General features: G+C 44.8%; 3 protein-coding genes and 1 pseudogene across 4 annotated transcripts; 2 read left to right on the plus strand and 2 right to left on the minus strand.

Annotated features, from left to right (window-relative positions):
• Positions 1–5,611: 5,611 nt before the first annotated feature.
• Positions 5,612–6,815, minus strand: LOC135574166 (HAUS augmin-like complex subunit 3; annotated as a pseudogene).
• Positions 6,816–8,475: 1,660 nt separating this feature from the next.
• On the plus strand, positions 8,476–13,844 carry LOC115117449 (prostaglandin reductase 1-like). 2 transcript variants are annotated; one of them, XM_029645921.2, is made up of 10 exons: positions 8,476–8,606; positions 9,239–9,363; positions 9,506–9,551; positions 9,740–9,799; positions 10,535–10,702; positions 11,586–11,742; positions 11,930–12,046; positions 12,301–12,406; positions 13,081–13,199; positions 13,532–13,844. In XM_029645921.2, exons 2-10 carry the CDS (start codon positions 9,258–9,260, stop codon positions 13,640–13,642), a joined length of 990 nt encoding a protein of 329 aa, XP_029501781.2. In that variant the 5' UTR covers positions 8,476–8,606; positions 9,239–9,257; the 3' UTR covers positions 13,643–13,844. The 2 variants fall into 2 exon arrangements, with proteins under 2 accessions (XP_029501781.2, XP_029501780.2); XM_029645920.2 differs by having other exon boundaries at positions 8,477–8,606; positions 9,232–9,363.
• Positions 13,845–14,934: 1,090 nt separating this feature from the next.
• Positions 14,935–19,118, plus strand: LOC115117448 (thioredoxin-like). The gene is made up of 5 exons (XM_029645918.1): positions 14,935–15,043; positions 16,017–16,121; positions 17,195–17,260; positions 18,409–18,474; positions 18,670–19,118. Exons 1-5 carry the CDS (start codon positions 15,020–15,022, stop codon positions 18,733–18,735), a joined length of 327 nt encoding a protein of 108 aa, XP_029501778.1. The 5' UTR covers positions 14,935–15,019; the 3' UTR covers positions 18,736–19,118.
• Positions 19,119–20,392: 1,274 nt separating this feature from the next.
• Positions 20,393–118,944, minus strand: LOC115117450 (sushi, von Willebrand factor type A, EGF and pentraxin domain-containing protein 1-like). Its single transcript, XM_065024990.1, has 48 exons — positions 118,926–118,944; positions 118,301–118,459; positions 116,340–116,519; positions 114,121–114,300; positions 109,811–110,038; positions 107,345–107,463; positions 106,952–107,081; positions 104,207–104,314; positions 98,348–98,479; positions 96,548–96,739; positions 95,147–95,268; positions 94,218–94,323; positions 92,701–92,910; positions 92,046–92,282; positions 90,743–90,904; positions 89,886–90,047; positions 89,289–89,450; positions 74,170–74,258; positions 70,257–70,353; positions 69,594–69,707; positions 68,753–68,866; positions 66,727–66,928; positions 66,296–66,453; positions 65,086–65,284; positions 64,222–64,397; positions 63,878–64,002; positions 59,116–59,239; positions 58,808–58,978; positions 58,145–58,318; positions 57,865–57,984; positions 57,368–57,544; positions 55,751–55,835; positions 54,559–54,750; positions 53,427–53,594; positions 52,952–53,150; positions 52,361–52,834; positions 49,306–52,076; positions 48,768–48,999; positions 47,107–47,262; positions 46,132–46,195; positions 45,848–46,021; positions 45,444–45,620; positions 42,027–42,212; positions 33,443–33,613; positions 32,858–32,953; positions 28,585–28,680; positions 26,159–26,252; positions 20,393–20,695 (listed from the first exon to the last, which is right to left on the minus strand). The coding sequence occupies exons 1-48, from the start codon at positions 118,942–118,944 to the stop codon at positions 20,665–20,667; spliced, it is 10,014 nt and encodes a 3,337-aa protein (XP_064881062.1). The 3' UTR covers positions 20,393–20,664.
• Positions 118,945–144,179: the final 25,235 nt, after the last annotated feature.

A 144,179-nucleotide genomic window follows, 5' to 3' on the forward strand; every position in this document is an offset into this window, starting at 1 on the left:
CTCTACCCTCTCTGATTGTCAGTAGTCATGTCACAAAAGAGCAGTTTCCTCTTCATGGGGTCTCTCTGTGGTTCTCCCATGGTCCTCCTGCTGTCACTAACTCCTCTGACTGGGCTATCTCCCTGCAGCGCCACCTGCTGCTCAACTAACTCAACTACACTGTGGCTCTCTGCGCTATCCCTGTGGCTGGTGTTCTCAGTAACTTTGCACAAACAAAATATATTTTTTTGCCTCCATCTCTCTCTAGTGTATGACTTGCACCAAAACCATCCTTTTGTAACCAATCGTTTACTCCAATGTCATTCTCCTCTATTTCTGATTAAGGAAATCATCCCTCTTTCTGGTCTCTGTCACAGCCTGCCATCTCGTTGGCCTCTTTCAGGTAGAGGCAGCAGGAGAGTTCCAAACTGCCATTTAGTTACAAGCGTTAGGGCCTGACGGTCAGCATCTCCTCCTCCAGCTGAAACCATTTAGCCAGGCTCTCCCTCTAGCCTTCCAGGGCTACAGTGGTATCCTCTTGGCTACGTTCAGGACCTTGCCATTCCCCATCTACACTTCCTAAGTGCCAGTCTTCACTTTGAGTCTTTCGGCTTGTTACGTGGTTCTCTGGTGCTAGGAGGATGGTGGTCCACAGGCCCTAGTTGACTTTTTTCTCTAAGGGGGCTAGGGTGCTCTGTGCTGGGGAGGGGTGGTCTGACAGGGCCCTGGAACTGACAGGCCTATCTGGATCCTTTGCGAGATTGCTTACCGCCCATAAGCTGATGCTGAAGATGCTCTGCTCTACTTCCTCCACAGAGCATATGAGCACCTGGAGAAGCCCGACTCTGTGGTGAGAACAATGATCTTTGACTTCTCCAGTGCTTTCAATACCATACAAGCCTGCTTGCTGGCCCAAAAACTAAAGGACAGTCACATAAACCCACACACAAACAAATGGATTGTGAACTACCTGATCAATAGATCACAGTTGGTAAGACTGAACCAGGAAGCATCAGATCGGATATGTACAAACACGGGGGGCGCCGCAGGGGACGGTCCTGTCACTTTTTCAAATCAAATCAAATCAAATGTATTTATATAGCCCTTCGTACATCAGCTGATATCTCAAAGTGCTGTACAGAAACCCAGCCTAAAACCCCAAACAGCAAGCAATGCAGGTGTAGAAGCACGGTGGCTAGGAAAAACTCCCTAGAAAGGCCAAAACCTAGGAAGAAACCTAGAGAGGAACCAGGCTATGTGGGGTGGCCAGTCCTCTTCTGGCTGTACCGGGTGGAGATTATAACAGAACATGGCCAAGATGTTCAAATGTTCATAAATGACCAGCATGGTCGAATAATAATAAGGCAGAACAGTTGAAACTGGAGCAGCAGCAGAGTCAGGTGCTTTTTCTGTTTACCCTCTACACAAATGACTTCACACACACACAACAATGAACTGAGACACTTACAGAAATTCTCAGCAGCAGCACAGCAGCACAGACAGGTGCTTTTTCTGTTTACCCTCTACACAAATGACTTCACACACACACAACAATGAACTGAGACACTTACAGAAATTCTCTGATGACCCTGCTGTAGTAAGCTGTGTCATGAGAGGAGACGATGCTCATCTAAGGGATATACAAGAGTCCTTTGTGAAATGGTGTGAGGATAATTACTTCCACCTGAATGTACTAAAGCCCAAGGAGCTAGTGGTAGATTTTAGGAAAAATAAATGTTTTTAATCCCATTTCAAGTAATTGTGAAGAGATTGTCACTGTTGACTCGTATAAGTACTTGGGTGTAATACTGGACAACAAACTGAACTAGAAGGAGTCTACAAAAACACCCAATCCAAACCGTACTTTTTAAACAAGCTTACATCTTTTAATGTCTGTGACAAAATGCTCCATAGCACTATCTTAGCGAGAGACACTCTGATGACACACACCCTCTCCACAGGGCTCTGATGACACACACCCCCTCCACAGCAATCTGATGATACACACCCCTCCACAGCGCTCTGATGACACACACCCCCTCCACAGGGCTCTGATGACACACACACCCTCCACAGCACTCTGATGACACACACCCACTCCACAGCACTCTGACACACACCCCCTCCACAGCACTCTGATGACAAACACACCCCCTCCACAGCTCTCTGATGACACACACCCCCTACACAGCACTCTGATGACACACACCCCCTACAGAGCACTCTGGTGATACACACCCACTCCACAGCACTCTGACGACACACACACCCACTCCACAACACTCTGGTGATACACACCCACTCCACAGCACTCTGACGACACACACCACCTCCACAGGGCTCTGACGACACACACCCCTTCATAGGACTCTGACGACACACACACTCACTCCACAGCGCTCTGATGACACACACCCACTCCACAGCACTCTGACACACAGGAGCAGTAGCAGGATCATCCCGCTCAGATGTTCCACAGAGAGGTTTAGACGGTCATGTTTACCCACAGCCATGAGGCTTTTTAATATGTGTAATTAATTACAGTGGGGCAAAACAGTATTTAGTCAGCCACCAATTGTGCAAGTTCTCCCACTTAAAAATATGAGAGAGGCCTGTAATTTTCATCATAGGTACACTTGAACTATGACAGACAAAATGAGAAAAAAAATCCAGAAAATCACATTGTAGGATTTTTAAAGAATTTATTAGCAAATTATGGTGGAAAATAAGTATTTTGTCACCTACAAACAAGCAACATTTCTGGCTCTCACAGACCTGTAACTTATTATTTAAGAGGCTCCTCTGTCCTCCACTCGTTACCTGTTTTAATGGCACCTGTTTGAACTTGTTATCAGTATAAAAGACACCTGTCCACAACCTCAAACAGTCAAACTCCAAACTCCACTATGGCCAAGAATCTGCAATAGGTAAGCAACTTGGTTTGAAGAAATCAACTGTGGGAGCAATTATTAGGAAACAGAAGACATACAAGACCACTGATAATCTCCCTCGATCTGGGGCTCCACGCAAGATCTCACCCCGTGGGGTCAAAATGATCACAAGAACGGTGAGCAAAAATCCCAGAACCACACGGGGGGACCTAGTGAATGACCTGCAGAGAGCTGGGACCAAAGTAACAAAGCCTATCATCAGTAACACACTACGCCGCCAGGGACTCAAATGCTGCAGTGCCAGACGTGTCCCCCTGCTTAAGCCGGTACATGTCCAGGCCCGTCTGAGGTTTGCTAGAGAGCATTTGGATGATCCAGAAGAAGATTGGGAGAATGTCATATGGTCAGATGAAACCAAAATAGAACTTTTTGGTAAAAACTCAACTTGTCGTGTTTGGAGGACAAAGAATGCTGAGTTGCATCCAAAGAGCACCATACCTACTGTGAAGCATGGGGGTGGAAACATCATGCTTTGGGGCTGTTTTTCTGCAAAGGGACCAGGACGACTGAACCGTGTAAAGGAAAGAATGACTGGGGCCATGTAACGTGAGATTTTGAGGGAAAACCTCCTTCCATCAGCAAGGGCATTGAAGATAAAACGTGGCTGGGTCTTTCAGCATGACAATGATCATCAAAAATCAAATCAAATGTATTTATATAGCCCTTCGTACATCAGCTGATATGTCAAAGTGCTGTACAGAAATCCCACACACACCGCCCGGGCAACAAAGGAGTGGCTTCGTAAGAAGCATTTCAAGGTCCTGGAGTGGCCTAGCCAGTCTCCAGATCTCAACCCCATAGAAAATCTTTGGAGGGAGTTGAAAGTACATGTTTCCCAGCAACAGCCCCAAAACATCACTGCTCTAGAGGAGATCTGCATGGAGGAATGGGCCAAAATACCAGCAACAGTGTGTGAAAAGCTTGTGAAGACTTACAGAAAACATTTGACCTCTGTCATTGCCAACAAAGGGTATATAACAAAGTATAGAGATAAACTTTTGTTATTGACCAAATACTTATTTTCCACCATAATTTGCAAATAAATTCATAAAAAATCATACAATGGGATTTCTGTTTCTCATTTTGTCTGTCATAGTTGAAGTGTACCTGTGATGAAAATTACAGGCCTCTCTCATCTTTTTAAGTGGGATAACTTGCACAATTGGTGGTTGACTAAATACTTTTTTGCCCCACTGTAACTGTTTTATGAGGTCTTTCTATTGGAAAATGTTGGTGCCTGTTTCCCACCAGAGTAGGATAGAAACAGTACTTCAATCAGACTATTCTTTTAGGGATAATATGGTTGGTGCCTTTGTGTCTTTTTATCATGTGTTGGTCATTGTTGTGTGTCCTGTCGTTGTACGTCATTGATGATGCATGCTGTGATTAAACAATGACCCAAGTTGGGATTGATAAAGTAATACTCTACTCTCCAAGGGGAAGTGGATGGAGCATGTGAGCTGTCTCTTCAGGTGAGCTGTGGGAGAAGACCAAAGGCAACCAATCAGTCGACAGAGAATGAAAATCTGTGTTCTTACTGGACACGTTCAGGTAGTACCTCTGTTTCAAAACGTTTTTCCTCTAACTGAACCTGACCCTGATGTATCTCTCTCTGAACAGCAAGAAGCAACAAGGATACCTAGGGGCTAGTTGTAGTCCACTCTCTCCAGGGAGGCTCCTGTGAGGGGGTATGGAGGACCAGGGAGTACCTCCCTCTGGGGGTAGAGGAGGGGGCAGGGTCCTCGGACATAAACTACGGACAATAAATGCAATTGCGTTTTATCAAAGGCAATTTGAATACACAGAGATACCGTGATGAGATCCTGAGGCCCTTTGTCGTGCCATTCATCCACCGCCATCACCTCGTGTTTCAGCATGATAATGCATGGCCCCGTGATGCAGGGATCTGCACACAATTTATTGAAGCTGAAAATGACCCAGTTCTTCCATGGCCTGCATACTCACCAGACATGTCACCCATTGAGCATGTTTGGGATGATCTCGATAGACGTGTACGACAGCGTGTTCCAGTTCCCGCCAATATCTAGCAACTTTATACAGTCATTGAAGAGGAGTGGGACAACATTCCACATGCCACAATCAACAGGCTGATCAATCTATGCGAAGGAGATGTGAAAAACTGCATAAGGCAAATGGTGGTTCTCTGATTCACGCTCCTCTCTCTTTTTTTTAAAGGTACATTACATGACCAAAAGTATGTGGACACCTGCTCGTCGAACATCTCATTCGAGAACCATGAAAAACAGCCCCAGACCATTCTTCCTCCTCCACCCAAACTTTACAGTTGGCACTATGCATTCGGGCAGGTAGCGTTCTCCTGGCATCAGTCAAACCCAGATTCGTCCGTCGGACTGCCAGATGGTGAGGCGTGATTCATCACTCTAGAGAACACCTTTCCACTGCTCCAGAGGCCAATGGTGGCGAGTTTACACCACTCCAGCCGACGCTTGGCATTGTACACAGTAATCTTAGGCTGCTCGGCCATGGACACCCATTTCATGAAGCTTCTGTCGAACAGTTCTTGTGCTGACGTTGCTTCCAGAGGCAGTTTGGAACTCGGTAGTCAGTGTTGCAACTGAGTACGGATGATTTTTACATGCCACGTGCTTCAGCACTTTGCGGTCCTGTTGTGTGAGCTTGTGTGGCCTACTGCTTCGCAGCTATTCCAGAACAGCCCCCACGCCCTGCAACTCACGCCTGGACAAAGCCTCACGCGCCTGGAGAGAGGATGTGTTGGTGGTGGTGCCCTGTGAGAGGAGAGAGGGAGAAGTTAGAGATAATATGCAACTCTCATGAACCATCCAATGCCCACAGCCCTTACTAACATGTTATATAGTGATACCAATAATTGCAATAAAAAGGACATTCCAAAAGGTTATACGATAAAGAATTTCAAAACAGGTGCCTTACCTTGGTGAATGACCGCAGGTTCTCAGTGATCCACCCCAGCCCGGCCCTGGCTCTCGCTTCCTCTGCCCTGGCCTTGAACAACTGGTGCTGGGCCACAATCTGACCCCACTGGAGCCTGGCCATCTCCCTCCTCTGCTCCACCACTCTTTTCCATCCTTCTCTTTTATCTCATGCCCCTCTCCATCTCCGCAGAGGCTGAGGTCCAGGAACTGGAAGCGTTCTGAGCAGGAGGTCTCCACCATGTCGGTGATGCCCTGGAAGAACTGGCGCTGGGTGAGGGCGGCCAGGGCCTTGGTGTTCAGCTCCTCCTGGTAGAGATAGTGAGAACAGGACAGGGGGTCCTGGTGGGCCGAGGCAGCAGCCTCTCTCTGGGTCTTTCCTTCCTTGGAATCTGGGTCTACTTTGAGGTAGGATCCTAGTTTCCTCACCTCGTCCGTGAGGGTCTGTAGTGCGGCATTTGTCCCGGCATTCTCCGCCCCCAGTGCCGCGTTGACATCCTTCAGCCTGCCATTGGCCGCATCCTGCTGAGAGGCTAATCGGAGCGCAGCATCAGCCTGGGCGGTGGCGAGCTCCTGGAGCTTCTTGCGGCTTCTCCTTTTGAAACGCAACTAGCTCCGCCTCTAGGTCTTCCACTTTCACCTCCCCTTCTGTCAAGGATGAAAAGGATGAGGAAGGGTGGACCATGCTCCTTGCAGCCGCAGGCCTACAGGTTCCTGAGGACTTCGTCCAGGGCAGCCTGATCAAATATGGGCTTGACGGAGTCGCCATAAAGGCCAGGGCCTCCTCTGGGGTAAGGACGTTGCCCTGCTTAAGGGTGTGGCAGACAAAGCCAAGGAGGTGGAGGTTTTCTGAAGGACAGGCAAACAGCCAATCAAACTCAGAGCCCTTCAGGGATAGGGTGCCCAGATAACCTAAGCGACCAAGCGCATCCACAAACTGACCGCCGTCTGACATGACAACAGCACCCTACCACAGATAGAACAATGAGACAGATATTTCACCAGATGTATAAATGTGAAGCATACGCTTGGCTACCAAAGATGGTAGTGAGAGCAGTGTGGGAGAAGATGGAACGAAGATGGAACATTTTCTCATCAATGAAATATTTGATCTCAATACAGTTTTCTGTTCCCAAAACTAGAATCTGTTACAAACAGAGTGGACTAAGTTTCATTGACTTTACCATTTGCCAAAGTTTTAAAAAATATTGCATTGTTTAAAAGGAGTGCAAACGCTAAACGAGTTATTGCACACGTGCCCTTCACACAGTACAGGTTCCCTCACGGAAATCATGCTAGAACATGCCAATAGGATCTGGCTAGCTAGTGCATGGTTCTGCCCACTATGACTCATTTGTTCCCATTTGAAACAATGGGCTGTGGTCTATCTTGGTTTAGTTATAAAAATCTTTGATCCTTTTATTTTTAATCCCAGCACCCGCAGGAGGTCTTTTGCCTTTTGGTAGGCGCCATTGTAAATTAAATAAAATGATTATCTGACTTGCCTAGTTAAATAAAGGTGAAATAAAATAAAATACTGGCTGGCTACCACACTGTCATAGAGGCAGTAACATTAGGGTCAAGCCGGGTGAGGGTGGGATTTATATAGAGGTGAAGAGAATGGTTAGAATTGACAAAAAATATTATCATCGATATATTATCTCAACTGTAACATCATAGTAATTGAATATAAATGAAATTGTTCCTTTCAAGACAAGACCATTTCCTGTGGAGAAGATGGTTCCAGAAATGAGGGGTAAACTCTCAGTTTGAGATATTTCGAATATGAAATCTAAAGGACCTAGAAATTGTCAGGATGAGAGCTTCTCCGCCCTGATGATCGTGTCCTCAATCAATAATCTCAATCGCTCACTGGTTCGGTAGGTCACGTTAATAAGAAGGCGTGGATTTGAAACTAATCACAACGCCATTATTGAGTTGAGCGTTGAAGAAATGTTTAACCGAATATAGTTTGTTTGTGAACTGTAACTCCGGTGACACTGAAACTGTCACCTTTACACCCTAAGTAAGAACAGAAGTTGTTTAACATAATAAACTAGCTAACGTTACTGTAAACTCGCTAGCCACATTCTAACGCCTGAGGTCCCTGAAGTGAATAGCTGCATCAATTTGTCCACCGGTACTTTACGTTGTTAAATTCTTGTTTTTCAACTGGTAGGAAGCCGCTACACGAGCGAAATGCGCGCTCTCAACCATCTTCTTTGGGGTTATTGGACGGGGATGAAACAATTCACGAAAGAAAAGTAAATTACACTACGGGGAAGATACATTTAACATGCATCCACACAAACAACGAAATAACAAATATATACTTCAGTCGCTCGAAACCTCAAATCCCATGTTCAGGCTCTGGTGCCTGATATGGTTGGACCACACACGTCAGTAATCTATGTAGCTCATCAAATGTTAAACGCATAAATTGTTCAACTAAAGAAACAATATCATTAGGATATTTATTTTTATTTTTCGAATTAGCCCCGTGCCGTTTATCACCATTGCTACAAAAGCGACAGTCACGCTCTCATCCAAAATCAGTCACCCTCTCAACATTACGTTCTACGTCACGCGATGGGGATCCGCTAAACAACTTTTTTCAGCCAATGAGAAAGTAGTCGAGCCTACCTGCCCACGCTCTTTTAACCTTTCTAGGTACGTTTTGATATTTCTTTCATTCTGCACGGAGAACAGTGACCTAGAAGTGTGATTTGGTTATACGTTATTCGAGGTGAGTTTTGCTGGACAAGGTATGACATTCAAACGCATTGATAGAGAGAAATGCTTTTTATCACCCGTTGAAATGCTTTTTATCACCCGTTTTATCACCCGTTGTGGTGGTCGACAGACCGATGTAAAGCGGCTTGTACGGTATTCATTTGGCAACAATGCACAGCACTCCGCTAGGTTCTGCAAGTCCTTTATCTAACTAACCTAGTGCTGTGGGATAAATGTGCATTTTGCTATTCTAAATAGCAGCCTACTGTAGGCTACTACAGTACTGTAAATCAATGCATGCTTGTTTTTGCTGGCACAATACTCTACTGCACAGACTGCCGTGTCATGCTTACCAGTTGATCAACAGTCTTTGAATAACATGCATCCTTTGTTGAAGAACTAGTTTCTCGTCATCCTGTTATGATATAAGCATCTGGGTGTTAAATGTATCTATTGCATTTCTAGCTTTAGTTCATATCTCAACCTACAGTTTTAGTTTGCTGTAGTTTAGAGCTACCTATTAGTATGCATGACATGTTGCTAAATTTAGGGATGCAAAAGTAGAAAATGTTCCAAGATTATCTTTGGCTCAGTTATCTTTAATTGTATTGAAAGCAAGTAAGTAAATAATATATTAGTTCACAGTTGTCCAAAGCAAAGAGCCATGGTTCATTCCAAGACCTGGGTCCTGGCCCGTCACTTTGAAGGCTTCCCGGAGGACAGCAACTTTGAGCTGAAGCTGGAGCAGCAGCCAAAGCCTAAAGATGGAGGTAACAAACGAACACCTGTGGAGATGAGCTCATCACATTGACTTCGATCATCTGGACTAGTTCTTGCACTGAGTACAAGATTCCTGTACCTGACTGAAGCTGATATGAGTGATGCCATACGTTGTTGTTTTGTCTGTTTCAGAGGTGCTTCTCGAGGCACTGTTTCTCAGTGTGGATCCATACATGAGGTAGGGGAGAAAAGACAAAGGGGACGGGGTTGGAATCCCCTAACATGTTTCATGTTATGTAATATCTATAAGGAAAACTATATGTTATTATTCACTGAACAGTTTTGACTTTGCTAAACCACAGTTCTTCAGTAGATTTCCTGACAGAAAACATCTCATCTGATGTGTTCTTCTGTGGTTGTTTCCAGACCGTTCAGCCGACTGCGTATGAAAGAGGGGGGAGTGATGATCGGAACTCAAGTGGCCAAGTAAGAAAAATAAACCGGTCCACGTCCAAATGGCACCCTATTACCTACATAGTGCACTAGTGGGCCCTGGTCAGAAGCAGTGCACTATGTAGGGAATACATTGCCATTTGGGATGCAGGCCTAAGTTAACTGCCTTTCATCTACCATGGGAGGACATGCATGCCTACCGTTTACTGGAAGAGAATGGACCCTGCACCTGTTATTCATTTCTGAGGCAGTAGATTATCATTGGTGACTGCAGTTGTAAGAGAACAACTTGAATGCACTTGGCAGTGTACTCTGAGGTTCCGTTCCTGCCACAAGTGAGTGGTTCAATGTGTTTTCACAGACAAAGTGTGTTTTTGACAGTGAGTCTGTCTGGATACGTACACAGAACCAAATGACTCTCCCCTGCATTCACTCTCCCCAGGGCTTTTTAAATGACTTTACTGAGTTTATTTCCTTGAATACTGTCATTAAACTATCTTTGTGAATATGTACAGATTGCCTCCATTGACATTTTCATATGTATTCAAATTAGTCTCTAGATAAACAGTTTAGCGACCACTGAGGGTGAAGGTCGTAGTCCCAGGTTAAACCTTCTCTGTGACTAGAAACACTCTCAATGGGAGATTGTTCATTAGGCATACTTTACGATCTGTGTCTTCTGACACAGACTTCTTATCAACACTCTAAGTATGATCAACTACCCTAGTTAATCCAGTTTGTTTATTTGTTGTGTGTGTGGTTTTCTAGGGTGATCCAGAGCAACAACTCAGCCTTCCCAATTGGGTGCCATGTGGTTGGTAGATGTGGCTGGAGGACACACACTGTGTCTGATGGGACAGGCCTGACACGCCTTCTGTCTGACTGGCCACAGGAGGTCCCCATGTCCCTGGCTCTGGGGGCCATCGGCATGCCTGGGTAAGGAATGGGGGACTTTCTGAGTGCCAGTGGCTTCTATTTTGGGGTAAAAGTCTCCGAAATCCCGGACCGAGGGCAACCGCACTCATCCAGAATGTCAGAACATTGTTAATGTGGGAGGCAACCCATCTGCCTAGGGAGAATAGTAAAAAAAAAAACAAGAGTTACTATGGCATGAATCACCACTGGCCACAAAGTGTGGAACATTTATGTTTTCAGGTAAGAAGAAAGGCCTGGGTAAGGAGGGATACTAACAGTTAATGTTTGAGCTAGTGTTGGAGAATTTGCAGCACAGCTGTTTCATGACAGACTAAATGTTGACCTCACGTCTGCCAGGAAAAGCATCTGCATGTTTTTCTTTGATTTGGCCCACAGATGTCTCCGGTCACCATTTACGGTCCTGTTCCGCTTTTCCGCTGAACTCTAAACCGTTTGAATGAGTCACAATTCAGATGAGCATCCATCCATGCTTGTGTTTTTAAGGATCTAAAAAGCTTCATTTCGATGGTGAAGAATTATATGGGAGAGACGGGCAAGGATGAGAGAAAGGTTGAGGCGGGGATTTGCCTCACGAACATTGGGGTTGTACATGTGTGCTTTCTGATGGGAGTGTTCCCACTGGACCACACGGGTGACTCTTCTATGGTTAAACTTCTTATTAAAGAGCTCTCCCTCTGGTGCCCTGACTACTGGCTGACAGACCTTATGTGGTCTCCAGTGTTGTCTCCACTGTTTGATCACTCTTTAAACAGTTTCAATATATGGAATCAATATATGGAATTGTCTGGGGGTTTGAGAATTTAAAAACTTTGAAAGACAAATGACTGTATTCAATGGACTATAAAGTTGTATTTTATCCTATTCCCTTGTAATCTGATTGCAGGTTAACAGCCCTGTACGGTCTGGAGGAGGTGCTGGGGCTGCAGGCTGGAGACACCCTCCTGGTGAACGCTGCAGCTGGGGCCGTGGGCTCCACTGTGGGCCAGATCGCTAAGATCAAGGGCTGCAGGGTGGTGGGCTCCACCGGGTCTGACGCCAAGGTAAGAATGAAAAAGGGATTTGAATGAAAGACTGGGAGGCAAAAATGCAATGGTCATCATCTATTTCTTTGTCTTTATCCTTTGATTAAAAAAGGGCGCAGCACTTGATTAAGTTAAATTGTTTCAGTTTCTTTTCCTGAACTTTTTTTGTTTATTCCTTTGTCTTTTTCTCTTTTCCGACACCAAGGTGGCCTTCCTCAAGGAGCTGGGCTTCGATGAGGCCTTCAACTACAAAACAGTCAGCTCTCTGGAGGAGGCCCTGAAGAGTGCCTCACCTGACGGATACCACTGCTTCTTTGAGAACGTAGGTTATATAGTAGTTATAAAGTATTTCGTTGTAGTAAAGTATTTATATAAAATGTTATTAAGTAGTTATATAATAATTCACTCTGATACTTGTAATATTGTTAGATATGGTGCTACTCTTAAGTTTTAAAGTGGTATTTCACTCTAGTTTTAATATCATTAGACAGATATACAGTGTCGGACGCTATCAGTGTTTTGTAATGGGTATTTCATCCTAACATATTTACCTGGATATAACTTACCTGTTTATAGGTGGGAGGATCTTTCTCTAGTGTGGCCATCCCTCAGATGAAGGAGTTTGGAAGGATAGCCTTGTGCGGGGGCATCTCAACATACAATGACACCACTCCACAAACAGGTCTGCTCTCGCTCCCTTTTCTTACAGAGATGCACATTTAAAGAACCCATTCAAATATACACAACTCTACATTGCATAACTCTGTAATTTGTGTTACCTTTATATGCTGTGAGTGTTGAGATTGTGCACTGACTGTGCTCATTTCAATATTCCTCCAGAGGGCGCCATTAGCCAGTATTACACTCAGAATGCTGTCGCCAGCTGAATGTTTCTTTCAGTGGAGGCTGGTGGGGGAAGCTAGAGGCAGACAGTCTCATTGTAATGGTCTGGAATAGAATAAATGGAACAGATCCATTTATGCCATTCCAGCCATTACAATGAGCCTGTCTTCCTATAGCTCCCCCCACCAGCCTCCCCTGGTTTCATTGCATAAAAATAAATGAAGAAGCATATTGGATCTTTGTTTTCCTTTGCCTATATTACACACTCTCTATAACCCCTTTCCTCATCTTGCTTTGCCTTTCCTTTCTCTCTCTTACTCTCAATATCTCATTTTCTCTCTCACTTTCTTTCACTTCTTTCTCTCTTACTCTCCCCCTTTCTTTATCAATTCAATTCAATGGCTTTATTGGCATGGGAAACATGTGTTAACATTGCCAAAGCAAGTGAGGTAGACAACATACAAAAACATATAAACATACATTTATCTCTCTCTCTCTCTCTCTCTCGGACAGGCCCCTACCCCCACCTGACCATGATCTTTAAGCAGCTGAAGATGGAGGGCTTTCTGGTGGGCAGGTGGGAGCATAAGAACCAAGAGGCTCTGAGGAGACTGATGGCCTGGAAGAGGGAGGCAAGTACTAGCCTGAAATCCAGACGTGTTTACACTCCTTGTGCTCTGACATGTTTGGCTTATGACATGGAATACAAGGAGTGGAATGTTAGCACAAACAGACTGGTACCCAGGGTACATAAAAACTGTCTGAAGTTCAGAATCATGAAAATGCTGTATTGGGTAAGAATTTTGCGCGCCATGTTTTACATATTGTGTAGATGTCTTGTTAGCTGTACACCCTGTTATTTTAATGAGCCTTCATCTCATTTCGACCTATTCATATTTACAATATGAAATGTCTGTGACTATCAGAGACTATAGACCTGTTAATGTTGTGTTTTTATCCACAGGGGAAACTGCAGTGTCATGAGCATGTCACTGAAGGCTTTGAGAACATGCCTGCTGCCTTTATGGGAATGCTGCAGGGAGAAAACATTGGAAAAGCCATTGTTAAAGTTTAGATGGCTTCAATGGATACTCTATCATAGAATTAGAATTCAAGGAACATTCCCATAGGAAAGCCTAACTATAACCATGACGTTGCATTCTGGAATCATTTTTCTATAGTGCATTCGTAGCACAACCTTATTATACATTCACATCATAGTCCGTCCTTGAATCCAAATGTTTACTTTGTATGAAGTATTAAAGTGTTTATATGTCTTTTGTTGTCTGACTTCATTGTTTTACTCACAAATCAGAGTCAAATGAATTGATGGTGTTTCGTAGGCGACCTAGTAGTAATGGCAAGATGTGCATCGCCACACTACCACAGACCTAGGTTGTTCTGTCTTATTGCAGGCTATAGCTCTAAAAATAACTCTGCTCATAATTAATGCTTCTCATCTCCTTGAAAGCAGGAAGAAAGGACTTTGTTCATTAGGTACCAAACGGCAGTAAAAAAGGACTAAAACGGTGAGGGACTACCTGGAATTGTCCAGTAAGAAACGTTCCTTTTCCATTTGAAAACATTTACTACGGTGTGCCCTAATGAATGTGACCCAGGGCTTTGAAGCTCCTATGCTGTCATTGAGTGGATCCAAAACAATTAGTGTAAGGTCTATCTCCCCTTAGTTGTCTACAACATCCCTTTGTTTGATATGAATGAGACGTCTTTATTTTTAGTTACTGATTTGAATTTCAGTAGAGTTCAGGTGACAAGATGTTCGTTTCTGTAATAAGACCAACCTCATGGTGAGAGCCTGTCATGTACATAACCATGGAAGGAAAGCATGATTCATACCAAAAATGTAGTCTGATGGGAATATTACAATGTATTTGATTCATTCAGATCACTTTGGTCCATCAATCCACAGAATAAATTACTTTCTCATTTGATTTGAATGTTCAGTGCTATTACTTTCCCAGCTCCAATGCTATTTGACCCTGCTTCTTGACTCACAGGTTCTCTCAACCAATCCCCTGCTGGTTCTGTAGTAAACCAGGAATTTGTCAAGTCACCGTGATTTGTGGAATAAACTATTGTACATGTTGCCTACACAATATGCAGCATTCATATAGTCAAACCAATTGTGGTCCCTTTTGATTCATTCCAGAAAATTCTATGTTCAGGTATTCAATGCACTTGAATGACCCAAATCTTGAGAAATAGCCTAATCTACACACAAAATATGAAAATGTATCATTTGCATTGCTTGAAGCACAATATTTCAATTGTCATCCCCGTCAAGCAGTTGGCTCGTGGATCGCCCACGAGGGGCAGGGCTTATGCGCGGCTTTTATAAACTCGGCAGCGTCACTTCACACACTGAAAGCCGCTTGCTGTCAAAGGAGCTTAGTATTGTGTTGTAACAGACCGCCAATAAACCACCATCAACATGATTATCGAAATTGAAGATAAGGTAAGACATGTTTTTGCTTCGTGCATAGCTCTTTTGATTGATCATCCAACTCAGTTTGGGGGGTTTGAAGCGTTTATAACGTTCACGCCACTGCGCCTGTCATCGAATGTTCATTCCTAATATGCAACCAACTGGCTAGGTTTATCTGGACTAGGCAAACGTTTTCAATCTCCTCTAACTTTCTGGCTAAATCGCTACCGTCCCAGTTAGTGTTATATTTAGCTATTTAATGTGTAAATTACATATAACCTGGACTTTTAGTGGTTGTGTTGAATCATCATGGTTGCAATGTTTTAAGTGTCAGGCAGATGGAATCAGTCCCGGGCAGTGATGTGTATAAACCCTGGATTACTGTTATGTATTGGCCGTTAAGAGGTTTTGAAGCCACTAGTCGGCCATGTTGGCACTCCCCGGTAGGAACTCTTTCATGGGAATTAATGAAATTCTACAGTATTTAAAGGACAAAATGACAGGTATTTAAGTTGTTGTAGTAAGGACAGTAACATTAGTAATCTGAAAGCATACTTTAAGGAATGTATGTTTAGTTCAGATTATATAATTTGAAAGTATGCATTTAGGTTTGTGTAATAATGTGTCAAAAAGAAATGTAGACATGAATAAATGCATTTCTATAGCTTCCTAAATATTTTTTACAATGTGAGGGAGGGCCAAGCTGGCGGTATGGTGGCTTCAACACAGTGCCCTCTGTCAATCATCGTGTGTGTGTGTGTGTGTGATAGTCCATCAAAGTCCTGTTCCAGCCTCAAACGGCTTAAGGTTGGCGCTAAACAAGGTCCTATAAACCACTGTCATGTTCATATCAACCAAAAAGTATTATATTCTTCTGATGCCAGACATTGTTGATGGCCAATAACATATTCTATGTTTGTCATTCTCATTGTGGCTGGACAATGTGTTCTGTAGGCTCTTCCTCACAGTTTTAATTAATAATGTGTTCTCTACTGTTCTGTAGGATTCCTTCTTCAGTGCCCTGAAGGAAGCAGGAGACAAGCTGGTGGTAGTAGACTTCACAGCCTCCTGGTGCGGCCCCTGCAAGAACATTGCACCCTTCTTCAAAGTGAGTGGTCCAACACTCAACGTCTCTAGCTGAGCTGTACCATTACTCACGCGGGAAGGTTCTTCTGATTTAGTTTCTGATTTTGTTCTAAGGGCCCATATTCATAAAGCGTCTTAGACTTGGAGTGCTGAGCAAGGATCAGTTCTGCATTTTTACATCATAATCAATTTGATTACAAGGACAGGGTGGATCTGTTACTAGATCAGCTCTCCCACTGAGATGCTTTATGAATACAGGCCCAGTTGTGCCTAGTCTAGTTAAGATGCACCCTGCTAGCTGTAGCTGTCAGATGGTCTCCTGTGAGAGGCCTCATGCCAAGTAGGGGGAATCTGAAGGGGTTGGTTGGTCTGAGCCAGAGATATTATGGAAGAAGAAAAAACGGTGTGCAAACCCTATTCCCTACATGGTACACTACTTCTGACCAGGGCCCATAGGACTCTGGTCAAAAGTAGTATACTATGTAGGGAATAGGATGCCATTTAGGATGTAGCCTGTGTTGTGGTGGCCATGTCGTCTTGGTAACCATCGAGGAAGCCTCCTAGGACTTGGAACATTGCGCTTATCAAGTGAAGAGCCCTTAATATAGACTGTAAACAGAATGCTAATGAACAATGCTGAGATGATCAGTCATAAGCCCACTGAGGCAGAGCAGGGTTGTGAAGTCGGGCCTTGCCGTAAACTATTTAAAACAAAAAACTGGGTCAATACTCGCATTACGTAGCATTCAAGTGGAGATGTGAATCAACCTATGGTGTGTGTCCTCCATCAATACCCCTTGTATGGTATGTCTCTGGGTCAATAATAGACAGGTGGATACATGAGCTGCTGTGTCTGACTCATCTGGTTGAGTTAATGGTTACAAAATTCCCAAGTGGAGGATTCTGGATTTCCCCCCTCCCCTCTGGTTCCGGGAATTTTCTAACCAGGATTTCTGGAAAACCTGGGGATTTTGGGGAAGCTAATATAATTTTGGAATCCTAGTTTAGCCAGCAGTACACTGCTAGGCCTGTTTTCCCATTGGGGCAGCCTTGCTGACCGTTGACGTTTAACCTGTGCGCTCTGCTCCTCTACAGGGGCTTTCGGAAAAACCAGAGAACAAGAATGTGGTTTTCCTCAAGGTGGACGTGGACGAGGCAGCGGTGAGGCAATTGTGTGTGTGTGTGTGTGTGTGAGTGTGTGTGTGTGTGTGTGTGTGTGTTCCACAAACATTGAACAACTGTTAATAGCTCTTGTTGAAAGTGCCTGAGCATTATGTACTGGAGGTTGAAGTGATGAATTGGGACGTTATCAGATTTTCTGTGAATTAGTACAAACAGTCCAGTTGGTGTATTTGAATACAGAAAAGTCCTTGTAAAGATGGATGTCTTGCCTAACATTGACTAGACCTCATGTATGTACATCTATTGGGAAACCCCACGAGGCTATCTCTTGAAGTACAAGACTCGAGAGAATACTTTGGTTAGGAAAGTGGGGTCAGTAGACGAGCCGGCTGTCTGGCTGGCCGGCAGTTTTCAGGTGAAAGGTCACTATCCAATTGTGACTTTGTTGCATTGAGCTGGGGTTGCTGTGGCTACGGGAAGTGGCTTCGCGTGTTTTTGTACAGTCCAGACACTGGGTTGAACCCATGAGTCAGTCATCTCAGCTGTCTGTGTTGGGTCATATAGTATGTAGACTACTGTGTGGCTGGGTGTACGGAGGGGCGTTCCAAAACCTGCTTTTCCCTTGTATATTATTACAGAATGCTTGAGGCCATTTGCCCAGTCAGTTAGGACAAACCTGTCCTGCAGAACTAAGGCGTTCCTTACTGGGTGATACTCAACCACATCAATGTGCTTTTAATAGAGGGAGCCTGTTTATTTACACTACTATTGTACCTTTTTAGCATGGCTTCTGATAGCCATAAAAATAAACGTACAACAGGGATTTGAGAGGAATGGGAGATGCAGTAGAGGAATGCTGAGGCAGAGGCCACGTAGTGAGGACGACTGGCTACTATTCTGAACTGTGAGTGGTGATCTTTCTGGCGCCCAGACCTGATGAAGCATCAGCCAAGTGTCTGCTACACAGAGTGGAAGAGAAGTCCAGTAGCTACAAGATCATCAGCAGACTCTGTCACCGTTATCTACCATCCTCTGACTCATCTCTCTCCGCTCAAGCCATGAACTGACCCTCTCCATCTTCAGAGGATGCAGCGATCAAAGACTTTGCCTCTATTGGTTGATCTGTCATGATGTATTGCTTGTTTGGTCTGCGTTTTAATCACCCTTCACTCTGCCTCCTCCTATAGGATGTGGCCAAACACTGTGACATCAAATGCATGCCGACGTTCCATTTCTACAAGAATGAGAAAAAGGTGGGTATTTTCTTGTCTTTTCCTTTTATAAATAATAAAAGGAGTAACGCAACTTATGGTCGCTTTAGTTGATTTCCCTCTCGGGGTAAAGACTGTATTATATTTAGTATAACAGTCGGCTGTACTAGCCTGTTTTTGAATGGAATTGTGGTACGTTGAAAGTGATATTAGAATTCCCTGTGGTGTCGTTCCCAGGTGGATGATTTCTCTGGGTCCAACGAAGCCAAACTGGAGGAGAAGGTCAACACTCTGAGGTCATGAGGAAGAGGCTGACACGCACTTCTGCACTGACGCTGTACAAACGCCACCACCAACCAACTGTCTTTAGACCGAACTCCCCCTTGAAGGAATAATTCCACTATAGTCCCAATTCCCTCTCGAAGGACAGATTCCACCATATGTACAACAAAACATTGTTTTAATTCAATTGTTATTATTTTTTAAATTGTTATTAAATGTTAATACCAAACCATGCCTCTAAATCCTCCAGTATATTAGTCGTTCTTATTCAGGTCAGGAGTTTATCTCCATTTTTAAAAAGGACCATAATATTTTAATGTATTTTTATATATTAGAGCAATGCTGTAGGGATTTTGAATGTTCTGTCGAAGTGGGTGGATTCAATAAATTAAGATGAATGTTGACGTCTGGTATGAGTTCCCTAAATATTTTTTGGGGGGATGAGTTAATGGACTAGGGTTGCACTACTCTTCATGGCGCAGTAGTCAACTGTATATTTAACTTTCTAGACTAGAATTGAGCATCCCATTTGCATGTTGTGCTTCACAACGCCACACCCATCCCAGTCGTGTTAGACTTTCAGAATGAAAAAGCGTAGGCTATATAGAAATGATGCACATAGTAAGTGAAATTAGGATTTATCATCCTCATTGAGGTGTAAATTAGCCTACATCTCGCATTACAGTGTTTGAATTTGTAAACAAGGCTGCATTTGGATTTCACTTAATGTGACGCTGTGCAGCCAATGGCAATGTCCCCATTAGGTATAATGCCAGGAACCTCATGTAGATTTTCTAGCTCTAATGCAGTTCCACCTCCAAGCCAAAACAACCTCTGCAGATCTGATTGAATAGAGCCCTAAGACGCAATCTAAAGCAACATCCATCTTAAAGCACTATGAATATTTTATTTAACCCGGTAAATTGACAGAACCGATCCTAATTTACAGCAATGATCTAGGGGATGATCAAGGCACTGACTTGCTGTAAATTAGGATCTGTTCTGTCAACTTACCAGGTTAAATAATATTCATAGTGCTTTAAGAAGTTGGGGATGATTAGATGACAACAATGGTATATGAGCCAGACTGGGAATTTAAGCAGGACACCTGGGTTAACACCCCTACTCTTACAATAAGTGCCATGGGATCTTTAGTGCCCACAGAGAGTCCGGACACAATTTTAACATCCCATCCAAAAGACTGCACCCTACACAAGGCAATGTCCTCAATCACTGTGATATTTTTTTAGACCGGAGGAAAGGGTTCCTCCTCCTGTTCCTCCAACACCACTTCCAGCAGCATCTGGTCTCCCATCCAGGGACCAACCATGATCAACCTTGCTTAGCTTCAAAAGCCAGCCAGCAGTGGGTTGCAGGGTGGTACGCTGCTGGTACACTGATTCTAGAAGGATCATTAGGGACCTATAGTAAAGGCATGGAGAGACCCACTGCCGGCACCTGACATGCTTTAGCGTCACAACACCCAACAGCAGAGATGAGGTACTAGTGGCGTTCCAGCCCAACTACAATGCAGACGCCTGCCAGATCTCGCCAACACTTAGGTGTTTTAACATATCAGCTAATCATACGATATAGCAATCTGATGCCATTCACCTGCTCACATAGGCTTGGCTCTGAAAAACATTGAGGAAGATACAGTTGGAGTGAATGGAACCGATTCAGTTGTATTTTATGCTTTAATAAAAACGTGAGGATAGTTTACACATATACATTGGACAATCACATCGTTTTTACACATCATACCAGTATAGCAGCATATTTAATACTGTTCATTTTCTATATGAAAAAAATACAGCTTTATTTTACAAAATGTATCTGTTTTTGTTTCCCTGGGAGGGGTGGGGGACAGAATTCATGGTTTACATTTATGAAATAATTACACAAAATTCCCTTCACGGAGAGCGAAATCTTCTTTCACGTTGAATGGTCTTAAATATGAAAATATCCTGTTTTCCTTTTCCTGTAAAGTTGAGAGAAAATGAAAAAGACTATTAGACTAAATCATTTGTCATTTTCAAAACCTTTTATTTATGGCTCGATATTTTAAATGTAGAAAACATTGCCATTAGTCCCGTAGTTATAAACTACACGGTGCCTGCCTGTTTTCACCTGACTGTTGGGGTTTGAACAAGCCCAGTTGGCTGTTTTCCCAGTGAGAGAGTAGGCAAAAAAATAAAAAATAAAAAATGTCATCACAATGGATGGATAGCCCTGCAGTGTGGCTCATAGCCAAATGGTTTTCTGCAGAGTCCAATCAGAAGTGAGAGAGTGGTTTTCTCATTCAGTTACATCTGTCAGGCTTGAGTTTAGCAGTACATTGGTTTTCATCTGGAAAAAACATTTCTGACACTATCTTTACCTAGATGTTCAGTCAGATTAGGAGAGCTTTCTCTGTTAGAGTGGCACGTCAGACAGATACTGTACATCTTCCCATTTAATCAGATACAGTGCATTCGGAAAGTATTCAGACCCTTTAACCTTTTCCACATTTTGTTATGTACAGCCTTATTCTAAAAAGTATTGAATTGTTATTTCCCCTCATCAATCTACACACAATACCCTGTAATGACAAAATAAAATAAATAAAATAAAAAAGTGTTTTACACATTTTTGCACATGTATATATATATATAAAAACTGAAATATCAAATTTACATAAGTATTCAGACCTTTTACTCAGTACTTTGTTGAAGCACTTTTGGCAGTGATTACAGCCTTGAGTCTTCTTGGGTATGACGCTACAAGCTTGGTACACCTGTATTTGGGGAGTTTCTCCCATTCTTCTCTGCAGATCCTCTGAAGCTCTGTCAGGTTGGTTGAAACGTTGCTGCACAGCTATCTCTAGATATGTTTGATCGGGTTCAAGTCCGGGCTCTGGCTGAGCCAGGCAAGGACATTTAGAGACTTGTCCCGAAGCCACTTCTGCATTGTCTTGCCTGTGTGCTTCGGGTCGTTGTCCTGTTGGAATGTTAACCTTCGCTCATGTCTGAGGTCATGAGCGCTCTGGAGCAGGTTTTCATAAAGGATCTCTCTGTACTCTGCTCCGTTTTATCCTTCCCTCGATCCTGACTAGTCTCTCAGTCCCTGCCACTGAAAAACATCCCCACAGCATGATGCTGCCACCACCATGTTTCACCGTAGGGATGGTGCCAGGTTTCCTCTAGAAGTGACGCTTGGAATTCAGGCCAAAGAGTTCACTCTTGGTTTCATCAGACCAGATAATCTTGTTTCTAATGGACTGAGTCCTTTAGGAGTCTTTTGGCATACTCCAAGCGGGCTGTCATGTGCCTTTTACTCAGGAGTGGCTTCCGTGTGCCCACTCTACCATGAAGGCCTGATTGGTGGAGTGCTGCAGAGATGGTTGTCCTTCTGGAAGGTTCTTCCATTTGCACAGAGGAACTCTGGAACTCTATCAGTGACCATCGGGTTCTTGGTCACCTCCCTGATCAAGGCTCTTCTCCACCGATTGCTCAGTTTGGCCGGGCGGACATCTCTAAGAAGAGTCTTGGTGATTCCAGACTTCTTCCATTTAAGAATGATGGAGGCCACTGTGTTCTTGGGAACCTTCAATGCTGCAGAAATGTTTTGTTACCCTTCCCTATATCGGTGCCTCGACACAATTTTGTCTCAGAGCTCTACCGACAATTCCTTCGACCTCATGGCTTGGTGTTTGCTCTGACATGCACTGTCAACTGTGGGACCTTACTGTATACAGGCAGGTGTGTGCCTTTCCAAATAATGTAAAATAAAACTTAATTTACGACAGGTGGACTCCAATCAAGTTGGATAATGTTTCACACGTAATGTATAATATGTAGCCTATGGCAGGTGATCCAATGTCTCGTTATTATTCTTATTGTATGTTTGTATATATAATAATACTTTTTTTGTTTGCTCGTCTGTTACTGTCTCTTTGTCCTATCGTTGTCTAATATCTTTTCACTTTTGTTTTGAATGTTCTTAATTGGAAAATGCAAAAATATAGTTGTAAAAACATCTCAAAGATGATCAGTGGAAACAGGATGCACCTGAGCTCAATTCCGACTCTCATAGCAAAGGGTCTGAATACTTATTTGTATGAAATTTGCTAAAAAAAATCTTAAAACCTGTTTCCGCTTCGTCATTATAGGTTATTGTCATTATAGGTTGATAATGAGGATTTTTATTTGATTTAATCCATGTTAGAATAAGGCTGTAAAGTATCAAAATGTGAAAAAAAGGAAGAGGTCTGAATAATTTCAGAATGCATCGTATGTGCCCAGTTAGTACTGAACCTCTCTGTCCAGCCATACCTTGGCCCAACTCCAACAGACAGAGAGGGAGAGCTGAGCTGAGACACAGACCTGGGTTCAAATACGACATGAAACCTTACAAAACACTTTGAGTGTCTGCTCTAGCCTGCCAATAGTGCCATGGGCGGGTTTGCAGTTTTGGGACTATTCTATTGGTTGATTATGCCAGGCATGCTCAATGAAGCACTGCCGGTAAAGTATTTTCAATTATTTCAAATATTGTTTGTGCCTAGGTCTGGTGAGTGTGCCTCACATTACAGAGAGATTGTATAGTAGGTCACTTTGTATTGCTGTACTAGGGTTTCCTTCAAATGATGACACAAACACAAACTAGGCCTCATTCAGGATAAGGGGAAGAGAGGAGAGATAATGATTTCCTTATGAGCATTATTAATGTTATGATTTGCTATTCCTGACATATTTTGATCTGTGTGTGATCAAGCAGTACTATGCGGTCTGGTAGTACCTGGTGGTCTGGTAGTACAGAATGGTCTGGTAGTACAGAATGGTCTGGTAGTACCTGGTGGTCTGGTAGTACAGAATGGTCTGGTAGTACAGAATGGTCTGGTAGTACCTGGTGGTCTGGTAGTACAGAATGGTCTGGTAGTACCTGGTGGTCTGGTAGTACAGAGTGGTCTGGTAGTACAGAGTGGTCTGGTAGTACAGAATGGTCTGGTAGTACAGAGTGGTCTGGTAGTACCTGGTGGTCTGGTAGTACCTGGTGGTATGTTAGTACAGAGTGGTCTGGTAGTACAGAGTGGTCTGGTAGTACCTGGTGGTCTGGTAGTACAGAGTGGTCTGGTAGTACCTGGTGGTCTGGTAGTACCTGGTGGTCTGGTAGTACAGAGTGGTCTGGTAGTACCTGGTGGTCTGGTAGTACAGAGTGGTCTGGTAGTACCTGGTGGTCTGGTAGTACAGAGTGGTCTGGTAGTACAGAGTGGTCTGGTAGTACAGAATGGTCTGGTAGTACCTGGTGGTCTGGTAGTACCTGTGGTCTGGTAGTACAGAATGGTCTGGTAGTACCTGGTGGTCTGGTCTGGTAGTACAGAGTGGTCTGGTAGTACCTGGTGGTCTGGTAGTACCTGGTGGTCTGGTAGTACAGAGTGGTCTGGTAGTACCTGGTGGTCTGGTAGTACAGAGTGGTCTGGTAGTACAGAGTGGTCTGGTAGTACCTGGTGGTCTGGTAGTACAGAGTGGTCTGGTAGTACCTGGTGGTCTGGTAGTACAGAGTGGTCTGGTAGTACAGAATGGTCTGGTAGTACCTGGTGGTCTGGTAGTACAGATGGTCTGGTAGTACAGAGTGGTCTGGTAGTACAGAGTGGTCTGGTAGTACCTGGTGGTCTGGTAGTACAGAGTGGTCTGGTAGTACCTGGTGGTCTGGTAGTACAGAGTGGTCTGGTAGTACCTGGTGGTCTGGTAGTACCTGGTGGTCTGGTAGTACAGAGTGGTCTGGTAGTACAGAGTGGTCTGGTAGTACCTGGTGGTCTGGTAGTACCTGGTGGTCTGGTAGTACAATGGTCTGGTAGTACAGAGTGGTCTGGTAGTACCTGGTGGTGGTCTGGTGGTCTGGTAGTACAGAGTGGTCTGGTAGTCTGTGGTCTGGTACCTGGTGGTCTGGTAGTACAGAGTGGTCTGTTAGTACCTGGTGGTCTGGTAGTACAGAGTGGTCTGGTAGTACCTGGTGGTCTGGTAGTACAGAGTGGTCTGGTAGTACCTGGTGGTCTGGTAGTACAGAGTGGTCTGTTAGTACCTGGTGGTCTGGTAGTACAGAGTGGTCTGGTAGTACCTGGTGGTCTGGTAGTACAGAGTGATCTGGTAGTACCTGGTGGTCTGGTAGTACCTGGTGGTCTGGTAGTACAGAGTGGTCTGGTAGTACCTGGTGGTCTGGTAGTACAGAGTGGTCTGGTAGTACCTGGTGGTCTGGTAGTACAGAGTGGTCTGGTAGTACCTGGTGGTCTGGTAGTACCTGTTGGTCTGGTAGTACTTGGTGGTCTGGTAGTACAGAATGGTCTGGTAGTACCTGGTGGTCTGGTAGTACCTGGTGGTCTGGTAGTACAGAATGGTCTGGTAGTACCTGGTGGTCTGGTAGTACAGAGTGGTCTGGTAGTACAGAGTGGTCTGGTAGTACCTGGTGGTCTGGTAGTACAGAGTGGTCTGGCAGTACAGAGTGGTCTGGTAGTACCTGGTGGTCTGGTAGTACAGAGTGATCTGGTAGTACCTGGTGGTCTGGTAGTACCTGGTGGTCTGGTAGTACAGAGTGGTCTGGTAGTACAGAGTGGTCTGGTAGTACAGAATGGTCTGGTAGTACCTGGTGGTCTGGTAGTACAGAGTGGTCTGGTAGTACCTGGTGGTCTGGTAGTACCTGGTGGTCTGGTAGTACAGAGTGGTCTGGTAGTACAGAATGGTCTGGTAGTACCTGGTGGTCTGGTAGTACCTGGTGGTCTGGTAGTACAGAGTGGTCTGGTAGTACAGAGTGGTCTGGTAGTAGTACCTGGTGGTCTGGTACCTGTGGTCTGGCACAGAGTGGTCTGGTGGTGGTTGGTAGTACAGAGTGGTCTGGTAGTACCTGGTGGTCTGGTAGTACCTGGTGGTCTGGTGTACAGTGGTCTGGTAGTACAGAGTGGTCTGGTAGTACAGAGGTCTGGTAGTACCTGGTGGTCTGGTAGTACAGAGTGGTCTGGTAGTACAGTGGTCTGGTAGTAAAGGTCTGGTAGTGGTGGTCTGGTAGTACCTGGTGGTCTGGTAGTACAGAGTGGTCTGGTAGTACCTGGTGGTCTGGTAGTACAGAGTGGTCTGGTAGTACCTGGTGGTCTGGTAGTACAGAGTGGTCTGGTAGTACAGAGCGGTCTGGTAGTACCTGGTGGTCTGGTAGTACCTGTTGGTCTGTTAGTACCTGGTGGTCTGGTAGTACAAAGTGGTCTGGTAGTACCTGGTGGTCTGGTAGTACAGAGTGGTCTGGTAGTACCTGGTGGTCTGGTAGTACTGGTTGCTCTGGTAGTGTGTATGTGTGTGTGTGTGTGTGTGTGTGTGTGTGTGTGTGTGTGTGTGTGTGTGTGTGTGTGTGTGTGTGTGTGTGTGTGTGTGTGTGTGTGTGTGTGTGTGTGTGTGTGTGTGTGTGTGTGGTTTGTCACCTAGAGCAGTCATGCCCGCTCCACCCTAGACTGCAGTGACACCTGTTAGGCCTGATGCACCTCCCACCGTTCAGACAGGACGACGAGCACACCGCTGTGAAAACACACACTGTCAATAAAACCTTAAACCATTCAACACATATATATATACACATATATATATATACACACACACCACATACACACTCTATCAGCTTTGCATGCACCTGACCAAGAACTATCCTAAGGCTGAGGCAGTTATTGCCTTTGACAAGGAGAGCAACTTTGGTTTTAGAAGTGGTTGGGACATAATTATATTTTTACTCCAGACAGCCTACCCGACCGCTCGCCTTTGACTAAATGAGTAACAGGGAGAAGGTGTGGACACACACCCACACTTTCAGTAAGGTTCAGAATCTCATCTACAGGACTTCCTCATAATAACAGATGTTTCCTGGTAGAACCCTTGGTTACTCAGGCGAACTGGCAATGTGGTCTTCCCTCTGGGCAGAATAACTTGGTCTCACCCTTTTTCTAGGGAAACACTATCAAAACGGTGTTTTCCACATCCATATTCTCCTGAAATGCAGACAAACATTTAGTTCAAACAGGACATGATTGAACAGAAAAAGAAATAATGATTGAACAGAAAAAGAGAAGAAAGGTAGTGGCTTTGTTTCAGTATTACTGAGTCAACAAATGACGTCATCATGTCTGAGAGAACAAAAGCACACTGGCATACTGTACAGTAGACATCATGTTGTCGCCACGCACTGACAAGGCCCTTCTAACTGCCCTTCGGGATTAATAAAGTTGTATGGAATTGAATTGAACAGTATGCCTAACAATCCAAGAGGTAGTCTGTCTATAGGAAAGGGTCATGTTTCAGTCCATGCTTCTACGATGATAGTAGTGGTTGCTTTGGACTTTGGACTTGCCTGTCACTGCAAGTGCTCGGTTGTCACAGACGTGCATTACTACGGCAACAGTAGTCTACAGTATGACGCACGCTGACACAGGAATGGATGGATAAGTACCTCAGATCATTCATTCTCTCCCTGATGTCACTTAAACAATTCCCCCTGCACTCCTGTCCATATGTGACTCGATTCAGGAAACTAGGCAGATGTCACAAGTCACGACTTCACAGGAGAGCCAGTTGAACATTTTTTTTTTTTCAAAATGCGTTTTTTGGCAGAAATTCCTTCTCGAACATGTGAACTTTCATGTGACTTAATACCAAACGTTTAAGTTGTTAAATTATGAGCCTATTTGGTTTAGCCAAAGAGAAAGACAAGAACCTTCCCACTAGCCATGATTGGCTGAGATAATGAGTGGGTTGGACTTGCCGAGAGACGATTTTCAGATTGTTCTGTGGTGTAGCATCTTGGGTCTATAAAATGAGCTGCTCGTTATACATTTAACATTTAAGTCATTTAGCAGACGCTCTTATCCAGAGCGACTTACAAATTGGTGCATTCACCTTATGACCTCCAGTGGAACAGTAGTGCATCTAAATCTTTTCAGGGGGAGGGGGGGTGAGAGGGATTACTTTATCCTATCCTAGGTATTCCTTAAAGAGGTGGGGTTTCAGGTGTCTCCGGAAGGTGGTGATTGACTCCAGAGCTGTGATTGACTGCGTAGATAATCCTTTCTACTGCAGTGTTTTTCTGAAATATAACGTTAGCATGGAGAACTGCAAATATGTTGCTACTGCTCTCAATAACATTGTTGCCCTATAATTGATCAGGCGCTATTGACTAAGGTCAGTGGGAGTAACGGGCTGCAATGTCTTCTGATTTTGTTGTTATTCTCGGTTTTACAGCTTCAATGCTCTGTAGTCTGACAAATCATCACCAGCCTAGAACACAATACTGTATTCATTCTAAGCAGCTACATCCTAACTATGAGGTGTGGGGGGAAAAAACTCCTATTACTTCTTTTAAGAAAAAGTGTTTTAAGAAAACTCAAAGTTATCCGGTAACTGAAGTAGTTTTGGGACAGCTCACAGTAAGATAACTTCCTAAAATATCTGCAGCTTTATTTTTAAAATCCTATTTCCAAAGCTTCGTTTAATGCTTTTTGCTCCACTGCTTTCATCAGTGACAACCTGGTGACGTCCCCATCTCCCATCTCCCTAGAGGCCACACGATAATATGTTCCTTACAGAAGACCCATTCAACATTCCACACAAGCTAAGGCCCCTACTGTAGGTAAGTCTGCTTATATTGTAGTCACAAAGTGGAAACCCTCTCAGGAGGTAATACATTAAGGATACATCTGTGTCTCACATCAATGAGCTCCTCACACACACTCACTGAACCACACACACACTCACTCACCACTGTGAAACAAACAAAAACACAAAAACACACACACACTCCTCACCGACAAAATTAAGACAACACATACACACCCACCGCTGTGACACACTCTTACATACTTACCACTGTGACAGCGCGTCCCTGTCCAGCCCGTGGGACACTCGCACTGGTAGGGTGCCGCGCACCGCCCGCCGTTCAGACACGGCAGGATGCAGATAGCTGTGATTTGATTGGAGGAGAGACACAAACATAAACTGGAAGCCATCACCACATGATGAGTCATCAACAATTGTGTGTTTCACCACACGGACTAAACCTCTGGGGTCATTCAACACAGGCAAGCTGTGTGTGTTGTGGGTAGGAAGCGGTGGTCAAAGAGTAGCTTTCTCTCTGGCAAAGTCCAACATGGCACCCTAATTCTCTATATAGTGTCCTACTCTGCTGTGTACAGTGCATTCGGAAAGAATTTAGACCTCTTCCCTTTTTCCACATTTTGTTACGTTACAGCCTTATTCTAAAATGGATTACATAAAAACCATTCCTCGTCAATCTACACTCGTCAATACCCCATTATGACATGGCGAAAACAGGTTTGGTAGACATTTTTGCAAATGTATAAAAAATAAATGCCTTATTTACATAACTATTCAGACCCTTTGCTATGAGACTGGAAGTTGAGCTCAGGTGCATCCTGTTTCCACTGATCATCCTTGAGATGTTTCTACAACTTGATTTAAGTCCACCTGTGGTAAATTCAATTGATTGAACATGATTTGGAACGACACACACCCATCTATATAAGGTCCCACAGTTGACAGTGCATATCAGAGCAAAAACCAAGCCATGAGGTCGAAATAATTGTCTGTAGAACTCCGAGACAGGATTGTGTCGAGGCACAGATCTGGGGAAAAGATACCAAAAAATGTCAGCAGCATTGAACGTCCCCAAGAACACAGTGGCCTCCATCATTCTTACATGGAAGAAGTTTGGAACCACCAAGACTTCTAAAGCTGGCCGCCCGGCCAAACCGAGCAATCGGGGGAGAAGGGCCTTGGTCAGGGAGGTGACCAGGAACCTGATGGCCACTCTGATAGAGCTCTAGAGTTCCTATGTGGAGATGGGAGAACCTTCCAGAAGGACAACCATCTCTGCAGCACTCCACCGACCAGGCCTTTATGGTAGAGTGGCCAGATGGGAGCCACTCCTCAGTAAAATACACATGACAGCCCTCTTGGAGTTTGCCAAAGGACTGTCAGACCATGAGAAACAAGATTCTCTGGTCTGATGAAACTAGTTAGGATCGAGGGAAAGATGAACAGAGCAAAGTACAGAGAGATGAAAACCTGCTCGAGAGCACTCAGGACCTTAGACTGGGGTGAAGGTTCACCTAGAATAGGACAACAACCGTAAGCACACATTCAAGACAACACAGGAGTGGCTTCGGGACAAGTCTCTGAATGTCCTTGAGTGGCACAGCCAGAGCCCGAACGTGAACCCGATCTAACATCTTTGTAGAGACCTGAAAATAGCTGTGCAGCGACGCTCCCCATCCAGAATGGGAGAAACTCTCCAAATATAGGTGTGCCAAGCTTGTAGCGTCATAGCCAAGAAGACTCAAGGCTGTAATTGCTGCCAAAGGTGCTTCAACAAAGTACTGTGTAAAGGGTCTGAATACTTATATACATGTGATGTTGAAGTTTTTTTTCTTTGGCATTATGGGATATTATTTGAAGATTGAGAACGTTTTTTTAAAATCCATTTTTGAATAAGGCTGTAACGTCACAAAATGTGGAACATGTCAAGTGGTCTGAATACTTTCCGAATGCACTGTATCAAACTCAACCTTTCTACTGTGTGAATAGGGTTCCAGGCTCAACCTCTCTCTACTGTGTGAATAGGGTTTCAGGCTCAACCTCTCTCTACTGTGTGAATAGGGTTTCAGGCTCAACCTCTCTACTGTGTGAATAGGGTTTCAGGCTCAACCTCTCTACTGTGTGAATAGGATTTCAGGCTCAACCTCTCTACTGTGTGAATAGGGTTTCAGGCTCAATCTCTCTACTGTGTGAATAGGGTTTCAGACTCAACCTCTCTCACTGGGGAAGACAGACAAGGTTGGGGAGTAACAGACTACATGTAATCCGTTACATGTAAGGGATTACAAAAAAAAGGTAACTGAAATCCGTTACGTTACCAGCAAAAATATTGTAATCAAAAACATCTTTGGCACTTCTCTGTTTTCTCAATGACATTGAAATCAACATTGAAAAAGGGGCAATTTTAAGTTTGTTCCACCTGAGCGAATCTGACCACAAGTCAGAGACCACTATGATGACACCGCAAATGTGTTAGATGGATCGCAGGAAAAGAGCAGGAATAGGCTTTTGTAGGCTACAGTCCAAGATGTGTCTTCCAATGGTGCGACTGCTGTCGGCATCCAAAGATTATCCAACTTGAATAAACGCTTGGAGGTAAGGATGACAGTAGTGGTGTCGTCTACGGTGATACGGATATCACTTATTATTGATATCTACATAGCACATTGATGTGAATCACACTGCTGCTCTCTCATTTAGCTATCTGCGCCTTGCGGATTGTGGTTGTTGTGGATGGCTGTTCACAAATTTAAATGTGTATTTGAACCCAATAATGGTTGAATTCGAGAAGTTTAAGGTGCCGATCAATCATCGTTTCTGAAACCAGTGGACAGCCAGTGAAAATGTGTTCTTGCAACAGCTGCATAGTGCAGATCCCAGCCTACAGAATAAAAGTAAGGCTTTTATTGCTCAATCTAATTCATGCTGATAAAATAAATCCACATGCCTAATGGACACATGCTCAAACTCACACACTTTTAAAGGGGCAATCTGTAGTTGCTACATCCATTTTTGGACTTATAAATGATATATATACATTGATACTTGAAGAATATAACTTATAAATGCCTCATGAGCTTAGTTCAACTGTCACACTCCATGAGAACCCAAAATATAAACTTGTTTTTCTCCTATGTTTGTAAACATTGTAAATGTAAACAAACATTGTTTAGCCTCATAACATGGTTAAAACAATCATTTTTATATCATAGACGGTCAGTCCTTGCATCCATAGCTCTGTCTATTAATCTGAGAGTGGTTACATTTCTCCAGGCCCATCCCTCAGCTCTTTACCAAAACAGAGGCGGGGCGGCATTTTGTTATTGTTTCATCTGTGGATTTTCCCTTTAGACAGCTGCATATTATCAAGATATCAAAGTGTCACCAACAAAAAGGTAAACAATAGGCCTATAGCAAATGCAGTATAGGACATTCATTTTTCAGTTGTGCTGAAAGCATGCCATTCAGTGAGCGCAGCATTTATTTTTCAACTGGAATCAATGAGCCCAATCGGTCCTCCATAACAACAAAATCATAAACAACAGAGTAGGGCTGGCTAATAAGTCCTTTGTTTTGGGGTTATGCTCAGGTAAAACATTTTGGCTAGTCTATACTTCCATATTTCCAAGCCCTATTCTTGAAGATCAAGGGGTATAACATTTATTGGAATGACTGGAATTCTGATAGAGTTTGGTTTTTAATGTAAAGATATCATTTTATCGTAATATTATATGTATTAGAGAGCGATAGGTTAGAAGAAGCCTACATAACCAACCCATAAAATAAAATGTAACATCCATATATGGACAGTTATATAAACTTTAACATTGATTTATCCTGCAATAGATGTCGTTCAACTGGTAACATACATTTTTGTCTTCTTCTAATGCCTTAATCTAAAAGTAACTGCATGTAATCAGATTACATTACTGAGTTTGGGTAATCCAAAAGTTACTTTACTGATTACAATTTTGGACAGGTAACTAGTAACAGATTACATTTAGAAAGTAATCTACCCAACCCTGAAGACGGAGTACACAAAAAGTCTGTGAACATTTTCAGACAGATGGGGAAATATTTTCCTTATGTGTCTCTGTGATTTTAGACGATCTAATGTGAGTACATACTATTCTACTCTGGCTGTGTAAAGCTAGCTGAGTACATTCCTCCACAGTCAGTGAAACAGTGTGTGTCTGGTCCTGGCTGCAGTGTGGATCCACTTTCGCTGACTGACTCTTTATTTGTGATGAGAGGAGGGACTGAGATCTCAATTCATTGGCATGGGAAACATGTGTTAACATTGCCAAAGCAAGTGAAGTAGATAAAATACAAAAGTGAAATAAAGATAAAAAATCTCACACACACACACACACACACACACACACACACACACACACACACACACACACACACACACACACACACACACACACACACACACACACACACACACACACTCCTCAAGTCTGCCCATCCATCCAAAATAAATATGATTGGTTGATTGAGTAATTGATAATACTTACGTTCCTCACACAGTCTACCCATCCACCCCTCAGGACAGGAACAGGTGTTGGGTCTGTGACACACCCCTCCGTTCAGGCACTGCAGCCAACACACCGCTGGAGAGAACAGGAAGACACACACACCTGATTGAAGCCAAAGTACTGAGACATCCTCCAAACAGTCCCCATCTGACGTGTAGAGAGGCTCCATAGAAGAGAAAGCATTCAGTTAAGATAGCTAGTACTGTTTAAAATAGATAATAGAAAATAGAAAATAGATAATGATACTGGTAGTCGTGCCGTGATTGGCCTTGACCATGCAACTTCATGCACTGGGATAAAGACAGCATTCGAAAAAACTGCATTTCTTTATAGAAATGGTTCAAACCACATAGCCACCCAACAGACGGTGCCATAGAGACAGGCATCCCTAGGCAACCCTACGATCTGTATAGTATGTACAAGTAAAGTGGGAAGTGTGTACGGGCAGAGTAGGGAGTGTGTACAGCACAAGGGACTGGTGAAGCGGAGGGGAGGGCACGCAAGGTGTCAGGAGTAGACAGGATGCCCTCCTTTTAGGTCGCAGTAGGGGTGCAGTCTCTCTACCTCTGCAGACGGGAGGGGGGGTCCAGGTCCTGTTTTCCAGACACATACTCCTGCCGTGGCCCTCTACGGCATACCCTCCGAAACACGAGTACACGGCCACGTCCCCGAACTGGAACACCGCCCCCCGCACCACCCCGTTGGCCACGTGGAGAGGGGGGCCGCAGGAGACCCCTGTGCCAAAACGTACGGACAGCCCCTCTGGTTACTTCCAACTCATTTAGAGACCTATGTTATGTACATGTTCACATCACACGTGTAAGAAGTCGGTCTCTGCTTTTCAACTAAAAAACATGAATAGAATAACTTTCCTCCTAGGGATGATGGGAGGTGTTGCCAGAGAAGTCTGGCATGTTTGGATAATATCATCTCAAATCAAATCAGTATCAGCAAATAACACATTGAATGGGTTGTCGTACAAAGTAGGCATTGTAGCTGTGTCAAGTCTTCAAAGAAATGCCATGCAGAGACGTGTCGACATGTCGAAGAGTGTGACTCAACAGAGTGTGTGTTCATTTTCCTTGTAAGGCCTAGAAAGCCAATCCAACCAATGAGAATACATCAAAGTGTTGGACAAGCTAGAGCCAAACAGACATGCAAATATATCTACCTCTACACACCATACAAAGAAACAACAAGGTACTGTATACCAACAGTACAACAACAGAATCAAGCAAGTTAGGGAGAATGAAAACACAGTGTAAACACCTTGCAAATGGTTTCCATAGCAGCTGTAAACCCAGAATTAGTCACAAACATGCCCGCCACAATAGATCTGCTTAATGGAGCCCATTCATCAAGTGTAACACAAGCTGCCCACAGAGACAGAGGAGAGAAGGAGACAGAGACAGAGACAGAGACAGAGACAGAGGAGAGACAGAGACAGAGACAGAGACAGAGACAGAGGAGAGACAGAGACAGAGGGAGAGACAGAGACAGAGGAGAGGCAGAGGAGAGACAGAGACAGAGGAGAGACAGAGACAGAGACAGAGGAGAGACAGAGACAGAGACAGAGACAGAGACAGAGACAGAGACAGAGGAGAGACAGAGACAGAGGAGAGACAGAGACAGAGGAGAGACAGAGACAGAGACAGAGGAGAGACAGAGACAGAGACAGAGACAGAGGAGAGACAGAGACAGAGACAGAGACAGAGACAGAGACAGAGACAGAGACAGAGGAGAGACAGAGACAGAGGAGATACAGAGACAGAGACAGAGGAGAGACAGAGACAGAGACAGAGGAGAGACAGAGACAGAGACAGAGACAGAGGAGAGACAGAGACAGAGGAGATACAGAGACAGAGACAGAGGAGAGACAGAGACAGAGACAGAGGAGAGACAGAGACAGAGACAGAGACAGAGGAGAGACAGAGACAGAGGAGAGACAGAGACAGAGACAGAGGAGAGACAGAGACAGAGACAGAGACAGAGGAGAGACAGAGACAGAGGAGAGACAGAGACAGAGGAGAGACAGAGACAGAGACAGAGGAGAGACAGAGACAGAGACAGAGACAGAGGAGAGACAGAGACAGAGACAGAGACAGAGACAGAGGAGAGACAGAGACAGAGGAGAGACAGAGACAGAGGAGATACAGAGACAGAGACAGAGGAGAGACAGAGACAGAGACAGAGGAGAGACAGAGACAGAGACAGAGACAGAGACAGAGGAGAGACAGAGACAGAGGAGATACAGAGACAGAGACAGAGGAGAGACAGAGACAGAGGAGAGACAGAGACAGAGGAGAGACAGAGACAGAGACAGAGGAGAGACAGAGACAGAGACAGAGACAGAGACAGAGACAGAGGAGAGACAGAGACAGAGGGAGAGACAGAGACAGAGGAGAGGCAGAGGAGAGACAGAGACAGAGGAGAGACAGAGACAGAGACAGAGGAGAGACAGAGACAGAGACAGAGACAGAGGAGAGACAGAGACAGAGGAGAGACAGAGACAGAGGAGAGACAGAGACAGAGACAGAGGAGAGACAGAGACAGAGACAGAGACAGAGGAGAGACAGAGACAGAGACAGAGACAGAGACAGAGGAGAGACAGAGACAGAGACAGAGACAGAGGAGATACAGAGACAGAGACAGAGGAGAGACAGAGACAGAGACAGAGACAGAGACAGAGGAGAGACAGAGACAGAGACAGAGACAGAGGAGAGACAGAGACAGAGGAGATACAGAGACAGAGACAGAGGAGAGACAGAGACAGAGGAGAGACAGAGACAGAGACAGAGACAGAGGAGAGACAGAGACAGAGGAGAGACAGAGACAGAGATAGAGGAGAGACAGAGACAGAGACAGAGACAGAGACAGAGGAGAGACAGAGACAGAGGAGAGACAGAGACAGAGGAGAGACAGAGACAGAGACAGAGGAGAGACAGAGACAGAGACAGAGACAGAGACAGAGGAGAGAAAGAGACAGAGACAGAGACAGAGACAGAGACAGAGGAGAGACAGAGACAGAGGAGAGACAGAGACAGAGGAGATACAGAGACAGGGACAGAGGAGAGACAGAGACAGAGACAGAGGAGAGACAGAGACAGAGACAGAGACAGAGGAGAGACAGAGACAGAGGAGATACAGAGACAGAGACAGAGGAGAGACAGAGACAGAGGAGAGACAGAGACAGAGACAGAGACAGAGACAGAGACAGAGACAGAGGAGAGACAGAGACAGAGACAGAGGAGAGAAGAGGAGAGGAAGTGATGGAAAACTACAGAAGACGATAGTAAGGATCCATGGTCAATGTGCAGTAAGTAAGCAGGTCACGCAGACAGAAAAGGAGAAAACATGCAGGGGTGGATCCTATATCAATGTACATGTTGAGTTTCTGCAATTATAATATTGTTATGTTACAAGTTGATTCACTTCTGTATAGTAAAAAGAGTTCTAGAAAAAAAACTGTGGACTTAACACAGTATCATGATCCCAAAAATTCACAGAAAGACCAGCATATCACGTTACCCACAGCACAGATGCCTCCTTGTTTCTTGGAAGAATGAGAGAAGGCGACTGACTAGTGTGGGAGCACAGCGTGATGACTCAATCACCATTTATGATATTGTTTGGAAGGCAGACCATCTGTGGGCTACCGCAGAGGTCAAACACACCTTATCAGGGACTATCTGACTGATGAAACTTGAATCGACTAAATGAATGTTACTGTATGAATTAAATTGTCATGTTTGGATTGTTTCAATAGTTCATAAGGAGCTATGAATTTGTATGTGTTTTATTGTACTGTAAGTTCTATGGATTTATTGTTACAGATAAAATGTTATTCTGTTCGTCAGACGGCGAATAGTTCAAAGAGGAGCGACACGGGGGTCAGCTTTTATCATACAGTGTTGTTGAGGTGTGGCGTTTAGAATAGAGATGGTGTATGAAGCTGTATGCCTTTGTTTTAATGTTTTGGGCCACGCAAAGTGATGTTAATTAGAAGATAGGACATACTGGGAGAGACAGGAGAGACAGAGACAGAGGAGAGACAGAGACAGAGGAGAGACAGAGACAGAGACAGAGGAGAGACAGAGACAGAGACAGAGACAGAGACAGAGACAGAGGAGAGACAGAGACAAAGGAGAGACCGAGACAGAGGAGAGACAGAGACAGAGACAGAGGAGAGACAGAGACAGAGACAGAGGAGAGACAGAGACAGAGGAGAGACAGTAGTTGCCGCTACTGGAAGAATGAAAGCTGGTTTTAAATGTTGATCATGGAGTCATTGGTAAACCAATCTCCTGATGTATGTTTGTATGTCATAGTTGTGAATCTGTCTATGCTGTTAAGACTTCTCATATGTTGTATTCTTTTTATCGTGAAGATTTCTGCTGTGTACCATTTGTTCATTGTATTCTTATTGCGTAACTGCGGTGAATCAGATTACTTTTAAACGGATAGGAACCGCAGTCTTCACATTTCTGACTAATATTCCTTGAATTACTATTTGGTGAAATGTGTAATGGTAAATGTTATTCACAATATACATAGCATATATGCTCAATCTCTAACTGTGCATCTCTGAGGTTAATTTAGCCATTTAATGCTAGGACACTGGCTGAAAGATATTAGCTCTTTGTCCCTTAACCTCTTAATAATTATATAACGGTAAACCTGGACACGCGCATAGTAATCATAGTATTCTGAGTGGATCGCAACCGCTGCTGTCCCCACTGGATACGACTATGGGTCTGTAGCATTCACTTAATAATGGAGTCAGATTGATGAATATAGTTCATAATTCAACATCATCTTTACACAGCTACATAATGGAGACCCCTCTTCCTCAGTCAATGGGGATTTCCACCAACCTACATAATGGAGACCCCTCATCCTCAGTCAATGGAGATTTCCACCAACCTACATAATGGAGACCTCTCATCCTCAGTCAATGGGGATTTCCACCAACCTACATAATGAGACCCCTCATCCTCAGTCAATGGAGATTTCCACCAACCTACATAATGGAGACCCCTCATCCTCAGTCAATGGGGATTTCCCATAATGGAGACCTCTCATCCTCAGTCAATGGGGATTTCCACCAACCTACATAATGGAGACCTCTCATCCTCAGTCAATGGAGATTTCCACCAACCTACATAATGGAGACCTCTCATCCTCAGTCAATGGAGATTTCCCTCAGTCAATGGGGATTTCCACCTACCTACATAAATGGAGACCCCTCATCCTCAGTCAATGAGGATTTCCACCAACCTACATAATGGAGACCCCTCATCCTCAGTCAATGGGGATTTCCATCAACCTACATAATGGAGACCCCTCATCCTCAGTCAATGGGGATTTCCACCAACCTACATAATGGAGACCCCTCATCCTCAGTCAATGGAGATCATCCTCAGTCAACAAACCTACATAATGGAGACCCTCATCCTCAGTCAATGGGGATCAGTCAATGGGGATTTCAGTCAAACAACCTACATAATGGTTCCTCAGTCAATGGATTTCCACATTTCATTTCACCACACTAGAAATGGAGACCCATTCCGTTAAAGAGGATTTTATATATTACACTAGACTTGTACATGTACAGATCCATCCCCATAGAAATCCCATTCTAATTCCAAATTGTATGTTCCCACCATTCATTCAAGAAACACACTTGCTTGGAAGGAAACACAGCGCAACAGGAAATGGTTTAGAATATGCAGCAATGATTTTGCTTTGCAAACAACCTGAGCCTCAGAGATTTCCCCATGTTAATCTTGTTTTAAGTGGCCTATGTGCTCACCATCTGCTGGCTTCCACATTTCTGACCTCTGTGTTGTGGGTGAAACAACAGCAGTAAATTCAGTTTATTTAAACAGTCACCTTGGTTAACTCTAAACTAAAGTGTCACATAATTGGTCAGCTGCGCGATTAAGTTCTGTGTCCATACTTGTTAAGAGATGAAGAGATGCTAAAATGACGAGCTCAACCCTCTCTCTTTGCACATTATGGGAGACGAAACGCCCCTCCCCTTCCAAAATTGGAAAGATGCTTACGCCTGCAAAATTGTGATTTGTCAAAAAACAGCCCAAGCCCTGGAACTACTGCTGCTTGTAATTCCACACATCCCATTCCTTCCCCACGGATTCTATGGTACCAGTTAAGTTTACGTAGATCCGCCCACGAGATATTATATAAGCAGCTAAAGCTGCTAAAAAAAATGCTTGTGTGAGTTGAACATGTTCTGTACATGGGTCAAGTCGTGTATCAGTATGTGTAAACACTTGTGTGAGAATACACTACAGTTGAAGTCGGAATTTTATACACCTTAGCCAAACACATTTAAACTCAGTTTTTCACAATTCCTGACATTTAGTCCTAGTAAAAATTCCCTGTTTTAGGTCAGTTAGGATCACCACTTTATTTTTAGAATGTGAAATGTCAGAATAATAGTAGAGAGAATGAAATTTTTCAGCTTTTATTTCCTACATCACATTCCCAGTGGGTCAGAAGTTTACATACACTCAATTAGTATTTGGTATCATTGCCTTTAAATTGTTTAACTTGGGTCAAACATTTCAGGTAGCCTTCCACAAGCTTCCCACAATAAGTTGGGTGAATTTTGGCCCATTCCTCCTGACAGAGCTGGTGTAACTGAGTCAGGTGGGTAGGCCTGCTTGCTCGAACAAGCTTTTTCAGTTCTGCCCACAAATTTACTATGGGATTGAGGTCAGGGCTTTGTGATGGCCACTCCAATACCTTTACTTTGTTGTCCTTAAGCCATTTTGCCACAACTTTGGAAGTATTCTTGGGGTCATTGTTCATTTAGAAGACCCATTTGCGACCAAGCTTTAACTTCCTGACTGATGTCTTGAGATGTTGCTTCAATATATCCACACAATTTTCCCTTCTTCATGATGTCATCAATTTTGTGAAGTGCACCAGACCCTCCTGCAGCAAAGTACACCCACAACATGATGCTGCTACCCCCGTGCTTCACGGTTGGGATGGTGTTCTTCGGCTTGCAAGCCTCCCCCTTTTTTCCTCCAAACATAACAATGGTCATTATGGCCGAACAGTTCTATTTTTGTTTCATCAGACCAGAGGACATTTCTCCAAAAAGTATGATCCTTGTCCCCATGTGCAGTTGCAAACCATAGTCTGGCTTTTTTATAGCAGTTTTGGAGCAGTGGCTTCTTCATTGCTGAGCGGACTTTCAGGTTATGTCGATATAGGACTCGTTTTACTGTGGATATAGATACTTTTGTACCTGTTTCCTCCAGCATCTTCACAGGGTCCGTTGCTGTTGTTCTGTGATTGATTTGCACTTTTCGCACCAAAGTATGTTCATCTCTATGAGACAGAATGCGTCTCCTTCCTGAGCGGTATGACGGCTGAGTGGTGCCATTGTGTTTATACTTGCGTACTATTGTTTGTATAGATGAACGTGGTACCTTCAGGCGTTTGGAAATTGCTCCCAAGGATGAACCAGACTTGTGGAGGTCTACAATTTTTTTTTCTGTGGTCTTGGCTGATTTCTTTTGATTTTCCCATGATGTCAACCAAAGAGGCACTGAGTTTGAAGGTAGGCCTTGAAATACATCTATAGGTACACCTCCAATTGTCTCAAATGGTGTCAATTAGCCTATCAGAAGCTTCTAAAGCCATGACATCATTTTCTGGAATTTTCCAAGCTGTTTAAAGACACAGTCAACTTGGTGTATGTAAACTTCTGACCCACTGGAATTGTGATACAGTGAATTGTAAGTGAAGTAATCCGTCTTGTTAACAATTGTTGGAAAAGTTACTTGTGTCATTCACAAAGTAGATGTCCTAACCGACTGGCCAAAACTATAGTTTTTTAACAAGAAATTTGTGGAGTGGTTGAAAAACTAGTTTTAATGACTCCAACTTAAGTATATGTAAACTTCGACTTCAACTGTACGTGTTTCTCTTTTACAGACTCAAGTGATATCTGTGTCTTTGTGAGCAGGGATTGTGGAGCGATTCTAGGAATCTGAGAGAACTAAGGGCAATTAAAAGCAATGTTCCAGCGACCGTGGAGACTGCATTCACGGTAAACGCTGCGTATGTCGGCCCAACCAGAAATTACCTTTACATTCTTACGAGGATCTTCCACGATACTTGAATCCAGCCCTCGATCGCGTCCCAAATGGCGTCATTTTCCCTATATAGTGCACTACTTTTGATGAGAGCTCTATGGGCCCTGGTCAATAGTAGTGGACTATTCTCAACTGTAACTAATCTCTCACATCTACCCTCTGGGACAAGGGTGTTCCTTCCACCTACTGTAGGCTGCTGAAATGGAACCCTATTCACTATATAGTGCACTACTGTTAAAACCAGGGCCCATAGGGCTAGGGTCAAAAGTAGTGCACTATATAGGGAGCAGAGTGCCATTTCGGATACAACCTAGAGAACACACTTCATGGCTGCACTGATTTTATGGCTGTTCTTTTTAATAAAACACTAACCTTAATGTGTACCAGATGAAGGGGGGGGAGAGAGAGAGAGAGAGAGAGAGAGAGAGAGAGAGAGAGAGAGAGAGAGAGAGTTGACGGAGGAAGTAAGATTCAACCCTTCTATGTTGACCTAGAATGCTACACCTTATCTTTAAATTGTCGTTTCATTCCAATGTCAATATCCTCGTTGGGACGTGAAGTAATAAAATACTAATATGTGGTGGAGGGGTTGGTGTAGCCTACCTACCAGTCATATGACCAGACACTCTCGGCGTAGTATACTGGGTTGTCCTGATGAGGTAGGTTTTGTGTTCAGGCTTTCGTTCTAGCCCTGTGCTAACCTAACTTAGCAGGCATAGAAAGATGCCTGAGCAAAGTCTCTACAGAAGTTAGTCTGAAAATACTGTATCCCTAAAAACCCGCAACATCTGCTTTCTGCCAATGTCGCTAAGGCTGGCCCTGCACTAGTTTAGTGGTTAATGGTTTATTTATTAACCTTAGTTAACCAGGTTAAAAAAAAGGTAGTTGGCAACACATTCTCTTGTACAATAATGAGCTGATTGGTTGTGTTAGTACTGGGCTGGAACAAAACCCTACACCCCATGTGGATCTCCAGGACCAGGCTTGAAGAACAGTAGTTTAAAGCCTCTACTCACTCTCACAGGCAGTGCTGACTGGGGTCCATGTCTGGTCGCTCCTACAGGTGATGGAGGCGGTGCCTTTTCCCTGGTGGCCCTTGGGACAGGTGACCGGTAATGACTGACCCACGTAGAACAGCCGTTTAGAAGTGTTAACACTCCCACTGCTCTCCTTCCATCCAGGGGGAGGGGGACATGGTTTGGCTGCATTGGGAGACACAGAGTATTGGATTACGATGTAGACATGACAAATGGAGAGGGGAATAGCAGTAGGGGAGCATGAATATGTATGAATGTGTGTATACAGGGTATGATGGTGGATTAGAGACAGGTTCAGCAAAAGCCCAGGGGCTACATGTACATGTCATAACAAGGTGTGTAAATATTTGTGAGACAGCTCTGTCAGCTCTGTGGGTCACCTATAATGACAGAGTTCTCTATTACACGCTTTGCTCAAGTAGCAGTGTATCACTCTGGGAAAAGCTGAGTCAGTAGCTATGTTTCCATTACTTTTATCCACTGATTTTTGGTTGTAACATTGTCTGTTACGGTGCATTTCTGTTGAACTGTAATGACGCCTTAAAATAAAAACTTTCCTGCAAAAACCTACTGTCGAATAAAAATGAACTGGTTTCCATGATCCATTTAGGCTAATTGCACATTGGACTCCCGAGTGGTGCAGCGGTCTAAGGCACTGCATCTCAGTGCAAGAGGTGTCACTACAGTCCCTGGTTCAAATCCAGGATGCATCACATCCGGCCGTGATTTGGAGTCCCATAGGGCGGCTCACAGTCGTCCGGGGTAGGCCGTCATTATAAATAATAATAAATAGGTGAAAGCCTGTTGCCTATGCCCCTCCCACTGATCTGTTTCACATCTCAGGTAACCTGCAAAAGCCAGCAAGAATTGACTAATATTTGCCATCCTAATAATGATCAATTGCCAACATATCGTCATGGTGAGACTTGCACTCCTGCTGTAAATCTGGAAACAAATTGGATGGTGAAACTTGCATCCAGCCAACCGAAAAGCAAGGCGAAGCAATTCAGGAAGTCTCAAAAGTCCAGACAATCCCTGTCCTGCAATGACACATTCTTTTTAGAGTTGAAAAGATAGATTTAGCAAGCAGTAGGCGTTTAGGATTAAATCGGTAGTAGAGCTTTATAGTTGCGTAATGACATCACATGCCCTGCGTACCTTAAAAAATGATTTGGCATCATAATTTATTTGAAAAACAATTTTCCATTTGTCGCAATAAAGAAAATTAGACAACATGCAAATCCACCTCTGTCGAACGGATAAAAACGATCTTTATAAAATGTATTCGATAGCGGCCATTTCCATTACACATGTCGCAAAGTTTTTTTGTTGCTACTTAGCTTTTCTCTAATAAACCTGGAAACTTGCCTAATGATCGTGTCAAAGAAACCTAATCTAAGGAGCTTAGATACACCAGGTCCGGCTGTCATTTCATTTAACCTTAATCAGCCATCAGTGCTTTTATACTGTGTTTACACAGGCAGAAAACAAGCATCTTTCTGGTACACAGGCCCAAAACAAGCATATTTCTGGTACACAGGCCCAAAACAAGCATATTTCTGGTACACAGGCCCAAAACAAGCATCTTTCTGGTACACAGGCCCAAAACAAGCATATTTCTGGTACACAGGCCCAAAACAAGCATATTTCTGGTACACAGGCCCAAAACAAGCATCTTTCTGGTACACAGGCCCAAAACAAGCATATTTCTGGTACACAGGCCCAAAACAAGCATATTTCTGGTACACAGGCCCAAAACAAGCATCTTTCTGGTACACAGGCCCAAAACAAGCATATTTCTGGTACACAGGCCCAAAACAAGCATATTTCTGGTACACAGGCCCAAAACAAGCATCTTTCTGGTACACAGGCCCAAAAACAAGCATCTTTCTGGTACACAGGCCCAAAACAAGCATCTTTCTGGTACACAGGCCCAAAACAAGCATCTTTCTGGTACACAGGCCCAAAACAAGCATCTTTCTGGTAAGAAGAAGGGCGGGGGTGTATGCCTTATGATTAAAGAGACGTGGTGTGATCATAACAACATACAGGAACTCAAGTCCTTCTGTTCACCTGACTTAGAATTTCTCACAATCAAATGCCGACTGCGTTATCTACCTAGAGAATTCTCTTCGATTATAATCACAGCCGCATATATCCCCCCAAGCAGACACATCGATGGCACTTCATATAATGTTTACATACCCTACATTACTCATCTCATATGTATATACTGTACTCTATACCATCCACTGCATCTTGCCATCTTGATGTAATGTATCACTAGCCACTTTAAACAGTGCTAATTGTATGTGTAGATACCCTACATTACTCATCTCATATGTATATACTGTACTCGATACCATCCACTGCATCTTGCCTATGCCGTTCTATACCATCACTTATTCATATATTTTTCTTTTTATGTACATATTCTTATTAATTATTTTACACTTGTGTGTAAAAGGTAGCTGTTGTGAAATTGTTAGGTTAGATTACTCGTTGGATATTACTGCATTGTCGGAACTAGAAGCACAAGCATTTCTCTACGCTCGCATTAAAATCTGCACATATACCATGTGGATGTGACAAATCAAATTAGATTTTATTTGGTCGTTTTTTCAATGAAGGGTCTTGAAAACAATCTGATGTTAAAAGATCTGATGTGATTGGTCAAAAGACCAATTAGTGGACAAAATATCAGAATTTGTCTGCCTGTGTAAACAGCCTTAATCACATTACTTTCAGGGCATTGGCTACAGTTTTGAAACTGCCTGTCAAACAGTGTTGATGCTGCAAAGTATTACAGGCATTCTGTGTCGGCCCTCCCTCCCCTCCCTCTGTGGTGTGTGTGTGTGTGTGTGTGTGTGCACTCCCTTCCCTCCCTCTGTGGTGTGGTATGTGTGTGTGTGTGTGTGTGTGTGTGTGTGTGTGTGTGTGTGTGTGTGTGTGTGTGTGTGTGTGTGTGTGTGTGTGTGTGTGTGTGTGTGTGTGTGTGTGTTTGTCAACCCTCCCCTTCCTCTGTGGTGTGGTATTAGTGTGTGTGTGTTTGTCAACCCTCCCCACCCTGTGTGGTCTGTTGTGCAAAGCTGATGTCCAAACCCCTAAAGAATGTGAGGTGTGGAAATACTTTTGGTTTTCTCTGGTTTGTTCTCAGTGTAGATTGGGTGCAAACCACTAGTAAGTACAGAGCCTGAGCTAAATGAATAAGATAAAACCATCAGCTGTCTCTTTTATTCTGTCAGGAGGTTTCCCTGACCATGTGATCTCACCGGGAAAAACTGGACCCTCTTTTCAGTCATGTGACTTGACCAAGAACAACTCCTGCCCTGATTCTATGAAGCAAGAAGAAAAAGAAGAGATTCGAACACATTCATGTTTGTCTCAGAGTCTTACGTTGACAGAAGGGGAAGATGGAGCTCCATGTCCCATCGCCCATACACGCCACCAGAGCATCCCCCTGTAGGGTGTAGCCTTTATCACACTGAAACGCTACAGCACGCCCGGTGGTCAGGCTCTGCTCCTGCACCCTGCCATTCAACAACTCCTTGGGGATGTTACAACCCTGGCCAACTGAGAGGGAGAGTGGGAGAAGGAGAGAGAGGTATAGAGGGAGAGGGGAGAGAGGAAGAGGGAGAGAAAGATGGAGAAAGAGAGAGAGGGGAGGGTAATAAAGAACCTTGATTTTCCATGCTTTGCATTTCAAGTTGCCTTGTCAAACATTTCCAAAACCATTGCTTAGGAGACATTTGAACAGATACAGACTGTAGACAATACGATGAAGTAGGAATAACTCATACCTTCACACGTTGGTGCAGGCAAACTCCATGTTCCGTTGGCCAAACAGGTGAGGTTCTGTGCACCAATTAGATGTAGGCCAGGGTTGCAAACATAGCTGACGTTGCTCTGGTACGTCTCCCCTGATGCCTGTAACTCTGCATTCTCCACTGAGGGAGGTGGACCACACGACACAGCTGAGGACGCACAAGATGGAAGAAGGAAACTGGAGTTAAATGGGGTTCATAAGCATTGCATGAATGAACGGATTGGACGTGTGCTCAAACGCAAACACGCACACACTTACCGACACAGGTAGGCTGAGCCCCATTCCATGTTCTATCTCCTTGACAGGTTTGCACAGAGTCTCCCTGTAACAAGGTTAGTCACAGTATTAAACACTGAAGACATACTGTCTACACCAAATAGACACTGGGCATTGCGAATCTCTCTGTAAACATACAGTGACTCAGCTTTCTCTCACAGTGACTCAGCTTTCTCTCACAGTGACTCAGCTTTCTCTGCTAACATTATGACCCACTATTTTATAGGAAATTGCATCATGTTATTTCCAGTAATGGAACATTAGCCTAGGCATTAGCAGATTACTTTTCACCCAAAGTAAGAGTGAAAGTAGAATTTATTTGATTTCTCACTGTAGTAATTGGAAAAATTCCATGCACTCAATTCCATGCACTCAATTCCATGCACTCAATTCCATGCACTCAATTCCATGCACTCAATTCCATGCACGCAAAATATTATGATCAATGAGGTTTTGTACAAAAAGGCTCCTACCCCCAAGCCATAAGACTGCTGAACAATTAATCAAATGGCCACCCGGACTGTTTACATTAACCCCCCCCCCCATCTGTTTTTACAATGCTGCTACTCGCTGTTTATTATCTATGCATAGTCACTTTACAAATTACCTTGACTAACCTATACCCCTGCACATTGACTCGGTACTGGTACCCCCTGTATATACCTCAATATTTTTATGTAATTTTCTGGTGTTACTTTTTGATTTGATTTATTTTCAATTTAGTTTATTTAGTAAATATTTAACTCTTAACTATTTATTGAACTGCATTGTTGGTTAAAGGCTTGTCAGTAAGCATTTCATGGTAAGGTCTACAGTACATCTGTTGTATTTGGCGCATATGACAAATAAAATTGTATTTTATTTGAAATTCAAGCTAAATTGTCTATATTTTTCTCTGTTCTGTAATAATATTGGAATATAAATATTGTAATAATATAATTTTGTATCAGACATTACCTTCATCTCAAACCCAGACAGGCAGATGTACAAGACGATGTCTCCGTAGCTGTAACTGTCCCCCTTAGAGATACCATGAGGAAGAGGAGGAGGTTTCTCACAAACCACCAGAACACAGGAGACAGAGGAGAGGCCTGGAGACCAGCTACCACCCAGCTACAACAACAGAATGAGTTAATAATCATGACATTAATTCATGTTCAGTAAACATCTGTGAATGGTGGATCTGTAAATCGCGCTAGATGCTAAACGACTAAAATGTAAATGATGAAAAGCCAGAATGAACAGAGGAAGGATTGAGAGAAATGTGATTACGGACCAGAGAGCTGTCTAGAGTAAAAAAAATGAATGAGAATAGAATAGAATAGAAATGAGAAAGTTGTGTGTATTGTTGAACACAATACACACTGAGTGTACAAATCATTAGGAACACCTGCTCTTTCCATGACATAGACTGACCAGGTGAATCCGCGTGAAATGTATGATCCCTTATTGATGTCACTTGTTAAATCAACTTCAATCAGTGTAGATGAAGGGGAGGAGACAAGTTAAAGAAGGATTTTTAAGCCTTGGCACAATTGAGACATGGATTGTGTATGTGTACCATTCAGAGAGTGAATGGGCAGGACAACATATTTAAGTGCCTTTGAACGGGGTATGGTAGTAGGTGTCAGCGCACCGGTTTGAGTGTCAAGAACTGCAAGCTGCTGGGTTTTTAAATGCTCAACAGTTTCCTATGTGTATCAAGAATGGTCCACCACCCAAAGGACATCCAGCCAAGTTGACACAACCGAAGGAAGCATTGGAGTCAACATGGACCAGCATCCCTGTGGAACACTTTCGACACCTTGAGTCCATTCCCCATCGAATTGAGGCTGATTTGAGGGCAAAAGGGGCTGCTAATGTTTTGTGCACTCAATGTATATTATATTAAAATGTTATCCAGCATCACTGACCATCGCAACACATTGACCATGTCGACACTTGAGTGGATGTAAATTGGGTGTAAATCATCTCTTCATGTTTTCAGTGCATTTTTACTGCAACTCGCTGTTGGCTGGGCTCCCTGCCTGTGCCATTAAACCCCTACAACTCATCCAGAACGCCGCAGCCCGTCTGGTGTTCAACCTTCCCAAGTTCTCTCACGTCACCCCGCTCCTCCGCTCTCTCCACTGGCTTCCAGTTGAAGCTCGCATCCGCTACAAGACCATGGTGCTTGCCTACGGAGCTGTGAGGGGAACGGCACCTCAGTACCTCCAGGCTCTGATCAGGCCCTACACCCAAACAAGGGCACTGCGTTCATCCACCTCTGGCCTGCTCGCCTCCCTACCACTGAGGAAGTACAGTTCCCGCTCAGCCCAGTCAAAACTGTTCGCTGCTCTGGCCCCCCAATGGTGGAACAAACTCCCTCACGACGCCAGGACAGCGGAGTCAATCACCACCTTCCGGAGACACCTGAAACCCCACCTCTTTAAGGAATACCTAGGATAGGATAAAGTAATCCTTCTCACACCCCCCTTAAAAGACCTAGATGCACTATTGTAAAGTGGCTGTTCCACTGGATGTCATAAGGTGAAAGCACCAATTTGTAAGTCGCTCTGGATAAGAGCGTCTGCTAAATGACTTAAATGTTAAAATGTTAAATGTTAAAACAGTCTTACCAGACAGTCTGCCAGGCCTGGCCCCTGCAGGAGGAACCCAGGTGGGCAGGAGAAGGTGACTGCCCCCCCTACAGGGGTGAGGTCCTCCCCCGTGACCAGGACGTGGGTGGTGAGGTTGGCAGGGAGCAGACATGGGGCGGGGCGGCACCTGATGATGTGTTTAGACCAGGTGCCGTCATACTGACAGGTCAGAGAGTCAGACTGGCTGGTCAGCTCATACCCCTCATCACACCTAGAGAGAGAGAGGGGAGGGAGAGAGAGAGAGAGAGAGAGAGAGAGAGAGAGAGAGAGAGAGAGAGAGAGAGAGAGAGAGAGAGAGAGAGAGAAATATGGGCGATGTCGGTGAGGGAGGGAGAGAGACAGGAAGAGAACGAGAATGAGGGAGAGAGGATGTAAGAGAGAGCGAGAAAGAGGGGCGGGGAGAGGGAGAGAAAGAGGGATAATAAATATCATACTATCTACTTGAATATAACTTCTCTAACACCTATATGAACAAAGAGGTTTTAACTCGCTGAAAGATACAGAAGTTCAAATTCACCTATATTGGATCTGGCTTCCGAAGGTGAACATCTCTCCCACCATGTGGGCATGTTGTTTAGCAGTTGGCTCTCCACAGGAGATGGGCTCACAGCTGATCCTCACCTCGCCCCACCTGCCCTCCCTGCCACAGGTAACATGGGGGTAGGACCCCTTCATCTGGTAACCCGGCCTGCACCTGTAGGTAACTGTGTCTGGGACAGTGGTGCTGGCGCCCTGCAGGACAGCATGGGGTACTGCAGGCGGGGCAGCCATACACCTACCCCGGCCACACACAGGAACACCCGGGCTCCACACCCCGCCCTTCTCACAAGTTGCAGCCGCGGGCCCCAGGACCTTATAGCCCTCGTCGCAGAGGAAGAAGACGCGGTCGCCGCAGGCGTGGTCGTGCCCCAGCACCACCCCGTATTTTAACACTGGAGGGGTGCAGAGGCAGGTGCGGCACTCCGGTACCGTCCCGACCCAATGGCCTTGGGCGGAACAGCGTAAGACGGGGTCACCGAAGACCTCATACCCGTCGAAACACACATACTCCACGACATCATCATAGTGGAAGCTGGAGCCGTTGAGGTAACCGTGGCTGATGTCCTGCGGCGGGTCACAGGCGATGATGTCACAGCGAGGGGTGGGTCCTTCCCCCCAGAGTCCATCCCCTCGACACATCCGCTTGGGTTCGCCACCGCTGAGGATGTACCCCTCCTCACACTCATACCACACCTCACGGCTGTAGCCAAAGTCAGAGCCCAGGACTCGACCGTTGGGGATGGATGCTGGTCTACCGCAGTGGGCTGGACGGCACTCAGGCGACCCATGACTCCAGGTACCATCAGCCTGACAGACACTAATAGAGGGGCCTTGTAGGAGCAAGCCGGACTTACAGCTCAGCGCTACATGTTTGTTAAACGTATATTCCTTCCCTGTCACAGTGACATCACGAGGAACGACGGGAGAGCCACAGGAGATAGGCTCACACCAAGGCTTCTCAGCATCCCACTTCCCATCTGCCTTACAGGTCCTGGTGTCACCGCCCTTCAGGATGAACCCGGAACTACACTCGTAACGCAACACCTCCAGATACAGGAAGGAGTCTCCCTCGGCCGAGCCGTTGTCGATGTCACCCGGGTCACCGCAGGATATAGGTCGGCAGACAGGCGGTACGTCGCTCCACTGTCGGCCCGCCACACACTGTCTGACTGACTCCCCCTCTAACTCGTAGCCCTCTTCACAGCTGTACTTCACCAGGCTACCCAGGGATGTGTCTGTGACGTTCACAGAACCGTGGTCCGGGCTTGGCGGATCCTCACACTCAGCAGGAACACACATGGGAGCTGTACCGTTCCACCTCCCCTCCTCCAGGCACACTAAGGCAGTAGAGGTTGTAAGCTCATAGCTCTTATGGCAGCGGTACACTATTACAGTCCCATGCAGGAAGCTCATATCCATGGGTGATAATGGCACTGTAGCACCACCTATAGGCTTGGAGGTTATAGCAGCATCCCTCCCGGCTAGCTCCGCATTCGGATCCAAGAGCCTTGAATACTCGCCGAAGTCAATATGAGGGGGAAGGCCGCAGTCAGAGGGGATGCAGACTGGGACGGAACTGGACCAACCGAACTCCTCACAGGTCAGGTGGTTCTGGCCGACCAATTGGAAGCCGGGGAAACAGCTGTAGAAGATGGTGACGCCGAACTTGTGGTCGAGACCCTCCACAAAGCCGTTGTCTATGGGGTTCGGTGGAGCGCAGTAGATCTGGACGCACACGGGCGTCCCCTGGTCCCACTCCCCGTTCGCTAAACACTTCAGCGTCTCGGGACCATGTAGACGGTAACCGCGGTGACAGGAGAAGTTGACCACGTGGTTGAACTGGAGTTTGGTATATGCCACCTTCCCATTGGGTATCTCTTTCGGGACGGGGCACTCGATTGGTTGACAGGAAGGTACACCTCCGATCCAGAGCCCACTTTCACCACAGAGTACCGTAGCGTTACCAACCAAGCTATACCCAGGTTTACAGTTGTAGAGAGCCGTGCTGAGGTACATCAGTCCCTGAACGTCCACTATGCCGTTAGCTATCTCTACAGGTTGGGGACACTCTACTGGGATGCACTCTGGGACAGGACTGCTCCAATATCCATCTGCCTGGCAGGTCACAGACCCTTCCTTCCTCAGAGTAAATCCGTCCATGCAGGAGTAGCTCACCACCGAGCCGAAATAGGATGGAGCAGACAACGGTGCCGATGACGGGTCACCAAATGCCACCTCGGGCGGAGGACCGCAAAACACCTGCTTGCAGACAGGGAAGGTGTCGTTCCACTCCTGTGCAAGGGTGCAGCGGAGGGTCCGGGCGCCGTGGAGAACATAGCCATCCTCGCAGGACAGTTCCACGATTCCAGAGTCCAAACTACGTAGAACCAGGTGGTTCTCATCTAGGGGCGGTTCTGGGCAATGGACCAGCGAGCAGCGTGGATGACTCAACTTGTCCCACTTGCCGTACTTTAGACACATCCACACAGCATCTCCGGTTAGCTCGTAGCCATCGTCGCAGACGTACTCAACCTTGTGGCCCACCTCGAAGACGGAGCCAACGGAGCCACGGTATTGGCCATGTAGGATAATGGGCGGGGGGTCGCAGGTCAGGATGTGGCAGACGGGCGGGTCGCCGTTAGACCACTGGCGGTTGGCCTGGCACACTCTCTCCGGATGGCCGGTCAGTCGGTAGCCGTCGTCGCACGCATATGTCACCTTGCTGTTGAAGATGAAATGACCTTCGTTCTGTGGGTTGGAACACAAAATAAGATGTTTTATGATACAGAGTAAACTGTGTCCTGATTGAGATGACACGTGATATCTTGCTGAAAAGTATGTAACTTGTTGTTTCTCTATGATCGAATAAGATGACCAAGCACAGGAATGAGTGGGAACTCTGAAATGGACCTTTTAGTTATTTCACTTATGGGATTTGCAAAATGTACAATGTTTCTGTTTGTATTGAATAAAGTTTTCTACATCTTGTTACATTGAGCCTTGACATGAATTTGAGCAGAGGAACAACATACCTGGATGAATCCATTCTCGAGTGACGGTGGGGACGGGCAGGAGACAGGCTGGCAGACAGGCAGGACCCCACCCCACTTTCCATTGGCCTCACATGTCCTCCTCTTCTCCCCTTGGATCAGGAAACCCTTATCACAGCTATAAGCCACCATCGCTCCAAAATTATAGTTGGTCCCACTCACATACCCCTTCTCGATGCCCCCCGGTTTGGAGCAACGCACCGGCACGCAACCCACTTCGTATGGTGAGGGCGTCCACTCCCCTCCCATCATGCATTTCAATTTGGCGGTCGTGTTGAGGATGAAGCCCTCTTCGCATTTGTAGTTGAGCTCTGTGTTGCTGGCGTACTTGGGTTTGTTGACCGAGTCCAAGATGGCATGGGGCAGGTCAGGTGGGCGCTGGCAGAAGGTGGCGATGCAACGAGGGGCCTCCTGGCCTTCGGGGGGCGCCCACAATCCCTGGGCATTGCAGACCACCTTTAAATCAAATCAAACTTTATTTAACTTTGCGTTTAGAATCGCAACACACTTTACTTTAAAACAACAACATGAAAGACATTTTAAAAATGAAGGGCAATAAAATAGATGAATAACCTTGGAGTTGTTGCCAGCGGTGTAGCCGTCCGTGCAGAAGTAGTTGGCTGTGTCGCCAAACAGCTGGTGGCCGGCGACAGCAAGGGCGTGGTCTATGGAAGGGGGAGGGCCACAGGAGCGGGGGACACACTGAGCGGAAGTGGGACTCCATTGGCCAGTCGACAGGCACTCTCTGGACTCTAGTCCAATCAGAGTGTAGCTGTGGGGACACCGAGCCAATCAATGAAGATCAGGGCAGGAGGTAATACATCTAAACAATGTAACAAAAAGTAAACATACACAATCATATATATACACACCATTACTACTGTACTATAACTACATAAACTACTTCTTGACTTTAATGATAATAACTATAATACTAACATTGAGGTAGTCTTGTCCAGTCAAGTCTCTTACAAATGTGTGGTAAGGCCTCAATTGAGTTAACACGCTGATAACGTATAACTAATGAAACATGGTTGACAGTATTTACCCTTCTTTGCAGACGTAGTGCACCTTGTTGCCCAGGGTGTGGTCGTCCCCCATGGTCACTGAGTCCCGGAGAGCGGGGGGGTCTCCACAGTGGACACTGGCGCAGAGAGGGGCAGGGCTGCTCCACTCTCCTGACGCCTCACACACCACCTCCTCAGAGCCCTGCAGTCTTAAAGGCCCAAAGCAGTAGTTGTTATATCAATATCAAATCGACTGTCCATTAAAACGGGCAAATTGTTTGTTTTTTGCAACAACAAAAAATACAAGCAAGAATTTTGCTAGAAATTTACGACATGGTGATGTCACCATGGAAAGCCTAATCTCCCGCCCATGCAAACCTGCTGATTAGAAAGCGCTGTGTAGATTACAATTTCAACCAGCAACTGTCAGGAAATAGCACTGATGACATTTTTTCACACTTTTACAGTGTTCGTTTTGTTAGCTGTTGTACAATATGATACAAAACATTGGAAAAAAAATATTATTTTGACTGCACTGGGCCTTTAACACACGAATGCCTTTTGCACACACACTGTGTAATACTTATACACATACACTCACAACACTTTTAAAGGGGAAGGGAAACACTAGGCTTTAGAACGCCAGCTAACTGTATCTATAAATTGCCATATTGCCATTGTCGCATCACTGGTAGGCAATTTAAGATGGCGCTGACCATAGGTCAAATAAACATTGTTCAAGATTAAAATATTTAAAATAGAGTTGTTTCTATGTTACATGCACATGTTCAGCATTGTGGATTGAATACATGTTGTTGCTTAGCTTTACATTCCCCGTAAAGCAGTATGAAACAACAGCCAATTATTACTATCATATATTACTAGCTACCACTTTCAAAGTCATTGCATCCAGGCAGGCGCTTCAATCTATTGTTTAATGAACATCTTATTATTTTAGATGTAAATGGATCTTGTCCTTTTATGAACCCCTTATACGACCTATACGACCTGGGACTGCTGGTCTAGAATCAGTTTCGACCTTTTAGAGCATAATTAATATGATTATATGGACAGTTGGGGGGGGACCTGATCTGAGATCAGCACTCCAACACTGAGACACTACGTGGATATAAGAACAGAAATGACAAACCAGGACAGACACTCCATCCTAACCTGTATCCCTCTGCACAGCTGTAGATCACTGTAGACAGGTAGGTTTTCCCTTTGAGGGTGAAATCTGCGTTGTCTACGTGTGGAGGTTCCCCGCAGGTGACTGGCTGACAGACAGGGGGCGCACTGCTCCACTTCAGATTGGCCTGACACTGGATCTCATTGGGGTCACTTGGGACGAACCCCTTAACACAACTGGAGTGGATGAAAGGGAATAGTGTACGTACATTCATAATGGGGGAATATGGGAGATGTGGCAATATAAATAGAGGTTTAATTTCAGCAACTATCTATCAGCTTAATTCCCATTATATACATGTGTTTGTTGGTATCTTTACTTACTGTAATATACTGTATATTATACACTAGACAGCCCTCAAACTCAACTCTGGACCTTGAAGCCAGTTCCACTGCATTTTTTAATTGTTCCCCTCTAACCAGGAACTGATTTAGACCTGGGACACCAGGTGTGTGCACTTAATTATCAGGTAGAACAGAAAACCAGCAGGCTCCAGACCTCGTAGGGTGAGAGTTGAAAACCTCTGCTATACGATATCTCAATTGGAAAGAGAAAATAAAGAGGAGAAGCTATTTTATCTCACTTAACTATTAATGCAACAGCATTATCTCAATGCAACAGCATTATCTCAATGCAACAATATTATTATCTCAATGCAACAACATTATTATCTCAATGCAACAGCATTATCTCAATGCAACACCATTATTATCTCAATGCAACAAAATTATTATTTCAAAGCAACAAAATTATTATCTCAATGCAACAGCATTATCTCAATGCAACAACATTATTATCTCAATGCAACAAAATTATTATCTCAATGCAACAAAATTATTATCTCAATGCAACAGCATTATTATCTCAATGCAACAACATTATTATCTCAATGCAACAACATTATTATCTCAGTGCAACAACATTATTATCTCAATGCAACAGCATTATCTCAATGCAACAACATTATTATCTCAATGCAACAGCATTATTATCTCAGTGCAACAACATTATCTCAATGCAACAGCATTATCTAAATGCAAAACATTATCTCAATGCAACAGCATTATCTCAATGCAACAACATTATCTCAATGCAACAGCAAATTCATACTGTTGTTATGTCTAAATGGTCTACTTTGTAAGCGTGACACTTGTCGTAAATGGCTGATGGTGGTACCTGAAAGTCACCTTGCTTCCAAACGTGAAGTTGGTGCCCTTCATCACAGCATTCTCTGGGACAGAGGGCCTTCCACACGAGAGGGCTGAAGAACAACACAATACCATGTAGGGCTGATCAGTTCTAGTAAACTCCTTCCAGAAGGTTCTTAGCCTCGTTTGATTAAGTGATCTTAATCAAAGATTATTGATATACTGACAAGATACATGTCTCTCCGTCCTAACAATGGGAGTCGTTGTCCATATACTGACATGTATCTATCCATAATATTTATTAAGATCACTTAATTGGTCAATTGCGCACAAGGTCTAACCAAAATGTTACTTCCTCTTTTAACCCAACCCCTCCACACGTAATTTTTATAGGGGGGCACAGGGGGTTGCCACACTGTGTGTCCGGGGAGCTGTTGTTGTGGGGGGTTAAGTGCTATCATGCCAACCGCTTGTCATGCCAAACCATGCATGATAGCACAAACAGACTGGCACTCAGGCTAGGTTCCCCTGCAAGGCTTTCATAAGACTGCAAGTGTGGGTTAGGGATAGATCCAGAACCAGTGTGGGTTAGGGTTAGATCCAGAACCAGTGTGGGTATGGGATAGATCCAGAACCAGTGTGGGTTAGGGTTAGATCCAGAACCAGTGTGGGTTAGGAATAGATCCAGTGGCCAGCGACCCGGTCCAGAGGCCTTTCAGCCGGCCCTGCCAACAGTGCAGTAGAAAGATTCCGTTTCAACAGTACAGGGCAGACAAAGAGCCAGCTGCACAGCACATAATCACCCATTATACACACACACACACACACACACACACACACACACACACACACACACACACACACACACACAGGGTCAGGACATTTATATGCCAGTTGATTTTGAGAGAGAGAGAAAGAGAGAGTGAGACGAGAGCGAGAGTGAGAGAGAGCGAGAGCGAGAGCGAGACAGCGAGAGAGAGTGAGACAGAGAGAGAGACAGAGAGAGACATTTACATTTACATTTAAGTCATTTAGCAGACGCTCTTATCCAGAGCGACTTACAAATTGGAGAGAGAGAGAGTATGAGTGTTCAGGATAAAAACAAACAGTTAGCATTTGTTGCTCGTTACCCAACATCAAGCCTCCATTATAACCGCTGTGACTGAAGGCTTTGGTTAGGCAGATCTGAGAGCTATGAAGGCGTGATGGGCATAATGAGAATAATTGTGTTATTTATACAGTTGTCTGTATAAAGTACCTCATGGATAAGAGGGTTGTGCTAGATTACTCAAATGTAAATGGACTGTCATGAAACTGGGTATTTCTGGAAAAATTAACATATCGTACATAACAATGCTGGATCTCTACTGATAGTGACAACAAAGCAATATGTGAAAACAAGATTCTTTTTGAGATGATATAGAAACCCAAGCAGAACACTTAAGTAGGGCATGCCATATATTATGATGATAATAATTATGATTATGATTATTTTATAATATTATTCATTTTATGAATATATCATTATTATTATTATGCTCATATCATGATTATCATTATTATGATTACATTATTATGATTCTATCATGATTATCATTATCACTACAGCATATATTACATATAACCATGTTGGTGTCCTCCATACCTCTGCAGTACGGGAAAAAACCATTCCAGCTTCCTGTCTCCAGGCATAGGACGTGAGATGAGCCAATCAGCTCGTAGCCTTCCTCGCAGGTGAACACGACCTCACTTCCCATCAGGAAGTTAATACCGTCCTTATAGCCGAACTCTGGAGCCCCCGGGTTCTCACACTTCACTGGTTCTAGATTGATAACATACATACAGAGAAAAAATGTTTGATACTGTAGCTACTGCACCTTGAAGTGCCAACAGATAAGAATGGATGAAAACATTTGGCAGAGGTGAACTGTAGATGTTTGATGATGATGAAGCAAAAGGCACGAGAGGCATTGCTATACAGTAATGTAGCGAAGAGGTTCTGAAACTTGTCTCATAACTAGGAAGAATGTAATTGTTAGGGAAATGTGATTTTCCTGACTACATGAACTGACCGGGGGAAAACCTTTGGCTCAGGTGGTATGTGGTCCAGGCCTAGAGTAGGTTACAGTATGTGTGTGTTACCTGTGCATTTCTTCCCATCTCCGCTGTAGGGGTGGATACAGGTGCAGGCGTAGGAGCCGTCTGTGTTCTGACAGCTGGAGTGTTCATCACAGTCGGAGCCCAGTGCACACTCATCCACATCTGTATGGACACACGCATGTCGTTATTCTCTGCGCTGATTGAAAACATTGTATTCATTGACATACACTCTATATACGGTAGATGTACATGAATTGTATGATGCAAATAGTGCGAGTATGACACCGTTTATATTCATCCACTGTGTCCGTTTCAGCCTTACCCAGGCAGGCGGGCGTGTTGCCTCCCCACTTCCCACTGTTGGTACAGAGGACCTTGGCGTCCCCCAGCAGGTAGAACCCTGGGTTACACTGGTACACCACAGAGCTGCCTGCATGGTAGTCGGCACCCTGGAACAGACCATGCTCCAGGGGCCAAGGAGAACCACACTTCACTCCTATACAGGTAGATATACACAGGTTACATGATAAATGTTTGGTTATGAATGGAGAGAGTATTACCCCATCTGATACTCCTATAGATAGACAGTACTCAGGTCAGATAGGGGCGGCAAGGTAGCCTAGTAACCGGAAGGTTGCAAGTTCAAACCCCTGAGCTGACAAGGTACAAATCTGTCGTTCTGCCCCTGAACAGGCAGTTAACCCACTGTTCCTAGGCTGTCATTGTAAGTAAGAATTTGTTCTTAACTGACTTGCCTAGTAAAAGATAGGTTGGAATGGTTTTGTTGCTTTTTGATGGTTGTTCTCTATTACTGAGGCCATGCTTATGGACATAGATGACTCAAATGTAACCTCTACTTTGTGTGTGTGTGTGTGTGTGTGTGTGTGTGTGTGTGTGTGTGTGTGTGTGTGTGTGTGTGTGTGTGTGTGTGTGTCTCTCTATGTTCATGCGTGGATGTGTGTGTGTGTAACTAATGGTCCCTCACGTTCACAGCGAGGCAGGGCGTGGCTCCACTCTCCCTTGTTGTGACACTGCAGCAGCGGCTCCCCCACCAGGTAGAAGCCGGGAACACAGGACAGCTGCGTCTGAGACCCGGGACTGACCGCTGTACTGGACGCACGCAGGTGAGGCACTGCGTTCTCTAGCTGGGGGCAGTCTGACAAACACAAATAGGAGAATGAAGTGGGTTAATGTGTTCCTACACACTGTTTTAAAACCGGTTTTGTTCCCCCTCCGCCAATGGTTAAGGTTAGGACTTGGCCAGTGTAAGCTGATCCTATATTTGTCCCTCACCAGCGCAGAAGATGCAGTTGGGGTTAGTCTTCACTCTCCCTACCACCCCATTGAGGAAGTCAGGCCAGGCCAGGACGTTGCCTCTGATGTTTTTCCCTGGGCAGGTGCTGGCTAGGATCTTGATCTACGGAGAAATATGGAGGTCACTTCATGGGGCAGAGGTACAGAAAATGATTGGTGGTTCACACACATACAGTTGAAGTTTCACAATTCCTGACATTTAATCCTAGTTAAAATCCTGTTTTAGGTCAGTTAGGATCACCGTTATATTTTAAGAATGTGAAATGTCAGAATAATAGTAGATAGAAGGATTTATTTCAGCTTTAATTTCTTTCATCACATTCCCAGTGGGTCAGAAGATTAAATACACTCAATGAGCATTTGGCAGAATTGCCTTTAAATTGTTTAACTTGGGTCAAACGTTTCAGGTAGCCTTCCACAAGCTTCCCACAATAAGTTGGGTGAATTTTGGCCCATTCCTCCTGACAGAGCTGGTATAACTGAGTCAGGTGGGTAGGCCTCCTTGCTCGCACACACTTTTTCAGTTCTGCTCACAAATCTTCCGTAGGATTGAGGTCAGGGCTTTGTGATGGTCACTCTAATACCTTGACTTTGTTGTCCTTAAGCCATTTTTCCACTACTTTGGAAGTATTCTTGGGGTCATTGTCCATTTAGAAGACCCATTTGCGACCAAGCTTTAACTTAACGGATGTCTTGAGATGTTGCTTCAATATATCCACACAATTTTCCCTGCCTCATGATGCCATCAATTTTGTGAAGTGCACCAGACCCTCCTGCAGCAAAGCATCCCCACAACATGATGCTGCCACCCCCATGCTTCGCGGTTGGGATGTGTTCTTCGGCTTGCAAGCCTCCCCCCTTTTCCTCCAAACATAACGATGGTCATTACGGCCAAACAGTTCTATTTTTGTTTCATCAGACCAGAGGACATTTCTCCAAAAGTACGCTCTTTGTCCCTATGTGCAGTTGCAAACCATAGTCTGGCTTTTTTTTAAGACGGTTTTGGAGCAGTGGCTTCTTCCTTGCTGAGCGCCCTTTCAGGTTATGTCGATATAGGACTAGTTTTACTGTGGATATAGATACTTTTGTACCGTTTCCTCCAGCATCTTCACAAGGTCCTTTGCTGTTGTTCTGGGATTGATTTGCACTTTTCGCACCAAAGTATGTTCCTCTCTAGGAGACAGAACAAGTCTCCTTCCTGAGAGGTATGACGGCTGCGTGGTTCTATGCTGTTTATACTTGCGTACTATTGTTTGTATAGATGAACGTGGTACCTTCATGCATTTGGAAGTTGCTCCCAAGGATGAACAAGACTTGTGGAGGTCTACAATTTTTTTTTCTGTGGTCTTGGCTGATTTCTTTTGATTTTCCCATGATGTCAAGCAAAGAGGCACTGAGTTTGAAGGTAGGCCTTGAAGTACATCCACAGGTACACCTCCAATTGAGTCAAATTATGTGAATTAGCCTACAAGAAGCTTCTAAAGCTATGACATCATTTTCTGGAATTTTCCAAGCTGTTTAAAGACACAGTCAACTTAGTGTATGTAAACTTCTGACCCACTGGAATTGTGATACAGTGAATTGTAAGAGAAATGATCTGTCTGCAATCAATTGTTGGAATAATTGCCTGTGTCATGCACAAAGTAGATGTCCTAACCGACTTGCGAAAACTATAGTTTGTTAACAAGACATTTGTGGAGTGGTTAAAAAACTAGTTTTAATGACTCCAACCTAAGTGTATTTAAACCTCCGACTTCAACTGTACAAGTAAATTAGACAGAACTTTTTAAAATGCTTTTTAAAGCCGGCAGCAGAGAGGGTAGCAAGTTTTAAGTTCCTCGGCATACACATCACAAACAAACTGAATTGGTCCACTCACACAGACAGCATCGTGAAGAAGGCTCAGCAGCGCCTCTTCAACCTCAGGAGGCTGAAGAAATTCGGCTTGTCACCAAAAGCACTCACAAACTTCTACAGATGCACAATCGAGAGCATCCTGGTGGGCTGTATCACCGCCTGGTACGGCAACTGCTCCGCCCTCAACCGTAAGGCTCTCCAGAGGGTAGTGAGGTCTGCACAACGCATCACCGGGGGCAAACTACCTGCCCTCCAGGACACCTACACCACCCGATGTTACAGGAAGGCCATAAAGATCATCAAGGACATCAACCACCCGAGCCACTGCCTGTTCACCCCGCTATCATCCAGAAGGCGAGGTCAGTACAGGTGCATCAAAGCTGGGACCGAGAGACTGAAAAACAGCTTCTATCTCAAGGCCATCAGACTGTTAAACAGCCACCACTAACATTGAGTGGCTGCTGCCAACACACTGACACTGACTCAACTCCAGCCACTTTAATAATGGGAATTGATGGGAAATTATGTAAATATATCACTAGCCACTTTAAACAATGCTACCTTATATAATGTTACTTACCCTACATTATTCATCTCATATGCATACGTATATACTGTACTCTATATCATCGACTGCATCCTTATGTAATACATGTATCACTAGCCACTTTAACTATGCCACTTTGTTTACATACTCATCTCATATGTATATACTGTACTCGATACCATCTACTGTATCTTGCCTATGCTGCTCTGTACCATCACTCATTCATATATCCTTATGTACATATTCTTTATCCCCTTACACTGTGTATAAGACAGTAGTTTTGGAATTGTTAGTTAGATTACTTGTTGGTTATTACTGCATTGTCGGAACTAGAAGCACAAGCATTTCGCTACACTCGCATTAACATCTGCTAACCATGTGTATGTGACAAAATTAAATTTGATTTGATTTGATTTGAGATACACAGGCGTGGACAGTTTTTGCCACAGAAGTATCCACACATGCTAGTTCAGGGGTCTCCAACAGGTCGATCACGAGCTACCAGTAGCTTACAGCCCCCCTATGAGTTTTTGCCAAACAATTCTGAACGTATATGTAATTGTCACATATTCCACCGCAAACTGGATCCCATCTGGACAAGAGGAATACCTATGTAAGAATGCTGTTCATTGACTACAGCTCAGCTTTCAACACCATAGTACCCTCCAAGCTCATCATCAAGCTGGAGGCCCTGGGTCTCAACTGCCCTGTGCAATTGGGTCCTAGACTTTCTGACGGGCAACCCCCAGGTGGTGAATGTAGGAAACAACATCTCCACTTCGCTGACCCTCAACACTGGGGCCCCACAAGGGTGTGTGCTCAGCCCCCTCCTGTACTCCCTGTTCACCCATGCCTGCGTGGTCATGCATGCCACCAACTCAATCATCAAGTTTACAGACGACACAACAATAGTGGGCTTGATTACCAACAACGACGAGAGAGCCTACAGGGAAGAGGTGAGGGCCCTCGGAGTGTGGTGTCAGGAAAACAACCTCTCACTCAATGACAACAAAACACAAGAGATGATCGTGGACTTCAGGAAACAGCAGAGGGAGCTCCCTCCTATCCACATTGAAGGGACAGCAGTGGAGAAGGTGGAAAGTTTTAAGTTCCCCAGCCAACACATCACAGGCTAACCTAAATGGTCCACCCACACAGGCAGTGTTGTGAAGAAGACGCAACAGCGCCTCTTCAACCTCAGGAGGCTGAAGAAATTTTGCTTGTCATCCAAAACCCTGACAAACTTTTACAGATGCCCAATCGAGAGCATATGGCAACTGCACCGCCCTCAACCGCAAGGCTCTCCAGAGGGAAATGAGGTCTGCACAACTCATCACCGGGGGCAAACTACCTGCCCTCCATGACACCTACAGCACCCGATGTCACAGTAAGGTCAAAAAGATCATCAAGGACAATAACTACCCGAGCCACTGTTCACACCGCTACCATCTAGAAGGAGAGGTCAGTACAGGTGCATCAAAGCTGGGCCCGAGAGACTGAAAAACAGCTTCTATCTCAAGGGCATCAGACTGCTAAACAGCAATCACTAACTCAGAGAGGCTGCTGCCAACATTGAGACCCAATCACTGGCCACTTTAATAAATGGATGACTAGTCACTTTAAACAATGCCTCTTTAATAATGTTTACATATCTTACATTATTCATATCACATGTACATACTGTATTATATACCATCTACTGCATCTTGCCTATGCCGCTCAGCCATCGCTCATCCATATATTTATATGTACATATTCTCATTCACCCCTTTAGACTTGTGTGTATTAGGTAGTTGGGGAATTGTTAGATTACTTGTTAGATATTACTGCACTGTCGGAACTAGAAGCACAAGCATTTCGCTACACTCGCATTAACATCTGCTAACCATGTGTATGTGACCAATACAATTTGATTGGATTTGATGTTGACTGTCGACTGTGTGTGTGTTTCAGGTTATAAAGCAGTAGGACAGTCTGAATGTGTGTGTGTGTCAGGTTATAAAGCAGTAGGACAGTCTGAATGTGTGTGTGTTTCAGGTTATAAAGCAGTAGGACAGTCTGAATGTGTGTGTGTCAGGTTATAAAGCAGTAGGACAGTCTGAATGTGTGTGTGTTTCAGGTTATAAAGCAGTAGGACAGTCTGAATGTGTGTGTGTTTCAGGTTATAAAGCAGTAGGACAGTCTGAATGTGTGTGTGTTTCAGGTTATAAAGCAGTAGGACAGTCCGAATGTGTGTGTGTTTCAGGTTATAAAGCAGTAGGACAGTCCGAATGTGTGTGTGTGTCATGTTATAAAGCAGTAGGACAGTCCGAATGTGTGTGTGTCAGTGTGATTTACTTGTTGTGGGTCCAGAACTCTGTCCCAGATGTGGAGCTGGCTGAGGGACCCCACGAAGGACTCCACGGGGTTAAAACCTTCACCCCTCTGGTCCTGGTCCTGGCCCAGCACCAGTGCCCCTCCACCTGCAGGGCAGGGTCAAGGTTCAGAGGTTAACCACTAGTCTTTGAGTTCTATGAAATCAGCCTAAAAGATGTCAAAACCTCATTGCTATTACTTCATTAAGACCCGCAAAATAGCATTATTCTACTTTTTGACACATGTAGATACTATTAAGCAGCAGACAATGAGGACTCAATGAGGTACTAAGATGATACAGTAGAATGAGCAGGATAGCACTACACCTGGGATGGTGCTGCCCACGGACAGGCCTTTCCCTCCGTCTGAGGGGTTTCCGTTGATATAGACCCTCCAGTCCCCGTCCCAGCTTCGCCATGACACCCCAATGTGGTGCCACTGGCCCGTGTTGACCGCCGGGCAGTCTGTGATCTTGTCCTTACCATTGATGTATAGGACCCACCTGGGGAGAGAGAGAGAGAGAGAGAGAGAGAGAGAGAGAGAGAGAGAGAGAGAGAGAGGGGAGAAAGAGAGATAGAGAGAGAGAGAGAGAGAGAGAGAGAGAGAGAGAGAGAGATAATGAGAGAGAGAGAGAGAGAGAGAGAGAGAGAGAGAGAGAGAGAGAGAGAGAGAGAGAGAGAGAGAGAGAGAGAGAGAGAGAGAGAGAGAGAGAGAGAGAGAGAGAGAGAATGAGAGAATGAGAGAATGAGAGAGAGAGAGAGAATGAGAGAGAGAATGAGAGAGAGAGAGAGAGAGAGAGAGAGAGCGAGAGAGAGAGAATGAGAGAATGAGAGAATGAGAGAGAGAGAGAGAGAGAGAGAGAATGAGAGAGAGAGAATGAGAGAGAGAGAGAGAGAGAGAGAGAGAGAATGAGAGAATGAGAGAGAGAGAGAGAGAGAGAGAGAGGGAGGGAGAGAGAGAGAGAGAGAATGAGAGAGAGAGAGAGAGAATGAGAGAATGAGAGAGAGAGAGAGAGAGAGAGAGGGAGAGAGAGAGAGAGAGAGAGAATGAGAGAGAGAGAGAAAGCATTTTGTGTGGACTAGAATAACAACTAGTTCCAAATACAGAAACAAACAAATATCCATCCTAGTCACTCTCCCTAGTCATGCATGAACATGTAGGTTCCCCTGTATGTGTGTGTCAGTACTGACCCGTTGTAGTCTGTGAGCAGGAAGGCGTTGTCACTTTCCTCCACGGCGTAGGAGATGGGCGTGCCGTAGTTGGTGGTGTCTGATGACCTCATCCAGAACGTACACGTGATCTCCGTCAGCGCAGGCATCACCCCGTCCATCATTACATAACCATGGATACCCGATACCTCGAAATCCAGGTTGAATGAAGTCGACATCTCTGAAGGGAAGAGAATGTTTAGGCAGTAAACGAGTGAAAAAAATATTACAATTATTATGAAAAAGTTTTAGGTGTAAATAGGAAGAGCAGTTTCCAGGTCATTGAGGTTAGAAGGAGAAAAAGTGTTTTGGGCCAGAAATGATGTGTGTATGAAAATAGATTTTAAGTAAAGGAGCAGTTGTTGATTCATATTAAATAGATATTGATCCAGAAAAAAGAACCAGACCAGTCCATTAGGCTGTGAAATCAAACTTTAAGAAAGCAATTTCCTCCAATGAGTAGTGAAACCTCACATGTACTTTTCTACTGCTTGTGCTCCCAACAAAGGATCCTTTCTGTTGAATCATTTCGGTAAGAAAAATAAACCACTCCTGGTTGAGCAACAGACTCGTTGGTTCCAGCAATAGCTTTTTATTTATTTCTACTTGTTATTTTAATAACTTCAAATTGTACCAACATTTATACACTCATGCTCCTCTCTCTACCCCTCCTCCACTCATCCCCCTCTCTCTACCCCTCCTCCACTCATCCCCCTCTCCCACTCATCCCCCTCTCTCTATCCCTCCTCCACTCGTCCCCCTCTCTCTACCCCTCCTCGACTCATCCCCCTCTCCCACTCATCCCCCTCTCTCTATCCCTCCTCCACTCGTCCCCCTCTCTCTACCCCTCCTCCACTCATCCCCCTCTCCCACTCATCCCCCTCTCTCTATCCCTCCTCCACTCATCCCCCTCTCTCTACCCCTCCTCCACTCATCCCCCTCTCCCACTCATCCCCCTCTCTCTATCCCTCCTCCACTCGTCCCCCTCTCTCTACCCCTCCTCCACTCACCCCCTCTCCCACTCATCCCCCTCTCTCTACCCCTCCTCCACTCATCCCCCTCTCTCTATCCCTCCTCCACTCATCCCCCTCTCTCTACCCCTCCTCCACTCACCCCCTCTCCCACTCATCCCCCTCTCTCTACCCCTCCTCCACTCATCCCCCTCTCTACTCCTCCTCCATGGCGTCTATACCTGTCTCACACCTGCTTCCGTTGAACCCAGGAGGGCAGCGGCAGGTGTAGGAACCCGGTCCGTCTATACAGGTGGCCCCGTTGATACAAAGGTTAGCCTGACACTCATCAACATCCACCTGGCACAGCCTGCCACGGTAGCCCTCCACACACTGACACCTGCATACAGAGAGAGAAGACTGTCATATATACCTGTTCAGTGCACTTCATACACAATCATATTATTTTAAGCCTTACAAATGCTGAATAACTGACTGAAGTCCCACCCATATTTCACTAAAATCTCAAGTTTGAAAACAATTCAACACATATTTTCCACATAAATAAAACATAAATATGCAAAATATTATATATAATAAATAAATAAATAAATAAATAAAAGTACACCACTGCTTAGTTGGTTGACAGCAGTCAGCTGTTCCTTCTTGTTACCTGAAGTTGTTGACCGCGTCCTGACATGTCCCTCCATTCAGACAGGGGGCGCTGTTACACTCATTCACGTTGACCTCACAGCGGTAACCAGAGTAGCCCGGGAGGCAGGTGCAGGAGTACCCCCCCATCAGGTCGTCACACACACCCCCGTTCAGACACGGACTGGACAGACACTCATCTATCTCCAGCTCACAACGGGAACCTAGAAGACAGAAAGGAAAAAGATCAGATGTATTTCTTTGTTTATTTCTCAGGGACCATGCACAACATGCCATCGCATTGTGTCTTTGTGAGACGCAGAGTAGGTGAATGGATGACACATTCGAGTGTCTAGTTTGAGAAACAGATGCCTCACAAGTCCTCAACTGGCAGGTTCATTAAATAGTACCCGCAAAACACCAGTCTCAACGCCAACAGTGAAGAGGCTACTTCAGGATGCTGGCCTTCTAGGCAGAAAAAGACATATCTCAGACTGGCCAATAAAAAGAAAATATTAAGATGGGCAAAAGAACACAGACACTGGACAGAGGAACTCTGCCTAGAAGGCCAGCATCCCGGAGTCACCTCTTCACTGTTGACGTTGAGACTGGTGTTTTGCTGGTACTATTTAATGAACCTGCCAGTTGAGGACTTGTGAGGTGTCTGTTTCTCAAACTAGACACTCTAATGTACTTGTCCTCTTGCTCAGTTGCCCACCGGGGCCTCCCCCTCCTCTTTCTATTCTGGTTAGAGCCAGTTTGTGCTGTTCTGTGAAGGGAGTAGTACACAGCATTGTACGAGATCTTCAGTTTCTTGGCAATTTCTCGCATGGAATAGCCTTCATTTCTCAGAACAAGAATAGATTGACACGTTTCAGAAGAAAGGTCTTTGTTTCTGGCCATTTTGAGCTTGTAACCAAACCCACAAATGCTGATGCTCCAGATACTTAGCTAGTCTAAAGAAGGCCAGTTTTATTGCATATTAAATCAGTACAACAGTTTTCAGCTGTGCTAACATAAATGCAAAAAGCTTTTCTAATGATCAATTAGCCTTTTAAAATGATAAAGTTGGATTAGCTAGCACAACGTGCCATTGGAACACAGGGGTGATGTTTACTGATAATGGGCCTCTGTACACCTATGTAGATATTCCATTCAAAATCAGCCGTTTCCAGCAACAATAGTCATTTACAACATTAACAATGTCTACACTGTATTTCTGATCAATTTGATGTTATTTTAATGGACAAATGTGCTTTTCTTTCAAAAACAAGGACATTTCTAAGTGACCCCAAACTTTTGAACGGTAGTGTATATTTATATATATATATATGAGAGAGAGAGAGAGAAAGAGAGAGAGATATATATAGATATACAAATATCTAATAACCCAAATATACAACAATAGACACTATATTGATAAAGTTACATCAGAGTTTTCATTGTCCCTTGGTCCTACAGTATGTAACATCTTAAGAGTCACAATGTCTTAGTGTTCACATGACTGGTTTGCCTATAAGCTACATATAACAAAAGTACAGCACTCTCTCACACTGGTTGGCAGGGTGTTCCAGAATCCAGCTGTCTGGCCAAATTTGGTGCCACTAAACTGAGTGGAGCAGTCCCCTCTGGTTGAAGATGTTGTCGTATTGTTGATCACAAGGCAAAATATCATGTTTTTGATCATAACGCCTTATTGCGTGAGTACTGGAGAACTCAATTCATTCCATTGCTGGCATTGCATGTTTGCTGTATAAATTAAAGCATTTGTTTGTGGATGTTTTGTAGGTTTTGCCTTTAGCAGTACAATATTTTTATTTGGCATATTATGATAATTATAGTTTTAAATTAAAAAAATAATTTGCCATGTGATCATTTTACACGTGTTCGCTTCTGCAGTAGTTGTGATTATTACAAATGCATGGTTTAATTTAAATGTTTAAGGGGCTGCCTCTGCAGTATATTCATGCAATGTTCATGCAATTATGAATACAGGTAACTGCAGTGCCCGAGGAGTCTGGTAGGGAGGCGAGGAAGAGTGATCCCACCTGTGAAGCCGTCAGCACAGCTGCAGGTGTACTGGTTGATCTCGTCCACACACACTCCCTCGTTCAGACAGGGGAAGGAGCTACACTCATTCACCTCTGCCTCGCACAGAGAACCTGGGACAGGACAGAGGACCAGCAGTCAGTCATATACACACATCTGCCATCAAATAGTACTAAATGCAGCCTTGTTGCCAGACAAAGGTTTTGGCAAAGCAGAAACAGATTACAGCACCCAGGCTACTGAATGTCTGACAAATCCTCAAAGAAGATGTGTCTGTGTGGAGGACAGTGGACAGTCATGACGTGGAGGACAGTGGACAGTCATGACGTGGAGGACGGAGGACAGTCATGACATGGAGGACAGTGGACAGTCATGACGTGGAGAACGGAGGACAGTCATGACATGGAGGACAGTGGACAGTCATGATGTGGAGGACAGTGGACAGTTATGACGTGGAGCACAGTGGACAGTCATGACGTGGAGGACAGTGGACAGACATGAAGTGGAGGACAGTGGACAGACATGACATGGAGGACAGTGGACAGTCATGACATGGAGGACAGTGGACAGTCATGACGTGGAGGACAGTGGACAGACATGAAGTGGAGGACAGTGGACAGTCATGACATGGAGGACAGTGGACAGTCATGACGTGGAGGACAGTGGACAGTCATGACATGGAGGACAGTGGACAGACATGACGTGGAGGACAGTGGACAGACATGACGTGGAGGACAGTGGACAGACATGACGTGGAGGACAGTGGACAGTCATGACGTGGAGGACAGTGGACAGTCATGATGTGGAGGACAGTGTGTAGTTGTTGTGACGTCTCCATACCTACAAAGCCAGGTCTACACTGACAGAGGAAGTCTCCCATGCCATCCTTACAGAGACCGTCATTCTGACAGGGTGCCGAGTCACACTCATCTATGTCACTCTCACACTTAGCCCCTGAGAGAGAAACACATCGTCACAGTGATATAAGACAACTTACCAACTGCCAAGGTGATGTGATACATGGACACAGCCCTTAGCCGTGCTATATTGGCCATATATCACAAACCCCAGTGGTGCCTTATTAGTATTATAAACTGGTTACCAAGGTTATTAGAGCAGTAAAAATAGAAGTTTGTCAAACCCGTGGTATACGGTGTGATATACCACAGCTGTCAGCCAATCAGCATTCAGTGCTCGAACCACCCAGTTTATAACTAATATTAACTTCTCATTGCTCTAATGATCATTGTTTGACTGAAAGCTTAAGTGTGTGTGTAACCGGTGTGATATGGCTAGCTGGTTAGCGGTGTTTTAATCGGTGATGTCACTTGCTCTGCAAGGGCCTTGGCTCTTTTGACAACATAGGTCATGGTGCTTCGAGGGTTGTTCATGTGTGCAGAGAGTCCCTGATTCATGCCCAGGTTGGGGCGAGGAGAGGGACAGAAGAACACGGTGACATGTGGAAGTTCTCTTTTCATTCCATTCATAACTGTTTTAGTTTACCTGTGAAACCAGGTAGACAGGTGCACACGTATCCCGCCCCCACCTCCTCACACGTGCCCCTGTTCTGACACGGATTCAGGAAACACTCATGGAACACCTGAGGAGATACAGGTACAGTCATGTGGTTGTGAGCTATGGTCATGTCATGGTCCCATGGAGGTTTTTTCTAGTTACCGGTTCGTCCCAGGTACGTCCCCGAGGAAGTTCTTGGGACGTTGTGACATGGTGCCCTGGAGGTTTTGTCTACCCCCCGGTCTGTCCTGGGATGTCCCCGAGGACGTTTTTAGCACGTTCTTGGGACATTGTGTCATGGTCCCCTGAACATTCTTGTGTCATGGTCCCCTGGAGATTTTTGTCAGGTGATGGTCGCAGGTGTCCCATTATAAAGTGATGAAATAGTATGGGTGTTTTAAGGTAAGTGGTACGCTGTCCAGCTAAAATAGTATAAAAACCTTTAATAAATGACAATATGATTACATTTGACATGATTACTTAGTACTGACTTTACAATATGACCCCACCTGGGATTTCTGCTGCTGTACCACAAAGTCTGTAGCTTTCTCTGAAGTCTTCTACACATTCAGTACCTATAATACAAATGTGCACTTAACAAAAGAGTGCCATCTCAAATCAATCAAATCAAATTTTATTCGTCACATGTTGCGAATACAACAGGTGTAGAATTTACTGTGAAATGCTTACTTACAAGCCCAACAATGCAGTTTTAAGAAAAGAAGAGTTAGGAAAATATTTATGAACTAAACTCAAGTAAAAAAAGAAACACAATAGAATAACAATAAGGAAGCTATATACAATTGGATACCGGTACCGAGTCAATGTGTGGGGGTACAGGTTAATCGAGGTATATGAGGTAATATGTACATGTAAAGTGCATTCAGAAAGTATTCAGGCCCCTTGACCTTTTCAACATTTTGTTACATTACAGCTTTATTCTAAAACTGATTAAATTATTTTTTCCCTCATCAATCTACACACAATATCACTTAATGAGAGGCAAAAACAGATTTTCAGACATTTTTGTAAATCCATAACAAATAAAAAAATAAATACCATATTTACATAGGTTTTCGGACCATAGGTACTGAATCTGTAAAAGACACATTTTCTATGAGCCTCGAAATTGAGCTCAGGTGCATCCTGTTTACATTGATCCTCCTTGAGATGTTTCTACAACTTGACTGGAGTCCACCTGTGGTAAATTCAATTGATTGGACAAGACTTGGAAAGGCACACATCTGTCTATATAAGGCCCTACATTTGACAGTGCATGTCAGAGCAAAAAGTAAGGCATGAGGTCGAAGTAATTGTCCGTAGAGCTCCGAGACAGGATTGTGTCGAGGCACAGATCTGGGGAAGGGTAACAAAAAAGACTCTCAGACCATGACATGACATGATTCTCTGGTCTGATAAAACCAAGATTGAACATTTTGGCCGGAATGCCAAATGCCACGTCTGGAGAAAAACAAAAGAGTCCAGCATGGTGGTGGCAGCATCATGCTGTGGGGATTTGTTTCAGAGGCAGGGACTGTGAGACTTGTCAGGATTTAGGGAAAGGTGTACGGCGCAAAGAACAGAGAGATCCTTGATGAAAACCTGCTCCTGGGCACTTGCGACCTCAGACTGGAGCGAAGGTTCACCTTCCAACAGGACAACAACCCTTAGCACACAGCCAAGACAACGCAGGAGTGGCTTCGGGACAAGTCTCTCAATGTCCTTGAGTGGCCCAGCCAGAGCCCGGACTTGAACCCGATCGAAAATCTCTGGAGAGACCTGAAAATAGCTCTGCAGCGACGCTCCCCATCCAACCTGACAGAGCTTGAGAGGATCTGCAGAGAAGAATGGGAGAAACTCCCAAAATACAGGTGTGCCAAGCTTGTAGCGTCAAACTCAAGAGGACTCAAGGCTGTTATCTCTGTCAAAGGTGCTTCAACAAAGTACTGAGTAAAGGATCTAAATACTTAAGTAAATGTGATATTTCAGTTTTACATTTTTTATATATGTTTACAATTTCTAAAAACCTGTTTTTGCTTTGTCCTTATGGGGCATTGTGTGTAGATTGATGACCAAAAAAAATGATTTAATACATTTTAGAATAAGGCTGTAACGTAACAAAATGTGGAAAAAATTCAAGGGGTCTGAATACTTTCTGAATGCACTGTAGATAGGGGCAAAGTGACTATGCATAGATAATAAACAGCGAGTAGCAGCAGTATAATAAAAGGGGGGTCAATGTAAATAGTCCAGGTAGCCATTTTGATTAATTGTCCAGCAGTCTTATGGCTTGGGGGATAGAAGCTGTTAAGGAGCCTTTTGGACCTTGACTTGGGGCTCCGGTACTACTTGCCGTACGGTAGCAGAGAAAACAGTCTATGACTTGGGTGGCTGGAGTTTTTGACAATTTTTAGTATAGAGGTCCTGGATGGCAGGAAGCTTGGCCCCAGTGCCTTACGGTCGGATGCCGAGCAGTTGCCATACCAGGCGATGGTACAACCGGTCAGTATACTCTCGATAGTGCAGCTGTAGAACCTTTTGAGGATCTGGGGACCCATGACACTTCTTTTCAGTCTCCTGAGGGGGAATAGTGGTTGTTGTGCCCTCTTCACGACTGTCTTGGTGTGTTTGGACCATAATAGTTGGTGATGTGGACACCAAGGAACTTGAAGCTCTCAACCCGCACTGCTATTCTCTTATTTATTTAATTAACTTATTTCAGTAATTTGAGATTGGGTTTTCAGTATAGTTGTCTAATGATGGTGGGGCATATTATTCTGTTTTCATGTTACTCCTGAATTTAAGTGTATTTTAACAGAGCTGAGGTTTACTTTGAAGTGCAAAGTGTAGGAATAGGCCTACAGGTGAAATCCGTCAGGAGAGGACATGTTAAATAATGTATGAACAAACATACACAATGTAAATATGTGTGCCAAATATTTAAGTTCCAAAACACTGTTGAGGAAGAACTTGTTCCAACGATCAGGTAGAGCTTGTTTTTAAGAGTTTATTCAAGCAATTGCAAGGATGTTAACTCTCCTGAAATGTCCCTGGGAGGAACTTGATTATTTACAAATCAAACAGTCTTTATATACTTCATCTACACAGAGCTGTTTTACCTCTCCAAGGGGGAGGCCAGCTTACAAAAGAGAAAAGATAATTGGCTCCACTTCCTTAGAAAAAATAATAAAAACAAGAACCAGTTCTAACCAGTTCTCACAGCCTATGTGTCTAAGATAGGGGCTGATTGATAAGGCCTTTAGAGCCCAAACAGACAAGAGAAGAGTTTAGCCTGGCTGGCTGTTAGTGTCTCAGAGATAAGGAGACAGTAATAAATCACTCCTATGTGTGGTACTGGATGTAAAGAGGTTACTGGCCAGCTGTGGAAAATGCTCAGTTGAATAGTATTATTCAACTCAAGCATTTACACAGCATTAGACTTTGTTCCAACAATCCTAAAAGCACTTTTTTTTATGGGTGGGTGTCCCTAGCATTGCCAAAAGACAAAGAGCTGTGACTGGATCAGTGGTTCACCAATCAGGGCCTTAGCAACAGTAACAAGGGGAGATGTGTAGTGAAACTAGGGTGCGTGTGCCCTGGGTAAAAATGTTTTGGAGGAGGAGAACATTTCATTGCGACCATCAGGTGACTTCTCCGGGACAAACTGGGAATTAGACAAAAACCTCCAGGGGACCATGACGCAACATTCCAAGAACATCCTAAAACGTTGTCAGGAACGGCCCTGGGACAAACCGGGAACTAGACAAAACCTCCAGGGGACCATGACGCAACATCCTGACAACTTTAGGCGACCATTTCGTGACGTCCTAGTGACTCATTATTGTTTGCAGGGTAACCCCTTGAGGTCTCTTGAGGACATAGGTCAGTCAGTCAGTCTCACCTGGCTGCTAGCCTGGTAGTCCTGGGATACCACCACTTCTGGGGCTGATGTCACACTCTGCTCTTTGGGCAGGAAACTAGAGCCAAAACCTGACAGAGGGGATGGAGAGAGGGAGAGAGGGAGAGAGGGAGAAAGGGAGAGTGAGAGGGGGGGAGACAGAGAGGAGGGGAGATAGATGGAGAGAGAGAGAGAGAGAGAGAGAGAGAGAGAGAGAGAGAAAAGAAAGACAGAATTGGCCGAGAGAAAAAAAGAGAGAGGGTTTCATTAAGCTCATATCTATTCTACAGCCACAACCTTTATTTTGTAGGGTATTTCATTCCCCAGTAGTCACATGTCTAATACATTTCCATTCTCCAGTAGTCACATGTCTAATACATTTCCATTCCCCAGTAGTCACATGTCTAATACATTTCCATTCCCCAGTAGTCACATGTCTAATACATTTCCATTCTCCACTAGTCACATGTCTAATACATTTCCATTCCCCAGTAGTCACATGTCTAATACATTTCCATTCCCCAGTAGTCACATGTCTAATACATTTCCATTCTCCAGTAGTCACATGTCTAATACATTTCCATTCCCCAGTAGTCACATGTCTAATACATTTCCATTCTCCAGTAGTCACATGTCTAATACATTTCCATTCCCCAGTAGTCACATGTCTAATACATTTCCATTCCCCAGTAGTCACATGTCTAATACATTTCCATTCCCCAGTAGTCACATGTCTAATACATTTCCATTCCCCAGTAGTCACATGTCTAATACATTTCCATTCCCCAGTAGTCACATGTCTAATACATTTCCATTCTCCAGTAGTCACATGTCTAATACATTTCCATTCTCCAGTAGTCACATGTCTAATACATTTCCATTCCCCAGTAGTCACATGTCTAATACATTTCCATTCTCCAGTAGTCACATGTCTAATACATTTCCATTCTCCAGTAGTCACATGTCTAATACATTTCCATTCCCCAGTAGTCACATGTCTAATACATTTCCATTCTCCAGTAGTCACATGTCTAATACATTTCCATTCCCCAGTAGTCACATGTCTAATACATTTCCATTCCCCAGTAGTCACATGTCTAATACATTTCCATTCCCCAGTAGTCACATGTCTAATACATTTCCATTCTCCACTAGTCACACGTCTAATACATTTCCATTCCCCAGTAGTCACATGTCTAATACATTTCCATTCCCCAGTAGTCACATGTCTAATACATTTCCATTCCCCAGTAGTCACATGTCTAATACATTTCCATTCCCCTGTAGTCACATGTCTAATACATTTCCATTCTCCACTAGTCACACGTCTAATACATTTCCATTCCCCAGTAGTCACACGTCTAATACATTTCCATTCCCCAGTAGTCACATGTCTAATACATTTCCATTCCCCAGTAGTCACATGTCTAATACATTTCCATTCCCCAGTAGTCACATGTCTAATACATTTCCATTCCCCAGTAGTCACATGTCTAATACATTTCCATTCTCCAGTAGTCACATGTCTAATACATTTCCATTCCCCAGTAGTCACATGTCTAATACATTTCCATTCCCCAGTAGTCACATGTCTAATACATTTCCATTCTCCAGTAGTCACATGTCTAATACATTTCCATTCTCCAGTAGTCACATGTCTAATACATTTCCATTCTCCAGTAGTCACATGTCTAATACATTTCCATTCCCCAGTAGTCACATGTCTAATACATTTCCATTCTCCAGTAGTCACATGTCTAATACATTTCCATTCCCCAGTAGTCACATGTCTAATACATTTCCATTCTCCACTAGTCAAATGTCTAATACATTTCCATTCCCCAGTAGTCACATGTCTAATACATTTCCATTCTCCAGTAGTCACATGTCTAATACATTTCCATTCCCCAGTAGTCACATGTCTAATACATTTCCATTCTCCAGTAGTCACATGTCTAATACATTTCCATTCCCCAGTAGTCACACGTCTAATACATTTCCATTCCCCAGTAGTCACACGTCTAATACATTTCCATTCTTTCCTGAGCCTTTATCAAAATCCCTTTTCCATTCAGTGGCCAAGTCTCAAACAATGTTGTATGTCTAAGGTCTCAAATAAGGCTCTGTTACCAGTCTAGTGTCATTTTGACCAGAGCCATGTGTCAGTAGTCCTATGAGGAATAGGATGGCATTACAGGTGCAGACTCAGGTCAAAGGTTGGGCACTATAGGGGAAAAGGGTGTCATGAATACACTATAATTCAGTTCAAACTTAATTTTCACCAGAGGAACATTTGGTTGCATATATACTGTATGAGCAATAAGGAATATGGTGTAATTAAGTAAATAAATTCAACCAGTGTAGTGTAATAGTAGGTTGTGATGTGAAACTCAGCCAGTGTAGTGTAACAGTAGGGTGTGATGTGAAACTCAGCCAGTGTAGTGTAACAGTAGGGTGTGATGTGAAACTCAGCCAGTGTAGTGTAATAGTAGGGTGTGATATGAAACTCAGCCAGTGTAGTGTAACAGCAGGGTGTGATATGAAACTCAGCCAGTGTAGTGTAACAGTAGGGTGTGATGTGAAACTCAGCCAGTGTAGTGTAACAGTAGGGTGTGATGTGAAACTCAGCCAGTGTAGTGTAACAGTAGGGTGTGATATGAAACTCAGCCAGTGTAGTGTAACAGCAGGGTGTGATATGAAACTCAGCCAGTGTAGTGTAACAGTAGGGTGTGATGTGAAACTCAGCCAGTGTAGTGTAACAGTAGGGTGTGATGTGAAACTCAGCCAGTGTAGTGTAACAGTAGGGTGTGATGTGAAACTCAGCCAGTGTAGTGTAACAGTAGGGTGTGATATGAAACTCAGCCAGTGTAGTGTAACAGTAGGGTGTGATGTGAAACTCAGCCAGTGTAGTGTAACAGTAGGTTGTGATATGAAACTCAGCCAGTGTAGTGTAACAGTAGGGTGTGATGTGAAACTCAGCCAGTGTAGTGTAAGTAGGGTGTGATGTGAAACTCAGCCAGTGTAGTGTAACAGTAGGTTGTGATATGAAACTCAGCCAGTGTAGTGTAACAGTAGGGTGTGATGTGAAACTCAGCCAGTGTAGTGTAAGTAGGGTGTGATGTGAAACTCAGCCAGTGTAGTGTAACAGTAGGGTGTGATATGAAACTCAGCCAGTGTAGTGTAACAGTAGGGTGTGATATGAAACTCAGCCAGTGTAGTGTAACAGTAGGGTGTGATATGAAACTCAGCCAGTGTAGTGTAACAGTAGGGTGTGATATGAAACTCAGCCAGTGTAGTGTAACAGTAGGTTGTGATGTGAAACTCAGCCAGTGTAGTGTAACAGTAGGGTGTGATATGAAACTCAGCCAGTGTAGTGTAACAGTAGGGTGTGATATGAAACTCAGCCAGTGTAGTGTAACAGTAGGATGTGATGTGAAACTCAGCCAGTGTAGTGTAACAGTAGGGTGTGATGTGAAACTCAGCCAGTGTAGTGTAACAGTAGGTTGTGATGTGAAACTCAGCCAGTGTAGTGTAACAGTAGGGTGTGATGTGAAACTCAGCCAGTGTAGTGTAACAGTAGGGTGTGATGTGAAACTCAGCCAGTGTGAGCCAGTGTAGTGTAACAGTAGGGTGTGATGTGAAACTCAGCCAGTGTAGTGTAACAGTAGGGTGTGATGTGAAACTCAGCCAGTGTAGTGTAACAGTAGGGTGTGATGTGAAACTCAGCCAGTGTAGTGTAACAGTAGGGTGTGATGTGAAACTCAGCCAGTGTAGTGTAACAGTAGGGTGTGATGTGAAACTCAGCCAGTGTAGTGTAACAGTAGGGTGTGATGTGAAACAGTAGGGTGTGATGTGAAACTCAGCCAGTGTAGTGTAACAGTAGGGTGTGATGTGAAACTCAGCCAGTGTAGTGTAACAGTAGGGTGTGATGTGAAACTCAGCCAGTGTAGTGTAACAGTAGATGTGATGTGAAACTCAGCCAGTGTAGTGTAACAGTAGGGTGTGATGTGAAACTCAGCCAGTGTAGTGTAACAGTAGGGTGTGATGTGAAACTCAGCCAGTGTAGTGTAACAGTAGGGTGTGATGTGAAACTCAGCCAGTGTAGTGTAACAGTAGGGTGTGATGTGAAACTCAGCCAGTGTAGTGTAACAGTAGGGTGTGATGTGAAACTCAGCCAGTGTAGTGTAACAGTAGGGTGTGATGTGAAACTCAGCCAGTGTAGTGTAACAGTAGGGTGTGATGTGAAACTCAGCCAGTGTAGTGTAACAGTAGGGTGTGATGTGAAACTCAGCCAGTGTAGTGTAACAGTAGGGTGTGATGTGAAACTCAGCCAGTGTAGTGTAACAGTAGGGTGTGATGTGAAACTCAGCCAGTGTAGTGTAACAGTAGGGTGTGATGTGAAACTCAGCCAGTGTAGTAACAACAGGGTGTGATGGTGTGATGTAACAGTAGGGTGTGATGTGAACTCAGCCAGTGTAGTGTAACAGTAGGGTGTGATGTGAAACTCAGCCAGTGTAGTGTAACAGTAGGGTGTGATGTGAAACTCAGCCAGTGTAGTGTAACAGTAGGGTGTGATGTGAAACTCAGCCAGTGTAGTGTAACAAGGGTGTGATGTGAAACTCAGCAGTGTAGTGTAACAGTAGGGTGTGATGTGAAACTCAGCCAGTGTAGTGTAACAGTAGGGTGTGATGTGAAACTCAGCCAGTGTAGTGTAACAGTAGGGTGTGATGTGAAACTCAGCCAGTGTAGTGTAACAGTAGGGTGTGATGTGAAACTCAGCCAGTGTAGTGTAACAGTAGGGTGTGATGTGAAACTCAGCCAGTGTAGTGTAACAGTAGGGTGTGATGTGAAACTCAGCCAGTGTAGTGTAACAGTAGGGTGTGATGTGAAACTCAGCCAGTGTAGTGTAACAGTAGGGTGTGATGTGAAACTCAGCCAGTGTAGTGTAACAGTAGGGTGTGATGTGAAACTCAGCCAGTGTAGTGTAACAGTAGGGTGTGATGTGAAACTCAGCCAGTGTAGTGTAACAGTAGTGTGATGTGAAACTCAGCCAGTGGTGTGATGTGATGAAACTCAGCCAGTGTAGTGTAACAGTAGGGTGTGATGTGAAACTCAGCCAGTGTAGTGTAACAGTAGGGTGTAAACAGTGGGTGTGATGTGAAACTCAGCCAGTGTAGTGTAACAGTAGTGTAAAAGTGTAGGGTGTGATGTGAAACTCAGCCAGTGTAGTGTAACAGTAGGGTGTGATGTGAAACTCAGCCAGTGTAGTGTAACAGTAGGGTGTGATGTGAAACTCAGCCAGTGTAGTGTAACAGTAGGGTGTGATGTGAAACTCAGCCAGTGTAGTGTAACAGTAGGGTGTGATGTGAAACTCAGCCAGTGTAGTGTAACAGTAGGGTGTGATGTGAAACTCAGCCAGTGTAGTGTAACAGTAGGGTGTGATGTGAAACTCAGCCAGTGTAGTGTAACAGTAGGGTGTGATGTGAAACTCAGCCAGTGTAGTGTAACAGTAGGGTGTGATGTGAAACTCAGCCAGTGTAGTGTAACAGAAACTAGGGTGTGATGTGAAACTCAGCCAGTGTAACAGTAGTGTAAGCCAGTAGGGTGTGATGTGAAACTCAGCCAGTGTAGTGTAACAGTAGGGTGTGATGTGAAACTCAGCCAGTGTAGTGTAACAGTAGGGTGTGATGTGAAACTCAGCCAGTGTAGTGTAACAGTAGGGTGTGATGTGAAACTCAGCCAGTGTAGTGTAACAGTAGGGTGTGATGTGAAACTCAGCCAGTGTAGTGTAACAGTAGGGTGTGATGTGAAACTCAGCCAGTAGTGTAACAGTAGGGTGTGATGTGAAACTCAGCCAGTGTAGTGTAACAGTAGGGTGTGATGTGAAACTCAGCCAGTGTAGTGTAACAGTAGGGTGTGATGTGAAACTCAGCCAGTAACAGTAGTGTGATGTGAAACTCAGCCAGTGTGTAACAGTAGGGTGTGATGTGAAACTCAGCCAGTGTAGTGTAACAGTAGGGTGTGATGTGAAACTCAGCCAGTGTAGTGTAACAGTAGGGTGTGATGTGAAACTCAGCCAGTGTAGTGTAACAGTAGGGTGTGATGTGAAACTCAGCCAGTGTAGTGTAACAGTAGGGTGTGATGTGGAACTCAGCCAGTGTAGTGTAACAGTGTGTGATGTCAGCCAGTAAACAGTAGGGTGTGATGTGAAACTCAGCCAGTGTAGTGTAACAGTAGGGTGTGATGTGAAACTCAGCCAGTGTAGTGTAACAGTAGGGTGTGATGTAACTCAGCCAGTGGTGTAACAGTAGGGTGTGATGTGAAACTCAGCCAGTGTAGTGTAACAGTAGGGTGTGATGTGAAACTCAGCCAGTGTAGTGTAACAGTAGGGTGTGATATGAAACTCAGCCAGTGTAGTGTAACAGTAGGGTGTGATGTGAAACTCAGCCAGTGTAGTGTAACAGTAGGGTGATGTGAAACTCAGCCAGTGTAGTGTAACAGTAGGGTGTGATGTGAAACTCAGCCAGTGTAGTGTAACAGTAGGGTGTGATGTGAAACTCAGCCAGTGTAGTGTAACAGTAGGGTGTGATGTGAAACTCAGCCAGTGTAGTGTAACAGTAGGGTGTGATGTGAAACTCAGCCAGTGTAGTGTAACAGTAGGGTGTGATGTGAAACTCAGCCAGTGTAGTGTAACAGTAGGGTGTGATGTGAAACTCAGCCAGTGTAGTGTAACAGTAGGGTGTGATGAAACTCAGCCAGTGTAGTGTAACAGTAGGGTGTGATGTGAAACTCAGCCAGTGTAGTGTAACAGTAGGGTGTGATGTGAAACTCAGCCAGTGTAGTGTAACAGTAGGGTGTGATGTGAAACTCAGCCAGTGTAGTGTAACAGTAGGGTGTGATGTGAAACTCAGCCAGTGTAGTGTAACAGTAGGGTGTGATGTGAAACTCAGCCAGTGTAGTGTAACAGTAGGGTGTGATGTGAAACTCAGCCAGTGTAGTGTAACAGTAGGGTGTGATGTGAAACTCAGCCAGTGTAGTGTAACAGTAGGGTGTGATGTGAAACTCAGCCAGTGTAGTGTAACAGTAGGGTGTGATGTGAAACTCAGCCAGTGTAGTGTAACAGTAGGGTGTGATGTGAAACTCAGCCAGTAGTGTAGTGTAACAGTAGTGTAACAGTAGGGTGTGATGTGAAACTCAGCCAGTGTAGTGTAACAGTAGGGTGTGATGTGAAACTCAGCCAGTGTAGTGTAACAGTAGGGTGTGATGTGAAACTCAGCCAGTGTAGTGTAACAGTAGGGTGTGATGTGAAACTCAGCCAGTGTAGTGTAACAGTAGGGTGTGATGTGAAACTCAGCCAGTGTAGTGTAACAGTAGGGTGTGATGTGAAACTCAGCCAGTGTAGTGTAACAGTAGGGTGTGATGTGAAACTCAGCCAGTGTAGTGTAACAGTAGGGTGTGATGTGAAACTCAGCCAGTGTAGTGTAACAGTAGGGTGTGATGTGAAACTCAGCCAGTGTAGTGTAACAGTAGGGTGTGATGGGGGTGTGATGTGAAACTCAGCCAGTGTAGTGTAACAGTAGGGTGTGATGTGAAACTCAGCCAGTGTAGTGTAACAGTAGGGTGTGATGTGAAACTCAGCCAGTGTAGTGTAACAGTAGGGTGTGATGTGAAACTCAGCCAGTGTAGTGTAACAGTAGGGTGTGTGAAACTCAGCCAGTGTAGTGTAACAGTAGGGTGTGATGTGAAACTCAGCCAGTGTAGTGTAACAGTAGGGTGTGATGTGAAACTCAGCCAGTGTAGTGTAACAGTAGGGTGTGATGTGAAACTCAGCCAGTGTAGTGTAACAGTAGGGTGTGATGTGAAACTCAGCCAGTGTAGTGTAACAGTAGGGTGTGATGTGAGTGTAAACAGTAGGGTGTGATGTGAAACTCAGCCAGTGTAGTGTAACAGTAGGGTGTGATGTGAAACTCAGCCAGTGTAGTGTAACAGTAGGGTGTGATGTGAAACTCAGCCAGTGTAGTGTAACAGTAGGGTGTGATGTGAAACTCAGCCAGTGTAGTGTAACAGTAGGGTGTGATGTGAAACTCAGCCAGTGTAGTGTAACAGTAGGGTGTGATGTGAAACTCAGCCAGTGTAGTGTAACAGTAGGGTGTGATGTGAAACTCAGCCAGTGTAGTGTAACAGTAGGGTGTGATGTGAAACTCAGCCAGTGTAGTGTAACAGTAGGGTGTGATGTGAAACTCAGCCAGTGTAGTGTAACAGTAGGGTGTGATGTGAAACTCAGCCAGTGTAGTGTAACAGTAGGGTGTGATGTGAAACTCAGCCAGTGTAGTGTAACAGTAGGGTGTGATGTGAAACTCAGCCAGTGTAGTGTAACAGTAGGGTGATGTGAAACTCAGCCAGTGTAGTGTAACAGTAGGGTGTGATGAAACTGCCAGTGAAACTCAGCCAGTGTAGTGTAACAGTAGGGTGTGATGTGAAACTCAGCCAGTGTAGTGTAACAGTAGGGTGTGATGTGAAACTCAGCCAGTGTAGTGTAACAGTAGGGTGTGATGTGAAACTCAGCCAGTGTAGTGTAACAGTAGGGTGTGATGTGAAACTCAGCCAGTGTAGTGTAACAGTAGGGTGTGATGTGAAACTCAGCCAGTGTAGTGTAACAGTAGGGTGTGATGTGAAACTCAGCCAGTGTAGTGTAACAGTAGGGTGTGATGTGAAACTCAGCCAGTGTAGTGTAACAGTAGGGTGTGATGTGAAACTCAGCCAGTGTAGTGTAACAGTAGGGTGTGATGTGAAACTCAGCCAGTGTAGTGTAACAGTAGGGTGTGATGTGAAACTCAGCCAGTGTAGTGTAACAGTAGGGTGTGATGTGAAACTCAGCCAGTGTAGTGTAACAGTAGGGTGTGATGTGAAACTCAGCCAGTGTAGTGTAACAGTAGGGTGTGATGTGAAACTCAGCCAGTGTAGTGCCAGTAACAGTAGGGTGTGATGTGAAACTCAGCCAGTGTAGTGTAACAGTAGGGTGTGATGTGAAACTCCAGCCAGTGTAGTGTAACAGTAGGGTGTGATGTGAAACTCAGCCAGTGTAGTGTAACAGTAGGGTGTGATGTGAAACTCAGCCAGTGTAGTGTAACAGTGTGTGATGTGAAACTCAACAGTGTAGGGTGTGATGTGAAACTCAGCCAGTGTAGTGTAACAGTAGGGTGTGATGTGAAACTCAGCCAGTGTAGTGTAACAGTAGGGTGTGATGTGAAACTCAGCCAGTGTAGTGTAACAGTAGGGTGTGATGTGAAACTCAGCCAGTGTAGTGTAACAGTAGGGTGTGATGTGAAACTCAGCCAGTGTAGTGTAACAGTAGGGTGTGATGTGAAACTCAGCCAGTGTAGTGTAACAGTAGGGTGTGATGTGAAACTCAGCCAGTGTAGTGTAACAGTAGGGTGTGATGTGAAACTCAGCCAGTGTAGTGTAACAGTAGGGTGTGATGTAAACTCCAGCCAGTGTAGTGTAACAGTGTGATGTGAAACTCAGCCAGTGTAGTGTAACAGTAGGGTGTGATGTGAAACTCAGCCAGTGTAGTGTAACAGTAGGGTGTGATGTGAAACTCAGCCAGTGTAGTGTAACAGTAGGGTGTGATGTGAAACTCAGCCAGTGTAGTGTAACAGTAGGGTGTGATGTCAGCCAGTGTAAACTAGGGTGTGATGTGAAACTCAGCCAGTGTAGTGTAACAGTAGGGTGTGATGTGAAACTCAGCCAGTGTAGTGTAACAGTAGGGTGTGATGTGAAACTCAGCCAGTGTAGTGTAACAGTAGGGTGTGATGTGAAACTCAGCCAGTGTAGTGTAACAGTAGGGTGTGATGTGAAACTCAGCCAGTGTAGTGTAACAGTAGGGTGTGATGTGAAACTCAGCCAGTGTAGTGTAACAGTAGGGTGTGATGTGAAACTCAGCCAGTGTAGTGTAACAGTAGGGTGTGATGTGAAACTCAGCCAGTGTAGTGTAACAGCCAGGTAGTGTGATGTGAAACTCAGCCAGTGTAGTGTAACAGTAGGGTGTGATGTGAAACTCAGCCAGTGTAGTGTAACAGTAGGGTGTGATGTGAAACTCAGCCAGTGTAGTGTAACAGTAGGGTGTGATGTGAAACTCAGCCAGTGTAGTGTAACAGTAGGGTGTGATGTGAAACTCAGCCAGTGTAGTGTAACAGTAGGGTGTGATAGGGTGAAACTCAGCCAGTGTAGTGTAGGTGTGATGTAAACTCAGCCAGTGTAGTGTAACAGTAGGGTGTGATGTGAAACTCAGCCAGTGTAGTGTAACAGTAGGGTGTGATATGAAACTCAGCCAGTGTAGTGTAACAGTAGGGTGTGATGTGAAACTCAGCCAGTGTAGTGTAACAGTAGGGTGTGATGTGAAACTCAGCCAGTGTAGTGTAACAGTAGGGTGTGATGTGAAACTCAGCCAGTGTAGTGTAACAGTAGGGTGTGATGTGAAACTCAGCCAGTGTAGTGTAACAGTAGTGTGAAAACTCAGCCAGTGTAGTGTAACAGGGTGTGATATGAAACTCAGCCAGTGTAGTGTAACAGTAGGGTGTGATGTGAAACTCAGCCAGTGTAGTGTAACAGTAGGGTGTGATATGAAACTCAGCCAGTGTAGTGTAACAGTAGGGTGTGATGTGAAACTCAGCCAGTGTAGTGTAACAGTAGGTTGTGATATGAAACTCAGCCAGTGTAGTGTAACAGTAGGTTGTGATATGAAACTCAGCCAGTGTAGTGTAACAGTAGGGTGTGATGTGAAACTCAGCCAGTGTAGTGTAAGTAGGGTGTGATGTGAAACTCAGCCAGTGTAGTGTAACAGTAGGTGTGATGTGAAACTCAGCCAGTGTAGTGTAACAGTAGGGTGTGATGTGAAACTCAGCCAGTGTAGTGTAACAGTAGGGTGTGATGTGAAACTCAGCCAGTGTAGTGTAACAGTAGGGTGTGATGTGAAACTCAGCCAGTGTAGTGTAACAGTAGGGTGTGATGTGAAACTCAGCCAGTGTAGTGTAACAGTAGGGTGTGATGTGAAACTCAGCCAGTGTAGTGTAACAGTAGGGTGTGATGTGAAACTCAGCCAGTGTAGTGTAACAGTAGGGTGTGATGTGAAACTCAGCCAGTGTAGTGTAACAGTAGGGTGTGATGTGAAACTCAGCCAGTGTAGTGTAACAGTAGGGTGTGATGTGAAACTCAGCCAGTGTAGTGTAACAGTAGGGTGTGATGTGAAACTCAGCCAGTGTAGTGTAACAGTAGGGTGTGATGTGAAACTCAGCCAGTGTATGTAACAGAATGTGAAACTCAGCCAGTGTAGTGTAACAGTAGGGTGTGATGTGAAACTCAGCCAGTGTAGTGTAACAGTAGGGTGTGATGTGAAACTCAGCCAGTGTAGTGTAACAGTAGGGTGTGATGTGATGTGAAACTCAGCCAGTGTAGTGTAACAGTAGGGTGTGATGTGAAACTCAGCCAGTGTAGTGTAACAGTAGGGTGTGATGTGAAACTCAGCCAGTGTAGTGTAACAGTAGGGTGTGATGTGAAACTCAGCCAGTGTAGTGTAACAGTAGGGTGTGATGTGAAACTCAGCCAGTGTAGTGTAACAGTAGGTAACAGTGTGATGTGAAACTCAGCCAGTGTAGTGTAACAGTAGGGTGTGATGTGAAACTCAGCCAGTGTAGTGTAACAGTAGGGTGTGATGTGAAACTCAGCCAGTGTAGTGTAACAGTAGGGTGTGATGTGAAACTCAGCCAGTGTAGTGTAACAGTAGGGTGTGATGTGAAACTCAGCCAGTGTAGTGTAACAGTAGGGTGTGATGTGAAACTCAGCCAGTGGGTGTGAGTGTAACAGTGTAGGGTGTGATGTGAAACTCAGCCAGTGTAGTGTAACAGTAGGGTGTGATGTGAAACTCAGCCAGTGTAGTGTAACAGTAGGGTGTGATGTGAAACTCAGCCAGTGTAGTGTAACAGTAGGGTGTGATGTGAAACTCAGCCAGTGTAGTGTAACAGTAGGGTGTGATGTGAAACTCAGCCAGTGTAGTGTAACAGTAGGGTGTGATGTGAAACTCAGCCAGTGTAGTGTAACAGTAGGGTAACAGCCAGTGTAGTGTAACAGTAGGGTGTGATGTGAAACTCAGCCAGTGTAGTGTAACAGTAGGGTGTGATGTGAAACTCAGCCAGTGTAGTGTAACAGTAGGGTGTGATGTGAAACTCAGCCAGTGTAGTGTAACAGTAGGGTGTGATGTGAAACTCAGCCAGTGTAGTGTAACAGTAGGGTGTGATGTGAAACTCAGCCAGTGTAGTGTAACAGTAGGGTGTGATGTGAAACTCAGCCAGTGTAGTGTAACAGTAGGGTGTGATGTGAAACTCAGCCAGTGTAGTGTAACAGTAGGGTGTGATGTGAAACTCAGCCAGTGTAGTGTAACTAGTGTAGTAACAGTAGGTGTGATGTGAAACTCAGCCAGTGTAAATGTAACAGTAGGGTGTGATGTGAAACTCAGCCAGTGTAGTGTAACAGTAGGGTGTGATGTGAAACTCAGCCAGTGTAGTGTAACAGTAGGGTGTGATGTGAAACTCAGCCAGTGTAGTGTAACAGTAGGGTGTGATGTGAAACTCAGCCAGTGTAGTGTAACAGTAGGGTGTGATGTGAAACTCAGCCAGTGTAGTGTAACAGTAGGGTGTGATGTGAAACTCAGCCAGTGTAGTGTAACAGTAGGGTGTGATGTGAAACTCAGCCAGTGTAGTGTAACAGTAGGGTGTGATGTGAAACTCAGCCAGTGTAGTGTAACAGTAGGGTGTGATGTGAAACTCAGCCAGTGTAGTGTAACAGTAGGGTGTGATGTGAAACTCAGCCAGTGTAACAGTAGGGTGTGATGTGAAACTAGCCAGTGTAGTGTAACAGTAGGGTGTGATGTGAAACTCAGCCAGTGTAGTGTAACAGTAGGGTGTGATGTGAAACTCAGCCAGTGTAGTGTAACAGTAGGGTGTGATGTGAAACTCAGCCAGTGTAGTGTAACAGTAGGGTGTGATGTGAAACTCAGCCAGTGTAGTGTAACAGTAGGGTGTGATGTGAAACTCAGCCAGTGTAGTGTAACAGTAGGGTGTGATGTGAAACTCAGCCAGTGTAGTGTAACAGTAGGGTGTGATGTGAAACTCAGCCAGTGTAGTGTAACAGTAGGGTGTGTGAAACTCAGCCAGTGGTGTAGATGTGAAAAACTCAGCCAGTGTAGTGTAACAGTAGGGTGTGATGTGAAACTCAGCCAGTGTAGTGTAACAGTAGGGTGTGATGTGAAACTCAGCCAGTGTAGTGTAACAGTAGGGTGTGATGTGAAACTCAGCCAGTGTAGTGTAACAGTAGGGTGTGATGTGAAACTCAGCCAGTGTAGTGTAACAGTAGGGTGTGATGTGAAACTCAGCCAGTGTAGTGTAACAGTAGGGTGTGATGTGAAACTCAGCCAGTGTAGTGTAACAGTAGGGTGTGATGTGAAACTCAGCCAGTGTAGTGTAACAGTAGGGTGTGATGTGAAACTCAGCCAGTGTAGTGTAACAGTAGGGTGTGATGTGAAACTCAGCCAGTGTAGTGTAACAGTAGGGTGTGATGTGAAACTCAGCCAGTGTAGTGTAACAGTAGGGTGTGATGTGAAACTCAGCCAGTGTAGTGTAACAGTAGGGTGTGATGTGAAACTCAGCCAGTGTAGTGTAACAGTAGGGTGTGATGTGAAACTCAGCCAGTGTAGTGTAACAGTAGGGTGTGATGTGAAACTCAGCCAGTGTAGTGTAACAGTAGGGTGTGATGTGAAACTCAGCCAGTGTAGTGTAACAGTAGGGTGTGATGTGAAACTCAGCCAGTGTAGTGTAACAGTAGGGTGTGATGTGAAACTCAGCCAGTGTAACAGTGTAACAAACTCAGCCAGTGTAGTGTAACAGGGTGTGATGTGAAACTCAGCCAGTGTAGTGTAACAGTAGGGTGTGATGTGAAACTCAGCCAGTGTAGTGTAACAGTAGGGTGTGATGTGAAACTCAGCCAGTGTAGTGTAACACTAGCCAGTGTGATGTGATGAAACTCAGCCAGTGTAGTGTAACAGTGTAACAGTAGGGTAACAGTAGGGTGTGATGTGAACTCAGCCAGTGTAGTGTAACAGTAGGGTGTGATGTGAAACTCAGCCAGTGTAGTGTAACAGTAGGGTGATGATGTGTAAACTGATGTGAAACCAGCCAGTGTAGTGTAACAGTAGGGTGTGATGTGAAACTCAGCCAGTGTAGTGTAACAGTAGGGTGTGATGTGAAACTCAGCCAGTGTAGTGTAACAGTAGGGTGTGATGTGAAACTCAGCCAGTGTAGTGTAACAGTAGGGTGTGATGTGAAACTCAGCCAGTGTAGTGTAACAGTAGGGTGTGATGTGAAACTCAGCCAGTGTAGTGTAACAGTAGGGTGTGATGTGAAACTCAGCCAGTGTAGTGTAACAGTAGGGTGTGATGTGAAACTCAGCCAGTGTAGTGTAACAGTAGGGTGTGATGTGAAACTCAGCCAGTGTAGTGTAACAGTAGGGTGTGATGTGAAACTCAGCCAGTGTAGTGTAACAGTAGGGTGTGATGTGAAACTCAGCCAGTGTAGTGTAACAGTAGGGTGTGATGTGAAACTCAGCCAGTGTAGTGTAACAGTAGGGTGTGATGTGAAACTCAGCCAGTGTAGTGTAACAGTAGGGTGTGATGTGAAACTCAGCCAGTGTAGTGTAACAGTAGGGTGTGATGTGAAACTCAGCCAGTGTAGTGTAACAGTAGGGTGTGATGTGAAACTCAGCCAGTGTAGTGTAACAGTAGGGTGTGATGTGAAACTCAGCCAGTGTAGTGTAACAGTAGGGTGTGATGTGAAACTCAGCCAGTGTAGTGTAACAGTAGGGTGTGATGTGAAACTCAGCCAGTGTAGTGTAACAGTAGGGTGTGATGTGAAACTCAGCCAGTGTAGTGTAACAGTAGGGTGTGATGTGAAACTCAGCCAGTGTAGTGTAACAGTAGGGTGTGATGTGAAACTCAGCCAGTGTAGTGTAACAGTAGGGTGTGATGTGAAACTCAGCCAGTGTAGTGTAACAGTAGGGTGTGATGTGAAACTCACTGGAGCAGTGTTGTATGGCAGTGGCCCCGGTGACTGTGGTGGTGCCATAGAAAGGGCAGGCGAGGCAGTAGGAGCGGCCGTGGTCGGGTTGGTAGTAGTCTCTGGGGCAGGGGTAGCAGGGGACCAACCCTGTTCTAGAGAAATGACCTGCCAAACAAGGAACTGGAGGGGAAGGGGAGATGGGAGACAGTTAGTCAGTGTCACACATGAAAGTAAGCTCAGTAATCATATTTTTATGCATAGTAAGTGAGTTCAGTCATAATAGTAATTGAGTTCAGTCACAGTGTCATGTCTGTGATTTCCCCTCCCCTCTTTTATTTTATTTAACTAGGCAAGTTAATAACAAATTCTTATTTACAATGACGGCCTACACCGGCCAAACCTACCCCGGCCAGACGCTGGGGCAATTGTGCGCCGCCCTTTGGGCCTCCCGATCACGGCCGGATATGTTTCAACCTGGATTCGAACCAGGGGCTGTAGTGACGCCTCTTACACTGAGATGCAGTACCTTAGACCCCTGCCTCTTCACAGGGTCAGTGGTGTGTTCAGAGTCTGAGTACTGTATAGTTTCTGTCTCTCTCTCTCTCTCTAACTCACCTCCACACTCAGACATCTCCCTTGCCCCGCTGGTGACGGTGGAGGTCTCATCCGGACAGACCAGACACTCTCTGGACCCAAACCCAGGCTGGTAGTGCCCCAGTGGGCACGACTCACACGTCTCCAGCCCGTTCACAGAGTAACCTCCAGGCCTGCACTGCTCTGAAAACACACACAGAAACACATACACTATAAACATATCACAGTCATTGAGTTTTTGCCTTCAGGATATTGTAGAAAAGGTGCCACCTGCTCATGATGAATAGAGTTGATGATACAGTATTTTAGGACCCAACATTTTTCCTGGTCAGTTCTGACAAGGTACTGAGACCCAGTGTTTTTTTCCAAGTCAGATCACTTGGTCAGAAAATCTCCAGGCCTATGTACAGTATAACCAATGTATGAGGACCTTGTACATGTCTTTTACCTCTGGAGGGTTACAGTGTTTTACCTCTGGACGGTTACAGTGTTTTACCTCTGGAGGGTTACAGCATTTACCTCTGGAGGGTTACATTGTTTTACCTCTGGAGGGTTACAGCATTTACCTCTGGAGGGTTACAGTGCTTTACCTCTGGAGGGTTACAGTGCTTTACCTCTGGAGGGTTACAGTGCTTTACCTCTGGAGGGTTACAGTGCTTTACCTCTGGAGGGTTACAGTGCTTTACCTCTGGACGGTTACAGTGTTTTACCTCTGGAGGGTTACATTGTTTTACCTCTGGAGGGTTACAAAGTTTTACCTCTGGAGGGTTACAGTGTTTTACCTCTGGAGGGTTACAGTGTTTTACCTCTGGAGGGTTACAGTGTTTTACCTCCAGAGGGTTACATTGTTCTTCCTCTGGAGGGTTACAGTTCTTTACCTTTGCACTGGTCCTGGCTGCGTGCGTGGAGGTAGGCTGTGGAGGATCCATCAGGACAGGTCTTACACTCCATCTGACCCTCCTGTTCCTGGAAGGACCCCAGCCAGCAGCTCTCACACTCTGCATACTCCAGGGAGTAGTAGGTTCCCACTGGACACTGGACTGGAACACACAGAATACATAACCACATATAATCAGCTACATTACCACACATAACCAGAAATATTTACACATTACCACACATATTTACACATTACCACACATAACCAGACATATTTACACATTACCACACATAACCGTACATGTTTACACATTGGCACACATAGCCAGACATATTTACACATTACCACACATAACCGTACATGTTTATACAGTACCACACATAGCCAGACATATTTACACATTACCACACATAGCCAGACATATTTACACATTACCACACATAACCGTACATGTTTACACATTACCACACATAGCCAGACATAGTTACATATTTACACACATAGCCAGACATATTTACACATTACCACACATAACCGTACATGTTTATACAGTACCACACATAGCCAGACATATTTACACATTACCACACATAGCCAGACATATTTACACATTACCACACATAACCGTACATGTTTATACAGTACCACACATAGCCAGACATATTTACATATTTACACACATAGCCAGACATATTTACACATTACCACACATAACCGTACATGTTTATACAGTACCACACATAGCCAGACATATTTACACATTACCACACATAGCCAGACATATTTACACATTACCACACATAACCGTACATGTTTATACAGTACCACACATAGCCAGACATATTTACACATTACCACACATAGCCAGACATATTTACACATTACCACACATAGCCAGACATATTTACACATTACCACACATAGCCAGACATATTTACACATTACCACACATAGCCAGACATATTTACACATTACCACACATAGCCAGACATATTTACACATTACCACACATAGCCAGACATATTTACACATTACCACACATAGCCAGACATATTTACACATTACCACACATAGCCAGACATATTTACACATTACCACACATAACTAGAGAGTAGTAGATCCCCACCTGGACACTGGACTGAGGCACACAGCAACCCATATGGACACTCATCCGTTAATTAATTCATCCATCCATCAATCCATTCATTCATTCATTAATACTCCATGTGGACACTGTGAACCTGGAGACCATGCTAAAGATATATACTGTTACTGTGTGTATCTCATGGCCCACTACTCACCACACATCCTCCCCTTCAGTACAGACCCAGGTCGGCAGAACAGAGAGGCCGTCTTGCTCTCCAGGGACTTGGGGTCAGCCACCACAATCATCTCCGAAGACACGTGATATGACGACAGAGGCTGCTTGGCCAGCGTCCGCTTCAGCCGATTGGTCAGCTGCTCCAGGGTCCGCAACAGGCGCTTCTGATTGGCTACCTCCACCGAGTCATTCCTGGACGAGGGCAACGGGATGCTTGCTGGGAGAATGGGCACAGCTCAAAGGACGGGACTCGAACGACAACAACAACAACACTCAATTCTAAATTCGTCCCGACTCCCCTCTAGGCCAGGGCTATTCAATGGCTATGCAATTCCGACCCTCTAAGGCCAAATTATCTGGTAGTTAAATGATCAATTAACGTAGTTGATTGGCCAAAGACTTCACTCCCAGACTCCCATAATGAATATAATTCATTATGTCTACCCTGGTTGGTCTGAAACAACTTTATTTGATGCCAAGTGCTTCCCAATGGGCAGAAAAGTGTAAGTCCATCGGGCATTATGTGAGCACATCCAAAGAAACTTGCCAGGTGCAAAATATACTGTCATATGCTTAGTAACATGAACATGAGTGTGTTCACACGGGTATGATGACAGTCCCTCCACCATAGCTACCTGTGATGTTGAAGAAGATCTGTATCTTTTGGTCTCTGGTGGGGCCGGCGATCTTACGGTGCCTCTTGGCGCGGTAATGGGAGGTTCCCGTCCTGCCGGTACCGTCCTGTTGCATAGGAGTTCTCTGGCTGTCCGTGGCAAAGCCTGTATCGAAGTAGGCATAGTCCTGACCACTCTGGGGTCCCCAGTTACTGCCCCATCCTCCTGGACCTGGGAGACAGGAGGCAGAGGGGAGACAGTTAACATACTGCTTGACTAGTTGGGCCCAAGCTTGCTGTACAACATTAAAACCTATTCAGTCTGTCTACAAACAGGCTCTTAAAGTGCTTGATAGGAAGCCCAATAGCCATCATCATTGTCAGGGGAGGCAGAGGGGAGACAGAGGGGAGGCAGAGGGGAGACAGAGGGGAGACAGAGGGGAGGAAGAGGGGAGGGGGAGGGGAGGCAGAGGGGAGGCAGATGGGAGACAGAGGGGAGACAGAGGGGAGGCAGAGGGGAGGCAGAGGGGAGACAGAGGGGAGACAGAGGGGAGGCAGAGGGGAGACAGAGGGGAGACAGAGGGGAGGCAGAGGGGAGGCAGATGGGAGACAGAGGGAGACAGAGGGGAGGCAGAGGGGAGACAGAGGGGAGGAAGAGGGGAGGGGAGGGGAGGCAGAGGGGAGGCAGATGGGAGGAAGAGGGAGACAGAGGGGAGGCAGAGGGGAGGAAGAGGGGGAGGGGAGACAGAGGGGACAGAGGGGAGGAAGAGGGGAGGGGAGGGGAGACAGAGGGGAGACAGAGGGGAGGAAGAGGGGAGGGGGGGAGGCAGAGGGGAGGGGAGGGGAGACAGAGGGGAGGAAGAGGGAGGGGAGGGGAGACAGAGGGGAGGCAGATGGGAGACAGAGGGGAGACAGAGGGGAGGTAGAGGGGAGGCAGAGGGGAGACAGAGGGGAGACAGAAGGGAGACAGAGGGGAGGCAGAGGGGAGGCAGAGGGGAGACAGAGGGGAGGAAGAGGGGAGGGGAGGGGAGGCAGAGGGAGACAGAGGGAGGAAGAGGGGAGGGGAGGGAGGCAGAGGGGAGGCAGAGGGGAGACAGAGGGGAGGCAGAGGGGAGACAGAGGGGAGGCAGAGGGGAGGCAGAGGGGAGACAGAGGGGAGACAGAGGGGAGGAAGAGGGGAGGGGGAGGGGAGGCAGAGGGGAGGCAGAGGGGAGACAGAGGGGAAGAAGAGGGGAGGGGAGGGAAAGAGAGGGAGGGGTAGGGAGAAGGAGAGGGGGGCAAGGGGGTTGGGAGAGCGGAGAGAGAGGGAGAGAGGGAAGGGGTGAAGGAAGAGGGGGGGTGGGTTATAGGGCAAATACATTCATGTCGAGGCTCTACTGCTTGTACAGTACAATCTTATAGTTGGGCCACGGAGTTTTTACAGGCAACATGACCTGTCCAGGAATAAAAAATCTGGCCGTTCGTATAACCTATAACAAGGTCACATGATCACATGGTCAGGGAAAACTCCTGGCCCAATAGTAATTGAAAAGGTCTTACCGATGGCGAATCCATTCTCATAGTCGTAGTTGTACTCCAGACAGTGGCCCTGTGACATCACATCTAACTTGCAGGCAACATCATCATTACTGCAGATGGTCGGGAGCTATGGATACAGTTGAGAGAGAAAGGAAACGTATTGTGTGTGTGTGTGTGTGTGTGTGTGTGTGTGTGTGTGTGGTGTGTGGTGTGTGGTGTGTGGTGTGTGTGTGTGTGTGTGTGTGTGTGTGTGTGTGTGTGTGTGTGTGTGTGTGTGTGTGTGTGTGTGGTGTGTGGTGTGTGGTGTGTGTGTGTGTGTGTGTGTGTGTGTGTGTGTGTGTGTGTGTGTGTGTGGTGTGTGGTGTGTGTGGTGTGTGTGTGTGTGTGTGTGTGTGTGTGTGTGTGTGTGTGTGTGTGGTGTGTGTGTGTGTGTGGTGTGTGTGTGTGTGTGGTGTGTGGTGTGGTGTGTGTGTGTGTGTGTGTGTGTGTGTGTGTGTGTGTGTGTGGTGTGTGGTGTGTGGTGTGTGTGTGGTGTGGTGTGTGTGTGTGTGTGTGTGTGTGTGTGTGTGTGTGTGTGTGTGTGTGTGTGTGTGGTGTGTGTGCGGTGTGTGTGTGTGTGGTGTGTGTGTGTGTGTGTGTGTGTGTGTGTGTGTGTGTGTGTGTGTGTGTGTGTGTGTGTGTGTGTGGTGTGTGGTGTGTGTGTGTGTGGTGTGTGGTGTGTGGTGTGTGATGTGTGTGTGTGTGTGTGTGTGTGTGTGTGGTGTGTGGTGTGTGGTGTGTGGTGTGTGGTGTGGTGTGGTGTGTGTGTGTGTGTGGTGTGTGGTGTGTGGTGTGTGTGTGTGCGGTGTGCGGTGTGCGGTGTGCGGTGTGCGGTGTGCGAGGTGCGAGGTGTGTGGTGTGTGGTGTGTGTGTGTGTGTGTGTGTGTGTGTGTGTACTCCTGTGTTCTCACCATGTCTCCTAGTTTAGTGCTGAACTCCCCGGTGAAGGACTTGACCAGATCCAGGTCATCACAGCGAGAGGCTTTGAACAGCATCTCAAAGGGCTTAATCCCATGGTTGGCAATACGGTTCACTGAGATAGAGGGACAGGACATACAGACATGAACACACATGATTTCATTTCAATGATGAATAGCATGCATGTACAGCTACTGTAACTGTAATAGAAGAGGTGGCAAGAGAGGATGCGACTAAATACGAAGTGTTTTTATCACTGGTACTATTTTCACAATCATGTGGTGAACCTTCAAAACTCTTTGTACACAACTCCAAACTGGTAACACTAGTAAACCAGCCAGTCTTACATTTAAAACCTTTCATTGTGCATTCCTTTTGTTTTACGACATCTTAAACCCAAATAAAAGTTTACTGTGAAATTTAATGAGTACGTTGGTTTAATCACCAAAACACAATATAATGACATCTTCCATATTAAGTCATTTTAACAACCAGTTAATCCAATAGCAAATTTAATAAACATGATTCAAAATGGCCCTTTAATGTAGTTTGCAACAGTACTGTAAATTACAATACATGACACTGTTTTCACATTAGGCAGGACCCATTCAAATTGATCAATTTATAGGTGTGATCATTGAAGACATCTTTCACAATGTGATCTATTGAAAGAAATGAAAGAAACATAATGTTTAGCAGCCACTAGTTTGCATTAAGTCTGTCTCATCGAAATCGCAGTAAATGTCCTCATTGGTCATACTTTAGCTTCTCATTGACATCACAGTAAATGTCCTCATTGGTCATACTTTAGCTTCTCATTGACATCACAGTAAATGTCCTCATTGGTCATACTTTAGCTTCTCATTGACATCCCAGTAAATGTCCTCATTGTTCATGCACCTGGGGATCAACCTTTCGGCACGGCGAATCCAAGCCTGACATACTGTAGGTATGACATCGTTGCATATCTCATCCATGGCCTGAAGTAGGGTGATACGCTCATGGGGATGGCAATCATACATCTTAAGAGTTTTGAAAATTGTTGTGAAAATTGACCACATACTTCTGAAAATTGACCACATGCTTGTGAAAATTGACCACATACTTGTGAAAATTGACCACATGCTTGTGAAAATTGACCACATGCTTGTGAAAATTGACCACATGCTTGTGAAAATTGACCACATGCTTGTGAAAATTGACCACATGCTTGTGAAAATTGACCACATACTTGTGAAAATTGCACCAAAGTGCTGAAAAAAACAGCCAAAGAAAATGTACTGCAGGTGTCTGTCCCAAATGGCAGCCATACCCAAAGACCAGGGTTCAAAGTAGTGCACTATATAGTGAACAGGGTTCCATTTGGGATGCAGCCTATGACTAAGGTCACTCACAGGAGCAGTCGGGTCTGTCGGGCGAGTGTGGCGGCTCCCACACTCCGTTGTTAGCACAGAAGTAGCTGTGGACGTCCTGCTGTGTGAAACTGTATCCGTCTTTACAGTACAGAGTACAGTTGACCCCGTCCTCCTCTTCTGAACAGGAGAACTCCCCATTCACTGGGACGAAGGGCTGTTCACAGGTGGACCCTGGAATATAACAGAGACACGCAGAGCTTCATCGGCAATGTAGTTATGGGGCTGGCTGGATTCTATTAAATAAAATACTAATTGTATTTATTTTGTGTGCACCCAGTCTCTACATTGATAGGTAATGTAGTACAATATGAAGGAAGGAAAGTGGATGGCAAATGTGAAGTACAGAAGCACAGAACAGTTGATTTGAGATGTCATCCTATTCCAAAATAGTGAAGCTCTGCTTCAACCAAATAAAAACATATATTAAATATGCCATAAATACATGAACATTAAAACAAATCCCGTAGTTGAATGAAGATCTAAGTGCTTGTGGTGTACAGGTCTACCTTGTAAAGCCACAACACGGCAAAGATAGACATGTACAGAGTAAACTAGTAATCTCTAGAATACTCTGGTCATCTCTAGTAAACTCTGGTCATTTCTAGTATACTTTAGTATACTCTAGAATACTCTGGTCATCTCTAGTAAACTCTGGTCATTTCTAGTATACTCTAGTAATCTCTAGAATACTCTGGTCATCTCTAGTAAACTCTGGTCATTTCTAGTATACTTTAGTATACTCTAGAATACTCTGGTCATCTCTAGTAAACTCTGGTCATTTCTAGTATACTCTAGTATACTCTAGAATACTCTGGTCATCTCTAGTAAACTCTGGTCATTTCTAGTATACTCTAGTAATCTCTAGAATACTCTGGTCATCTCTAGTAAACTCTGGTCATTTCTAGTATACTCTAGTAATCTCTAGAATACTCTGGTCATCTCTAGTAAACTCTGGTCATTTCTAGTATACTCTAGTATACTCTAGAATACTCTGGTCATCTCTAGTAAACTCTGGTCATTTCTAGTATACTCTAGTAATCTCTAGAATACTCTGGTCATCTCTAGTAAACTCTGGTCATATCTAGTATACTCTAGTAATCTCTAGAATACTCTGGTCATCTCTAGTAAACTCTGGTCATTTCTAGTATACTCTAGTAATCTCTAGAATACTCTGGTCATCTCTAGTAAACTCTGGTCATTTCTAGTATACTTTAGTATACTCTAGAATACATTGGTTGTCTCTAGTAAACTGGTTAACTCTAGTATACTCTAGTATACTCTAGAATATATTGGTCATCTCTAGTGAACTCTGGTCAAATCTAGTATACTCTAGTAAAGTCCGGTCAACTCTGGTCAATGAGCAAATTCTAGTAAACTCTGGTCAACGCTAGTCTACTCTGGTCAGCTCTAGTCTACTCTGGTCAGCTCTAGTCTACTCTGGTCAACTCTAGTCTACTCTGGTCAGCTCTAGTCTACTCTGGTCAGCTCTGGTCAACTCTAGTCTACTCTGGTCAGCTCTAGTCTACTCTGGTCAACTCTGGTCAGCTCTGGTCAACTCTAGTCTACTCTGGTCAGCTCTAGTCTACTCTGGTCAGCTCTAGTCTACTCTGGTCAACTCTAGTCTACTCTGGTCAACTCTAGTCTACTCTGGTCAGCTCTAGTCTACTCTGGTCAACTCTGGTCAACTCTAGTCTACTCTGGTCAACTCTAGTCTACTCTAGTCTACTCTGGTCATCTCTACTATGCTCTAGTAAACTCTAGTAAACTCATTCCTTTTACCTTGTACAGTGATGGTGAGGTGGCAGGTGCGGTTGTTGCCTGCCTGATCCGTAGCTGTGTAGCTCACCACCGTCTCTCCGACAGGGAATAGAGAGCCTGGTGTGTGCGTGGTGGACACACTCAGACGCCCACCTGAGAATGGTACACAACACACAAAAACAATAACTAACACTTACAGTATATATGATCTTGCAGACCGTCTCTGGGATATTAAAGCAGAGACAAACTCTGTACCAACTATGTACTTTGGTTTTCTTATCCTTCGTTGGACCATGGGTTTAAATCCCGGGTTTAACCCTCGAAGGTCAAATGTCTTGTCATTGTCACTGCTGCTCCCGAGTGGCGCAGTGGTCTAAGGCACTGCATCTCAGTGCTAGAGGCATCACTACAGACCTTGGTTCGATTCCAGGCTGTTTCACAATCAGCCGTGATTGGGAGACCCATAGGGCGGTGCACAATTGGACCAGCGCCGTCCGGGTTAGAGTTCAGCCGGGGTAGGCCGTCATTGTAAATAAGAATTTGTTCTCAGCTGACATACCTAGTTACATGAAATGTATGAAATGAAAATAAAATACAAAATAATTCATGTTTAAAAGACACCTAGATAAAGTACAGTATCATTAATAGCCCTGCAGAGAGCAGTGGTGTGTCAGTTACCATAGATGGGCAGAATGAGTCACTCTAGTCCTGGTTAACCACAACAGTTATACAAAGGCAGGGCATGTTGACACATGTTGGAACGGCTGGTCTCTCTCTCAGAGCATCACATGGCATCAGAATAAATAATATCATCCTCATCTGGGCAGACTGGGGGTACTTGCTACCATCTGGATAAATTAATAGATGGAGGGATTGATGAAGGGATGGATGGATGGATTAGAGAGAGAAAGAGAGAGAGAAAAAGAAAGATACTGTCCTAGGCACAAAGACACAAAGACACACATACACACACACACACACACTGTCCCCAGGGGTAGCCTTGTACTACAGTAGTGATTCACCAAGTCAAGGGCTTGATGATTAGTAGACAAGTTGAATCATGTGTGCTAGCTCTGGAATAGATCAAATACATGGAACTGGTGGGGGCCCAGAGGAGAGGATTGAGAACCATTGGTCTAACACAGACACAGCAGAGTAGAGGTGAACCACTGGTCTAGACACAGACACAGCAGAGTAGAGGTGAACCACTGGTCTAGACACAGACACAGCAGAGTAGAGGTGAACCACTGGTCTAGACACAGACACAGCAGAGTAGAGGTGAACCACTGGTCTAGACACAGATACAGTAGAGTAGAGGAGAACCACTGGTCTAACAGACACAGTAGAGTAGAGGAGAACCACTGGTCTAACAGACACAGTAGAGTAGAGCAGGGTAGAACAACTGGTCTAGACACAGACACAGTGGAGTAGAGTAGAACCACTGGTCTAGACACAGACACAGTAGAGTAGAGTAGAACCACTGGTCTAGACACAAACACAGTAGAGTAGAGTAGAACCACTGGTCTAGACACAGACACAGTAGAGTAGAGTAGAACCACTGGTCTAGACACAGACACAGTAGAGTAGAGTAGAACCACTAGTCTAGACACAGACACAGTGGAGTAGAGTAGAACCACTGGTCTAGACACAGACACAGTAGAGTAGAGTAGAACCACTGGTCTAGACACAGACACAGTAGAGTAGAGTAGAACCACTGGTCTAGACACAGACACAGTGGAGTAGAGTAGAACCACTGGTCTAGACACAGACACAGTAGAGTAGAGTAGAACCACTGGTCTAGACACAGACACAGTAGAGTAGAGTAGAACCACTGGTCTAGACACAGACACAGTAGAGTAGAGTAGAACCACTGGTCTAGACACAGACACAGTAGAGTAGAGTAGAACCACTGGTCTAGACACAGACACAGTAGAGTAGAGTAGAACAACTGGTCTAGACACAGACACAGTAGAGTAGAGTAGAACCACTGGTCTAGACACAGACACAGTGGAGTAGAGTAGAACCACTGGTCTAGACACAGACACGGTAGAGTAGAGTAGAACAACTGGTCTAGACACAGACACAGTAGAGTAGAGGTGAACCACTGGTCTAGACACAGACACAGTAGAGTAGAGGAGAACCACTGGTCTAGACACAGACACAGTAGAGTAGAGGAGAACCACTGGTCTAACAGACACAGTAGAGTAGAGGAGAAACACTGATCTAGACACAGACACAGTAGAGTAGAGGTGAACCACTGATCTAGACACAGACACAGACACAGTAGAGTAGAGGAGAACCACTGATCTAGACACAGTAGAGTAGAACCACTGGTCTAGACACAGACACAGTTGAGTAGAGTAGAACCACTGGTCTAACAGACACAGTAGAGTAGAGGTCAACCACTGGTCTAGACACAGACACAGGAGAGTAGATTAGAACCACTGGTCTAGACACAGTAGAGTAGAGTGGAACCACTGGTCTAGACACAGTAGAGTAGAGTAGAACCACTGGTCTAGACACAGTAGAGTAGAGTAGAACCACTGGTCTAGACACAGACACAGTAGAGTAGAGTAGAACCACTGGTCTAGACACAGACACAGTAGAGTAGAGTAGAACCACTGGCCTAGACACAGACACAGTGGAGTAGAGTAGAACCACTGGTCTAGACACAGACACAGTAGAGTAGAGTAGAACCACTGGTCTAGACACAGTAGAGTAGAGTAGAACCACTGGTCTAGACACAGACACAGTAGAGTAGAGTAGAACCACTGGTCTAGACACAGACACAGTAGAGTAGAGTAGAACCACTGGTCTAGACACAGACACAGTGGAGTAGAGTAGAACCACTGGTCTAGACACAGACACAGTAGAGTAGAGTATAACCACTGGTCTAGACACAGACACAGTAGAGTAGAGGAGAACCACTGGTCTAGACACAGACACAGTAGAGTAGAGGAGAACCACTGGTCTAACAGACACAGTAGAGTAGAGGAGAACCACTGATCTAGACACAGACACAGTAGAGTAGAGGTGAACCACTGATCTAGACACAGACACAGACACAGTAGAGTAGAGGTGAACCACTGGTCTAGACACAGTAGAGTAGAGGAGAACCACTGGTCTAACAGACACAGTAGAGTAGAGGAGAACCACTGGTCTAGACACAGACACAGTAGAGTAGAGGTGAACCACTGGTCTAGACACAGACACAGTAGAGTAGAGGAGAACCACTGATCTAGACACAGTAGAGTAGAACCACTGGTCTAGACACAGACACAGTTGAGTAGAGTAGAACCACTGGTCTAACAGACACAGTAGAGTAGAGGTGAACCACTGGTCTAGACACAGACACAGGAGAGTAGAGTAGAACCACTGGTCTAGACACAGTAGAGTAGAGTGGAACCACTGGTCTAGACACAGTAGAGTAGAGTAGAACCACTGGTCTAGACACAGACACGGTAGAGTAGAGTAGAACCACTGGTCTAGACACAGACACAGTAGAGTAGAGGTGAAACACTGGTCTAGACACAGTAGAGTAGAGTGGAACCACTGGTCTAGACACAGTAGAGTAGAGTAGAACCACTGGTCTAGACACAGTAGAGTAGAGTAGAACCACTGGTCTAGACACAGACACAGTAGAGTAGAGTAGAACCACTGGTCTAGACACAGACACAGTAGAGTAGAGTAGGCTGAGTGGTGTCCTGGCCGTGTCTCCCCTGCCAGGCAGTCAGTCTCCAACTAAATATAACCCAGGCAGCACCAGGGACCAGGGACCAGGGCGTGTGTGTGTGTGTGTGTGTGTGTGTGTGTGTGTGTGTGTGTGTGTGTGTGTGTGTGTGTGTGTGTGTGTGTGTGTGTGTGGGAATCAGGGCGTGGGCCTGATGGAAAAACAAAGCATGCTGACGTTGGAGTAATGTCCGAGTGACGTCGTCTCGCCGCCTTGGTTAAAAACCACAACTTGGTTATTTCTGTTTGCTGTTGATGGCATATCGTGTGTGGACCTTGGCAGGAAGGTAGTGTGTGTGTGTGTGTGTGTGTGTGTGTGTGTGTGTGTGTGTGTGTGTGTGTGTGTGTGTGTGTGTGTGTGTGTGTGTGTGTGTGTGTGTGTGTGTGTGTGTGTGTGTGTGTGTGTGCATGAGCTCAAATATTTAGTCTCTACTGTGTATGTGCTTGTGCTTGAGTGCATGCATGTGTATCTGTCTGTCTGAATGTGTGTATCTGTCTGTCTGGGTGTGTGTATCTGTCTGACTGGGTGTGTGTATCTGTCTGTCTGAATGTGTGTATCTGTCTGTCTGAATGTGTGTATCTGTCTGTCTGAATGTGTGTATCTGTCTGTCTGAATGTGTGTATCTGTCTGTCTGAATGTGTGTATCTGTCTGTCTGAATGTGTGTATCTGTCTGACTGGGTGTGTGTAACTGTCTGACTGGGTGTGTGTATCTGTCTGTCTGAATGTGTGTATCTGTCTGTCTGAATGTGTGTATCTGTCTGTCTGAATGTGTGTATCTGTCTGTCTGAATGTGTGTATCTGTCTGTCTGAATGTGTGTATCTGTCTGTCTGAATGTGTGTATCTGTCTGACTGGGTGTGTGTAACTGTCTGACTGGGTGTGTGTATCTGTCTGTCTGAATGTGTGTATCTGTCTGTCTGAATGTGTGTATCTGTCTGACTGGGTGTGTGTATCTGTCTGTCTGAATGTGTGTATCTGTCTGTCTGAATGTGTGTATCTGTCTGACTGGGTGTGTGTATCTGTCTGTCTGAATGTGTGTATCTGTCTGACTGACTGTATATCTTTCTGACTGGGTGTGTGTATCTGTCTGACTGACTGTATATCTTTCTGTCTGAGTGTGTGTATCTGTCTGACTGACTGTATATCTTTCTGTCTGAGTGTGTGTATCTGTCTGACTGACTGTATATCTGTCTGTCTGAGTGTGTGTATCTGTCTGACTGACTGTATATCTTTCTGACTGGGTGTGTGTATCTGTCTGTCTGACTGTATATCTTTCTGACTGAGTGTGTGAGTTCCCAGCAGGCCAGCAGCAGTGATGATGACAGGTTAGAGCCCTATAGAGAGTTATGGTGATGTTTCTGTCACCAGTGCTGCTGTTTGGGGATGTTCTGTCTGTTTGTCTGTCTGAGAGATTCAGTATTACCCTATAATGTGTGTGTGTATGTTTCTGTGTGTGTGTGTGTGTGTGTGTGTGTGTGTGTGTGTGTGTGTGTGTGTGTGTGTGTGTGTGTGTGTGTGTGTGTGTGTGTGTGTGTGTGTGTGTGTGTGTGTGTGTGTGTGTGTGTGCTTAAGCAAGACCCTGTGTCTGCATACTGAGTGAGGTCATCCAACTCACTGAAACATAGCTGAGGTCTGATATCCTGTCTATACATTATTGTTCCTGACTCAGCTGTTTACTGACACACACACACATACACACACACACATAAACACTTCCTTACTGCATACTGAAACATAACTGAGGTCTGATATCCTGTCTATACATTACTGTTCCTGACTCAGCTGTTTACTGAAACACACACACACTTACTTACTGCATACTGAAACATGAGCTCTGCAGTGTCTCTGTCAGCAAGTCTGTGGGTCAGCCAGCCAGAGAGGTCCAGTACTAACATCACCCTTTGACATGTGTTTATGTGTGTATAGTATATGTATGTATGTATGTATGTATGTATGTATGTATGTATGTATGTATGTATGTATGTATGTATGTATGTATGTATGTATGTATGTATGTATGTATGTATGTATGTATGTATGTATGTATGTATGTATGTATGTATGTATGTGAGAGAGAGAGAGAGAGAGAGAGAGAGAGAGAGAGAGAGAGAGAGAGAGAGAGAAGAGGTGCAGTCTGGGATACCACACACCTGAGTTGTCTGAAAACTGTGGCACCTCCCAGGAGACGGCCGCCTGCGTGTCTGTGGCCTGGAAAGTGGGCGGTGACCTGCACCTGTCAATCACAGGGGGCTCCGTATCTAGAAAGGAATACCATCGCTGTTGTTAGGGAGACGACAAAGCTTGACCATGACAACCAACAGTCTCCAGCTGAATGTTAACTAATTGGACTGATTTAGTGTTGAGCACTATTGCTATAGTAGGATTTATATCAGTATATTAGTATACAGGTAGTATTATTCCTACAATCGGATAACAATATAGTGTAACCCTATGGTAAAGTAGGGTATGTTATGTTCTTCATTTTAGTGGTATGTGTTAAGCATGTGTGTCTAATGAAAAGCCACTGCGTTCCTTCATTATAGCATATGGAAATATTCGGGGCTACAACAGTGCTTTCCCCCTTGGTTTCTGAGAGTATTAAGTGTGTGACACTGGACACCCTTCTTTTCCACACTTTGCACACTTGAGTTTGCCACCTGTGACTACTGTGTAGACTTGTTATTTAGCTTTTATCCAAAGGGACTACTGCATGTGGCAGTCCACGCAGGATCCAAACACACAACTCTGGAGTTCTAAGCACCGCGATCCCACTAACTGAGTCATTGGAAATAGGAACTACCAGAAGTATTTCCTGATAACGGAACCTGACCAGGAGAAACTCTGGCCGCTACTTAAAAGATACAGTATGACTAGAGCCTGTAGGCTATAACTGGGCCTGGAGTTTTTCACGGTCAGGTCATGAGGTCAGGAAAACTTAGGGTCCTGATCGCAATCACACGTTTCACATTGGTATTGCTGTGATGTGCTTGTGATGTTGGTTGTGATATGGTTACAATAAGGTGGTGTTATGGTTACGATGTGTTGGTGAAATATGATTTGTGGATGTAATACATGGTTGTGATATGTGGTTGTGTTCTGATGGTTGGTTGTGATGTGGTTGTGATATGTGGCTTGTGATCTGATGGTTGGTTGTGATGTGGTTGAGATCTGATGGTTGTGATATGCGGTTGTGATTTATGGTTGTGATATGTGGTTGTGATCTGATGGTTGGTTGTGATATGTGGTTGTGATATATGGTTGTGATATATGGTTATATACGGCCCACGCTTGGATTGCGTCCTACCTGACAAGTCGCTCCTACCAGGTGGCGTGGCGAGAATCTGTCTCCTCACCACGCGCTCTCACCACTGGCGTCCCCCAGGGCTCTGTTCTAGGCCCTCTCCTATTCTCGCTATACACCAAGTCACTTGGCTCTGTCATAACCTCACATGGTCTCTCCTATCATTGCTATGCAGACGACACACAATTAATCTTCTCCTTTCCCCCTTCTGATGACCAGGTGGCGAATCGCATCTCTGCATGTCTGGCAGACATATCAGTGTGGATGACGGATCACCACCTCAAGCTGAACCTCGGCAAGACGGAGCTGCTCTTCCTCCCGGGGAAGGACTGCCCGTTCCATGATCTCGCCATCACGGTTGACAACTCCATTGTGTCCTCCTCCCAGAGCGCTAAGAACCTTGGCGTGATCCTGGACAACACCCTGTCGTTCTCAACTAACATCAAGGCGGTGGCCCGTTCTTGTAGGTTCATGCTCTACAACATCCGCAGAGTACGACCCTGCCTCACACAGGAAGCAGCGCAGGTCCTAATCCAGGCACTTGTCATCTCCCGTCTGGATTACTGCAACTCGCTGTTGGCTTGGCTCCCTGCCTGTGCCATTAAACCCCTACAACTCATCCAGAACGCCGCAGCCCGTCTGGTGTTCAACCTTCCCAAGTTCTCTCACGTCACCCCGCTCCTCCGCTCTCTCCACTGGCTTCCAGTTGAAGCTCGCATCCGCTACAAGACCATGGTGCTTGCCTACGGAGCTGTGAGGGGAACGGCACCTCAGTACCTCCAGGCTCTGATCAGGCCCTACACCCAAACAAGGGCACTGCGTTCATCCACCTCTGGCCTGCTCGCCTCCCTACCACTGAGGAAGTACAGTTCCCGCGCAGCCCAGTCAAAACTGTTCGCTGCTCTGGCCCCCCAATGGTGGAACAAACTCCCTCACGACGCCAGGACAGCGGAGTCAATCACCACCTTCCGGAGACACCTGAAACCCCACCTCTTTCAGGAATACCTAGGATAGGATAAAGTAATCCTTCTCACCCCCCCTTAAAAGATTTAGATGCACTATTGTAAAGTGGCTGTTCCACTGGATGTCTTAAGGTGAACGCACCAATTTGTAAGTCGCTCTGGATAAGAGCGTCTGCTAAATGACTTAAATGTAAATGTAAATGTTATGATATATGGTTGTGATATATGGTTGTGATATGCGGTTGTGATATGCGGTTGTGATATATAGTTGTGATATGTGGTTATAATCTGATGGTTGGTTGTGATGTGGTTGTGATATATGCTTGTGATATATGGTTGTGATATATCTGGTTGTGATCTGATGGTTGCTTGTGATATATGGTTGTGATATATGGTTGTGATATGTGGTTGTGATATGCGGTTGTGATATATAGGTGTGATATGTGGCTGTGATCTGATGGTTGGTTGTGATATGGTTGTGATACGTGGTTGTGTTATGTGGTTGTGATATATGGTTGTGATATATGGTTGTGATATGTGGTTGTGATCTGATGGTTGGTTGTGATGTGGTTGTGATCTGATGGTTGGTTGTGATGTGGTTGTGATATGTGGTGGTTGCGACCTGACCTCACCTATGACAGTGACAGTGAAGGTGCAGTTAGCCTGGTTCCCAGCACGGTCTGTCACTGTATAGATGATCTTCTCCTCTCCTATAGGGAACAGCTGGGGAGGGGTGTACACAGGCTTCACCTGGACCAGGACCTAGAGGGCAAATGTCACACATGACGGTTAGGAGTATTATTCATCATCTCTCATTGATTCCTTCACAGGATTAGTCATGTAAAGGATTCTTCCTTCCTTGAGAGTTTTTCCCTTGTTCCTTGACACTACTGCTTGGTCTTGGTTGCTTGGGGCTTTAGGTTTGAGTTGATGTTCTGCACCTTGTTGCTCTTGGTTTGAGTTGATGTTCTGCACCTTGTCACTAACACTCTAGAGGGGAAAAGAGACAACTCTCCTCCACTCACCTCCTCCCCAGAGTTGTCAGTAGCAGTGGGCACCTTCCAACTGATGTTGGCAGTGCCACACCGCTCATCCGTCTCTGCCACCACGTCTCTGGGGCACTGGATCCATGGGCGCTCTGAATCTGGATGGAGAGAGTGAGAAAATAAACAACAGATAAACGACAGTCCTAAGAATCAGAGTGGATGGATAAAGATCCCCCAAAAACCTAACAAGCAGGATGTCGGGGTCAATCTGGTTTCAATTCCAGTCAGTTAAATTGGACACGATGGGACTTACTCATAGGAGTGCCATTCCTCAACTGACAGGAATTTAGACGGAATTAACTCCAACTCTGCTAAGAACAATAAACGGTAAAGAAGGATATGAACTGACGCAACAAACCCAGGAGGAGACTTGGGCTTCGTCCCAAATGGCATCCTATTCTCATTCATTTAGACCAGGGCCCATCGGGCTCTGTACAAAAGTAGTGCACTACATAGGGAGTAGGGTGCCCTTTGGGACGCATCCTTCTGTCACATGTCGTCATGACACTGAGGGAGGGACTGTGATGTCACACCTAACCTCTGACCCCTCTCACACAGCATGTTCTTAATTACAGAGTTAAAACACTCTGCCACGTTGACATCATCACCTCTTATGTGTCTGTCTCTATTATTGACATCACCTCATTGTCGATTACAGCTGTCGCTGTCTTTTTATACATCAATAACCTTAACCCTTTAAGATAGTGGTTCTGAACTGGTGGGTCGCAAATTTGGATTTATTTATTTTATCAAATTTGCAGGGGATGAAAAAAATGCTCCAGTCTAAATTTAAACAACTAATACCAGGTAGAAAGTGTGTCGAAATTATAATGAACTTAGATTTTTTTCAATTATTTATTCTTTAAAAAATATTTTTTAAATCACAGTATTTTCAATATTTGTGGTCTCAAACAAAAGAGCTTGCCAAAATTCTTCACCAAGTATATGAGAAATGTGGAATTACTGACAATGAAATTATGTGAATGTTGTTCCATTGTTTAATATAATTGATACATTTACGGTCAATATAGCATTCAAAATAGTTTTCCAGGTTACTTTTCGGCATAAAGAATCACAATGCAAATATTGGGTCCTGACTGAGACAACCTGGTCCATTTGGGTCCATAGCCAAAACCAGTTGAGAACCAGTGCTCTAGGCTATATGAGACTCCCTCTAAGCCTTGCTAAGCCAGGTAGGTCAATGTCAACAGAGAAGACTGCTTTACTGGTTTTTGTGTGAAAGTTCACAGCTGGAAAGGACCCATTTAGTGAGGTATCCCTCTTAAACACAGCGTTCTGATGAGATCTGACAAGGTTTTCCCTTTATTGGGCTGGAAATATTTCCCTGTTAGTGTAATAGACTGGAACTAGGTCAGCTCTTTCTTTCTCATCCCTCACTATTTCTCTCTCTCTCTCTCTCCCTCCCTCTCCATCACTCTATCTTTCTCTCCATCTCCCTGTCTCTCTCTCAATATCTCTCTCTCTCTCCCTCCCTCCCTCTCCGTCTCTCTCTCTCCCCCTCCCTCTCCGTCTCCCTCCCTCCCTCCCTCCCTCCCTCCCTCTCTCTCTCTCCCCCTCCCTCTCCGTCTCTCTCCCTCCCTCCCTCCCCTCCTCCCTCCCTCCCTCCCTCTCCGTCCCTCTCTCTCACTCTCCCTCCCTCACTCCATCTCTCTCTCTCTCTGTTTTTCTGTCCATATAAAAAAGAGAGGGATGATGAGTGCAGCTCTGTCAGTGAGACAGGAACCAGAGCAGATCCACCCTGGCCTCTATAACTCCACCCTGGTCTCTATAACTCCACCCTGGCCTCTATAACTCCACCCTGGTCTCTGTAACGCCACCCTGGCCTCTGTAACGCCACCCTGGCCTCTATAACTCCACCCTGGCCTCTGTAACTCCACCCTGGTCTCTATAACTCCACTCTGGCCTCTGTAACTCCACCCTGGCCTCTATAACTCCACTCTGGCCTCTGTAACTCCACCCTGGTCTCTATAACTCCACTCTGGCCTCTGTAACTCCACTCTGGCCTCTGTAACTCCACTCTGGCCTCTGTAACTCCACTCTGGCCTCTATAACTCCACCCTGGCCTCTATAACTCCACCCTGGCCTCTGTAACTCCACCCTGGTCTCTATAACTCCACTCTGGCCTCTGTAACTCCACTCTGGCCTATATAACTCCACCCTGGCCTCTATAACTCCACCCTGGCCTCTATAACTTCACCCTGTCCTCTATAACTCCACCCTGGCCTCTATAACTCCACCCTGGCCTCTATAACTTCACCCTGTCCTCTATAACTCCATCCTGTTCTCTATAACTCCTATGGATAACTGACCCTCTAACCCTCGTTCTTTTCATCTCAATGGCATCCCCATCCCTCTCTCCACTCGTTTTATCTTTACGGCATCTTTTCCTCCCAACAGAACTCATTCTACAGCCACCTGTTTCACCTGTAAAGCATCTGGAGAAGCTGTATGCAATTACAGTGTTGTTCCCCCTGTCCTCAAACACAGCGATTGGTTCTGCTCTGGTATGGTTTGTGTTAGGGACAGCTCTCAGCAGAAGGTTAGCGCCATTCACATGGAAAGAAATACACAGAAAGAGCAAAAGGGGTGCATGGAAAACTGTCTCATGTGCATACACACATACACATAGGCACACACTCACACAGTATCCTAGGTGTTGTTACCTGTGCAGGTGGCTTTGTGGACGTTAGTGCTCCAGTCCCCAGAGGAGAGACAGAGTGCGTCCACGTCTCCCTGGAGACTGTAACCGTGGAGACAGGCGAGGCGGCACATGGTGCCAGGCTTCACTTCCCTCTTTCCACAGGCAGGGGGCGACCGCAGGACGTTCCTCAGAGTCACCATGGGGGGACAACGCACCTCTGAGGAGAGAGAGAGAGAGAGAGAGAGAGAGAGAGAGAGAGAGAGAGAGAGAGAGAGAGAGAGAGAAGGGTGGTGGAGAGATATTTATTGACAGTCACAACAAATTGATTTCACTACATGAAGCAGAGAAGCACAACAAGTTTCAGTAACCCAACTGGGGGAGGAAGAGAGGAGAAAAAGCTTGGAGCAGATATACATGCTTCCTGAGTTTTCACCCTTCGGAGATCACATTTCTCTGGCCTTGAACAAGGCTTTGCTCTGTCGCAATAAACCTATTTTCAGGAGCAGTAAATCAGTTTTAGTACAAAAGAAACAAGAATGTTTCCGGAAATGACTCTAAGACCACAAAACTATTACAGACAAGTTGTTTCATGAATTTTTGGACATAAAGTGTGTGTGTGGCTTTGACCCAGAACCTAGTCAATTGGCTTTTAGATGGAGTTAGAGTCGTAGGAAAAGCAATAGGAAAAAGCTACGAGGCAAGTGGCGGGGATGAGGACTATAAAATCAACAGTGGACATTTCATCAGATTCAAATAAAATAGCCCATCCCTCTTTAGCGAATCAGTGATCACATTACACATCTACACAAACAAACCCTAAACAATGTAGCAGACAGACCTGGTTTCAAATACTACTTCAAATACTTGTCAAATACTCGAGCTTGGCTTGCTTGAGCGTGCTTCTTGCAATTGAACCAATAGAAGAGTCACAAAAGTCCCAACCCCGCCCACCTAGCGCTCCAGGCTGGTTAAAGCAAACATTTCAAGTGTTTAAAAGATTTCAAATCATATTTGAACCCATGGTGCAGTAGCAGCAACCAGAGTCCTGAAGTACCACTGTGAAAGGACCAGTAATGATGACAGTCTGTAGCGAAGCATTCAGACCTTCACACAAACAAACTTTAACTCAATCACAACTCTAACTCAATCACAACTCTCTCATCCTCCTACACCGGGGGAGATTGTAGTCGATAAACACAAATAAACATGAAATGAGTGCCTTTGGTTAGGCAGTACACGTCTGTAGTTATTAAATAGTTAGAGAGAGAGAGAGAGAGAAAGAGAGAGACAGTGACTCATTAGAGGCCAACACCGAGTGGCCGGAGGTTTGTGGGCAAAACACAACCGTTCTGCCCTGTTTTAGTGTGTTTGTGTGCCTGACCTGTGGTGGTGCCTTTGTGTGGTGAGTGTGTCTGTGTGTGCCTGTGAGTGCCTGTGTGTGTGTGTGTGTGCGTGTGTGCGTGTGTGCGTGTGTGTGTGTGCGTGCGTGTGTGTGTGCATGCGTGCGTGTATGTGTGTGTGTGTGTGTCAGATACATATTTGTCTAGAAAGCCTTTCATCCGAAGCCAAACAGAGACATTCAACCTACAATGCTGTCATCAAGGCAAAGGGTGGCTACTTTGAAGAATCTTAAATCTAAAATCTTATATACTTTTGCTTACTACATGATTCCATTTGTGTTTTTGTATAGTTTTCATGTCTTCACCATTATTCTACAATGTAGAAAATAGCAAAAATAAAGAAAATCCGTTGAATGAGTTGGTGTGTCTAAACGTCTGACTGGTGCTGTAAGTATTCAGACCCTTTACTCAGTACTTTGTTGAAGCACCTTTGGCAGTGATTTCAGCCTCGAGTCTTCTTGGGTATGACGCTACAAGCTTGGCACACCTGTATTTGGGGAGTTTCTCCCATTCTTCTCTGCAGATCCTCTCAAGCTCTGTCAGGTTGGATGGGGAGTGTCGCTGCACAGCTATTTCAGGTCTGGTGCCAGGTTCCCTCCAGACGTGACGCTTGGATTTCAGACCAAATAGTTCAATCTTGGTTTCATCAGACCAGAAAATCTTTAGGTACCTTTTGTCAAACTCCAAGAGGGCTGTAATGTGCCTTTTGCTGAGGAGTGGCTTCTATCTGGCCACTCTACCATAAAGGCCTGATTGGTGGAGTGCTGTAGAGATGATTGTTCTTCTGGAAGGTTCTCCCATCTCCACAGAGGAACTCTGGAGTCCTGTCAGAGTGACCATCAGGTTCTTGGTCACCTGACCAAGGCCCTTCTTTCATTTAAGAATCATGGAGGCCACCGTGTTCTTGGGGACCTTCAATGTTGCAGACATTTTTTTGTAACCTTTCCCCAGATCTGTTCCTTGGCAAAATCCTATCTCAGAGCTCTACGGACAATACCTTCAACCTTATGGTTTGGTTTTTGCGCTGACATGCACTGTCAACTGTGGGACCTTATATAGACAGGTGTGTGCCTTTCCAAATCATATCCAATCAATTGAATTGACCACAGGTGGACTCCAATCGAAACTTCTCAGGGATGATCAATGGAAACAGGATGCACCTGAGCTCATTTTTCGAGTCTCATAGCAAATGTTCTGAATTCTTATGTAAATCAGGTATTTCTGTTTTTAATTTTTAATACATTTGCAAACATTTCTAAAAACCTGGTTTCGCTTTGTCATTATGGGGTATTGTGTGTAGATTGATGAGGGAAACATTTTATTTAATCCATTTTAGAATAAGGCTGTAACGTAAAAAATGTGGAAAAAGTCAAGGGGTCTGAATACTTTCTGAATGCACTGTAACTAGGAATAGAGTGACAAAGTAACAGGATAGATAGTAAACAGTAACAGCAATGTATGTGATGAGTCAAATAAGTTAGTGTAAAAAGGGTCAATGCAGATAGTTCAGGTAGCTATTTGTTTAACTATGTATCAAGCTATTCAGCAGTGTTATGGCTCGGGGGTAGAAGCTGTTCAGGGTCCTGTTGGTTGGGGGTAGAGTGGGGTTTTAGTGGGAAGAGCAGGGTAGAGTGCTGTTTTAGGGGGAGAGTGGGGTAGAGTGGGGTTTTAGTGGGGAGAGTGGAGGTAGAGTGACGTTGGGGGGGGGTAGAGTGGGGTTTTAGTGGAGAAAGTGGGGTAGAGTGGGGTTTTAGTGGGAAGAGCAGGGTAGAGTGCGGTTTTAGGGGGAGAGTGGGTTAGAGTGGGGTTTTAGTGGAAAGAGCAGGGTAGAGTGAGGTTTTAGGGGGAGAGTGGGGTAGAGTGGGGTTTTAGTGGGGAGAGTGGGGGTAGAGTGGGGTTTTAGTAGGGAGAGCAGGGTAGAGTGAGGTTTTAGTGGGGAGAGTTGGGTAGAGTGGGGTTTTAGTGGGGAGTTTGGGGTTTTAGTGGGTAGAGTGGGGGTAGAGTAGGGTTTTAGTGGGGAGAGTGGGGGTAGAGTGGGGTTTTAGTGGGAAGAGCAGGGTAGAGTGGGGTTTTAGTGGGGAGAGCGTGGTAAGTGGCAGAGTGGGGGTAGAGTGGGGTTTTAGTGGGAAGAGTTGGGGTAGAGTGGGGGTTTTAGGGGTGAGAGTGGGGTATTAGATGGTTGAATGGCAGGAAACTGGTTACCAAAACCACTCCCTTTTCTCGGGATAAATAGCTGCGAGAAAACGGTAAATTATAATAAATAATTTATGTGAACAGCATGGCGTGAAATGTAACGGTTAAATGAAATGCAATGTCTAAATCTGGCTTCTCTACGGCCTCTGCATGTCTGTTCAGGGTGTGGATGTCTCATTTACCCATTTGGCCGGTTTTTTCATTGTAAAGATTATTGTGTTAATTGCAGCTGCAGAGTTTTAAAACAGACTATCACTCAAATATCTTTGCTTTAAATCATTACACGCGCGAGCACTCTCTCGCAGTCTTTCTCTCTCTCTCTCTCTCTCTCTCTCTCCATAACCTCCATTCAAATTGCATCCAAAATAGATAACCCCGTTCTAGATAACCCTGTTCTAGATAACCCTGTTCTAGATAACCCTGTTCTAGATGCTATGTTTTTAGTGGGGTACAGTGGGGGGTTAGGGGGAGAGTGGGGTAATTGGTTCCTGCAGGCTTACCCACACACCGTGGTTGGATCCCGCTCCACAGTGAGTCGGCCTGACAGCTGAGCCTGGTGTCTCCCTCCAGCCTGTAGCCCTCTGCACAGCGAATCTCGCACTCCGCCCTGTAGGAGGCGCCACCCTCGCTGCAGTTCATGTGTCCGTGCTCGGGCGGTGATAGGGTGGGACAGGAGCGCACTGTTGTTGAAACAAAGAAACACAGAGGAAATCCTAGATCGGTCTAACCACAATGACACATTTTCAGTATGAAAAGAGGGTGAGAGAGAGAGAGAGAGAGAGAGAGAGAGAGAGAGAGAGAGAGAGAGAGAGAGATTTTTAAAAGAGAGAGGAACCAAGTAGCAGAGATGGAAGGAGATACAAAAATGAAATGGAGGAATGAAAAAAGAAGAATGATTCATCTGTCTAAAACATTAGCTAAATATTTTCTGAGAACTATAATTTGCTCTCCTGCAAAATCCCTTAATAAAAACATTGATCCTGCAGGGCTGGTCCGTGTCAGCCTGAGGTCTAGAAGAGTGTGTTTAGTGTGTTGGTTTTCAGCACCACTGGGAGACAGGCTTTTAGGAGACCCCCTCCCTGATGCCTTAACTGGCTGGGAGGTCCCGTACTGGAACTCATGCAGACACAGAGAGGCAGACAGACAGAGAGACAGACGTCCAGGCACACATATGCACGCACAGTAAGGCACACAGGCAGTGAGCCAAGCACACACACACACGCATGATCTCAATCCTCAGAGGATACGTTGACACACCAGCCAGACAGTCTCCATACTAACTCTACACACCATGCCCGAACTTAACAAGCCCTCTTACTGACTATATACAGTGTGTGTGTGTGTGTGTGTGTGTGTGTGTGTGTGTGTGTGTGTGTGTGTGTGTGTGTGTGTGTGTGTGTGTGCGTGCGTACGTGCTTGTTTTGTGTACAGTATGTGCGTGTGTGTTTTGTGTACAGTCTGTGCGTGTGTGTTTTGTGTACAGTATGTACGTGTGTGTTTTGTGTACAGTCTGTGCGTGTGTGTTTTGTGTACAGTATGTACGTGTGTGTTTTGTGTACAGTATGTGCGGGTGTGTTTTGTGCATAGTATGTGCATGTGTGTTTTGTGTACAGCATGTGCGTGTGTGTTTTGTGTACAGTGTGTGTGTTTTGTGTACAGTATGTTCGTGTGTGTTTTGTGTACAGTATGTGCGTGTGTTTTTGTGTACAGTATGTGCGTGTGTGTTTTGTGTACAGTATGTGCTTGTGTGTTTTGTGTACAGTATGTGCGTGTGTTTTGTGTACAGTATGTGCGTGTGTTTTTGTGTACAGTATGTGCGTGTGTGTTTTGTGTACAGTATGTGCTTGTGTGTTTTGTGTACAGTATGTGCTTGTGTGTTTTTGTGTACAGTATGTGCGTGTGTTTTTGTGTACAGTATGTGCGTGTGTGTTTTGTGTACAGTATGTGCTTGTGTGTTTTGTGTACAGTATGTGCTTGTGTGTTTTTGTGTACAGTATGTGCGTGTCTTTTTGTGTACAGTATGTGCGTGTGTGTTTTGTGCACAGTATGTGCTTGTGTGTTTTGTGTACAGTATGTGCGTGTGTGTTTTGTGTACAGTATGTGCTTGTGTGTTTTGTGTACAGTATGTGCGTGTGTTTTGTGTACAGTATGTGCGTGTGTGTGTCTCCCTGATAGGCCGATGTAACTCACAAATTTTTAAGAATGTGTTGAAACATCAGAAGGGTTAGAGGGACCATTAGAGAGGTTAAGGTTAGGGTTAGAGGGACCATTAGATAGGTTAAGGTTAGGGTTAGAGGGACCATTAGAGAGGTTAAGGTTAGGGTTAGAGGGACCATTAGAGAGGTTAAGGTTAGGGTTAGAGGGACCATTAGAGAGGTTAAGGTTAGAGGGACAATTAGAGAGGTTAAGGTTAGGGTTAAAAGGACCATTAAAGAGGTTAAGGTTAGGGTTAAAGGGACCATTAGAGAGGTTAAGGTTAGAGGGACAATTAGAGAGGTTAAGGTTAGAGGGACAATTAGTTGTTAAGGTTAGAGGGATCAATAGAGAGGTTAAGGTTAGGGTGAGAGGGACCATTAGAGGGGTTAAGGTGTGTGTGTGTGTGTGTGTGTGTGTGTGTGTGTGTGTGTGTGTGTGTGTGTGTGTGTGTGTGTGTGTGTGTGTGTGTGTGTGTGTGTGTGTGTGTGTGTGTGTGTGTGTGTGTGTTCTACCACCCTCTCACCTCTGCAGCTGGGCGGAGAGCCTGACCATGTCCCGTCTGGCTGGCACAGTCTGATGCCGCTGCCCTGCAGGTCGTAGCCAGGCTGGCATCGTACCCCGCAGGCAGCATTGAACTGGTTATTACACACGTTCTGGATGAAGAAACCATTCTCTGGAGGAGACAGCTCAGGGCAGTACACCACTGGGGATGGGGAGAGAGATGGATGGAAGGAGAGAGAGACGGGGAGAGAGATGGATGGAAGGAGAGAGAGACGGGAGAGAGATGGATGGAAGGAGAGAGAGATGGGGAGAGAGATGGATGGAAGGAGAGAGAGACGGGGAGAGAGATGGATGGAAGGAGAGAGAGACGGGGAGAGAGATGGATGGAAGGAGAGAGAGACGGGAGAGAGATGGATGGAAGGAAGGAGAGAGAGACGGGGAGAGAGATGGAGGGAAGGAGAGAGAGACGGGGAGAGAGATGGATGGAAGGAGAGAGAGACGGGGAGAGAGATGGATGGAAGGAGAGAGAGATGGGGAGAGAGATGGATGGAAGAAGAGAGAGACGGGGAGAGAGATGGAGGGAAGGAGAGAGAGATGGGGAGAGAGATGGATGGAAGGAGAGAGAGATGGAGGGAAGTCGAGAGAGATGGAGGGAAGGAGAGAGAGACGGGGAGAGAGATGGATGGAAGGAGAGAGAGATGGGGAGAGAGATGGAGGGAAGGAGAGAGAGATGGGGAGATAGATGGATGGAAGGAGAGAGAGACAGGGAGAGAGATGGATGGAAGGAGAGAGAGACGGGGAGAGAGATGGATGGAAGGAGAGAGAGACGGGGAGAGAGATGGATGGAAGGAGAGAGAGATGGGGAGAGAGATGGATGGAAGGAGAGAGAGATGGGGAGAGAGATGGATGGAAGGAGAGAGAGACGGGGAGAGAGATGGAGGGAAGGAGAGAGAGATGGGGAGAGAGATGGATGGAAGGAGGGAGAGATGGAGGGAAGGAGAGAGAGATGGAGGGAAGGAGAGAGAGACGGGGAGAGAGATGGATGGAAGGAGAGAGAGATGGAGGGAAGGAGAGAGACGGGGAGAGAGATGGATGGAAGGAGAGAGAGACGGGGAGAGAGATGGATGAAAGGAGAGAGAGACGGGGAGAGAGATGGAGGGAAGGAGAGAGAGACGGGGAGAGAGATGGATGGAAGGAGAGAGAGACGGGGAGAGAGATGGATGGAAGGTGAGAGATGGATGGAAGGAGAGAGAGAGGGAGGAAGAGGAGAAACATGAAAAAGACTGATTTCCTCTATTTGATGCAAAAGCCCAAATGCATGAACACGCACACTCAGTTATTATACTGCATGTGCACACACACACACACACATTTGTTTTACTATGCTTGTGGAGACCCAACTATTGTTTCCCATTCAAAATACTATTTTCCCTGACCCCTAAACCTGACCCTAACTCCTAAAACCTAACCCAAAACCTAACCCTTCAACCTAAATCTAACCCTAAACTTACCCCCTAATGCTAAGATAGCCTTTTTCCTTTTGGGGAGCGGGAAAATGTCCCCACTTGTCCAAATGTTCCTTGTTTCACTATCCTTGTGAAGACTTCTGGTTACCACAAGGAGAGTAAAATAAAAGACACACACACACATACAGCCCTCAAGCCTTGGTATTGAGGCTGATCCCTGCGGTAGATGCTTGGTTGTGGTGAAGCCTAAGGGCTTTGGGAACGTTAACTCCCTAGGGAGTTCTGCCGGTTTCCCAGATGCAGATTAAAGGGCAATTCCACTACTTTTTAATAATGAATATGAGGTTGAAAAGTGGTGGAATTGGACTTTAAGCCTCATTCTGGTTTAAAAGGTTATTTCAAGCATTCTCCATTCAGTATGCTTTTTAGTCCAGGGCTCGGCCTAGCTGGTGTCTGGGAGAACGGCCCTAAGTGTCTGACTTTGGAAGTGTAGCGTGGACAGTCTGGAGCCTCATACCTTCACAGGTCTTCCCCTGGGGCCTGTAGCCCTGCTTGCAGACACAGTCGCTGCGTGAGGTGCTGCTGGGCTGGGAGGTGTGGTGCTGGTCAGGGCAGGGCAGGCAGGTACCCAGGCCTCCAGGTGTACCCTCTGGCTTGTAGGTGCCAGGCGGGCACGCTGTACAGAGGACGCAGACACTCAGTGTTAGCCTCAACACAGATGACACTTAGCCTAGAAATGTAGTTAGTTGCCAGGGTTGGGGTTAACTCCATTTCAATTCCAGTCCCACTGAAATTCCAATTCCAATTCTCTTCAATGCTTCCATGCTTTTGAATTAGGAACATTTGGAATTGGAGATGGAATTTGGTTACTTTCTGAATTGACTGGGATTGAACAGGAATTGACCCCAACCCTGTTAGTTGCATGTAAAGGAAGGACCGGTACAGACAGTATACACACACAAATGCAAAAACATGGCCATGGCCATGAGCAAATTCTGAAATCACGGAGGTGGATAATAATTCTATTAACTTGGCAATTATGCTTTGTGTTAAAAGCACCTGAGACTGATCAGGAAGCTAGGGGTCAGGACGCTAGGGGTCAAGAATTTAGGGGTCAGGAAGCTGTCTGGCTGTAGAGCTACCGAGCTTGTTTTCAAACATTCCTCCATCGACTAAATCAGGGCTTCCCAATTCCCGTCCTGGAGGGCTGAAACACTTCTGTTTTTTTTCTACCTAGTAGTCAATTGCACTCACCTGGTGTCCCACATCTTAATCAGTCCCTGGTTAGAAAGAGAGAATGAAAACCAGAAGTGTTTTGGCTCTCCAAGACCGGAATTTGGCAGCCCTGCACTATATGATCCTCACAGAAGAAGATGGCCGTCTCAATGCATCCCTCGTGTTATCGACCAATTGTGTTATAGAGACCAGTTGTGTTATAGAGACCAGTTGTGTTATAGAGACCAGTTGTGTTATAGTGACCAGTTGTGTTATAGAGACCAGTTGTGTTATAGAGACCAGTTGTGTTATAGAGACCAGTTGTGTTATAGAGACCAGTTGTGTTATAGAGACCAGTTGTGTTATATAGACCAATTGTGTTATAGAGACCAGTTGTGTTATAGAGACCGGTTGTGTTATAAAGACCAGTTGTGTTATAGACCAGTTGTGTTATATAGACCAGTTGTGTTATAGAGACCAGTTGTGTTATAGAGACCAGTTGTGTTATAAAGACCAGTTGTGTTATAGACCAGTTGTGTTATAGACCAGTTGTATTATAGACCAGTTGTGTTATATAGACCAGTTGTGTTATAGAGACCAGTTGTTTTATAGAGACCAGTTGTGTTATAGAGACCAGTTGTGTTATAGAGACCAGTCGTGTTATAGAGACCAGTTGTGTTATAGAGACCAGTTGTGTTATAGAGACCAGTTGTGTTATAGAGACCAGTCGTGTTATAGAGACCAGTTGTGTTATAGAGACCAGTCGTGTTATATAGACCAGTTGTGTTATATAGACCAGTTGTGTTATATAGACCAGTTGTGTTATATAGACCAGTTGTGTTATATAGACCAGTTGTGTTATATAGACCAGTTGTGTTATATAGACCAGTCGTGTTATAGAGACCAGTTGTGTTACAGAGACCAGTTGTGTTATAGAGACCAGTTGTGTTATAGTGACCAGTTGTGTTATAGAGACCAGTTGTGTTATATAGACCAGTCGTGTTATAGAGACCAGTTGTGTTATAGAGACCAGTCGTGTTATATAGACCAGTTGTGTTATATAGACCAGTCGTGTTATAGAGACCAGTTGTGTTATAGAGACCAGTTGTGTTATATAGACCAGTCGTGTTATAGAGACCAGTTGTGTTATATAGACCAGTTGTGTTATAGAGACCAGTTGTGTTATAGAGACCAGTTGTGTTACAGAGACCAGTTGCGTTATAGTGACCAGTTGTGTTATAGAGACCAGTCGTGTTATAGAGACCAGTTGTTTTATAGAGACTAGTTGTGTTATAGAGACCAGTTGTGTTAACGGGCCAGTTGTGTTATAGAGACCAGTTGTGTTATAGTGACCAGTTAGCGAACAGTACGGAAGGTCAGAAAATCGCTATCTCCAACTCACTATAATGGATAGGCTATACTCAATCAGAACTGTTTGTCAAACCACAATGCATGAATTTTGACAAAATTTGAAGTTGGCAATATAAGAAGTACACAGTTGTGAAGGGAGCTGTACCATCTAGCTCCAGGCCATGTATGGGTGAAGGACAGAAAACACTGTGGTAGCTTGTTGAGACCAGAACACACAGAGCAGTGTCCTAGAGGATACATGGTGTTGATCTGACTAATCAGTATTTAGATCTAATTTACTACCCAACGCTAAGCTGGAGGTGGTAATTTTCTGTGTTGTCTTAGTGCCAAGCTGTAGTCTGGAGAGGGGCCTCTAACTCTCTCTCTCTCTCTCTCTCTCTCTCTCTCTCTCTCTCTCTCTCCTACATGCCCTAGTGCTTGACAGGGGCCAGGCATTGGATCCGGATGCTCCGTGCCAACACACACTCATTCCCCACCTAAACACACCAGGGTCGGCCAAGCAGCGTTAACCGCCGCTCGACCAGTAGCCTGGCACAGCCTGGAATAGCCTCCTCCCTCTCACCCACATCAAATACACACCAGCTATGTGTAGACTGTACTGCATGTGGATATGTCTGTGTGTGTGTGTGTGTGTGTGTGTGTGTGTGTGTGTGTGTGTGTGTGTGTGTGTGTGTGTGTGTGTGTGTGTGTGTGTGTGTGTGTGTGTGTGTGTGTGTGTGTGTGTGTGTGTTTGATCTGATAACTGAAGTAGCCCATACATTCTCATCCACCTTCAGCCTCATCAGCAAGCAGCAGAACCTGAAGGGTAAATGTCTGAATGTATTTGAGGCCCCTGGATCCCCTTTTACAGCCTCCACTTATAGTTGACAGGAAACACAGTTATTTATGAACGAATAATATTTCACTTGTAGTGAAACAGTAGAAATACTGTTTTAAAGTTGAATTTTAATTCCTGGACTGGAACCTTGGTCGGCTGGTTTAGGTAGACACGGGTGTTAGTAACAGACCTAATCTCATATCCATAAAGTGTCTCAATGTGTGCTGAACTAGGATCTGTTTGGCTTTTCAGATTATAATGAATAGACAGAGGTGACCTGATCCTAGATCAGCACACATACTCTGAGACACTTTCTGAATACAAACCTGGAAGTCCGTTTTCTCTACAGGGGGAGAGTTCCGAGGGGCCAGACCAGGCTCTCGTTGAAACACACACTGTGTACCGGGAGTGACAGAGAAAGAAAGAAGGAGGGATGGAGAGAATGAGAGAAGGGAAAGAGAAAGGTAAAACGAATACATCTTAAAACGCCAAAACTAAAGATGGTGTTGGAAAGAAAACGTTGTGAATTTCCTAAAGGTGTACCAGACGCACTGTGATAGATGAAATATGCTCAGAAATAATTGACCTGAGCCAAGAAGACCAACTGAGAGTCGATTTGAGACTGGAAAAGACTGATGGAACCCCTGAAAGTGAATTAAGAGCAAGCACATCTGCTTCAGCCCCCAATGACCCACAAAGAGACTGATTTCCATCTTTTAGTGACAAGTCCATTGACCCCTGACTCCTATGGATACCCTCCATTTGGTCAGGAAGTAGGCCGTCAAGGGTCCAGTCCAGATTATCTGTGAATTGGAGAGAGTGCGCCCAGGCCCAGGTTAAAATACCTCACAGAGCGGAGCACAACGGGCCTTCAACCCTACATGTGTGCTTTCAAACTCTTACTATTCCATGGTTAGAATGGTAACAATATCTACAGAAAGAGGAAAGACAATATAGGTTTTACATCTAAATCCAATGAAAATGTGTGTGAGATATCAATCCTCTAAACATACAGGGGCATGGTGTAGGCCTAAGACGTCAGGAGGATGGCAGGAGGGCTGCAGGAGGATGGCAGGAGGACATCAGGAGGATGGCAGGAGGATGTCAGGAGGATGGCAGGAGGACATCAGGAGGATGGCAGGAGGATGTCAGGAGGATGTCAGGAGAATGTCAGGAGGATGGCAGGAGAATGTCAGGAGGATGTCAGGAGAATGTCAGGAGGATGGCAGGAGAATGTCAGGAGGATGTCAGGAGAATGTCAGGAGGATGGCAGGAGGATATCAGAAGGATGGCAGGAGGATGTCAGGAGGATGGCAGGAGGATGGCAGGAGGACATCAGGAGGATGGCAGGAGGATGTCAGGAGGATGTCAGGAGAATGTCAGGAGGATGGCAGGAGAATGTCAGGAGGATGTCAGGAGAATGTCAGGAGGATGGCAGGAGGATATCAGAAGGATGGCAGGAGGATGTCAGGAGGATGGCAGGAGGATATCAGGAGGATATCAGGAGGATGGCAGGGGGGCTGCAGGAGGATATCAGGAGGATGGCAGGAGGACTGCAGGAGGATGGCAGGACGATGGCAGGAGGATGGCAGGAGGGGGGCAGATAGCCTAGCAGTTAAAAGCGTTGGGCCAGCAACTGAAAGGTTGCTGTTTTGAATCCCCCCAAATCTGTTGATGTACCCTTGAGCAAGGCACTTAACCATAATTGCTCCTGTAAGTCTGCTAAATGACAAAAATGTGAATGTAATGATTAACATGGGCATCACTTTCAACTAAACAACGTACAGTACCAGACAGATTCAGCGCCATCATTTCTTGCTCATAAAATGATGAAGTAAGCCATTTAGTCTAGCTCGTGAACTAACCGTAAGAGCCAAAGAAGTCACTCAAGAAGCCAAAGAAGTCTAGAAATCTTCTCTGGAGACCATGGGGAGCCTGTAATCCATTTGTGGGATCTCAAACAGACAAACGGAAACCCTGAAAGTGAATCCAGAAGAATACCCAGCACATCTCCGCATCTCAGTCACCAATAAGTGACAGATTTGCTGAGTCTAACAAATTCCCCCCTTAGCGAAAAGGCCACCAGCGTTTTCCTATAGTCTGTGTCTCTATCTTCCCATGTGGGGAGCAACTGGGGAATGTACAAGTCATTGCTATTCTGTTGGATGTCTGAAAATAACCTTAGTTATCTTTAAGTGTTGATCAAATGTACAATACAAACATATGTTAAACTTAATATCTACTGTTGCACAGGCGCAAACCCTGTGGTCTTTCTTTAAAAAATGGGGGTTTTGTGTTTCCAGATACAATGCATTCGGAAAGTATTCAGACCCCTTCCCCTTTCTCCACATTGTGTTACACTATAGCCTTGTTCTAAAATTGATTCAATGATTGTTTCCCCTCATCAATCTACACACAATGCCCCATAACAACAAAGTGAAAACAGGTTTTTACATATTTTTTTCTCATATGTATATAAAAAAAAACAACTGAAATACCTTATTTGCCTGTAACACAAGACTAACAATTGAGACAGAACAAGTCAAACATAAATCTGAACGCTCCAACTCTGGACCGCAGCCACACCACTTGTGGCAAGACCAAGGGCTCTTGTTGTGATTCCGTTGGATTAGTTTTAAATCCCTGTGTTTTTAACAAAGATTTTTTTTAAACATTCACATGCAAGGACATTTTCAATTCTTAACATGACTTCACGTTTAAGACCTCAATCTGCTGCTGCAAATGTGCAGCCAACCAGAGGGGAAACAGTCACAAAGAACAAGGCACTGTACAGATGTAGGATCTTAATTTGATCACTCTTTTGATGCTGAAAATGTTTCTGCACAGCAGGAAACACAAACGTGTAGTGTATTCAAGTTTTAAAAAGGCTTAAAAGAAAATTGTATTTTCACTTGAGAAGTTGATACTTGATTTGCCCTAACATTTTCTGTTGCTGCAGGATTTGTTTTCCTGCTGTAGCAAACTGGCTTAAATTAACAACATATTGTACACACCTCAATGTGACATATTGTCTCTAGATCGCCAGAATAGTTCATACCAAATGGAAAGTCAACTGATACAGTGGACAAGTTAAGTTTGAGTATACAGCACTACTTCCTAGTGTTGTGTCTTTGGCTATGCCGGATTAAGTGATATGACATGCTATTCTATAAAACAATTTCTCCGTAATTAATATTACTTGATTAAGCTAATCATGTAGAGAGTCGGGCACCACAAAATAATATTTATAGACCTGCTATCTTCCGAATAAACTCTTAAAGACCTAGTAATATTTTACATCAATAGCAGTCAATATTAATCGTCATCATAATTCAGTCTCATCTGAAAGTTGTAAATTCTTGTTTATCTGCACGAACCCTGGCTAAAAATTTGAATCAGCAATACAAAATTGGGTTTAATTATTTATTGACTAAATACCTAACTAATCACACAGAATTATACATACACATAATTAAATCATAACTTGATTACAAATTACGTCATAAAGGAAAACGTCCCTAGAGGGCGGAACAGATATGACAGCTGGTTACACAAAAGAAAAGGGGCTGGGTTTGAGTGAAAGAGCGGGAAGACTGAGGAACAAAGGGCGAAGCTGTGCTATCGTAAATACAGTATCTTATGCATTCTAAATTACCGCCCATTTGGAAAAGGAAAATGCAATAAATATTTACTCTGAGCTCCGCTTCGGTAGGTTGGTGGTAGATGGAAGGCCGTGTTGCCCAACCGAGTCCTTTGAAGAATGTCTCTGCTGTTAAATTGAATACGTTGTAGTAATGTTGTTGTGTGGTAGATGGGATACTCTGTCTGTTCCTTTCTAACCTGCGTTTGCAGCTGCGGTTGCTAACTCAACGGCTAGGAGATATCACTTCTGTAGTGAATAAGAGTTCAAAGTTCATACCATTTGCAACCAAAGCTCACGCTGATGTTGGCTTCGTTCTGTAGTTATTATCTGAACCATTCTGACATCGGACCGTCGTCCTCACATCCTCGGAACAGGAGGTTATATTGTCGTCAAGGGCTTATATAGGAAGGGAGAGGAGGGTGTGTTTGAAAAGTTTTATAGCCCATGTTCCTTCACAGGGGCGGACCACTGATTGAAAACTTATGAAAACACAAATCTCACATTTTAGAAGCTAAAATCAAATTTCATCCCATCACGAATAATTTCATATTCAAACATTTAAATTCAACAACAATTCCATGTGAATCCGATAACTCTGATGTGTAGACTTTCCACTGTAGAGTTTATGTCATCTTATCATTGATGAGAATGTCTCAGATGACAACCGAACTAACATCATATTCATTAAGTACCACAGCATATGTTCAATTGGTCAGATTACCAGAATATAGTTAATTTCCCACCTTCTGATGTTCCCAGAATCTCTATGTTAACCAAGGGTTTTGCAAAAGTAACCTCAGTGGGGTAGAGAGAGGAAAAAGGGGGAAGAGGTATTTATGACTGTCATAAACCTACCTCCCAGGTCAACCTCATGACACTAGGATCATACAGTAGGTCATAGGTCAATGCAGTGATCCTAGTGAAGACACAAAAGGACCCCACCTACACACACACAGACACTTCAAGCCCCCATCACTGGCCCCTCAGTCATTTTCTCAGTCATCAACAGTGACACCTGTGACCTTTCGTGACAGGTTGCATTGACAACAGCACACACGCCCACCACTCCAAAATCAAACAAAGGCCTTGTGAAATTCCGAGGCTGTAGCTAAAGATAATGACTCTAGCATGACATCATTTTTATATTGAATAACTCCCTATGTGTTTATGTTAGAGACTCACTGTTTCTGCATTGGCAGCAGCTCAATCCTCTCTTTCCGCCGATATAAAGTTTGCACCTATTCCTGGAGCTTGTTGAAAGTGGTGTCTTCTACACATGAGAGGATCCGGACAAGAAAATTGTCACAAAATCGTCTGTAAAACCCTAGCATCTGCCAAGTCGGATGTCCTGGTTTTGGATTGGTTGAACAGTGCAGAAGAGAACCTCCCCCAACATTATTTTCTTCTCGTCAAGACCAGTATGTAGAGGATCTAGTTTCAGGTGTTTCTTTTACGCCTGCTACGTTAGATAAGTAAAACCTGAACAGTGAATATGTTTTGCTCTACAACATCCACAAGCAGTCGTCTGAACTTTCAGACACCCAAGTCCTAATTTTTCAGACACCCAAGTCCTAATGTTCTCACAAAACCGACTGTCCAGACCGAACCGTTTGAGTTACAAACTAATAAGTCACCAACATCGACAGGTAAACACTCACTCACTTGATTTGCTCTATGACCTACACAAGCGCAGGGGAAGGTAACCCTGTAAGAATGGCACAAAAGTTAATAAGGTGTAAAAAGTGCCATAAACAAAGTAATTAAATATGGCAAAAAAAAACTTGCAAATCCATGAGTTTTCTTATATCTCCAATATATAGGAATATATATATAGGAAAAACACTTCAAAACCAACCTTTTTGTTTTGTTTTGCAATTTATAAATGTGTTATTCAATGCGTTTATATGGGCTATAACAGTAAAGGCCAAATTCAATATTTTATCCCCCCCAAAATATATACAATATATACAAAAGTATATGGACACCCCTTCAAATTAGTGGATTTGGCTATTTCAGCCACACCCGTTGCTGACAGGTGTATAAAATCAAGCACACAGCAATGCAATCTCCATAGACAAACATTATCAATTAAAGTGCCTTACTGAAGAGCTAGTGACTTTCAACATGGTACCGTCATAGGATGTCACCTTTCAAACAAGTCAGTTCGTCAAATTTCTGCCCTGCTAGAGCTGCCCCAGTCAACTGTAAAATCTGTTATTGTGAATTGGAAATGTCTAGGAGCAACAACGACTCAGCCGCGAAGTGGTAGGCCACACAAGCTCACAGAACGGGACCTCTGAGTGTCCTTAGTTGCAACACTCACTACCGAGTTCCAAACTGCCTCTGGAAGCAACGTCAGCACAAGAACTGTTAGTCGGGAGCTTCATGAAATGGGTTTCCATGGCCGAGCAGCCGCACACAAGCCTAAGATCACCAGGCGCAATGCAAGGCGTCGGCTGGAGTGGTGTAAAGCTCCCCGCCTTTGGACTCTGGAGCAGTAGAAACGCTTTCTCTGGAGTGATGGACCACACTTCACCATCTGGTAGTCCGATGGATGAATCTGGGTTTGGCGAATGCCAGGAGAACACTACCTGCACAAATGCATAGTGTCAACTGTAAAGTTTGGTGGAGGAGAAATACTTCTCTGGGGCTGTTTTTCATGGTTCGGGATAGGCCCCTTAGTTTCATGGTTCGTGCTAGGCCCCTTTCCTATTTCAGCATAACAATGCCCCTATGCACAAAGCGAGGTCCATACATAAATAGTTTGTAGAGATCAGTGGGAAAGAACTTGACTGGCCTGCGCAGAGCCCTGACCTCAACCCCATCAAACACCTTTCGGATGAATTGGAACACCTACTGGGAGCTAAAAATCAGTGCCCGACCTCACTAATGCTCTTGTGTCTGAATGTAAGGAAGCAGGTCCCCGCTGCAATGTTCCAACATCTAGTGGAAAGCCTTCCCAGTAGAGTGGAGGCTGTTATAACAGCAAAGGGGAGACCAACTCCATATTATTGCCCATGATTTTGGAATGAGATGTTCGACGAGCAGGTGTCCACATACTTTTCGTCATAAATGTATATGTATATTTTTATACCTACAGGAGTCCTAAAGTTCAAAATCAAATAGCTAAAAGATCCAAGATATGACTATCTTGAAAAAAATCCATATCGAAACCAAGGGCTTAGATTTAGAGCCATAGAGAACTACTGGTATGTCTTAGGAGGAGGGAGGATACCTCTGCCCATCTGGCCAGGAACAGAGCATCTAGGAGGGAAGACTCATGGAAAAAACCCTCTTTCGGATCTCTCTCTGGACCCTTCTGACTGGATAGGAGCTGTTGTCCAACATCTGTCTTTCAGTCCCTGTTTAGCTGTTTAGCTGCTTACTGCATTTCATTCCCACAGCAATCTGAGTTTACCCAAATTGTTACTTACCTCTGCTGGATTTTCAAGGCCAGCCTGAATTATCCTGTCTTGCACATTACGGCCGTGTCCCAAATAGCACCCTATTGCCTATACAGAATACAAATATAGAGCCTCTGATTAAAAGTAGTGCACTCTATAGGGAATAGGGTGCCATTTGAGAGACAGCCGATGTTTTCTGTTTCAAAGACACTGAGTTAGTCCAATGTGAGAGCAAAGCAAAGCAAGGCAACCACAAAACAAAAGCCAAAAACACAGGTTGTTCCAAGATAATGAGTTACACAATGCGTCAGTTTGACTTTAAAGGACAATCTGTGCTGAGAAATATGAGAATAAAATGATGACGAAATCAACAGAAAGGATTACACTCAAAACTGCCCTTACTGTAGCCCCTGTTCAGATTCATATATACATCTCATTAGTATGTTGGCTAAGAATGTTTTTATACTTCTTAGTCACGTGATCTGAAGGATGACTTCAGGGAATTAGAAAGCACACACACACACACACACACACACACATTTTAAATACTTTATTTGAATCCACTAATCAAATTGACAAAAAAAGGATCCTAACATTTCAATGGTCCCTCTGTGCAGGGCACTGAAGGATACAGAAAGCACCTACTTCTCCAAACAGCTAGACTGCCCACGACAGCTGAAACAGAGCAGTAACTAGCCAATTGCTTTGCCCTAGTTTTTGTCAGGCCCGCAATCTGGAGGCCACGCACTGCAAGCCTGTGTATGTGGCTGAGACTGCCAAATATCAGCACCACCAGCTGGTACCACCACCCGAGGCTGTCCCAGTGCTACGAGGGGCTGGTATTTATGCAGCTTCTCGGCAAAGGCCTGCTCCATGTGCCGTCAAATGAGCGGCCCCCTTCCAAAACGAGCCCCTCCCTTTGCCAACAACAACAATATCCAGTGCATTTGACACACAGGAAAACACATCATCAACATCGAACCAGCTTCCCCTTACTCAAGAATGTTTATGCACGTCTGCTGTTTCACCTCGCTGGCTATCAGGTCAACACACACACACACGCCCACCCACACACACACACACCCACCCACGCCCACCCACACACACACACACACACACACACACACACACACACACACACACACACACACACACACACACACACACACACACACACACACACACCTAAACAACAGGAGGTGTTAACTGACTAGAGAACATGGACACTAAAAGGACACTATACATCGGCCAATCCCTCTGGTACAACACATTACATATGCAACACACACACACACACACACACACACACACACACACACACACACACACACACACACAACATGCATACACACAGTAGCACATGCAAGGATTCATGCGCACACACACACTCACACGCTTCCTCCCTTGTGGAACATTCCTGTTTTAAGAGTAGGGGTGTAGACAGGCCGGGGTGTCAAGAATGGACAGGGGGGTACATGGGGGGTGGGTTGGCTCTGAGTTCAGGCAGAGGAGCTGTGTTCACTCATATGGGCCCTGGATTTGACTGATAGGGGACCCAGAAAAGACATGATGGGGGAAGAGAGTGAGAGAGAGAGAGAGAGAGAGAGAGAGAGAGAGAGAGAGAGAGAGAGAGAGAGAGAGAGAGAGAGATAAAGAGGGAATGATAGATAAAGAGAAGGATAGACCAACACAGAGAGAAAGAGGGAGAGATTATGAGATTGAGAGAGAGAGAGCGATAGAGAGTGAGAAAGAGAGAATAAAAAAAAACAAGAGAAAGAGATGAAAGGAGATGAGAGTGAGAGACAGAGGGAGAGAGGTCCTTGTTCCAGAGTGCAGATGCTAACTTCCTGAATCCTCCCCTCATGATGACCCCTGCCCCTGGGCCTCAGATGAAGTGTGTGACCCTCTTCACCACCTCTCCCTGGAGAAGCTAACGCTGGACAGACCACAGAACACCCTGACACCCTGACACTAACACAACACCTACTGAGAGATGGGGTCTGGACGCAGGGAGAGGAGAGAGAGAGAGTACACAAAACGAGAGAAATAGGGGTCAGGGTGAAAGGAGAAGGAAGAATAGGGTGCGAGAGAGAGAGAGAGAGAGTGTGCGAGAGAGAGAGAGAGAGAGAGAGTCAGGTTGAGACTGATCTACTACCGGGTCATGTGTCTTCTCAGTCATGTTGACACTGGTCCACTACCATTGCTTTAATGTATTGTTGTTCTCATTAATATTGTTGTTGTAGTTGTTGTTAATGGTAATCCCATGTCCACTACTACTATTATTATTGCTCTTGGTCCCACCATTTATTTATATATAGATAGTTTATATATAAATATATTTTTATTTTATTTTTATTTTTTTGATATGTATACTTTGACAATGTAAGTAATAATGAACTTGCCATGTCAATAAAGTCAATTGAATTGAATTGAATTGAGAGAGAGAGAGAAAAAAGAGAGAGAGAAAGAGAGGAGCGAGAGAATCAGAGAAAGGGAGTCAGAGAGAGAGAAAGAGGGATAGAGCCCGAGAGGCCCACGGACAAAAAGAGGGCAAATAAAAATTGGGTGAATTAAAAGTCAAACAGGGCATTACACTGCCACGTGTCAGGCTTGAGTCTGCAGTGAGCAGAAGTTTGTGTGTGTGCATGTGTGTGACTGTGTGTGTGTCTAGCATGTTTATAGACGTTGTGTGTGTAGCGTGTTTATAGATGGTGTATGTAGCATGTTTATAGACATTGTGTGTGTAGCATGTTTATAGACGTTGTGTGTGTAGCATGTTTATAGATGCTGTGTGTGTAGCATGTTTATAGATGTTGTGTAGCATGTTTATAGACGTTGTGTATGTGTAGCATGTTTATAGACGTTGTGTGTGTAGCATGTTAATAGACATTGTTTGTGTAGCATGTTTATAGATGTTGCGTGTGTAGCATGTTTATAGACATTGTGTGTGTAGCATGTTTATAGACGTTGTGTGTGTAGAATGCTAATATACATTGTGTGTGTAGCATGCTAATATATATTGTATGTGTAGCATGTTTATAGACATTGTGTAGCATGTTTATAGACATTGTGTGTAGCATGCTAATAGACGTTGTGTATGTAGCATGTTTATAGACATTGTGTGTGTTGCATGCTAATAGACATTGTGTGTGTAGCATGTTTATAGACGTTGTGTATCATGTAGCATGTTTATAGACATTGTGTGTGTTGTTTATAGACGTTGTGTATGTAGCATGTTTATGTTGTTGTGTTGCATGGTAATAGACATTGTGTGTGTAATAGGTGTATCATGTTAATTGACGTTGTTGGTGTGTAGCATTGCGTGTGTAGCATGTTTATAGACATTGTGTGTGTATCATGTTAATTGACGTTGTTGGTGTGTAGCATGTTTATAGACATTGTGTGTGTAACATGTTTATAGATGTTGCGTGTGTATAGCATGTTAACAGACATTGTGTGTGTAGCATGTTTATAGATGTTGCGTGTGTATAGCATGTTAACAGACATTGTGTGTAGCATGTTTATAGACGCTGTTTGTGTGTGTATTATGTTAATAGACATCGTGTGTGTATCATGTTAATAGACGTTGTTGGTGTGTAGCATGTTTATAGACATTGTGTGTGTAGCATGTTAATAGACCTTGTGTGTGTAGCATGTTTATAGACGCTGTGTGTGTAGCATGTTAATAGACATCGTGTGTGTGTAGCATGTTTATAGACGTTGTGTGTAGCATGTTTATAGACTTTCTGTGTTTGTGTATCATGTTAATAGACATTGTGTGTGTAGCATGTTTATAGACATTGTGTGTGTATCATGTTAATAGACGTTGTTGGTGTGTAGCGTGTTTATAGACGATGTGTGTAGCATGTTAATAGACCTTGTGTGTGTAGCATGTTTATAGATGTTGTGTGTGTAGCATGTTTATTGATGTTGCGTGTGTGTATAGCATGTTAACAGACATTGTGTGTAGCATGTTTATAGATGCTGTTGGTGTGTGTAGCATGTTAATAGACATCGTGTGTGTAGCATGTTTATAGACGTGGTGTGTGTAGCATGATTATAGTCGTTGTGTGTGTTGCATGTTTACAGACGTTGTGTGTGTAGCATGTTTATTGATGTTGCGTGTGTAGCATGTTAATAGACATTGTGTGTGTAGCATGTTTATAGATGTTGTGTGTGTGTAGCATACTAATAGACGTTGTGTGTGTAGCATGTTATTAGACGTTGTGTGTGTGTTTAGCATGTTTATGGACATCATGTTTGTGTAGCATGCCTGGTGCTGTCTTCGCCTCCTTGATGCGTGACCTGCCATTGTACCTGGGCCCCCAGGAAGAGTAATTAGAGCACATTCAACAGGGGGGGGTTGTAGTGTGTGTAATGGCTCCTTTTACCACCCTGTAAACACACTCCTCTTTTTATGGTTGAGGGTGGTGGGATGGGGTGGAAGAGAAGGGAAGAGAAGGGAAGACAAGGAGGAATGAGGGATAGATGGGGGACTGTTAATGATGCAGTGAGGCTTTGGCAGTTTCACGGCTGCAATTTTACGACAACAGCTATGTTTGTTTTACAGGCTTTTCACAATGTCCCTGTACTACATCACAGTCCCCCTCTCTCAAAGGCATCAATTAAACCTTCTACGTCTATATATCTTTTATAGAGGTGCATGCTGGTGGTCCTGATGGTGATAGGTGATATTCAGTGGACAGGGCTGTGAATCAGATGTACTACTCATTCGATTCTAACAAGGATCCCATATTCCATATCTCTATTCTAACACTGACATTCGGTCTCTCTCTCCAAAGATCTCATTCAGATGACTCAGCCAATGCGCTCTGTGCATCCGTCCATCTGTCTCTCTGATAGCGCCAGGCCAGTCTGGTCCTGTTTCAGTCCGTCTGTCCATTGACTGAGCACTGGCACCCTCCACTACAACAGAGCCACGGCACTGGAGCAAGGGCTTTGTTCCAAATGGCACCCTATTCCCTAGTGCACTACGTTTGATTAGAGGACTATGGGCCCAGCGTCACGGATTACCCCATTACGCACACCAGATTCCCATTCCCATGATTAGTAATTGTATATATGTGCCCTCTGTTCACCATTGTCTTGGTCGGTTATTGTTCCCATGTCCGTTGGTCTGTGAGTACCTGTGCGTCTGTGAGTACTTGTGCGTCTGTGAGTACCTGTGCATCTGTGAGTACCTGTGCGTCTGTGAGTACCTATGCGTCTGTGAGTACCTGTGCGTCTGTGAGTACCTGTGCGTCTGCGAGTACCTGTGCCTCTGTGAGTACCTGTGCGTCTGTGAGTACCTGTGCGTTGTTATTTTGGCTTTCGTGCTGCGTTTATTATGATCTTGTTATTACGGGTCTCGTCCTGTGTATTTATTAGAGGTTTTACCTCGCTCTTTTGTTTGGGTTACATCCCTATGTTTTTGTATAAGTGTTTGTTTTGGGCTTCGTCCCCGTGCCTTTTCATGGCATGTTGTATATTTTGGGTGGAATATTAAACCCCCCTACTACGAATTCCTGCGCCTGTCTCCGATCATTTATACAACGTGACACCCAGGCCGAAAGTAGCGCAATATTGGGATACAGCCGAGGATTCTCCTCAACGATCAACAACAACGGAGAATCCACAAATCTAAACTTTAAAACCTTCAGCCTATCAATTTTATAAATTAGGAGACCCCCTCTTGACCGTACGACCTCTTCATATCCTCAGAGATTCTCAGGCATTTGCTGAGATGGTCACCACTGCCAAAAAAAGTGTTTTGGGCCGGCGCTCCAACATTTGTTGAGCAACTCCTCAGCTTTAATTTTGGACTAAAAGTCTGTGTGTTTTTTTCTGTGGGCACATTGCCATTCGTTGTTGGGAAGGGGGGCCTCGTATTTAGGAAGAGATTATTCATGGATAGGCTCACATAACCTTAGCAGACACACACAAACACACACATGCATACACACACACACAGTGCCATCAGAAAGTATTCACACTCTGTGGCTTTTCCACATGTTGTTGTGTTACAGACTGAATTTAAAATGGATTAAATGTCACTGGCCAACACACAAGACCCCATAATGTCAAAGTGGAATTACGTTTTTAGAAGATTTTACAAGTGAATTAAAAATGAAAAGCTGAAATGTCTTGAGTCAATACGCATTCAACTCCTTTGTTCTGGCAAGCCTAAATAAGTTTCATGGACTCACTCAGTGTGCAATAACAGTGTTTAACATGATTTTTGAATGACTACCTCATCTCTGTACCCCACACATACAATTATCTGCAAGGTCCCTCAGTCGAGCAGTGAATTTCAAACAAAGACGCAACCAATGCCTCGTAAAGAAGTTAGCCTATTGGTAGATGGGTAAATAAAATAAAATACAGACATTGAATATCCCTTTGAGGATGGTGAAGTTATTCATTACACTTTGAATGGTGCATCAAAACAGGGAGTCACTACAAAGATACAGGCATCCTTCCTAACTCGTTTGCCGGAAAGGAAAGAAACAGCTCAGGGATTTCCCCATGAGGCCAATGGTGACATTAAATCAGTTACAGAGTTTAATGGCTGTAATAGGAGAAAACTGAGGATTGATCAACAACATTGTAATTACTCTACAATACTAATGTAATGACAAAGTGCAAAGAAGGACCTAAGTGACAGAGTGCAAAGAAGGAAGCCTGTACAGAAGAAAACATATTCCAAAACAGGCATCCTGTTTGCAATAAGACACTAAAGTAAAACTGCAAAAAATGTGTCAAAGATGTTTGGGGGCAAATCCAACACAGTACCTCACTTCATATTTCATATCATATTTCCAATATGGTGGTGGCTGCATCATGTTATGGGTATGCTTGTCATTGACAAGGACTAGTGTTTTTTTTAGGATACAAATAAATGGAATAGAGCTAAGCGCAGGCAAAATCCTAGAGAAAAACCTGGTTCAGTCTGGTTTCTAACAGACACTGGGAGACAAATGTACCTTTCAGCAGGACAATAACCTAAAATACAAGGCCAAATATACACTGGAGTTGCTTACCAAGATGACATTGAATGTTCCTGAGTGGCCTAGTTACAGTTTTGACTTAAATTGGCTTGAAAATGTATGTAAATCTATGATCAATAACCTACTTGACAGAGCTTGAAGAATTTTTTAAATAATTATGTGCAAACATTGTACAATCCAGGTGTGCAAAGCTCTTAGAGACTTACCCAGAAAGGCTCACAGCTGTAATGGCTGCCAAAGGTGATTCTAACATGTATCGACTGGGTCATTTTCAATATATTTGCAAACATTTCTACAAACATGTTTTCATTTTGTCATTATGGGGTATTGTGTGTCGATGTGTAAGAGAGTTTTTGGGGGGGTTATTCAGGCTGTAACACAACAAAATGTGGAATAAGTCAAGGCGTATGAATACTTTCTGAATGCACTGTGTACATACATACACAGCTGGAAAATGTAAACACGTGTATCGTATTGCTTCCTAAGGCACGTGTATCATGTTGCTCCAGGTTGTTAGTGTTTGTGTATGAATGGGTCGTACTAGGACATATATGGGACTATATACTTAAAGGAAAAAAACTCAAATATCGTGAAAACTTCACCAAAACCTTTTGGGACTGTATTAACAGTGCAGAATCTTCCAAATGTAGTTTATGAGTGGATTTTTCCTGGAAGTCAAAACAGAGAAGGGGCATGTCTGATTCTGCTAACATCAAAAATGACCTGGGTTCAGATAAGCTATGAAAGACAAATGTATTAGTCAAGAAGGAAATATTTGGTTTAGGTTGGCTCAAATGAATGCAAAGCAGGTCATTTACAAGTCAATGCTATTGATGTTTGCCAGAACCTGTCTTTTTACGGTGGAAAGGTTTAGCATTTCCGTCACTGTATGTCTGCCTCAGGACTCGTCTACAGATGTACGAACTTATTTTCCTGCCAAGCTAATTTGCTGTAGCAGGAAAATAATCCTCAGCAACAAAATAGTGATCAAATTAAGATCCTACATCTGTACATCAGTGAACTGAAGCTCACTCTCTCCCAGTGATTCTCACTCTACAGATCGCAGCTCTGTCTCCGATCTTTTGTCTTTCTAAGCAACTAACTCGCCGACGTTCTCTGAGACTGGAGTACGTCAGTTGAAGTTCTCTTCCTCTTTCACCCTGAGATACTGAACACTGTAGCTGTTGTCTGTCTGTTTGAGCTGGCTGATACACGACTCACGAGTGAGGGTGTGAGGAGAGAAGAGCTGGAGAGTCTCTGATAATGGAGTGGAGTGTTAGGGGTTCTCATCCTCTGGTTTCATACCAAATGCTTTTCCCGATCGCATTTACAGTCTATTACTAGTACCACACACAGGAGACCTAACACGGGGTTAGAGGATAGGAGAGGAGGATGAGGAGGAGGAAGAGGGGGAGTGAAACAAAGAAGGATTGCAACATTCATCCTCTTCTCTGCAATTCCCTGTCCTCTTCAGTTTATCCAAGACTCATTTTCTTTTTCTCCTTTTTGTCGTTTTTATTTCGACCATCGGATTTATGTTCACCTAGAGGCTTCCTCCTCGAGAGCAAATATTTACAGTGTGAAGCTTAGAGGAAATAAATGGCCCCCATGGAGAGAGTACGGAGTCCTGGCTTCACTCCAGGTGGCACGCGTCACACACACACACAAACACAAACACAAACACACACACCATCATGGACATCAAAGGGTCTAGAGTTATTTAGGGAACACGGACAAGCTAAGCACAGACCTATGACTCTTAAATTCTACCTCTTTACATCTCTCTCTCCCTCTCTCCTTCCCATTGTCCATTTGCCCTATTTCACATTTTCTCTCTACCCTCCCTATCCTTTTCCACGTCCATATACAGTGCCGTCAGAAAGTATTCAGACCTCTTGAATTGTTCCACATGTTATTGCGTTAGTCTCATTATAAAATTGATTTAAAGTCTTTTTTTTAGCAAACTACATACAATATCCCATAATGACAAAGCGAAAGCAGGTTTTTAGAAATTCTTGCACATTTAATTAAAATAAAAACATAAAACATTATTTACATAAATATTCAACTTGATTGGAGTCCACCTGTGTTAAATTAAATTGATTGGACATGAGTTGGAAAGGCACACACCTGTCTGTATAAGGTCCCACTGTTGACAGTGCATGTCAACACAAATAAAAAAGCTGTGAGGTTGAAGGAATTGTGTCGAGGCACAGATCTGGGGAAGGGTAGCAAAACATTTCTGCAACATTGAAGGTCCGCAAAAACACAGTGGACCCCATCATTCTTAAATGGATTAAGTTTGGAACCACCCAGACTCTTCCTAGAGCTGACCGCCTGGCCAAACTGAGCAATCGGGGGAGAAGGGCCTTGGTCAGGGAGTTGATCAAGAGCCTGATGGTCACTCTTACAGAGCTCTAGACTTCCTCTGTGGAGACGGGAGAACCTTCCAGAAGGAGAACCATCTCTTTTTTTAGCGGCAGGGACTGGGAGACTAGTCAGGATCGAGGGAACGATGAACGGAGCAAAGTACAGAGAGATCCTTGATGGAAACCTGCTCCAGAGCACACTGCTCACCTTCCAACAGGACAACGACCCTAAGTACACAGCCAAGACAACACAGGTGTTGCTTTGAGACAAGTCTCTGAATGTCCTTGAGTGGCCCAGCCAGAGCCTGGACCTGATGGAACATCTCTGAGTGACCTGAAAATAGCTGTGCAGCAACGGTCCCCATCCAACCTGACAGAGCTTGATAGGATCTGCAGAGAGGAATGGGAGAAACTCCCCAAATACAGGTGTATCAAGCTTGTAGCGTCATACCCAAGAAGTCTCGATGCTGTAATCGCTGCCAAAAGTGCTTCAACAAAGTACTGAGTAAAGGGTCTGAATAATTTCCTGATATTTAAGTTTTTTATTTTCAATAGATTTGCATACATTTCTAAAAACCTGTTTTAGCTTTGTCATTAAGGGAAAAAAACTTTTAACAAATGTTATAATAAGTCTGTAACGTCACAAAATGTGGAAAAAACCAAGGGGTCTGAATACTTTCCGAAGGCACTGTATCTCTCTCTCTCTCTCTCTCTCTCTCTCTCTCTCTCTCTCTCCCCCCCCTCCATCCTCCCTGTCCTCCCAGGCTGTGATAGTCCTGCCAGAGTGAGAGGAAGAGAGAAAGAAAATGAGATGTTACCCTCTGACTGCATCTATCACATTCTCTCCATTCTCTGGCTTCAGGCTAGACCTGACAACTGTTATTGGTATGGACTAGGAGTACACTGTGTCATGTTTTCCCTTTCAGTCATGTGACTTAGTAGCCTGGTCCCAGATATGTTTGTGCTGTCTTGCCAACTGCTAGGGTCATTGTCATGACAGCACAAACAGATCTGGGATCAGGCTAGATTATTAATGTAATGGACAAGAAGAATGGGGACTCTATTGACACAAAGTAACATGTTGTTTAAAGAGGCTTCTTCTATCTTCTGTCTATCTCATCACATTCCACACGTGTTTTATTTTCCTGGTCCCCACAAGAATAGTAAAACATGTCCACACACACACACGCCCAAGGTCAGCTCCTCCCTGTCCAAACTAAAATATTCCTCAGTCCTGTACTTCAAGCTACCGAAGAACCAGACATTCACCTCCATCCACAGGAGCAGGCCTCTAAACACTTCCTTCCTAGTTCAGAGTCTGAAGTGTAGACAACACTAACCCTGCTAACAGCAGCGCAGACGTTACCCATGACTACCACAACACCTTTCACTAGGTCAAGCCTGGTGGTGTTTCAGAAGCACAACGTCAATATGAAATCCTGAGGAAGAGATCTGCCTAACGATGGACGGTATATGGGGCAGAAATGCATGATGTAGGTGAATGTTGTTTTTATCTTTCCAAAAAATAAAAATACAAAGGTTTGTATAACACCTTTATTTACACTGCTCAACAAAAATAAAGGGAACTGAAATGAGGCTCAGTAGTGTGTGTGGCCTCCACGTGCCTGTATGACCTCCCTACAACGCCTGGGCATGCTCCTGATGAGGTGGCGGATGGTCTCCTGAGGGATCTCCTCCCAGACCTGGACTAAAGCATCCGCCAACTCCTGGACAGTCTGTGGTGCAACGTGGCATTGGTGGATGGAGCGAGACATGATGTCCCAGATGTGCTCAATTGGATTCAGGTCTGGGGATCAATGCCTTCCTCTTGCAGGAACTGCTGACACACTCCAGCCACATGAGGTCTAGCATTGTCTTGCATTAGGAGGAACCCAGGGCCAACCGCATCAGCATATGGTCTCACAAGGGGTCTGAGGATCTCATCTTGGTACCTAATGGCAGTCAGGCTACCTCTGGCAAGCACATGGAGGGCTGTGCAGCCCCCCAAAGAAATGCCACCCCACACCACGACTGACCCACCGCCAAACCGGTCATGCTGGAGGATGTTGCAGGCAGCAGAACGTTCTCCACGGCGTCTCCAGACTGTCACGTCTGTCACATGTGCTCAGTGTGAACCTGCTTTCATCTGTGAAGAGCACAGTGGTGAATTTGCCAATCTTGGTGTTCTCTGGCAAATGCCAAACGTCCTACACGGTGTTGGGCTGTAAGCACAACCCCGACCTGTGGACGTTGGGCCCTCATACCACCCTCATGGAGTCTGTTTCTGACCGTTTGAGCAGACACATGCACATTTGTGGCCTGCTGGAGGTCATTTTGTAGGGCTCTGGCAGTGCTCCTCCGGCTCCTCCTTGCACAAAGGTGGAGGTAGCGGTCCTGCTGCTGGGTTGTGGCCCGCCTACGACCTCCTCCATGTCTCCTGATGTACTGCCTGTCTCCTGGTAGCACCTCCATGCTCTGGACACTACGCTGACAGACACAGCAAACCTTCTTGCCACAGCTCGCATTGATGTTCCATCCTGGATGAGCTGCACTACACCTGAGCCACTTGTGTGGGTTGTAGACTCCATCTCATGCTACCACTACAGTGAAAGCGCCGCCAGCATTCAAAAGTGACCAAAACATCAGCCAGGAAGCATAGGAACTGAGAAGTGGTCTGTGGTCCCCACCTACAGAACCACTCCTTTATTGGGGGTGTCTTGCTAATTGACTATAATTTCCACCTGTTGTCTATTCCATTTGCACAACAGCATGTTTAAGTGTTCCCTTTATTTTTTTGAGCAGTGTATATAGAACATATACGTTCTGCCTTGGACATGTTGAGGGTGGTGAGATTGTTGAGGGTGGTGAGCGACACACAGGAGGCAGTAACCTGCGGTTTAGCCTAGCGTCACACCACAGGAGGTTTGGAGGCAACTTGATTGGGGAGGACGGGCTCAAGGTGATGACTGGAGCGGAATAAGTGGAATGGTATCAAATACATCAAACACATGGCTTCCAAGTGTTTGACGCCATTTCATGTGCTCCGTTCCAGACATTATGAGCTGTTCGCTCCCTCAGCAGCCTCCTGTGTGTCACACAGCGTCTTCCTTCCTCAGAGTCTGTCTGTCTGTCTGTCTGCTTAAACACACACACACACACACTCTGTCTGCTCTCTGGCTCTCTGCAATTCATTCAACAGGAGTTAATAAGCAGACTGTCTTTTGTCTCCGCAACATCTGATTGTGATTTGGGAGTCGTTCCCGTTGATGACCCTGATGCCCTCAGCACATTTCAGAGCCAGTATTTAAAAAATGTCGGCAGCAACAGCACAACAGGGGGAGCGTGAGAGAGCGAGAGTGAGGGAAAGAGAGAGAGAGAGAGAGAGAGAGAATCAACGAATTGGCGCGGGCACTAGAAAAGTCTGCAGCACCCGGCCTCCCCCTGCTAGAATCCGAAGTCAAATTTGTTTGCTGTTTGCTGATGATCTGGTGCTTCTGTCACCAACCAAGGAGGGCCTACAGCAGCACCTAGATCTTATGCACAGATTCTGTCAGACCTGGGCCCTGACAGTAAATCTCAGTAAGACCAAAATAATGGTGTTCCAAAAAAGGTCCAGTCACCAGGACCACAAATACAAATTCCATCTCGACACTGTTGCCCTAGAGCACACAAAAAACTATACATACCTTGGCCTAAACATCAGCGCCACAGGTAACTTCCACAAAGCTGTGAACGATCTGAGAGACAAGGCAAGAAGGGCATTCTATGCCATCAAAAGAAACATAAATTTCAACATACCAATTAGGATTTGGCTAAAAATACTTGAATCAGTCATAGAGCCCATTGCCCTTTATGGTTGTGAGGTCTGGGGTCCGCTCACCAACCAAGACTTCACAAAATGGGACAAACACCAAATTGAGACTCTGCACGCAGAATTCTGCAAAAATATCCTCCGTGTACAACGTAAAACACCAAATAATGCATGCAGAGCAGAATTAGGCCGATACCCACTAATTATCAAAATCCAGAAAAGAGCCGTTAAATTCTACAACCACCTAAAAGGAAGCGATTCACAAACCTTCCATAACAAAGCCATCACCTACAGAGAGATGAACCTGGAGAAGAGTCCCCTAAGCAAGCTGGTCCTAGGGCTCTGTTCACAAACACAAACACACCCTACAGAGCCCCAGGACAACAGCACAATTAGACCCAACCAAATCATGAGAAAACAAAAAGATAATTACTTAACACATTGGAAAGAATTAACAAAAAAACAAAGCAAACTAGAATGCTATTTGGCCCTACACAGAGAGTACACAGCGGCAGAATACCTGACCACTGTGACTGACCCAAAATTAAGGAAAGCTTTGACTATGTACAGACTCAGTGAGCATAGCCTTGCTATTGAGAAAGGCCGCCGTAGGCAGACATGGCTCTCAAGAGAAGACAGGCTATGTGCTCACTGCCCACAAAATGAGGTGGAAACTGAGCTGCACTTCCTAACCTCCTGCCCAATGTATGACCATATTAGAGAGACATATTTCCCCAGATTACACAGATCCACAAAGAATTCGAAAACAAATCCAATTTTGAAAAACTCCCATATCTTTTGGGTGAAATTCCACAGTGTGCCATCACAGCAGCAAGATTTGTGACCTGTTGCCACGAGAAAAGGGCAACCAGTGAAGAACAAACACCATTGTAAATACAACCCATATTTATGCTTATTCATTTTATCTTGTGTCCTTTAACTATTTGTACATTGTATATATATATATAATATGACATTTGTAATGTCTTTACTGTTTTGAAACTTCTGTATGTGTAATGTTTACTGTTAATTTTTGTTGTTTTTCACTTTATATATTCACTTTGTATGTTGTCTACCTCACTTGCTTTGGCAATGTTAACACATGTTTCCCATGCCAATAAAGCCCTTGAATTGAATTGAATTGAATTGAGAGAGAGAGAGAGAGAGAGAGAGAGAGAGAGAGAGAGAGAGAGAGAGAGAGAGAGAGAGAGAGAGAGATAGGTCATCTGAGACCTAATGCACACAAACACACATCACTGTCTGTCACAGACCCTCACCAGGCCTCTCTACACACTGATAGGTCTAGGATCGACACACACACACACACACACACACAAGGCTCCAAGGTCAGCTCCTACACCTTGGGGAAATTTGTTGATCATGATCTCAGCACTGACTGGCTACACAGCCTCCTTAGTGAATCAATGACACTTGGTAATTTGTCCTTAACTCACGGTGAGCTTACAGGGCACTGTATAGAATACATTTGATTGAATATGATTGACAGGCATCATGGGGCTAAGTGGTCTGTTTTCAGTGGTGAACTAGTCAGATAGCCCAGGCTGAAACCCTCTGAAATCACACTTCACCATCCATCACCGCATTCAGTCACTCTCCAAAGACCCCAGGGATGTCCTTATTGACAACGGTTCTTGAAACCACTGTGCACAGAACTGGTGCATACACCAAGATGAAACCATTAGACACATTGTAGAGGGTCCACACTCCAAAAAGTTATTTTTAAAGTAATTTTAGGCTTACATATTTATTCACGAGGCAACAAGAATGGAGTCAACATGGCTGTCCTTACCATAGATATAAAACTGCTCTATGTCTATGGTCCATACTGGGCACATTCCCCTACATCTGTGACCTACCTGTGCACTCTTGCTGCAGCCCCTTGCCGTAGTGGCCCTTCTCACAGATGCAGTCGTACTGGCCCGTGTGGGTGCCACACTTGCAGCTGGCCATGATGTCACAGCAGTCCGAACCTGCCTCGCACAGAGACGAGCAGCGGGATAGGTCCTCCTGGATGTAACTTCCTGTTGGCAGGTCTGAGGGGAGACAAGGGTCGACACAGGGGTCAAAGGTCACCCGAGGATATTTGTAAATATTTTCATCATTTCATAAACTTCTTGCTTGGCCATAGAAAAGGAGAGAGGAGAGATGGAAGGAAAGGAGAGGTGGAGAAGAGAGGGAGTGAGTGGAGGGTCAACTCACTAAAAGAGGAGCGAGGGGTGGTGAGAAAGGAGAGGGAAAGCGAGAGGTGAGAGAGAACGAAGGCAGAGGAGAGGAGATAGCGAGGAGAGAGAGTGATTTTGTGATATAAGCAAACCAATGAATCAAACCAAAGGCCACTGGAAGAGGTCAATATACTGGTGGGAAAAAACATTCCTGAGTAATTTTACTGATAACTGTAGTTTACTCCAATCCTGATAACAGAGTAGATTACCGTAAATTGGCCTACTACTGTATAAACACATCTGTGTTGATGAATCCGGTGGAAATGTCACGTACGTTAAGCTAGGGCTAGACACGCTTATCTGCCTCATACATAAATAATGACAAAGGGAGCAGGATTGGCTGAGTGATTGTTTGTTCTTTCTGAGAAGCGGGAACCAATCAAAGAGCATTGTGGGCCAGATGTTTTTCACACATGGCTGAGGATGGTGTTTGGTCCAGGGGTTGGCAGAGGTAGAGAAAGCAGACCTGAGTTCAAATAGCATTTGTACACTTGCAAAAATGTTAGCTACACTTCA

The sequence above is a fragment of the Oncorhynchus nerka genome, linkage group LG12 (assembly GCF_034236695.1).
Source record: "Oncorhynchus nerka isolate Pitt River linkage group LG12, Oner_Uvic_2.0, whole genome shotgun sequence".
Taxonomy (NCBI): Eukaryota; Metazoa; Chordata; class Actinopteri; order Salmoniformes; family Salmonidae; genus Oncorhynchus; species Oncorhynchus nerka.

Bases quoted from the DNA above. Each gene is read 5' to 3' on its own strand.
- LOC115117449 (XM_029645921.2), top strand. From the start codon at position 9,258: ATGGTTCATTCCAAGACCTGGGTCCTGGCCCGTCACTTTGAAGGCTTC. The intron at 9,800-10,534 runs GTAAGAAAAATA...GTGGTTTTCTAG, and splicing joins ATCGGAACTCAAGTGGCCAA to GGTGATCCAGAGCAACAACT. The intron at 11,743-11,929 runs GTAAGAATGAAA...TCCGACACCAAG, and splicing joins CCACCGGGTCTGACGCCAAG to GTGGCCTTCCTCAAGGAGCT.
- LOC115117450 (XM_065024990.1), bottom strand. The intron at 47,263-48,767 runs GTAAGACTGTTT...CTGTTGTTGTAG, and splicing joins CAGGCCTGGCAGACTGTCTG to CTGGGTGGTAGCTGGTCTCC. The intron at 45,621-45,847 runs GTATGAGTTATT...TCTCCCTCTCAG, and splicing joins GCCTGCACCAACGTGTGAAG to TTGGCCAGGGTTGTAACATC.
- LOC115117448 (XM_029645918.1), top strand. From the start codon at position 15,020: ATGATTATCGAAATTGAAGATAAG. The intron at 17,261-18,408 runs GTGAGGCAATTG...CTCCTCCTATAG, and splicing joins TGGACGTGGACGAGGCAGCG to GATGTGGCCAAACACTGTGA. The intron at 18,475-18,669 runs GTGGGTATTTTC...TGTCGTTCCCAG, and splicing joins TCTACAAGAATGAGAAAAAG to GTGGATGATTTCTCTGGGTC.